The sequence below is a fragment of the Cavia porcellus genome, unplaced genomic scaffold (assembly GCF_034190915.1).
Source record: "Cavia porcellus strain 051 isolate PalLab524CR breed Dunkin Hartley unplaced genomic scaffold, mCavPor4.1 scaffold_22, whole genome shotgun sequence".
Classification (NCBI taxonomy): domain Eukaryota; kingdom Metazoa; phylum Chordata; class Mammalia; order Rodentia; family Caviidae; genus Cavia; species Cavia porcellus.
In genome coordinates this window covers 44,940,523-45,084,701 of record NW_026947505.1, presented here as the reverse complement: position 1 = coordinate 45,084,701, position 144,179 = coordinate 44,940,523, and the positions used below count along the sequence as shown (strand labels likewise).

At 38.0% G+C, this 144,179-nt stretch overlaps 1 protein-coding gene and 1 pseudogene across 2 annotated transcripts; both read left to right on the top strand.

Annotated features, from left to right (window-relative positions):
• The first annotated feature begins 29,660 nt into the window (after window positions 1-29,660).
• Window positions 29,661-89,592, top strand: Tfap2d (transcription factor AP-2 delta). 2 transcript variants are annotated; one of them, XM_063233120.1, is made up of 8 exons: window positions 29,661-29,896; window positions 30,903-31,400; window positions 34,825-34,885; window positions 44,322-44,487; window positions 44,652-44,770; window positions 59,545-59,686; window positions 65,703-65,816; window positions 86,883-89,592. In XM_063233120.1, exons 1-8 carry the CDS (start codon window positions 29,858-29,860, stop codon window positions 87,100-87,102), a joined length of 1,359 nt encoding a protein of 452 aa, XP_063089190.1. In that variant the 5' UTR covers window positions 29,661-29,857; the 3' UTR covers window positions 87,103-89,592. The 2 variants fall into 2 exon arrangements, with proteins under 2 accessions (XP_063089190.1, XP_063089189.1); XM_063233119.1 differs by lacking the exon at window positions 29,661-29,896 and having other exon boundaries at window positions 30,351-31,400.
• Window positions 89,593-107,558: 17,966 nt separating this feature from the next.
• On the top strand, window positions 107,559-108,955 carry LOC100734460 (DDB1- and CUL4-associated factor 4-like; annotated as a pseudogene).
• Window positions 108,956-144,179: the final 35,224 nt, after the last annotated feature.

The following is a 144,179-nucleotide window of genomic DNA, read 5'->3' as shown; positions in this document are numbered from 1 at the left end:
ATTGGATAAAAATGAATTTTTTTAATCAAACCCTTTCTAATTCACTTTTCTTCCACAGCACTTTCTCAGAAATAATTTAAGGTTGGACTCAGAAAATTATTCCGATATAGGTCTGCAGAGGAGGAGCTGGGCAGATCTGGGGTGCCCTCACCGGCCTCTCTGCGTGTCTGGAGGACTCTGGATATCTCCGCCCAGACTGCTGGAGTTCCCCCAGGCTTCCAGGTGCAGTAAAGGGGCGAGGCGGGTTTGAGGCTATCACATCAGCCTCCCCATTCCGGCTCCACTTGGAGACCTGCTGAGCTGCCAATGGATGGGCGGGCCCACAATATCAGCCTAGCCCAGCCTGTTTAGCTGCCGCGCCTGGACATAGGTCTGCAGAGGAGGAGCTGGGCAGATCTGGGGTGCCCTCACCGGCCTCTCTGCGTGTCTGGAGGACTCCTGATATCTCCGCCCAGACTGCTGGAGTTCCCCCAGGCTTCCAGGTGCAGTAAAGGGGCGAGGTGGGTTTGAGGCTATCACATCAGCCTCCCCATTCCGGCTCCACTTGGAGACCTGCTGAGCTGCCGACGGATGGGCGGGCCCACACTATCAGCCTAGCCCAGCCTGTTTAGCTGCCGCGCCTGGACATAGGTCTGCAGAGGAGGAGCTGGGCAGATCTGGGGTGCCCTCACCGGCCTCTCTGCGTGTCTGGAGGACTCTGGATATCTCTGCAACCAGGGAGGGTCCACAGGTTCCTGAAGCACTACGGCCTGTGGTGAGTACCCTAACCCGGCTGCGATTGAAGAACTGTGGAGCTTCCAAGGGGCAGGTGGGCGCACAGTGTCCCTGAGGCCCAGCTTGTCTGGAACTGCGGAGTTCTGAGCAGGCAGAGGAGAGCCACTAGTTCTGTAGGCCCAAAGGCTTGGGGTAGCGTGGTGCCAGAGTCTCAGTAGCTCCAAACATAGAAGGGGATTTTCAACAAATCCTGAGGAAGCTTTCAAATAACACTTGAAACACAGAAATATAGGAAAATGACAAAACGAAAGACTAAATTACAACCTCAAACCTCCAGCCCATCTCAAGAAACCCTAGGAGCGATGTATATAGAAGAAAATATATCCCATCCACCTCATATATCGGACACAATAGCCACTGAAATTGACAAGCAACTCCAGGAAGCTTTAAAGAAATTCAAACTCGAAATAATCTCCCAGATAAAAGAAGAAATGATAAAAGAAATGAAAGAGATTCTAAATATATCTAAAGAAAACACAGATAAAAAATTGGAGGAACTAAACAAAAAGATAGAATCCCTAGACGAGCAATATAAGAAACAAACAGAATACATAATGCAGATGCACAGAGATATACAGGAAATAAAAAACTCCACTGAAAGTTGTAAAAACCGCCTTAATGAAAGTGAAGATAGAATTTCAGACCTTGAAGACAGGATTGCAGCTAGTGAACAGGAAAGGAAAGATCTTTTGAAAATAACAAGGAATCAGGAAACAACAATTCAACAACTGCAGGACGATGCAAAGAAGAATAACATAAGAATGATAGGGATTAATGAAAGAGAGGGAGACAACATGAAGGATGTCAGGAGGATATTTAGAGAAGTAATAGCTGAAAATTTCCCAAGCATGAGATCAGAAACTGACATCAGAATCAGTGAAGCATATAGAACTCCAAACAGTCATAACCAAAATAAAACTACACCCAGACATATAATAATCACCATCCCAGAAATCCAACACAAGAATAGATTATTAAAAGCTGTCAGAGAGAAAAGACAGATCACTTATAAAGGAAAACCTATCAGAATCACAGCAGACTTCTCAGCACAAACAATAAAGTCAAGAAGAGCATGGAGTGAAGTATTCCAGATCCTAAAGCAAAACGATTTCCAACCGAGACTGATATATCCTGCAAAACTATCATTCAAAATAGATGGTGCAATACGATACTTCCATGACAAAGAACAGCTGAAGAACTTCATGAACACCAAACCAATCCTGCAAAAAATATTGAAAGACAGTTTAGATACACAAAGGAAAAAACCACTAAGCAAAGCAAATAATTAAACAGAACAGAAAGATAAAGATGCAACAGCAGAGAGATAACATTCCTACAATTAACCAGCATTTAACAGTAATAACCATTAATGTAAATGGTCTCAATGCACCAATTAAAAGAAACAGACTAGCAGAATGGATCAAGAAACAAAATCCAACCATATGCTGTTTACAGGAAACCCATCTAACCCAGAAGGATACTCACAGACTGAAAGTCAAAGGATGGAAAACAATTCTCCATGCAGCAGGAATCCAAAAAAAGGCAGGAGTAGCCATTCTGTTTGCAGACAACGTGAACTTTAAACCAACAATGACCATAAAGGACAAAGAAGGTCACTACATACTCGTAAGGGGAAAACTCCAAGAGGAAGAGATAACTATCTTAAATATATATGCACCAAACTCCAGAGCACCCAGTTATATAAAACAATTATTAACAGAAATGAAAACTCAAATTATCAGTAACACAATTGTAACAGGAGACCTTAATACACCACTGACACCAAGGGACTGATCAACCAGACAGAAAATGAGCAAAGAAATAACAGAACTGAATCACACCTGTGAACAAATGGGTTTGATAGACATATACAGAATGTTCCACCCAACAACATCAGAATACACATTCTTCTCAGCAGTACATGGATCATTTTCTAAAATAGACCATATATTAGCTCACAGAACATATTTAAGCAAATGCAAAAAAGTTGAAATCATCCCTTGCATATTATCAGATCATAGCGCTCTGAAATTAGAAATTAATGACAAAAGATACTGCAAAAATTCCACAAACACATGGAAACTAAATAACACACTCTTGAGTAATCAGTGGGTCACAGAAGAAATTAAAGAAGAAATTAAACAATACCTAAAAGAAAATGAAAATGCAGATACAACTTACCGGAATCTGTGGGATGCAATGAAAGCCGTTCTGAGAGGAAAATTTATTGCACTGAGTTCCCACATCAGGAAAACAGAACGAATACAAATAAATAACTTGATGCTACACCTCAAACAGCTAGAAAAAGAAGAGCAAGTCAAGCCCAAAGCCAAAAGAAGAGAGGAAATTATAAAAATCAGAGCAGAAATCAATGCAATAGAGACTAAGAAAACAATCCAAAGAATCAACGAATCAAAGAGTTGGTTCTTTGAAAGAATAAATAAAATTGATAAGCCCCTAGCCAACCTTATTAAAAAAAGGGAAGAAAAAGCTCAAATTCATGCAATAAGAAATGAAAAAGGAGAAATCACTACAGACCCAATAGAAATACAGAGGATCATCAACACCTATTTCGAAAACCTCTACTCTCAAAAGTTTGATAACACAGAAGAAATAGACAGATTCTTAGAAGCATATGAAGTACCAAAGCTAGATCAAGAGGATATAAAACTGTTGAATAACCCAATCTCTGCTAATGAACTTGAAAATGTAATTAAGGCCTTACCCACCAAGAAAAGCCCAGGCCCAGATGGATTCACTGCAGAATTCTACAAGAAATATAAAGAAGACCTAATGCCGACACTCCTCAAACTATTCAATGAAATTGAAAGGGAAGCAATCCTTCCTAAGTCATTCCTGGAAGCAAACATTACTCTAGTACCAAAACCTGAGAAAGACCCAACTATAAAAGAGAACTATAGACCGATCTCCCTAATGAACACAGATGCAAAAATCCTCAATAAAATATTGGCAAATAGGATCCAGCAAATCATCAAGAAGATTATACACCATGACCAAGTGGGATTCATCCCAGGAATGCAAGGATGGTTCAACATACGCAAATCAATAAATGTAATCCACCATATCAATAAAGCCAAAAATAAGAATCACATGATCATTTCTATAGATGCAGAAAAAGCCTTCAATAAGGTCCAACACTTATTCATGATAAGAACTTTACAGAAAATTGGAATAAATGGTCTTTACCTCAATATAATAAAGGCCATATATGACAAACCAACAGCCAGCATCATACTAAATGGCCAAAAATTGAAAGCCTTTACTTTAAAATCGGGCACAAGACAAGGATGTCCTTTATCACCACTCCTATTTAATATAGTACTGGAAGTACTAGCCAGAGCAATTAGGCAAGAAAGAGAAATAAAAGGGGTAAAGATAGGAAAAGAAGAAGTTAAATTATCATTGTTTGCAGATGACATGATACTCTACATAGAAGACCCCCTAAACTCCATTGAAATACTCTTAGATACAATAAATAAATTCAGTAATGTGGCTGGATACAAAATCAATACTCAGAAATCAATAGCATTCCTATACACAAACAACAAAATTACAGAGAGGGAAATAAGAGAAACTGGACTATTCACATTAGCAAGCAAAAAAATGAAATATTTAGGAATTACTCTTACGAAAGAAGTGAAAGACTTATACAGTGAAAATTATAATACACTGAAAAAGGAAATTGAAGATGATCTCAGAAAATGGAAAGACATCCCTTGCTCATGGATAGGAAGAACAAACATTGTGAAAATGGCCATTCTCCCAAAACTGTTATACAGATTCAATGCAATCCCAATAGAAATTCCATCAACATACCTTATAGATCTAGAGAAATCACTCCTAAATTTCATCTGGAACCAGAAGAGACCCAGAATCGCAAAGGCAATTCTAAGCAGCAAAGACAAAGCAGGAGGCATCACAATCCCTGACCTGAAGTTATACTACAAAGCAACAGTAGTAAAATCAACATGGTATTGGAATCAAAACAGAGCCGAAGATCAGTGGAATAGATTAGAAGATACAACCACAACTACGAACACACTCAACCACCTTATCTTTGATAAAGGAGCCAAGCAGGTTCACTGGAAGAACGACAGTCTCTTTAATAAATGGTGCTGGAAAAACTGGCTCTCCATTTGCCGAAAACTAAAGCTAGACCCATGTCTATCACCATGTACTAAATTAAAATCTAAATGGGTCAAAGATCTGAATATTAAAACAGAAACACTAAATCTATTGGAAGACAAATTAGGTAGAAACCTTGGAGACATAGGAGTAGGTAAAGAATTCATGAACAGGACTCAAACTGCACGGGAAATACTTCCCAGAATCAATAACTGGGACCACTTCTTATTAAAAAGTTTCTGCATGTCAAAAGAAATCTGCAGCATAGTGAAAAGAAAACCCACAAACTGGGAAAAGATTTTAGTGAACTCTCTCTCAGACAAGGGCCTCTTGTCTAAAACATATAAAGAATTAAAGAAACTCAGACCTCCAAAATTCAAAGATCCAATCCAAAAATGGGCATCTGAGATGAATACCCAATTCTCAGATGAAGAAATGCAAATGGCAAATAAATACATGAAAAAATGCTCATCATCATTGGTCATTAGAGAAATGCAAATTAAAACCACACTGAGATACCATCTCACTCCTGAAAGAATGGCCAGGATCAAGAAAACCGACAACAAATGCTGGAGAGGCTGTGGGGAAAAGGGAACTCTCCTGCACTGCTGGTGGGAGTGTAGACTGGTACAGCCTTTGTGGAGATCTGTCTGGAGATTTCTCAAAAAGTTGGGACTGGAAGTCCCATTTATTCCAGCTATTCCACTTCTAGGCATATTCCCAGAAGAACTGAAAGCATCACACCACAGTGATATATGTGCACCTATGTTTATAGCAGCACAATTTGTAATCGCCAGATCATGGAAACAACCCAAGTGTCCATCAACTGAGGAATGGATAAAAAAGTTGTGGTATTTCTATACAATGGAGTATTATTCAGCTATAAAGAAGGATCACATTGAGATATTTATCAATAAATGGGCGCAGCTTGAGACCATACTCATAAGTGAAATAAATCAATCTCGCATGTGTGAATACCGAATAGTTTCCCTAATGTAAGTAATGATTCAAATATATAAAAATATGTGGTAATCATGATTCCCCATTAGGTGGCCTTGGAGCCTTATAAAGTTTTCACTCATTAATTAGAAAGGCTTTATTCTGGGCTTCTTGATTTGAAAATATTTGAAGCTAGAGTATATGAAGTTTTATCCAAATATTTCAAGGAAAAAGACACTATGGTAACTACTATTAAGTCAGGTTATATGGTGGTGAAGTACTAGGTTGTTGAAACAGTCATGCTGTGACCTCTATTGTTATATTGTTATGTCCTGTTTTATCTCAATCTCCCCCTTATTGTTTTAAAAAAATTAGTCATTTCTTATGTTTGTCTTAATTAAAGAAAAAATTCAAATAATTAGGATATATAAATAATAACTCTTTTTGATTTCCTATTAACTTGTTTTGAAGTCCTGTAGTACTCCCACGATCTTGTTTTGACTGATTAGACTCTGTTCCATTCTATATGGTAGTATCAAGTTTGAAGACATAGGCAACTACTTTGAAGACAATAAGATTCACTAAGATACCCATTCTGGTTTGACTATTGTCTTCTTTGGAAGTCCTGTAATGTTTACAATGCCTAAGTTGTATTGGTCTTGTTCTCTACTGTTTTGTCCAACTTTATAATATCTAATGAGATAGACAATTCTTTTTAAGGAAACAAGGGACAACGTTGATAACCATAGTTGATAAACTTGTACTGTGTTCTACACCATGTGCTATGTCTATCCTTGGTATTGACTGACAGCTTTGTTTTGCCATATTTGACTGTATTCTCCCCCCCCCCTCCCCAAAAGTAATAAGCACTAAGGAGTAATGAAATCCAAAGTGTGTGAATTTTGTTGTAAAAAAGAGAGGGGAAGAAAAAAAAAAGAGCTCTAACGGATATAACAGCAAGTGTGTTTAGGGGTGTTAAATAGCTGACTGTATCAATGTTTGTGGATCATTGAACACAGCTGTTTGCAGTCTACCTGTTTGAATGTCCACCTTGTATTCTTTGATGCTGTGATTTGAGGAACTATTTTCAAGATGATAATATGTAATATACTAACAGGTGATTTCTTACTGTTATGTTTTTTTTGTTTGTTTGTTTGCTTGCTTTGTTTTTGTTTTGTTTTGTTTTGTTTTGTTTTGTTTTGTAGTTCTGTATTACGTGTACCCTTACACCGCTTTGGTTTGTTTTGTGTTTTTCTCTTTTTCCTCTTAAATAAAAAAAAAAAAAAAGAAAGAAAATTATTCCAATCTTGAATAACATATGTTGGGAGCATATTGTCTCTTCAACCAGCAAATCACTTCTGAATCACTATTAAAAGCAGAGATCCTTGTTACGCTACATAAAAATGAAACATGAAAAATTTCAACATACAATGTCTATATTTAGGCTATTATACTTTGGTGTTTGGATTAAAATGAAATTTAAAATTGTAAGCATTATCTATTCTCCACAAATCTTTTTCCTTACTATGAGGACATGTGCAAGTTTTTAAGAAGTTTGAGAATATAATTCAAGTTTTACCTTCTCCTGATAGAGAAAAATAATATTAGGTCTTATCCCTCAATCAGGACGAGAAAGAAGATAAGCATGTGAGTTCAAGTTCTGATTTGGTCCCAAATTTGTAGGATCATAGGGGGAAAATCTTTATAAATTATTTTGAGTTGTAAGATGAATGAGATTTTGCTTGTATATTGATTTATAAAAGGTAAAGTGATAGGTGGTAGGCACCCAAGAGGCATACTTAATGAAATATATATTTAAGTAGTAAAATCTTTTTTGGTTTATGTATTATTCTATGAGTAACTACTTTAAAGATAATGATGTTCAATGTATTGTTATTATTTTGTTATAAAATTTTCTTTTTTCATAAAAAATAGAGTAAAGTATATAATATGTACAACCTCAAACAATATATGAGTTAATTTAATCTCTGATGTAGAAATTTAAAAGTTTCCTTAATCTTGCGTGACCTTTTAATACTTGATTCCTATGTCTCTATTATGTATAGACACTCACATAAATGTTATGTGATACCATGCATTTATCGTACACCAATATCTCCATTTTTTAAGAATTTATCTTAACATTGACAGATCAATGTTATATTTAGAGCTGGAACTTGCTCAGTCAGTAACTTTGTCTGACTTATCCTTAAGAACAATTTTTAAAATCGTTTGAATACATTCATAGAATATAAATATACCTGTGATATTGATGCAACAGGGATATTCATCTGGGATTATTACATTTTAGTCCCACTTCTGGATTTTAAGAATTTCTTGCTCTATGCAGGTGTGAAGAAAAAGAATCTGTATTTTCTTGTGTAGAAGGATAAAGTATCTAACAAGATCCTGGCTCTTTTGATCCCATTTATAGATAAGAACTAAGCTTGGAAAATCAGACATAACTGATCCACATTTCATTCCAGCAAAACAAAAAGAAATGTTGTTGGATGATTCATAGTGAAGAGAATTGGATCAAGATAATATCCAGTGATCAAAAAGCAAAGCAATCTTTTTCTTACTAGAATGATTTTATGGCATAGTATCTGAGGTTCCTACTCTTCCACCATTTACACACCTTTTCAAAACTTGTCCTGATTACATCAAAGCTCGATCTCTATAGCTTTGTTTGGTCCAGAATGTTTATATAGCTGGAATCAAACAGTATATCGCTTTTTAACACTGGCTTCTTTCATTTTGTGATACTCTTTTTTTTTTTTTTCCAGCCATAGTTAGGCTTGAACTCAGGACTTCTGCACTAAGTTACATCACCATCTATTTTTTCCCTGACAGAGTTTCACTGAGTTGCCAGACTGAGCTTGGCTTTATGAACTTCTTGCATCAAACTCCCAGAGTGCAGAGATTAACAGCATGTGCTGCCATATCTGGTACCAATACGCATGTTTTAGTTAAGTTTTGGTACATTTTTAAACATACATGCTGTGTAAATAAGGACTAGAGTGTACACATTTTTTAAGTATCCAAATTTTTTTTTCTTTACTTTTGGATTTTTTTTTTTTTTTGTCTTTTTCATTTTTATCGGTACCAGGGATCGAACTCACGACTGCCTGCTTGCAAGGCAGGCGCTTATGCCGCTGAGCTAAATCCCCAGCCCCTACTTTTGGATTTCACTTTTGTTATTTATTCCTTTGTTTACTTATTGAAAAATACAAACTGTATATATTTATTGTGTCCAACATGATGAAATCTGTACATTGTTGGAAGGCTAAATCAGGTTAACCAGCATGAGCATTGCCTCAGATAATTATTTGTGCTAAGAATACTTAACATCTACTTTCCTAGCAATATTCAGGTATATAATACATTATTATAGTCATCACGTTCTTCAAAAACCTCTTAAACATATTCTTCCTATTTAGCGGAAATTTTTTATACTTTGACAATGATTTCACATGTGACAGCATGTGGTACTTGTCATTTTGTGCCTGGTTTATTTCATTTAATGTAATGTCCCCTATATTTATCCATGAAGTCACCAATGAGCAATTCTTTTGAAAAGCTAACCAGTATCATTGCATACATTATTGTATTTTGCATACATATATCACGTTTTATCTGGCCATCCATTTACTGAGAGACTCAGGTTAGCCCTGTGATGGTTGTTAGATTAACACTGAATGAACATGAGGTGCAGATATCTCTGCAGCATAGTGATTTCATTTTATTTTAAACATATATAGTAAGGATTTTCCTGCATCAGATGGCAGTTATACTTTTAACTTTTTGAGGTGCCTCCACACTGTTTCCCATAGTGGCCATGTATCTCAGTTACTTTTCCCACTGCTGGAACAAAATACTTGATACCCAAAATGAAAGAGTAAAGGTTTATTTTAACTTGCAGTTTGTCGAGATTTCACTCCATAGTTGCCTGGCTCCAAGGCAAAGTGGCGTGACAGAGGGGTATGGCAGAGGAAAAGCAATCTATGGGAGGACAGGCAGAAAGCTGCGGTAGTGGCATGCCTCCATTTTCCTTTATACCTCATTCACACTACAATACTATTGGTTGGTGCCACCGACACCCAGGGTGGGGCTTCTGTATTCAGTAAATCTATTAAATCATCCTACGAAGTATGCTGAACTCACCAATGGATTAATCTAACACCACATCTATGATCTAGCCATCTCTCAAAAGTTCCACCTATGAGTGTCTGAGGTTCCAGGGAGACATCTAGATACAAGTCATGGCACCATACTAGTGTGTAGTCCCACTAGGTTCCCAATGTACTTTTTGCACCTCCTCGTTAGCACTTATTATCTTTGTTTTTAGATAATAACTATTGTAACAAGTGGGAGGTGACATCTCATTGTGATTTTAAATGATGTTATCTTTATAAATACTGACATAAGCATTTGTTCATCTATCTTTCAATCTTTTGTATATTTTCTGAGAAATATTCATTAAAGCCTTTTACCTATTTTTAAGCTGGTTTATTTCCTCTCTTGCTATTGATTTTTGTGAGTTCCTTATATACTTGGATGTTAATGTCTAATCAGGTGAGTGGAAAAACAAATCCTTTTGTGTTTGTGATCCTTACTCCATTTCTCAAAGGTTGGCACCTGTGAAGCTTGTAGGTTGCAGGAGAACAGCTGCCCAAAGGTTAAGATTTGCTTCTGTAGTCAGGATATCAGGTTTGACTGTTAACTCTCCCACTTGAAATTTTGAATCAGCCCTTGGACAAATCACTTAACCTCTCTAAAACTCCATTTTTTCGTGTTTTTATTTCATTGATAATCATGTATTTGTTGAAATGTATATTAGAAAAGTATAACTGCCATTTAAAAACCATGTTTTTCTGCTCAATAACAAGTCAACTTGGAAAGAATTTTAAAGTTAATTTAAAAAAAAACAGTAGGTTAAAAATGGAAAGGTAGAATATAGGTGTCAAGATGCTGAGTGTTAAGGTAGCCAATTAAAGTGACAATCAACTTACTGTAACAACATAAATAAGAAACAAAATAGACTTCTTTTGCCCAGTCATTTATGTCCATGGAACATAACCAGGAGAAAACCAGACTCCATACATGGGACACAAGAGCAGTTATCTCAGTGCCAAGAGGGAAGTTGAGACTTGATTGAAATTGCCTTCAGAAAGGAACAATGCACTGGCGTGCTCATTTGGTGTGCAGAAGGCAGTTTTTCTCCATAAGGCCTACCAGGCAAAGTCTTTGGATGCCTCTGGTGTGTCCTAAAAGATCACACATAGAATATTGACCAAGAGCTGGACTCCTTAATTTGATAAGATGGTACTCCAAAAACTGAAATACTAATATTATGTTATTTGGAATAAGGATTCTGAGGATCAGTCCTCTACTTAGATCAGCTTTCACACTTTTCCTTGACACCTTCAGTCTATCTCTAATCTTTTAAATCACATAGACAGTGCTATCTACTATTGTGCAGAAACATTCTCACAGGAGCCCAGTTTAAAATATTTCATGAATACATTCAAATTTTTCTAAGATGTTGCCCCTGTTTTCTTTACCCTAGAGTGTAATTTGTCCTTTTTTTCATTCATACACTTGTTATAATCTTTAACCATCTACTTTAAGTAACCTCTTCTCTTGAAAGGTTTCGTTAATATCCAAGATTCCATGGCCCCTCATCTTAATTTTGGAGTAGTCTACAAATATTCCCAATTCTCTGTCTAAAGTTTGCAAATATGTTTCAAATGTAACAGAAAATACTACAAAAATTTCTGTAATTGCATCAACTTTCTCAAAATAATTTTTAAAATACAAATTAGATGTAAATGCTATGTATTTTGGCAAGTGACAAATGCTATTGAAGAGTGTTGTAGATACATTAACCACAAACTTCCTCCCTACAATTACCAGGACATCAGAAATGACACACTTTTTAAAAACAAGCATCCTTAGTCTAAAAATTCATACAGTCAGTCCTGAGGCTCACGTACTTCTTTGATATTATTTCAGTTATGTCATTCATCTCATTTTATTCCCAATCAAGTGTAAGTCTTCAGTCTATTGCATGCTGTCTAATAATTTATTATTGTTTCAAAAGAAACTCAATTTTTGCTACACCGTGGGCAGCTTAGGCAGGAAGATTCCTAGTTCAAGCAACTTAGGAAAACACTCTCTCAAAATAAAAATTAAAAAGGATACAGAATACAACAGTGTGGAGACCCTGGGTCCATCCTCAGTAGAGGAAGGGCAAAAAAAAGAAGTAAAAGGAACAAAAGATAGGAGAGGGGAGGGAGGGGAAAGAAAGAAATGAGAAAATCAACTTATCATTTAGCATCAAGAATATTAAACTTGGAGGAGGGGAGCGGGAAAAAAAGACATTGTTTTTGTTTTTGTTTTTTGGTACTGGTGTTCAAACTCATAACCTCATGCTTGCCAGGCAGGCGCTCATGCCACTGAGCTAAATCTTCAGCCTGAGGGGGAAGAAAAAGAATGCTATCCTTGCTGGGTGTGGTGGCATACTCCTATAATCCCAGCACTCCTAAAGCTGAGGAAGGAGGATTGTTGCAAGTTCAAAACCGGCCTGAGCTAAAAAGTGAGCCCAAAGCCAGCCTGAACTGCATAGTGAGACCCTGTCTCAAAAAGAAAAAGGAATATTATCTTTATTTAGGGAAGTTTTTAAATTGTAGAACTGGCCTTAAAATGATCAGATAAAGACAAAATCCACCAAACTTGATCCTGGCCTCATGCTTTTGGTTTGATGTGTTATGACCTACACTTGTGCCCTAATGTAACTCTCTTATCCAGTTTCCATCTAAGCAGTCCCATGGGAAGGTCAGGTTTATGCTTTGAATGTATCATTTCCTTCCTTAGAGCAAAGAAAACAAGAGATGTTCCTGGGGAAAAAAAAGGGCTCTTCATAAAAGAACAAAATATTAGGCAAGTTCTAATATGAACATGGGATAAAGAGCTACCTATGGAAGAATTTAAACTTTAAAAATATGAACAAATTGCTATACTTCTATAAATACAATTTTTAACGTCACCTATCTGTGCCTGTGTTACAACCAAGCTGTTTTAGGATAGCCTTTTCTACCATGTCCCAGAAGATTATAAACTATTATATTGTCTACTCCATATCACGCTTTGTCACCACATTTTACCATTTATTATAATGTGCTTTATATTTTCAACTTTTGTCTTATATTTAAGCATTATTTACAGAGCTAGACTATGAGCTCTCCAAATACTAAAATTAATACTGTATACACCATGCCATACCTTCCTTCACTCTCTACTATAGTGCTAGATAAAAAATATAACAGATGCTTCATTATTAGTGAATTATTTAACTAATTTTAATGCAATTATTGAGAATTAACATGCTATATTTATATCTCAAAAAGTAAGAAAACTAGCACTAAGTATAAACTAAACTGAATGATCTTCAAATTAAAATAAATATTTTATGATAAATCAAATCATGACCTAATTGAATATTAAAACAATAAATATCACTTCCCTATTGAAGCATAATTATTACCCATTAACCTAAAATAAAAGAGTTGATCAAAGTAAAAGTAACAGAAAAGATACATATTATCAGAGAAAATAAATAAAAGCTATGTAGTTCTGATTATGCTTATTAGTTAAAAGATCCACATTACTTGTTCACTCCATAGGAATAAAGTAAAATAAACCAAAGAAGAAAACTTTTAACTTAGATAACATGGCATGATAAGACACCGAATGAAAACTTCAGGAATTGAAATGTTAGAATCATAGAAGGTCAGAGGAGAAAGAAACTTAAAGATGACCAGTAACAATGTCTAGATTTTATTTAGAAAATAAAGCCTCTGAGACAAAGATAACTTCTGAGATTTGCCATGGTTATGAAAATTGGCGTCTAAACCAAGAATAGAAAATCCCTCAACTCTCTTCCAATGCCTATTTTATCACAATAACAGATGTTCACCCATCCATCATACATAATAATATACAGTGATTTATTAGTAGATGATGTTACTCTTAATTGGTTTAAAACCTTTTTCTCTTCATAGGAATGATTCAAATTGGCCACTTAGTATTATTTTTACCAACTGCACAATGCACTAGTCAAGCATTCATTGTTAAGCTGGCTTTGCTAGAGAAAACCTAACCATGCATGCCATACCACAAACAAAGGAAAAATCTTGATTAGCATGAACTCAATAAAAGGCTACTTTTCAACAAAAGATGGATTGAATAAAAATATGTTGATTACGTAACCAAATACTTCATTTAAAAACAATTTATCAAAGTAACACAAATTTCTATTTTTTTAAAAAAAACGCATTTTAAGTGAATCAGTGGCTTCTAGTTCTTGGTGTTCTGGTCAAAGAAGAAAAAAATTAATGACAGCTTCTTTCATTAATTTAGAATACACCCAAAATATGTAAATAATCCATTTTTCTAGACAATACACTATGAGGAAAGTCAGCAAACCACCTGCACAGCATAGGTAATCATTAAATACATATTTAATGAATAAATTCATTTTTCTAGATAGTGTTAAGGTTTCGATCCCTTTTCACCTGGGGATTTATTGCCCAGTATGTTCTATAAACCATGTACAAAACTAAGTAGGTAGACCAAAGAGTAAGTCATCAGAGGCAGGTGCAAATGCACATTACAGATACTATACACTCTAGTAGTTCAGGGAAGAAAAATGCTTAGTAGGATTGGGGAGGTGGATGTAGCTCATAGCTGGACTAGATGCTATTGCTACAGAGACATTTCTCATAAGAAAATGGTTCTGCAATTAAAGCCTCTAAAGGATTGTCTCATTGTTTTCATGTAGGCAGCTTTTGAATGTAATGTGCAGGACAGCATATACCCCCCATAAAAATATTTACCTCATTACCTTGGGATCAAATAAATAATAATAATGATAATAGATACAACTCGAGGAGGAAAAAGTCACACTCCCACTTATTCTCTTTTTGTGTTTAACCTTAAAAGAAGCTTTGATAGTTTTATACATCAGTCAGCATTCAGCTTTTTTCCATGCTGGTGTGTTAACCTTCTCCCTCTGGACACTTGGGATATTAATATTATCCTCTGTAACAATCAGCAGACGAAATACAGCATTTACGCAAATACTGCAAATTAGATTAAACTGTAGTTCTGATGTAACCCTGTGACATATAGTTTCTTGTGCATTAAGCCAAATGTACAAGCATTTAATGACTAATCCTTTTAGGTATTTTAATGCCCACATGAAGATTTATTGAGGAGAAAGGGAAAGCATATGCGGTTTTCTGTTAGAGCCTGCCTGCGGGCGGAGGATTGAGCAGATTGGCTTTTTTTAATTAATATTTCAGTTCTTTGTGTTTTGGCGGCAGGTTGCACGTGGTCCTGGTCCTGAAGGGACAGCTCCTTTCTCTCAGGCTCTCCGCTGGGGGCTAGCAGTCTATGAGGTAGAAACTGACCCTGGAGACTGGGAAAGAGAGCAGGGGTGGGGGAGAGAGATCAAGTGCGGAATCCTCCCTCTTTCTTCTGCCCCACACAGCCATCGGCTTATCTCCTCCAGAAATTAACCTACTGATCTATATGGGTAGAATTAGTCATACTAACAGTCTCCTCAGTTCAGCCACAAAAGGGGAGGGGAAAGCTTGTCAGACCCTCCTCCCTCCCCTGGGCTCACTACAAACAACTTTTCTGATGCTAGAAGGAGATCTTTGAAGATGAGAAAGGCAAGTTCGCCTGCATTTTAGGAATTTTCCTGCAGATGGGAGGGCTTTAACTAATGAAATCTCCAGGATCACACTGTTTTTAATGTTAGGAAACTTTGTTGAATAAAGCAATGCACGTGTGTGTTAAAGAGGAAAAAATCAATGTGTGTATGTGTGTGTAGCCTGATCAACAACTTAAAACTATCAATGATCTTTAAAAGCTTCTTTTTTTTGTATTTAATCCAATTAACATTTTGTTTTCAAACGAATTTTGAACTTTGTTTTAAAGTTCATATCATATCAATAGAAAGACGTAAAGAACTGTGAAGTATTGGTAACCACATACTGCCTTTATATTGCTGGAAATATTAAAATATTATCATAAAAAGATTAACTAGAAACCAGACTTAGTGGCACATGCTTACAACACCATGAGCTTGAGGTAGAAAAATTGCAAGTTCTAGGCCAGCCTGGGTAACACAGTGAGACTCCATTTCAAAGTAAAAACTTAAGAGACCTGAGGATGTAGCTCAGGGGTAAAGCTCCCCGAAGTTTGATTCACCAGTGCAACAAAAATATATATTAACTAGAAAATGTAAGTATTTTTTAGTATCTTCAGCATCAGTTGTGATACTTTCTGACTTGAAGTTTCCCAAATGCCTTAGCAACATATCGAATATGTAACACATCAGTGTTAACCTAGAGACACTGATGTGTACTCCTGTCTTTATGGGAACTTTACCACTGTTAACTTGTTTTCAGGTCGCTGGTTCTTGGTATCAGGTGTAAGAGAAGATTATACTGATCTGCACTCCATTGTTAAGCATAGCCTCATGATGTGAAGTGCTTAACATGTTTCTGGAATGTCTTCCTCTCATGTGTAGCTTGAGATTTGCAGAAACAAAGACGGTTAGATTTCTGCATTGCCAAATAGAGGTCATCTGCCTGGAGAGGCCCAGACCAAACACTGCTTGTGTGTTGGGCAAAAATTTTTGCTTTATTCAGCAGCAGAGGTTCTGAAGTTGTTTATTACTAAGAATACGATGCTTCTAAATGTGACTAATAAACTCCCTTTAAAACTTAGAAACAAATTGCGGATGAACAGGATTGTTAGTGACTAGTTTTTCTTAGGTTTGATAAACGAGTTGCTAGCAAAAATGAAATCCAAGTTACATGTGTAACTAATTTTTTATTTTAAAGGGACTAAAAATAAGCAAAATAAAACAGAACGAAGTCAATCATACTAAACCAGTGTGACACAGGATTTCAAAACAATACAAAATCAACAATGATTACCATAATGCCTTTTGCTGTCTTCAAAACAGCTGTAGATACCTTCAGACATAGTAGAAATCAAACAAAACACAACAAAGTAGAATCAGTTAAAAACAAAGCAATGAAAGCAATGAAGGACTTCAAAACAAGACAACAGTAAATCCAAAATGGCTACCATAATATATATGGTTATTTTTAAAACAGCTGCCCATGGCATCAGATATAACAAAAGCAAACAACACAAAGCAACAAAATCGAACCCAACAAGACAATGAAAATGATAAAGAACTTCAAAACAAGACAATAGGGAGTCAACAATGGACTCCACATTTAGATGGAGATCCCGCATAGATGCCATACAGTGGACTGTAATTTTTTGAATGATCAAACCACTGACCCTAGATCTGCAAAGTCAGTGAAACACCAAATGTCACAAGCATCCAATTGCATTTCACCTCAATAGCTGTCATCACATCCTGTGTTTCTCCAGATGAGTCAGTTGCTTACAGGGGTTGGAGGGAGGGTAGGGTTGGAGGATGACTCTTCTAGTTTCCCAGCCTGAGAGCCAGAAGGCGCTGGGGTCTGGCTGTCCCCTGGTGGCAGCAGCCCCTGCATGCCACTGGTTCACAAAGGGGGCTTACTTCTGGTTGATTTCTTGTTCTCTTCCGTTTTAGTTCACAAATGGCACTGACTCATGTAAAAGGCTAGAGTCTGGCTCTGTAACTAAAATTTTAAAAGACAAAAAAACAGGTAAATTAACCTTTAATATTGTATTTTATTTATTACTCCATCCAAACTGTTTTAATATTTACAAAAATTATGAACATTCTTTGTCCATACTACATATTTGAAAATCAAAATATTAGATCTCAATTAAGACAAGTTTCACTTCTAATTGCCAATACTTCTGGCCAAAAATCACTAAACGCACTCTTATAGTTGAGGAAATTGTGTTTGTAATTTTTCGCAGCAAGAAAGGACACAGATCATGGGAGATCATAAAATGTCTCATTAAGAGAGTGTTGGAAATGACTTGTTCTAGAATTTGGGCTTTTACTGGTGATTTCAAGGAGGTAAAAGGTTACACAGTAGTGAGCAATCTCACAAGGTAGAACTCCAGGGTTGTGTATCACCATAAACTGTTCATAGGGAGCAAAGATTAGAATGGAGTTAAAGATGTAACTGCTAAAGGAGAAATCACTTATAGTAGCCAGTGAGAAGCATGGTGGGTATTTTGTGATTTTAGACAATGTTTATGCCTCATCTGGGTTCAGATATAAATACAGACCTCTTTTTAACACCTTGATCCTCCATGGCTACAGAATGTCCCTGGCTGGTGTTTATATTCTGTAATATTTTGTTCCTTTGAAGAACACCACAATCTAACTGTCCCAGATAGAAACACCAACATCTATTTGATAACCTGACACTAACTCTAAGAGTCGGGGGCTACTGTTTCTCTCATTAGTCTGCAGCAGCTGCATAACAAAATTCCACAAATGAACTGAGCTAACAGAACGTTTGTTTCTTACAGTTCTGAAAGGCAGAAGTATAAGATCAAGATGTCACCAGGTGAGCTGGGATATAGATCAGTGGCACAGTATTTGCCTAGCATTGCAAATCTCCGAGATTGACCTCCAGCACTGCAAGAGAAAAACAAAACTGCCAGCAGGTATATTTTTCCTCCAGTGCTTCTCTTCATGACTTGTACATGACCATCACATTCTTCCCTCACATGAGCATTTTTCTGGCATACATTTCCTCCTCTTCTAAGGATACTGTCCTTATTGAATTAGAGCCTATCCTTGTGACCTCAATTAACCTTAACCTCCATGCAGGCCCTATCTTCAAAGAGGCTTGACATATGAGACTGGCGTGGGGGATACATAGCAGTCTGGCTCAGTAGTCACATGTGGCTAGACATCACTGTGTAAGGCAGTACAGTTATGGACTATCTCTTATTGATTCTATTTGCTAAAGACTCTTACTGAAGAAATTCCTCAGTAGATTCAAGAAGACTTTATTAAGTTTCACTTCTGTTAATCAAGAACTGAATTTTCTTTGATTTTTCTTTTCAATATCTGTTTTCTCTCTTCTGTACATCATGACAGAGTTCCAAAATTAGGATTAAATAACCGTATATTACCCATCGGGTTAGTTTTGAATTAATAGTTAAACATGAAATAGATAAATCATATCTCTACCCTTTAGCATCTCTTAATGTCCTATCAATCAATCTCTTAAGAATCAACTTTATTATGTCATAAAACACCGGTCATTCAAAGTCACCCAAATAAATATATTTACTCCAACCTGCTAAGGGCAAAATATAACCTCTGTCTCCAGGATACATATACCATAATGGGAAAAATATAGTGAACCCTCTAGACTTATTTCCCAATAGGCCACTAGTTCTATTTATCAGTGGAGGTATGTATAATTCCCATCTTCTCCAAAATTGAAGCTTTTGAAGTAATCGTTGGTTTGCTAATTTTGAAAATGGGAAAAATTTTTTAGAGTGAACTATCAGAAATTCCTACTTCTCTTTGGGGTTCGGATAATTTCCACCACCAAAATCCATATAACGACAGAATACAAGTATCCTGTCAAAGTATACATTCTACGTTTTGGGGATTTTGAATTTTGCTGTCAACTTTATCTGAGTTACACTTGACCTTGTCATTAAAATGTACATTAAAATGATGCCTTCCTGACATTCTATACCACTTCTTCTCCTTCACCACTAGTGTCTAGATAATTAACAGGAGAGATTCTTCTGCTAAGTTGTGTTTGAATATGCCAGGGCAGAGCACCTACATGGAGTTTTGTCACCAGTTTAAATATTAGCATTCAGGCTGGAACACATCCTAAAAGACTAACGCTGTTTCAACGTATTTAACTAGGGAAAGAAACTTGTTCTTTTTAACTGCTAGCATATAAATACATGAGAAGTAGATAGTGTTCAACCATACAAAGAACCTTACACTGTATTATTTATCAGAATGTCAGCACTCATTACAGATACTTCTAATATACGGTACATATTTAATTCATCACAGTCTATATATATTTCCAGTGCCTTATATTAGAGAAAAGTCCCAATACCAGATTTAGTCACTAATTTCTCAAACAAAGGAGGGTTCAAAAGTTGAAATTTTTTACATCTGAAAATAGAAAAATGCAAACCTATAGTGCCCACTTTACTAATTCATTTATTTTTTTTTTTAAAACTGGAGGTTGAACTCAAGGATTCACACATGTTCCGTAATTATGTGCTCTATCAATGAACTATTTCCCCAGGTTTTTAAATTTCATTTTGAGAGAGTTTCAGCAGGTTTCCAAGCTTGGCCCTGAATTTTTTGTTCTCTTGCCTCAGTCATCCAAGTAGCTGGGATTCAGGTGTATACCATCAGGCCTGTGTCACTAAACTTCTCCCAATGGACTTCCCATTACACGATCTATACTGAGGCTGCCAAGATGTCCTTAATTGAGAGAGAATCCAAGTGTCAGTGAAGTAGACTGTCTTTTAGGGAGTAATCTCTTCCCTGAAAGCTCTCTCTCTCTCTCTCTCTCTCTCTCTCTCTCTCTCTCTCTCTGTCTGTCTCTCTCTCTCTCTATCTCTCTCTCTGTCTCTCTCTCTGTGTCTCTTCTCTCTCTCTCTCTCTCTCTCTCTCTCTCTCTCTCTCTCTCTCTGTCTCTCTCTCTCTCTCTCTCCACCCTTCTCTTTCTCTCTCCAAAGAGGGGAACATGGATGGCAGGTGGTTAAAACTTAGAGACAAAATTGGTCTTTGAGATGCAAGATAGGTGTAGCATCATGGGGCTGCTTCTGAGACTGGCACTCCATCCTTTGCAGAAACACTGACAAAGAGGAGATTTGGGAGGATGACTACTGGTTCCCTTAAAGATTTCTGTTATACCAGAATAGAGAGAAGGTCTGAGGAAAAGGTGTCACCTTCTGAATGTAGACATTTGAAAGATACACTTCTGACATGGAAGTCAGTAGAAATGTTTATAATGAAACAGAATGGACACAATTGAGGGTTAGAAAGGATAGATCATAAAAGAAAAACAACACTCTTCACTGCTGGGGCTGTGAACGATTCAGTCAGTACTCAATAAAGAAGCGGATTTAATACAAGATATATAAATATACAAAGATTTACCAGGTAAGCTTACAGTGGTGGCCTGCAGAGTCAGGAATTAAGGAGTGAAAAAGGGTTGTCTGCACACTGGAGATCAGAAGAATCCAGTCAAAGATCCAAGGCTTGTAGCTCACTGTAGTGTCCCATGCAAGTCTACAGCAGAAGCTGAAGGGTCTGCACTGGAAACCAGAAGACAACACCCAAGGTGAAGACAAAGACTGCAGCTACCCTCATGAAACAAAAGTGAGGCCCCTTTCTTCATTCCCTGTTTTATTCCATCAAGGCTACAGATCTGTTACTTGGTGGCACCCACATCCATGGTGGGGCCCCCACTATCTCAGAACTATCCTGAACCAATTTAGTTATCACACACTCTTAAACCATTTGCACCTACCTTAGATCCGGTCACCTCCCAAAAACCCTAAATGTGAGCACATGAGGCTTTGGGGGGACATCTAGATATGAGCCATAACAGATTTGTAGAAATAAATCCTAGCAAACGTGTGGGGTGGGAGGGGAGTGGGTGTGCTGCTGGAGATTTATCTCTAGGCCTAGCATATTACAAGCAACTGCTCTATCATTGAGCTACTTTTCCAGTCCCCCAAATTTTAAAGCATATAAAGTTTCATGTATGCACCTTCCATTGAGTGCAGCCTGGCTATAAAAGTGAACAGAGTGAGCTGATCAGTGGCAGATTCAGTGACTATTGTACCATCCTCTACTTGGGAAATTAAAGCCAAAAAATCATCCTGGCAATTGCCTAATTATTGTAAAATCTATAATCAGAACTGACTTAGAAGACAGGGAGATTATGAGATTCATGACACTACTAGTGGCAGGGCCTAGCAGGAAACTATATATTAAATGAAACGTCCTGTTGAGTGAGATGTGTAATAAAGAATTACTGCAAATTTGTGGACAGTATCCACAGGCATTATAGGCAGCAAACAGATAGAAGGAAACAAAGGAATACAGTAAATATAGATGGCCCTGGAGTTTCAAAACAAACTATTCAAGGGTAAGTAAAAGGCAAACGTGAGGTCTAAACAGCATGCACAGAGTGTGGAGATTCGGCGAGATTACATAATGAAGTCAAGAAAGTGTAAAGGCACACACTAGCACAGCCAAGTTGAAGAATAAAAGAGCGATTGCACCAGAGATTAAGATAAATAAAATAATAAGGCATTGTTCCAGTACATAAGGAAGAAAAGGTCAATGGAAAAATAAACGGCCTCTGAGAGGCTACTGGGGTAATTGACAGAAGATACAGACAAAGCTCTTTTAGGGAAGAGAAAAAGAAAAAGTAACTGGAGGCCTTGGTTGACTCAAAGCTCCCCAGAGCTACTAGGAATGAGAGGAGGCAGGGACTTTGGATCAACAACTAGACAGATCCACGAAGCCTGTGCAAAGGGTGAAGGAGAATGAGTATTGGGGAGACCCCAGCAGCAAGGGCTGCAGACAGAGCCACCTCCCACCTCCACCTGGCTGAGCCACACTTTGGAAGCAAAAGTGAAACAGAGACCTTTCAGGATTAGGAGAGGAATCATTAACTCAGAGTAGAATCAGAGCAGCACCCTGAAGGATGTCTACAGAGCCTGGGAGTGAAAGAGAGTCCAAAGACAATGACAGAAAGATAATTAATGAAATTTAAAAGAGAATAATTTTATTTAAGCCAAGAGAAAATACAAATCAGCTACCAAAGAAAAGGGGATGGGGGTGGGGCTGAGCTACCCACTCTATAGAGCTGCTGTGGGTCCTGCTATGGGTTGAGCAGTTGCAAACAGCAAGCTCTAGCTCTGGCTCCAGCCCTGGCCCTGTGTCTGGCCTGACTACATGACATTATCTGGGGTATTGCATAGACTCTGGAGCTCTCTGCTGTCTCCTCCAGTCAGAATGGGGGCGGGGCAGGGATGCAATTTGTCCACAGTTTTAACAAAACTGACTCTGGGGAAGAAAGAGTCGCCACGAATAATCTCTGTAAACCGCCTAACAACTTCCCTCTTCCAAAAAATAAAAACAGTCAACATTTTGCAAGCTTGCCAAGGTGCATACCGATGTAAGTTGAGTGCTGGGGATGAAGACTCCATCCTCCCAAGTGCTAAGCACTTACTTACACTGATCTACAATATTCAATTAAGCCTCGAAACAGTTGGACCTGCTAATGGTTAGCATCCTCCGGCCCCCATTTTATAGGTGAGAAAATTAAGTAACAACTTCCCATAGAGTCAGGACTGAGATCAGTGCTCAGGCCGAGAGCCAGAGAGCTTCCTTTGAGTTCCAATTCGCAGCCTCGGTTCCTAGGACTCTCAGAGGCAGCACAAGCTTCTCAAAGCCTCAGTGGCCACGGGAACGGGAAGTGGGTGCAGGGGAGGCTAGCTGGTGTGGCGTTTGTCCCGGGTCCCCTTGTGCATGGGGCAACCTCAGAAGACTCCTGAGGCGCGGGCTGGAGCCTCTGACCGAGGAGCAGAGCTGGAGACCACCACGGGGGAGGGATCTCCGGTGGGTCACTGGGAAGCCAAAGAGGAGACCCTGGAGGCTGAGGGCGCAGCCAGGACGGTCCGCCGGTTTCCCACGGAGACGTCTGGGCAGCACGCGCCTCTCTGTACCAGAAACTTAGAGCAGGCCCCCACGGGGTGCTTTCTTTAAGCCTTGGGAAAAGAATGGAGAATTTTGAAAGGGAAATTTAAATTTTGTAGAGTTCAAATACGACAGCAATGGCCCAAAGATAGAGGGGTAAATACCTTCGAAGCCCGCAGCGCTGAGGTCAGGCTCTGCGCGCTCCCCGAGGGCCGCCCATCTGCCCGCCCAGAGGGAGGGTGCAGGGCGGAGCCTCCCGGGGGAGCCCATCCGCACACACCCACCTCCTCTGGGCGTGGTGAGGGTGAATGCACCGCGCGCCAGGGCCTGGCACGCATTCGAGGCAGACAGATTCACTGTAGCTGTGACTTAGTTCTCACCGGTTTTTCTCCACCAAAGAGCACTCGCGTGTCCTCCCTCCCGGAGTGGAGAGGTGTGTACCCTCCACCAAACGAGCCACTACCTTTACGAGCGCTCTGTAAACTGAGGCACTAGGTATCTTTGGAAGGCCAGCGCGATGGAGGACAGAGTGCAATCATTTTCCAAATTCAAACGTTTCTTAGCGAAAAGGGCACATTTCCCACGGGAGACCGGCCTTCGCGGGAAGATTGCCTTCCTGCCTAAATGAGCGCAGCCAGCCAGGAGGCCCCAGGGCACCCGCCTCGGGGGTCTCCGCCTGCTGCCGGGTGAGCGCCCTCCCCTCCCCGGCGGCGGGCGCTGCAGGTGCTGGCTGCGCTCCGAGGCTGGAGCTCGGCGAGGCCGGGCGCCGGAAGACCAGAAGCCGGCCAAGTCGGGAGGGCTCCTGCTCCAAGTTTACTGTTATCAAAGAGAGGACTTCAGACGAGAGAGGACTTCCCGTTTAATTTTCGATTAATACGTTCTCAAGGCTTTTTAATTGCTTGCAAATGCACTTGCTCTGTACAATTATGGAATCCGAGTTGCCTGTGGGCTGCGAGGCTAATGCAGAATACAGATCCACGTTAGGCTTTTGACAAACAGCCCAGAGGGCGGGGCGGGGTCGTGCAGGAGGAGATGGGGGGGGGGTGGAAAGAAAGAAAAAGGGGTTTTAAAAAATCAGTGACAACTCTTAAACCTAAACGACTGGAGAGTCTGTCAGACAGAAATGTTAATTTCTGCTAACCTATTGCTATTTCAAAAGCTGGCTGTCTTCTCATTTACAATGATGGTACTTGTTAGACAAAGTGCCCCTTCTGTTGTTGAAGGGGGGTGAAAGTGGACAGGGGTGTGGGCAGCACGGAAGTCAGGGTAGGGCTTGTGGCAGGAGAGGGAGAGTCAGCAGCTACTCAGGTGGGAGCGGGGAGCAAGTGATTTCCTGGGAGTGGCAGGGTAGGGCTCGGGAGACTGGCATATCTAGTTTGCACAGAAGAGTACACATACTGTCATGGATTCTTTTTCCCTCCAAAACCAGAGTTCACATAGCTGAGTCAAGCTTTAGAATACTTGCTTCTGCCAGGATTACCTTGGTTGTGTGGAGCATTCTTCTGTCTCCTCCTTGTGTGACAAGGAAAAGTGAACTGTTGCCCTTGCTGGTGGTGAACTTGCTGGACCTGGTGGTGCACCTGCAATCCCAGTACTCCAGAGGCTGAGGCAGGAAGATCTCCATGAATTGAAGAACAGATTGGATTACATAAGCAAGTTCAAGGCCAGTCTGCACTGTATAGGAAGACCCTATCTCAATAAACTCAATCAATCATCAATCAATCATCAGTCAGTCAGGGTTGGGTATACTGCTCAGGTATCCCAACACATTTGTCTTCCCATCCACTGAGGGAATGTCCCACTCTCCCACCTTCTTCAAGCTAAAAGATTAGAATTATATCTCTGAGAATCCATAGATCAAACATTAAAATACTCAGTGACTGAAAATAAAGCCTCCTTGAAGAGAACCTTAAGTGGTTCCTCTGAGATTGGTTCTTGAAGACTTAAATCATACCTCTTCCTGGGAGACTCTCTAGGTGGAGGCATCAGAGGACTGAAGATTCTCAGAGCAACGACAGGGTTCTGGGAGCAGCCCTGTACAACATGCAGATACACTTGCATGTTCAACATTCTTTGAATGTATCCTTGTTATGTTCACCCAACACAATGAGTGAGAAGAAAGAGGCTGAGAACGGTAAGAGGTGGCCCACCTATCCAAACCTACACCTCTGTTCTGCTTTGGTGCTGAACATTACCTTATGGGACTATGTTGTACTATATTGGTCCTCAGTGCTTCACTGTGTCCCCTTGACCTTTTGAGGCCAGGGCCTTCATGACCATTGGGATTTTCTCCTGTTGTGTCAGGGTCATGGGCCTGAAGGGCACCCTGGAGCAGAACATCCTAAAGGTCATTGTTAGACAGTGTACGCAGTGTACACAACACTTGATAAAGACACAAGTTTAATTGGTGCAATCTCCTCTCTGTCTTCAACTAAAAATGAAGAAAGAAAGAAAATGAAAAAAGGAGAGCTAGAGGAAGAAGGAAGGAAAGGACAAAGGAAGAATGGGAGGGAAAGAAGGAGAATGATATGCTGATTGATTCATGTGTGTAAATATACTCAATGGAATATTTCTGGCAAAAATGCACAAATAATTGCAATCATTGTTTCACTTACTATTACATGAGCAATTTTGTGACATATCTATTTAGACAACAAGAAAACAAATACAGTCAACTTGCAAAGCAGAAAAACTCTAAGAATAAAAGAAAGAAAGAAAGAAAGAAAGAAAGAAAGAAAGAAAGAAACTCAAAGAAACCCATGTTTATTAAAGCCAAAAATAAGCACATGATGGCTGATAATTTTAGCTTACCTTGAACATGAAGTGGATGTTCCTTTCAAGTAAGACTTTTCTAAGTTGAACCCAAACCAGTGACTTACATAGCACAACCTAGAAGCTTAGGAAAGGGACTTATAACTTCCCAAAACTCTTCCAGCTCTGGTTCTTAACCAAGACATTAGTGTGTATAAAAATTTCTTAGCAGAGTCCTAAAGTGATTTTGGTAGGATGATCCCACCTGGGGCATGGAACCAGAAAGAAGGAAAAGTACACTAGGGGCAGAGAGACTGTCTCCAGCTTTTTCTGTCTGTGAGATATTTGAGTGGGCAGGTACTGGCCTGGGCTCCAGCTGAAGCCAGCATGTTTGCCACCAGATTCCCACTAAAGTGGGCCCAGGCGACCATTATCCTATCTCCAGTACCCTGTGGCCAGTTAATTCGATTATGCTACCCTCTGGAGAACATGTGGCCAATCACTCTCCAGGAAAGAAAGAAAACAGAAAGAGGAATTAAATTTGCTGAAAAGCCCAGTCTTTGAGTGAAGCAAGATGGCACTTATTAATTGCTCAAGACTATTAATTGGATGGGAAAGGGTGAGCTGTCTGACAGAAACAAATCTGATGCATGCACATCTCACACACACATACAAGGCAACAGGCGCAACATACACCTGCCTCAATGAATTTCTTTACAAAAGGGGTGCACTGTGCAACCCCAGAGCAGATGGAAGGGGATGCTGACCAGTGTGTACATATGGCACAGATGATTTCCCCAACTTTTCTTTCAGAGGAACAGCTTTTTTTTTTTTTTTTTAAGTTGAGACGAGGTAGGAGGGAGCAGTTGGCCAAGTGAAGTCTCCCTGGGGTCCAGAATGCTGGTGTGGGTAGTCAGCATAGGGAAAGGAGGAGCACTTTCCAAAGGAGAGAGGCTGCCAAACTAAAAGGGGTATGCTGTATTCGTTCTAAAGATCTCAAATACAGATAAAGGATACTCTCTGTGATCTTTAGTCTTCTCTGAGTCCAAGGATACTAAAAAATCACAATAAGTGAAATACACCAAATGCCCTTTGCCTTGGTAGTTAAACATCACTTCAGAAAAGGGGGATGGGTACATTGATAGTAACTGAGTAATGTCCTCCAGTATTCAGGTGGAAAGGCAACTGGAGGTCATTCCACGGGATACTCTAGGCTCCGGGCCAGAGCTCATTACCGAGAGTGTCACAAGGCTACAACTTCTGAGTGCAGGATTTCATGTGGCTCTCTTCCTCCTGGATCATCTCATCTGCTGGGACAGCAAAGGAAGCAGGCAGCCTCCCTGTCCTGAGCCTCTTGGTTGTTCCCAGGGGGAGACGATTTTGCATCTGTTGTTCAGACCTAAGCTGAAAGGACAAGGTCCCTTCACCTTCCATGAAGATATATGACAGCAGATATATGACTAGGGTAAGAAGTTATTGCTTGTCAGAGAAGGTGCCATCTTTTTCTATTTGAGCTCATACTACCTGGGGTGCCAATATTATCCAGCAAGAAAAGTAAACCTGGCCATTCACAACTTAATGTGGGTGCTCTACGTATTATTCTAAGAAGCAGAGTTGAATTTTCTCAGGATGGAATTTCTGGGATAAGATTGTGATTGGTGTCAGACCCCAACTTCCAAGGGTGATTAGATGGTTTTCTGTCTTCTGTGGATAAACTTAAAGGCCTAAATGAACTAGCAAACAAAGACTACCAGACAAGAATTTTGAGATTCAGTCCTCACTGCCAACCACCACTCATCTTAGCCTTCTTAGTTGAATAGGGGTTTTTCATCTTCATTAGATTAAAATATGGAATTTTAAGAATTAGAAATTAGGGGGCTGTATACCTTGAAATAAGGAGCAAGAGTTGGCTGCTGACCCCTGCACAGGGGCTGGAGCATCTCGGATCTCCATTTCAGACAATGCATTCCAATTCTTGTCATGTGCCTTTGTCCATTTGTATAAAGCAAAGAGCCCTGAGTGACAGCCCCAGTTAGCCTGAACAGATCCTAGTAAACCTTCCCAAACCCCGACCTAAAAACAACAAAAAAAAAGCCACATGTCTATTTGCCTGCGGCTTATTATTAAGACACCTTCTCGGCTTAAACACTTAAAAGCCAACCAAATGAAACAGCAATTAAGGCTGAATTACCCCCTCTATCTCTGAGATGAGTCTGTGGGGCCAGCTAGTTCTTAGGAGATAGACAGGGCTGGAGGCTGGACCTTGCAAAGTCTGTCTTGCCAGCTCGAACCCACTGCTACCCCCTTCAGGCACTCGACAACTTATGGAGAAAGCTAAATTTTGAAGAAAGTAAACCTCAAAACCTGTTTGAAAGTCGAGAAATCCACCGAAGAAATGGAGATAAGTACATGCACTGCCTACCTCCTGCCCTCTCTGTAAAATATAACTCTAAATCTTGTAAGGGTTGTTTAGGGGAAACAGTGTTCAGATACCTGGTTTTAATGTTAGATGGTCTACACCCTCCAACACGCACACTTCCAACCGGCACTGTTTACAAAAGGGGAAAGAAAACACAAAAGAGGATAAAAATGGGTTGGGTAGGGAAATGAAAGACAACATTTACCTAAATGTAGAATCTTGTCACACATCTTTATTTGCTTGCATTTTTCTTAAATTTATCACCAGTTACCTTACTTCTTTATGATCAAAACTTGGGGCAGTCCATTATGATTATTTATTTTTAAAAGCTGCTGAAAAGTGTAAGCCACCGACTCGTGTTGCTTTCAAAAGGGGGAAAGAACCCAAATTCGATGTAAATATAGAAGGAGCAGTATTGTCTCTACTTGGGCGAAGGCAGCCACCCCAATCTGGGAAAAATTGATATGGGTGCTTGTTGGAAAAATCAGCTTTCAGCATCCAGGGATTGGAACCAATAGGAATGAACACTTGCCCATGTTAAAGGAAGCTTTAATTAATATATATTTCTATCTCTAATATACACATATTGGGGCTAGATCACTATCTTCGCAATAAAATGTGTGTTAATGCTCTCGGCAGAGATGAGTCCCCACCTCAGTCTGTATAGAAAAGCATGATAAAGGTTGGAAAAAATGGATAAAAATGTTGAAAGAACCTCCAGTTCCTTATTAGGCGAAGATACAATATTTATTCCTTGTCTCCTGGGATAAATCTCTTCTGCCTATTGTCCTCCCAGTTCTCAGTGCTGATGCTTAATTTTCAAAACTTCTATATTACCAAGGGACCTACGACATCAGCCAAAGAAATACTCAGCAAGTACAAAATCTGTTCCAGGGAGCTGCTTTTGTGCAGAGGGAAAATTTTGTTCCTACAGGTTTTTAAGTGGGTACAAGGCAAGGAGCCATCTGATCCGGGCAAAACCGTTACAATTTAGATCTCTATCTATAGAACATTTTTTTTCCTTAAAAAATTGGAAAATACAAGAAGTTTGGATTTTTTTTTCCAGATTCTTTTTTTGGAGGGGGAAATTGCATCGTAAGCTTTTGGAGAAACCCAACATGTCAACTACCTTTCCGGGACTAGTCCACGACGCCGAGGTATTATTACTTTTTTTTTTTTTTTTTTTTTGAGCGCGCGTGTGTGTGGCGGCGGTGGCGGCGGCGGTGGCGGCAGCTTCCCGTCTCTAATCTATATTGGACCGTTGCGTTTAATTATAATCTGGCTTTCCGGGGAAGTTAAGGAAGGGAAGGGGAGAAAGTTCGTTATGACATCTGTCGCCAGGAAGGGCAACTCTCTGCCACGTTAAGAAACATTTGCCATAATGAGGGAGAAAACATAATCCTAATAATAAGGGTGGGGGGGAGTGAGGAGAAAGAGATAGAAAAGGATGCTCGGGAAGGCAAAGAAGAAGGACTGATGGGGGGCGGTAGGTGGACAAAGGGGGGTGGGGAACAGCGCACCCTTTTTGGAATGGGCTTATTCAAGGAAAGGGAAACAGATAAGGAGGGGTCGGATTCCCTCCCCCAGATGGCTAAGGAAGTGAGCAAGTTGGACAGTTTGCAGACTGGATTTTTGTTTTAATGTCTGGACAGTGATTTTTGAGCGGTCCTGGCCGAACACCTCGGCATGGCCGCGCGCGGCTCTCGGTGCCGGGATCCGGGTGGAGCGGCCAGGCGGGGGCCAGCGCTGCCTGCGCGTGGACCGTGGTGCTCCCCGCCGCCCGGAATGGGCTGCAGAGCTGGCTCCTAACTCCCAGCTCCCTGAGCAAGTTGGGCAGGGGCAGGGTGTGTGCGTGTGTCTGTGTGTGCGTGTGTCTGTGTGTATGCGTGTGTGCGCGTGTGATGTCGCCCGCACCTATATAGGGTGGGGGATTTTTTTCCCGCTCTCTCGGCTGGGAGGACGTGGCCGCCCACCCCCAGCTCGCCTGCTCGCAGAGGCTCTCCGGCAAGGCGACGCGCCCCGGCCGCGGTGCCATCCCAGCCCCGCGCGCCCCTCTCCGCGGAGAGCCAGGAAAGCCTCCTGGCTCCGGGAGAGTGGCGCTTTGGTTGCAAAATGACAAACCTCAAGTTTTTCTGCTCTCCCTTTTCCCCCTCTTCCTTCCAGATACGTCACGACGGATCAAACAGCTACCGTTTGATGCAGCTTGGCTGTCTGGAGTCCGTAGCCAATTCCACTGTCGCCTATTCCTCCTCCTCTCCTCTAACTTACTCTACCACCGGCACCGAGTTTGCGTCCCCCTACTTCTCCACTAACCACCAGTACACCCCGCTGCACCACCAGTCCTTCCATTACGAGTTTCAGCACAGCCACCCGGCGGTCACCCCCGACGCCTACTCTCTGAACTCGCTGCACCACTCGCAGCAGTACTACCAGCAGATCCACCACGGGGAGCCCGCCGACTTTATTAACCTGCACAATGCGCGGGCGCTCAAGTCCTCCTGCCTGGATGAGCAGAGGCGGGAGCTGGGCTGCCTCGATGCCTACCGTCGCCACGACCTGTCCCTCATGAGCCACGGCTCTCAGTATGGAATGCACCCAGATCAAAGACTCCTGCCAGGGCCCAGCCTGGGGCTGGCCACCGCGGGAGCGGACGACTTGCAGGTAAATAGCGTGCAGCGCGGCGTCTGTCTGCGCCCTCCCCTCTTCGCCCTCCCCCTCCCGCCCCATTAATACCCTGACTGTAAGCTTCAAGTCCTCAATCTCTCTCTCTCTCTCTCTCTCTCTCTCTCTGACTCCCCCCACACACACACACACTCTCTGTCACACACACACCCCACTTAGGGAAAGTTATCAAAACAAAACAATTAGAGTAGCTTGGCCACTCTGTCCTTCTCATTGAGTCCAGGCAATTCACCCACTCGCGGTGGTCCGACTAGCTTCGGGCACCTACCTTAACCAGTTATCACTGAAGTCTCCTGGCAACCCTCATTTCTGACCTTAAGGGTGGGTGAGCTAGAGAGAAGAGGCTGGGTTTCAGTTCCCCAGACTCACTGGAAACCAGTGAGTTGACAACAAATGCGGTCATTAGTTTCTGCACTTCAGAGGGTCTATGCTTCTGTTCCTGGTCGTGTTTTGTTTTGCTTTGTTTTGTGTTCTTTTCCCCAGTTTGAGCTTCTGGGGATTTTACTATAAATGAGAGAGAGGGTGTTCTTGCAAAATTGAGCTCGAGCAAGTTTGACCAAAAATACTAGATTGCTATGTAAAGTGCAAAACCACAAATGAAAGCCTCAAAAAACTGCATCAATGAAAGAATCTGTACAAAGCGCTTGCCCAAGGTATAGCACTGAGTCCAAGTCTGCCCGATGTGTGCCTAAATCCACAGCCCACAGCCCACAGCCCACAGATAATCCACATTTTTATTTTTTCTCTTATGGAAATTTTATATTGCATGCAGCTCCTTTAAAAGACAGAGATGAGGAAATAAAGGAAGTGAGACAAGAAGAGAAGGGGAAAAAGAAAGGAAGGAGAAAAAGAAAATGAAAGAAGTGTACAGAGACGAAAGGAAAGAAAGGAGAGAGGGGGAAAAGAAGACAAAGAATACTGTAGAGGCCATCACACAAAAAGATCTCCTGCTTTCTGTTTTAATGCATTTTTCCACATTCTTTGCCTACAATAAAAACTGTGCAATCGTATTGTCTTAGGCATATTACAAACCAATAAGCTCACAAATGCCTAGAATGAGAATAAAAAAGACTCAGATTTATGACATCTTTTTACAGGCAGTAGTACACTTCCTCCTGTGAGTGTCTGCTTCTTCAGTCCCTGTAACTGTGGCCACTTCCTCAGCGTTCTCCTAGAGGAACAGGGAGGTATATTCCCAGGCATAAGTTGGAGACGTAAGAGATCCCTTGTTGCGCACAGAATATCTTTTCCCTTTATTTACCTAGGAGCAAGGGGTTACTTTTAAATTAAAGTGAACACCCTGACAGTTCCAACAAAGGACCCTAGCCATTACTTCTAGGCACAAGGAGAAAGATTTGTCTCCATAAACCTTGACTTTCTACACTTATATTCACAGAATGATTTCATATGCTCAGTGCATTTTTACATTTTCACAAGGATCTCCTTATGTCTCAAGGGGGCAAAAAATCTGCCATTCAATGCTTAGCTCAACTAAAACCTATTTACTCCTTTTAATAGCCACGTCTGCTGCTGATTTTTTTGTATCTGTACAAATTTTTTTTCTGTGTGAGGCACAAAGCCGGGCATTTTTCAAAAGAGGGGATTAGAACATTTGCAAGCACCAGACAAAGAAAGAATCCTGTGCAAAAGGACACCGTAGTTTATCCAATTTTCGACTTAGTGCCATTCAACTGGTCATTTATGCAATGTCATCTGACCAAACAACATGTTTTACTTATGAGAGGAAAAAGTTTGTTAAGTGAAGAGACCAAGATTTGTCTCTTCTAAGAAATAAACATTTTTAACAGTGCACCAGAGAGTAGGAAAAAAAAGGTTCATTCCTATCTCCCTTACAGATACTTCATCTTCTCTGTTCCAGATATTGTGAAGCCAAAATCTTCTCCATCCTAACTCTCTCTTAAGTGCTTATCTTCTTATCCTTTTAGTCCTTATGCTAAGACACTGTTGCTCATCCTGAGAAGGGAAATATTTCAAGGTACTAGGTGAAATCCAATATGGTATATCATAAAAGTAGGTATGTACGTGTACCTTTCTCTGTGTAACTGTATGAATCATGTAACAATGTTAGGAAACAAGTTTGTAAATACAGCAAGTTATTTTCTACCACTCTTCCTGGACCTAGTTGGCACAATGAAAAAGAAAGCGTCCCAGCTACATTTAAACCAGAAATGAAGAGGGAGTAAGTGGGAGAAACCCGTCTCTCTCCTTTTATTTCTTCCTTTTTAAAACATTCATCAGCATATGCCTCATTTTAAATGCAACAAATGTAAATATACTTTTCCCTGCACAGAATTTTAAGTGAAAGTCCAATGGTTTGGAGGGCGGTCTAAGTCTGCCTAACAGATGCAAACAGTCTTGTGGCTTCAGTTCCATCTTTGAGTCCCCTAAAAAGATTTGCTATGGCCAACAAAGAAAACTGTCACACCTTTTCCCATCACCGCTTTAATTTATGCTCAGTCTCCAAGGTTTTTTTTCATATTGATTTGATAATCACTTTAAGGCAGAACATTTAAAATAAGAAAGAACTCGTGAGTAGGTTGAAAAGGGGGGTCTTGCAGGCCTGCCTCAATATGGTGAAAATGGGAGGCAAAAGGGAGCCAGGGCTGTAAAGGTTGTTTTGTAAAGTGGGTTTTTATTATGCACCGACTCTCTCCGCATTTACTTAACTCTTCACGGGCTGTTGGGTAGGTTAACACCCTTCAAGGCCTCTTTCATGTCCAATACCTCGTTTGTTTGTAAAGGAAAATGAGCCTTTAACACATTTGGATTCAGAAAAAAGAAGACAGCCACAGAGAAAATTTTATTTTTCTTAATAAAAAATCAGTATATCCTTTCCCCTTTCCTCAAATGAGTCCTCAATCCATTAGGAGCCTGAAGATCTACAGTCTGTGAACCTGCAGGTATCTCCTCCATAAGTTCCATTTTGGGTAGCAATACAGGACCTTCCCACAATTGGGGCAAAAGAGAATGCTCATAAGAGTTCTTGTATGTTGCATGCAGAATAGCTCCTTGGAGCTCTACAGAAATCGGCTTGGCACTATGGTCTAGTTTTCTCCACTTAGAAAGTATATGTTATATGCCTTGTTGGGTTCTCAAACAGCTTCTCATTGTCTTATAACAAGGTGAAAGACTCAGGTGCTGTGAAGTGTCGTACTTTGTAGTGATGTAAAATGTATACCTTAGGACTTACACAACTTTTACATTGTGGTTATTCTTGCAATTTTTTTGTTGAAGTTGTGTTTGCTGGCAGGCTTGTCCCAATGCAATGACAGTTTTTAAATGTCTACTGAGATAGGATTTAAAGTTGGATCATTCTGAAAGACTGTCTATGTGGTCAAACCTATCAGAGTTTAGTGATCTTATTTCTTTTTCTTTTATTAAGGGTTCTGTGGAAGCCCAGTGTGGGCTTGTTCTCAATGGCCAAGGTGGAGTAATAAGAAGAGGTAAGTAAGAACATTTTGACCATAACCATTCTTAGTTTAGTTTAAAGATCTCACAGTGCTTATGAACATCAGGTTCCTTGTCTGCTGATTATGAAAACAATTACTCTTATTCAATAATTGATGCTCCATATGAGCATATCTACATTAAAAATCTTCCTTTTTCCCTGTGAGGCTTGACCACAGACTGAACCCAACAGACTCGTGCTAGGAGATATTTGTTGATCCTCACAGAACAATGACAAAATCAAAGTTAGAGAGGAAAAAAACTGAGGCTAAAAAACACTTTTCACACCCTTTTCTATCACCAATACCACATCCTGGAGCAGACTTTCTGGTTTCTTTTAGTCCTAATGTGTCAGCCACAGCCTGGGTATTTGAGGTGATATTGTTAGCTTGAGGCTTTGAGAGATTCTATGAAAGGCTTGATCACTGAGGCTTTAGGGGAGGTTAATGAAACACCAATATTGTAGCTGCCTTATTTCTGTAAGAGTCCAGAACATTTCTTTCTTTAAGGCAGGGTGGGAGGAGGAGGTAGTGTTAACTGTACTGGATAAAGCTTTCTTGTTCCCATCTGTTGAGGAAAACATCTGAATCCAGAGTTACCCATGGAATTGGAAGGTGGGGGGAAGGCGAGAGGAGAGGAGAGCTGCTGCTTTCAGCTCAAGCACTGAAGGGGGCTGCATCTCAGATGTTCCATTTTGACAAAAGGTTTTGAACTCTGACACTCACAGGGCCTCCAGGCAGTGCAGATTTGTGTTGGCTTCCCCTACTTAACTGTACCCAGAGCCTCTGAAGTTCATTTTCCTAGCATTCTGAGAAACCCGAAAAGCATACAAGGCAAGAGGGACCAGCTGTTATCCCAACTTCATACGAATTAATAAGACATGGCCCATTCACCAAGGCTAATTCCTGTTTCAGGGCCACAGTTGTCTTTGGTAACTGCGCCACTAAAACTGAGTCATTTCTGATGGCGGAGACCCAGTCTTTCTCCATTACTTTAAAAGATTCTTAAATTATTTGCTCCTCTGGAGACAAAAGTGTGCTGGCAGAAAACAGAAAATATTTTTGTTTAAATTGCGTATTTTACAATCCAATATGGGTATTTAAATCCAAGAAGAAAGAAAACAAAGGATCCTTTCCTTATAGAACTTGGGTGTTGTCATAGTATATACTTGGGTTTTACAATAAATTTAAAAGAGCTATTCAACTCTTAAAGCACAATCTGTGGGTATTACTACACCCAGATTTTTTTTTAAACTGAGCACTGTTAAACTTGCCAGTCAGGTCAAAACCCTGTCATATCAAAATGAGAAGAAATAGGTCCAAGACCGGTGAATATTAAAATTAACTAGCTACACTATTAGGCAGGTTAAAAAGTACGCGATAAGAAAAGGTTCCAGTGAGACGGATGATTGGGGTCTGGTTAGGGCGTTAAAAGGGATGGTGAGGCCCTGCGCTCTGGGCGCACGGAGATGTCGGTGGTGCTGAAGGACAGCGCCACTAATTAGGGAATGGAACGGGCTCCTGGGCTCCTCGGAGAGCGCGCTCCCGCGGTCATTCGTATTCAGTTCCCTACTTGCTTAAAGACCACCTTCTCCAACGCTTGAAATTACATCCTATTGTGTAATGGGTGGCAGAGGGTGAGAATCACTAGAGGCCGAGGGCGGGAGCTGGAAATGCCACTACTGCAGTGGAATCCGTTGAATTTTCAGATTTAGCCGACATGTCCTTCTTCCGTTGCTCTCTCCAGATAGGCAAAAGTGTTTAGTTATCCACAAGGTGCGAATGGTGGTCTTACTGCAGTCGTACTATTGATGATTATTAGGAGATGATAATTGTTCTTGTAGAATTCAGTACCTATTTCATCTAAAAATCATCTTTTACTCTGGCACTGTAAAATCAGACGCTGATTTTGTAGAACAGCATAACTCCAAAGAGAAAGGAGATGGGGTTTAGGTCTGTGTTGTTTAATTAAACACCCCCCCACATACACACCCTAAATAACTGAGAATTTGGCCCCTGAGTTTATTTCATTTTGTTCTTTTTAGCAAAAGGCCAGTTAAGCTGTGTGGGGCCTGGAGAGGAGCATGCGTGTCTATGCCTGTCTTCTACTCTGAATGTATCACTGAAATTCATGACAATTTGGAAGCCAGTGATAAGGAAGTGCTTCTTTAAGAAAGGAGTATATACATTTTTTTCATCCATCCCCTTATCTAAGGACATTATTTTTAAGGAAATGCCTAGGAATTCCCTTCTCTCTGTTGTCATCATTGTGCACAGACTTCTATACCAACAGCTCCAATCACCTTTATTTATTATAATCAGGAGCATATAAACTAATGTACTCTGCTCTGTCTCCATCCCTCTTACAGCCCAGTGCTGTAAGCTTCAATGAGAAGGTCTGTTTCTTTCCCAGCCCATTCTTTACAGATGATTCTGTAGACAAAATACATCATTGTTTTTGAAAAGCACAACTTTTTAACATTATCCAATCTCTCCCTAAGTTCTTGGATAATTTTATATTTCTAATGATATCCAGAATTTACAGCAGTAGGAAAAAAAGATAGATGCTACTTTCAAAGACCTCCCCAAATGTTCCTCTTGAAGAGAGACACAAGTGTGTGTACCCTAGTGGGTTCACAGGGGAAACTCTTGGTCTGCAGTAGGGTGCAGGGTGGGTGATTGTCTGCTCTTTAAATTTGGCCACTTGTAAAAAACAAAGTGCCATTCCTGACTCACTTCGGTAGGTAGCAATTATATTGTTTTTGTCCATAATGAGGGCCTAGTATGGGGAAAATACGTGGAAAAGAGGCAGCAGTAAGGTAATTACCACCTAGATAAAATATTTGCCACCGCCTTGGAGGCCTAGCTCCCCGCGCGCTCACTCTCGGTTAATGGTGTGCGCGATTTTGCCCGCAGCTCCGCCACTCCAACCATCAGAACCAATAATCTTTACTTTACCCTGTGCTCGCGTATCGATAGCTTCTTTCGCCTCGGGCGTTGGCTTTGATATGTTAATATTTCTGAGTAGCAAATTCTGCAGAGATCATATTAATGTTGTACGTACAGAGTGGAGCTTTGCCTTCGTTGAATATTCAGATACTGGGTTTCAAAAGGCATCTCTTGAAGAAATGAGACTTCTATTTACAGGAGTCGTCTATGTTTTTAATCATTAAAAAAGAAAAAGAAAAGAAAAGAAAGGAAAACCCATTCTTCCTTTCCCGGTGAATCTTCTGAGGATCCCCCGGCCCCCCCTTGTCAGACGACAGTCCCTTTCATTTCTTGCTCTGAGTATTTAATAATAAGTGAGCAACGCTGATGACGAGAAGGAGAAGGAGGAGGAGGAGGAAGAGGAGGAGGAGGAAGCTAATAATGAAAGGATTCAGACTGGAATTTCGGGCGAGGGCTCCCTTTGGGTAGGGACTGTGGGCTCCCGGTAGGTGCAGCAGCGCGATGAGAACATCCAGTCTTTCCACTTGTAGGTGTAAAATGACATTTTGGCCCGGTCTCTTTGTGAAATCAGGATGGCAAACTAAAAAGGGGGGAGGGGGAGATGAAAAAAGTGAGGCAGGGAAGCGCCCTTGTTTCGTCTTGTGATCATTCCGCCTTGCAGCCCCAGGCTAATTTCAGAAGCTTAAATACCGCCGTAGCCTCTGGGCCAGCGGAGAGGGAGAGGACCGGCCACTGGCTGGCAAGAGCGCTTTTCCCATTGCCCGTGGCTACACAAAATACAAACTACTTTGAATCAAAACATTTTTGGGGAATTAATATGATTTGAACTCTGCACGTTTTAAAGGAGCTGGAGTTTGTCAAATCGCTTAGAGGTGACTGGCGTGCCAAGGCGGAGGCCCTGACATTGCGATACAAACACTGTCAGCTCTGATTTAAGTTTTTAAATGCTTCCGTGCAATGCATCTTTGCCTTCACTCCCCTTGTCTGCCAATGCTAGGGTGGCTGGAACTGACCACCTTTCATTTCTGCAGCCTTAACGTCTGCTAGCTCTGTACTGGGTCTAGAGATTGTGCCTTTCTTTGCGTCTTCTTATTTCGCCAGGGCCTTGAGTTTTGGAATTCTGATTGAAGTGAGAATCTTTGGCTCTTGCTCAGAAGGGAAGGGGAAAAAAATGGCGGGAAGCCTTGATTCTCTTCCTCTCTCATCACCCCTAGGGTAAAGAATGCTTACCCAAATCTCATCTCTGTGGGTAAAGAAGAGAGCCAGAAAAGCCCTTGGAGCCTCACCTGTCTCCTTAACCCCACAACCAGTTGCTGCAGATTTGAATTTCAGTGTCCTGTAGATGAAGCATAAAATGCATATGCCCTAAGGCACAATAGGTGGATGACCAGGCATTGGTGGTGGTGGTGTTCATGGTGATGATGGGAAGCAGTGGGGGTTACTTTTCTCGCACCCCATTGCCTTCATTCCTCTAGTTTCTTTACTATTTTGCAAATCAAAACCAAAGCCCTGTGCACTGGAAGTGGGTATTAACCTCCTCCCAACACACACACACACACACACACACACACACACACACACACACACCACTATGCGCTCATTGTCCTATGCAAACCTGCCTCTCATTTATTTATTCTGCTGGATTCTGCACTGGGAGGAACTTGTCCAGTCACCGTAATCCCAAATGCTGCCGTACCTGTGATAGTTCATTCCTCCTGCCGACTGCACACTCATGGCTGGCACATCAAAGGCCTACTTGATGGCAATTAAGCTCCCGCCCCTTTGCTGTTTGAGTACAGTTAATATCTGCTGCCTGGGGTAGTGGGTGAGTGTGGGGGAGCTGAGCTGAGGGAGAAAGGCTAGGAGGGAAGTAGTGAGATGCTTCTGCCCCACTAGGCTCTCACATGCACACCTCACAGAACTGCAGCTACAGAACAAACAGGGACAGGAAACTCTTGTAATCGCTTACACATTTTTAATGTGTCAGAAAAAAAACGAGCGATCACTGGAGATGAAGAAAGGGAGAAAAAACTCCCTGCCGTTTGTATTTCTTTCATTTGAATTGTAAACATCTGTTTGGCTGTAAGGCGAACAGAACATTTATTTTGCTCCCAAGATTTGGTCTAATTATGTCAACACCGACGCAGCGCCCGAGTGGGGCGGCGCGGCGACTCTGGAGGAGCTGTGCGCGCAGGCTGGCGTCTGCCGAAGCCCGCGGGGAAGTATTGATTGTACCTGGAGAGCGCAGGAGCCACTTGCGAAGGTTGAGGGCGTCCCGAAGTGGGGGAGGGGGAGGAGAAGGCCCTAGCCCAGAGCCAGGGTGTACAGATGCCTGGGAGCCACAGCTCCTTAGAGGAAAAGCGGGCCGGCCAGAGGCTTCACATTCCAGTACAGCAAAGCGGTGTGTGGGTTTTTCTTTGGCTTCAAAGTATGCACTTTGAGACCGGCAGCTGCTCAAGACAATGGCAGTCATTGAGTGGCCTTCACTCAGGCTGCTGAACGTGTGCGCCCAATTTCCATCAAACCTCCTTCTCCACTGGAGAGATGAACATGGTCAGTTTTCTAACAGGCAGATTAAAACCCAGAGAATTACTCTCCAAGGTCGTAGGGCCAAGTTTCTTGTTGGCCTAGTTCTTACTTGTAGTCTAGTACTTTTCCCATGATCCCACCCTGTGTCCTCAGACACACTTTCCTGTAGACACAAGGACAAATGTCCACATCTACACCAAAGAGGATGTAGACCCCCACTTTTCCAGGTTATCCAGAATCTGACACAGATGAGAGCCGTGGGATCTGCATGGAAATATTCTGTGCCTGGTTTTGTCATATACATTGTAAATCTTTGGCTAACATCTTGTAGCTTGGGAAAATCATCTCTTTTACAAAAAACAATGTCCTAGAAGTGGTCTTGTGTAGATAATCCTTGATTTCGTACACTCTTACCATAGCTACTTGTCAGTGTGCAAGCATCACTGGAAATAGGAAGCCTTGTCTCCAAATTTCAAATTTAAAAATAGTGACCTCCGTGGAACTATGGTGGCTGTGCATTGTGACTGGAAAAGAGATGAACTCAGGAAGTTCTGCATAAACATGCTGGCTCTGGAATGCAAGATCCCAAACTGGGGTGCTGAATTTAAAATAGACATGCACAGTCACAATGGGACATGCACCACAAGGAGCTTCAGCTGATGACCCTGGAGACAGCTGCTGAATGGCTCAGTGCAATGTACTCTCATGGCCTTTCTTCTTCAAGGTCACATCACTGCCATCCATAGTTCTCATCCCCATAGAGAATGCCATGCCTTCACCCCTTCGACACCTTCATTCCAAATGCAAACATACTCTGGCTGTGTTGACCAGTTATCTTTTCCTACCTCCCTAAAAAGTAAACCACTGAAAAGAAAGGTATCATGTTCCCCAAGTTCCTGTAAACTCTACAAGTTGCCAACTCTTTAGCCAGAATGAGAGAGTTCCCCAAGGCTGCAACAATGCCAAGTATCAAAGCAACAGAAATTCCCTTTAAAGATACTGTGACATAAAAAAATAAAAGACTCTAGAATTGATGGCTAATCCTGAATACAAAATAAATCCTTCAGGCAATTTGTATGTGCATAAGGCATACTCTTAATATGCAGCCTGCATAACTTACCTAATATATGCCTATTTGAGGATAAGCCATAAACCTAACCTGGATGCATGGCCCAGGCAGTTAGCACGTGGCTAGAAGTAGATTCAACATTTTTCCAGGGATAGCTGATTTTTAATGCCTAGGGTTTACTTTGCCAAATGAAGGGTGCTTTCTCATAGGTAAGAAAGTGGCTTAACTCCTTTTGCAAAAACCATAACCATCTGCAACCCTCTATATTGGGTTTCTGACTTCCCAGAAATTTGTAAAGATAGGAAAGGCCCAAAATTTTATTCTTCCCTTTTTCTTAGTAGCTAGAAACCATATGTATGCAATATATAGTGAATGTTTAAATGTTAAATGTATTATTATAAAAGACACAACATTGTCCATAATGCCCCTCAAAATATTACTCCTCCCTTTGAAAACACTTATCCCATCATTCATGCCATTTTTTGAATTTTTTGTTTGTTTTTTTGTTTTTGATACTAGGGATTGAATTCACCATTTCAAGCTTGCCAAGCAGTCGCTTATGCCACTGAGCTAAATCCCCGTCCCTCTTTCCACTTTCTGAAGCAGTCCTGGGAATCCTTTTCAAAACCATCTTTTCAAGATATGCACAAAACTATAGGGAATTCAATAGATATTCATTCTCATAAAAACGTTACAGTGTGTCCTCACCCACTTTATTCACTGGATCTGGCTCTTCCTCAAAGTCAAAGTGACCAAGAAAAGTAAACATTTTGAAGTAATGCAGGATGTAGAAACAGTCATGAAAGCTTACAACCAAAGATACCCAGGAAAGACTTCAGGTCGCTTCAGAAAGTGGTTAGAACTACCGGATAAGTGTGGTTAAAGCAATGGGACATATTCTGAGAATGTACAGAGGGGAAGTTTGGGTGAATTTGTTTCTAGTTCCTGTGGAAAGTGGTTTACATAGTTTTCTGTGGTGTTGACTACATCATACATGAAGAAAAAGATTTCAGTTTAGCAATAATGACCTCTCTCTACCTTCACACCAAAGGCAGGATTCCAGGAACTGATATGAGAAATTTGGCCACTTGGGCAGGACCTGGCTCCCAGTCCAAAACATCTGTCCTGACACTCTGACTGTCCATATTCTTATTTTGGAAGATATTTGAGGACATTATCAGCTCCAGAACACATAAGGTGAAACACCATAGTTTCTAGCACTTTGAGTAGGGGAAGTAAGGATGACCAGTTGCCAAAAGGAATTGCAAAAATTATGTGAACGGAATTATATTCAAAGTACCTGAAGGTTCACATATTCTTTCCTCTTTACCCTTTTAAACATCCTCCCAGTTTCTAAAGGTACTATGCCCAAGGAACACACCTGAATCTGACTGCTAGTGACTGATATAATAGTTCATCTATAAGGCTTAGTAAAAAATGATGGGTTATTGGGAGGCAAGGACTAGGACTTGCCATTTTTTATAGTTCAAATTTTAATGAGCATATGTACTATCTAAAGGTCTTATTAAAATGCATATTACAGATCTGAATGTCTGGCACTGGGTTTGAGATTTCACATTTCCAACAAACTTTTTCCTAGGATGCCAGATAACATTTTTCTACTTGTTTTTCTTCATTCACCTACTTTTTCTTCTCTCTCTCTCTCTCTCTCTCTCTCTCTCTCTCTCTGTTTCTTTTGCTTTCTTCTTTCTTTTTCTTTTTGTCATTTTTACCACATAGAACTCCATTCTTTTCTGAATATGAATCTAAGTTTTTCCATCACTAAAGAAAATACATGCGTGCGTAGAAAAGTCAACTTTGATTTTGAATTGGCTACTGGTCCTTAAAAACTCTTCTCTCAGATATGTCATTGCACACATGCAGAAAAGAGCAGACCCAAATTGTAGAACCCTCAGCCTAGCAGGGCAGATAGACATTGGCTCAGGACCTTTGCAGTGAGTGTGAAGTTTGCAGCAGGAAGCCTTCCTCAGTTCTTTGGATTCTCAAGCTCATTTTGTTCTGTGGTAGCTGCTTGAGATTAAAGAAGCTACTGCACTGTTTCAAAGCAAAGGTGAAGCTGAAAGAACCTGGACCTTGGACATAGAAAGCTCTTGTTCCAGGGATTCCAGCATGGCAAAACTGTTTTGGTAATTTTGCTATTAGTAATTATCTTGCCTTATACCATAATAACAGTAATAGTCACAATAGTCACAATAATATTATTCACAACTAGCATTTAGTAAGTGTTACTATCGTTGTGTCTAGTATTGTGTTGTTTGCCTGTGTGGGCTGATACTAGAGATTGGCGTATGGTACGGTGATTTGATCCATCATCACCTGTATGGGCTGGAAATTTTTGGCTATTGACAGACAACTGTTAGCAGTACATGAGAATAGAGTAATTGTGCTGCCTTTAGTTGGTGGATGAGAGAAAGGATTTAATTCTCAAATATGTTGGGTAAAATAGCCATTTGAAAAGTTTTTACCTAGTGTGTGTATATATACAGTCACAAACATCTATGTATAAATAACAGCTCCATTTTATAGGCTTAGCTACTAAAGTTTAGGTTTTTAATTAATTGAGGTCTTTCTTGATGTGATGATGGCAGGATTTACACTGATGATTTACCCATATTCCATAAGAGGTCAATTTTCCCCTGAAATTACAACTGTGCCCTCACAATGATGTGCTATGTAATACTGAAAAGCCAAAACCTTCATCAGTGTTAGGAAGGACATCTTCAGAGCAGCCTCCTGAGATGCTGTGGGGTGATGTGCAAGTACAATTGCCATGAATTTCCGACAATCAAGCCATCCTCAATATCAACTTCTCCTCACTGACTTATCTTCTCTTTCGCTGACATATCATGCACTGTTTCCTCCCAGGTGGCACTTGTGTGGTCAACCCCACCGACTTGTTCTGTTCTGTTCCTGGCCGTTTGTCTCTCCTCAGTTCTACTTCTAAATACAAGGTGACCATTGCCGAGGTAAAGAGGCGCCTCTCACCCCCTGAGTGCCTCAACGCGTCCCTCCTGGGAGGCATCTTGAGAAGGTAAGACAAGCTGTTTTTTGACCTGTGTGTCTCTAACTGTACTGATACCCTCAACCCTCCAAGTTTATGTCTTCCTTCCCGTGGAATATTCCTCATGTAGTGAAATCTTTTCACATTTGCTTCAGGATGTGAACTTTCAAAACCTAGTTTTTGTTTCTGAACAGGGCAAAATCAAAGAATGGGGGCCGCTGCCTGAGAGAGAAACTGGACAGACTCGGCTTAAATTTGCCAGCAGGGAGACGGAAAGCAGCCAATGTCACCCTCCTCACTTCCTTGGTCGAAGGTATGACCTTTCAATTCTGCAAAGCCATGATGGCTGTCTGGTAACCAATTTCAGGTTTGTTCGATTATGATATCTTACTTCTGTTTATGCAGTTAAGCAAGAAACTTAACACTTACAGGTAAATTTTCTAATTAATTTTGGCAGTAATGATTAACCAATTTAATATAAAACAGATAAATCATAGAATATCAATTAATTATGAACACTGGCAGTAATAGGGAGGAAGATAATAGAAGATATAGGTTTTTTCTTTTCAAGTATTCCCTAAAAAATAGCAACAAAAATCTGGCAGTACATTGTCATTTTTATTTTTATTTCAAAATTTAGAAAAATCTAATCGTGCATTGTGATTCAATGCAACATGATTCATGGGATAAATACATCTTTATGAAAAGTTCACAGAAGCCTAGCCAGGATCCTGATCCCGAAAGTGTGTTGTATTAATCCTTATAGATATCTTTAAGGCAGCTGTAAGTTCCATGGCTTTGTTGGGGGATGAGCTGAGTCAGAGAAAGGTTAAGTTTACCCAGTATAATAAAAGAAAGAGAGGTGCAAATATATTCCCAGAGGTCATATTTCCAGTTTACCTTCTCTTCTTTGATTCTTCTGTTAGAACTAAACATTACACATTCTCATGCAATCACCTTTAAGGAGAGTTGTTATTGGATACTACTTTTTAACTTTATAGAAGAGTTTTTTAATATCAATGAAAAATTCTTCCATAATCCAGAATTCGATAGCATCAAATATGAATGACGGAGGCCTTTTTTGGCTAAACCTCACCTGAAAACCCCTGTGACACTTTTCTTGAATCAGCTACTTATCTAATATGGTTATACAGGGAATGGTAAGTGGGTAAAACACAAAAACAAACATTTGCTATTTTTCCATATTGTCAATATATAAAGTTTAATACATAACATTAAGAAATAGTGCATTTTTCACATTAGTCTCTGTAAAATGCTTTGGTGATTTTGCTATTAACTGTTGTCTGAGCTGTGTCCTCTAATAATTACTAATGACAACAGCAATACAACAATAATGTTAGTGTCAACAAGGATTTAATAAGTGTTATCAACTGAGCATCTCTGACCCCAAAATTCAAAAACTGAATTATTCCAAAATCTGAAATATCTTGACCTCCAGCATGACACTCAAGAAATTTGGAGCCTTCAATCATTCAAGATTTTAGGTTTACAGATTAGAGATGTTAAACTAGTATGCAAATATTTCAAATATGAAAAATATTCCAAAGTATAATATATGAAACACTTAGGTTCCAGTCACCATAGATTAAAAAAAATACTCAACCTGTACTATGCTGTAATGATTTTCTGTTCTATTTGCCTCTGTTTGCTGATGCTGAGGGCTGACTTATATGAGAGAAATTTGATTATCATTCACCTCTATTGGCTGGTGGTACTGAAAGAAGGAAAAAAAACATAAAATTTTAAAAGATTAAGTGGTTGATACTGGATAGGTTCCTGTACTTTTAAAATAAACATGTTAAAATTATAGTTGTTTTTAAAAAAGAGGAGATTCAACAATCATGTAGGCCGTAGTACTTGAGTGGTTCTCAAGCACACTGCACAGAATTAAAGTGACAGTGTGTATTAGGCATCGCATGGATCACAACTAAACCAGCTGAAATTCAAAGTTGTAGCCCAAGGATCTGAGTAATTTCCAAACTTCCCAGTTTGTATAGTGTGTAATGATGTTTCAGTATCACTGATGATCATTGGGATTTTTCTGCTACCCTAGTGAGACTTACTATGAAAGCTCGTGAAACTTAAAACTAGTCTGAAAGTTAAAGACACCCCCCCCAAAAAAAAATCCCTTTTCTTTACTGCCTGTGAAAGTACTGGCCAAAGCAATTGGAAGAGCCATGAAGAGTATGTTTGCAATTCTTCCTGACTTTTGTGGTAGTCAGGTGCACTAGGACAGCCTATGTTGCAATCATTGATTTGTACCACCACAAAGAACACAGATCAAATATATAAAATGGACAGATTGATCTCTGGGACCTATTAGCATACTTCTACCATAAAAGTGACCCACTTTGGTTCTCTTCTGGCTTCTCTTCACACATAACCATTAGTCTTGGCTCATGAAACAAGATTTTATTTTTCCCAGATGTATTTTATCTTGAGTGATTTTGAAGTCTCCAAATCTTCATGATGTACAGAAATATTTTACAGTCCAAGCACTTTGATGGAATTTCTGAAAAAAAGACTGCAGGGCAAAGGGACATTTTGCAACCCTCAAATTCTTGCATATGACCCACAAACACAGTCCCGCGTAAACATTATTTTAAAGTAACATTAGAGTTTGGTCTAACACACTTGTTGTCCCAGCTGCTTGGGAGACAGACAGGATGATGAACAGAAGGCCAGCCTAAGCAACTAAGTAGGATCTTATTTCAAAGTACAATTTTAAAAATCTGGGGATTAGTTTAGTGCTCTCGAGGTTCAATCCCCACAAAACTTACATTAATATGTGCAACTTTCTCTAATACTCTATTCTGTATTTTTGTGTTCTTTTTAAATGTCCATTGTAAATTCACTAAATATATTTTACATCTCAATATTTATGACCCATAGTTTTAAAAACAAGTTATTTTAGGAAACAAAAACTAATATCTGACAAGTACAGCTATTCTGGATAAATTGATACAGGCTTCATTATAATCGTGAGCTGAGAAGAAAAGCAAAGACTTTCAGATTAATCTTCTCATTAAACTTCAGCTGGGTTGGTCCTGAGAGCTGATAGTTCATTTTCATTGGCCTTTGAAGTCCAATTCCAGGGTAATAGTAACCCAACTCTTACCTCACAATCTCCTGAAGTACATAACCCGGTTGATTCTTTCCTGCCTTTTTGGGACTTCGATCTTTTCTTGGCCAACATGGATCTAAACTGTATTTAGTTTATATTGTTTTTTTTTTCTGTACAAACTGTACCATACTTTTAAATAGATTTTTGAATTGAATGTGCCAAGCATAGTATTTTTGTCATCAAATAAATACTTTTGCAAGACCCAATATCATTTTAGATTTTTTTCTTAGAAGTTTTGAAGCATAGGTTTCTGGTAAATTATGGTCTGTCAGCTTTTCAGCTTTTTCATAGACCTATAGCCTTGTGAGAAAGGACAGTACTAACTTTTTTTTTGGAGTTTTTTGTTGTTGTTGTTGTTGTTGTTGTTTTGTTTTTGTTTTTTTATCGGTACCAGGGATCAAACTCACAACCACCTGCTCGCAAGGCAGGTGCTTATGCCGCTGAGCTAAATCCCCAGTCCAAATTTTGAAAATTTATTTTGACATACCCCATTTATCTCCTGAACTTTCTACATTAATCCATCCTCACATTTTAAATACTAACCAAGCGACTTACATTCTCTGAAACGTGTCTTAAAACTGTTGCTTGAAACTTTTATGGAGTAACCTAAATGCAATAACACTGGCAAATTCTCAAAAATCCTAATGTCCCAGTGTATTAATAAGGTTTAATTATTCTTCCACATTTTGATACAGTGCATGGACAAAAGAAAGCAAATATACAGTTGACTTTATTTCTTAAAATAAATCTTATAAAACTCAACTTTTTTCTTAAAAAAAAATCTTATATGCGACTTTACAGCCCTAACTGGCTCTCAGTGTAGAGATGAACAACCTTTATAAAGATTCAGTGAATGACAATTAAGGTGCTTTATGATGGGATTCAAATTGGCAAGTGAACTTTTGTTTCTCAAAAGAGCCTCTGTCACCAATATATAGGTTTCCATGCTTGCCTTAGATTTTTAATTATTTTAAAAACTACATTCTTTTTGAGTAGAGTCATTATTTTTAGGCATCATTGTAGAAATTTATAGGGCAAGACTATTGCAAATACACAACTTGTCCTAATAATCCATGGCATCTCTGTTACAAATATCCTGGTACATAGTAACCAATGAAATGATGAACTAGAGAAGGATAAACAATTTTTCTCTTACAAAATTGTTTTTAAAATGAACATTTTAAGCAGATATTTTGAGAGAAAATTTTCTGGGTTCACTTAACATGGGCATATTTAACCTGAAATAAAACAGAAATTTTTAAATACAGAACTCTATAAATATAACACCAGATCTTACTCTCTTTTTACTCACCTGTCTTCATCTAAGAAAGTTTAAATATGTAACTATGACAAATTGTTAAACTCAACTTTACAATAAGCCTGTTTTCCTTATTTCTCTTTGTTAATCACAATCATGATAACTTCATTGTCCTACAATATCAGCAGACGTCTATTCCTGGGATGCAGTGTATGGTGGCCTATTGTTTTTGCCTCCAACGCACTGATCTTCCTGAGGATACACTGAGATAATTCCAGACTCTCTTGGAGTACAAGTAGTTTGTTTCTAGCAGTCATTTAAATAACCTGGCCTATAGTATTGTTCTAGTCCTAACACTCTGGCGTATATTTATTTATGAGTCTCCAGCTTCATGTTTTACTCCAGAGCGAAACACTTGCAGAGTTAGTGGTTGTTCAATCAATCCCAAAGAGTTAGTGATTAGTACTCATTGCTACCCATCTGTCTTACCTCACCTACCATTTTTCATGCTGACTGATACTTCAGTGTTGTTTGCACATTCTGTTTGCCAGAGTGGGATGTTTTGGTGAAACAGTTTTGCTACTTTTGTAAAATTCCAGGTAACATTTGCAGGCAACACCAAGGGCTCTGAAAATACCATTTATTTAATCCCTTTGGCATAAATGTCTGGAGCTGCAGTTTGTTATGACAGGAAGACAAATTCTGTGTGTGTTCTATTTGTGGGTTTATAAAGCAGTGTGGAACTGTGGAAGTATAAATATACATTAGTAAAAATGTACAATCTCCAAAACATCATGTGATCTCCATTCGGTCTTTTTTTCATTTAAATATTTTATTGCCATTGCTTTCTCCTTTAGATATAAAACACACACACACACACACACACACACACACACACATATATATATGACTTTTTAGACCCTGCCCTATACTTCCTTTCTGTTAGAGTCTCACACAGAGACAAAGCACTAGAATTCTCCCTCTGTACCCGTACCATCTCTAAATCCCTGAAGTACTAGTCATTTAGCTCACAGAGAGGCATGAGACTGAAAAGAAAGTATTCATCCCTTTACCTGCTGTGGCCTGAAAGTGGCCCACTTACTGCTGTTCACGTTCTGTGAAAACTCATTACATGGCTTTCCTGAAATCTGACTGAACAGTGTCTTCCCTGCCACAACTCTAGTATATAAAGAAAGGACATGATGGTCTAACACTCATCTCTACTATGATAGCTGCCCTGTAATACTTTTGTGGATTACCTATATTCACATGAGTTAAATAACTCACACCATGCAGGCATGGAGGCACCTAACAAATGTTAACATCAGGGGTTATAACTCAGTAGAGTGCTTGCTCAGCATGTGCGAGGTCCTAGGTTCAAACTTCAGCACTAGCAAATGATGAGAGAGAAAGAGACAGACAGACAAAAACGATACACACACACAGACAGACACACACACAAAGGCTGTAGTTTTGGAAGCAAAAAGACTGAGTGTTCTAAAGCATTAGAACATGGCAGTTTGGAGGGTGGCTTCTGAAGTCAAATACACTTGTTAGACTTCACTTCAGCTACGTGCAAAGGAGAAGAAACACATAACCTCTCTGAGCATTAGTGCCCTCATCTACAAAGCAGTGTTAATCATAGTGCCCTTCATGGATGTTTTGTGAAAAGTCAGAATGTTCACGGAGCACTTGCTATGGAGCCCCGGCACAGCCAGTGCTTAGTAAGTTTTAGTCACCATTAATCACATATAAGAAACTAAACCTCAGAGAGATGAATTATTCTGAATAAGATTATACAACTGGTTTACAACAAGGATGATAGCCCCCTCCTTCTGGTTTGTAACCCTACAGTATACTTTTTACTTGAGTTTGGTTTGTGTGTGTTTCTCAGTTACTTCAGACTTTAAATTGAATCTAAAGGATAGAAAGAGGATATTAAGCCTTGAGCTGGTTTTTCACCTTGAATTAGATCTCCTGCACTCTCAGAAATCCTAGGCACATTCTTCTGCTTTCTTGCATCTGTTTGAATGAGGTTTTAAAATCTTTATAAGTCTCCTTTTATAATTTCACTACCCCAAAGTTATAGTGATGCGCAATAATATTAGCATGTTTTACATCTTTTCCAAAATAATTATCAGATGTTCCTTGTACTTTAAATATGCATATATATGGTATCATATTTAAAATGTACACTACACATCCATTTCAGCAAATTACCCACATGTAACAGGAAGAAATCCTACTACTTGGCATTACATCTTCTCTGTCTCTAATCCCATGCCTGTATGAATACATTTCCAGTAAACAAGGAAAAAACTAACCAATTTGGCAATGAATTCTTGCCTGAAGGTGACACATACTGAGCAAGTGTCATTGAAGCTGCCGGTCCTTGGCCTTTTGCTTTAGGAAAAAGTGTTGGCCAATGCATGAGACATCTAGGTATAAAATATTAGAATCTTGTCTTCCATATATTAGTGCTAATATCCTTTCTCCTTTTCTAGCCTTTCCAGACATTACATGGGATACAGACATTATTGGAATACAGATTTTCGGCTTTCTTTAGAAGCTGCATGGAAAGTTGTTGTAATAACTCTGTTTGGTGCTTATTTTAGTTAGTCAACCTCCTGGAATATCAGTAACTGAGGATCTTGTTATTCTCTTTTGAATGCAGACAGTCTGGAATTGACAATGTCTTTTTGGGCATAATTTTGCATTCCAGACTTGCCAGTAGAATTGGGCTCAATTAATTTAATTGTGGCAGAACATATGATAGTAACTCATTTTTAAGCCTGCTGGTTTATGTTTGTTTTATTTTTGCTTCTAAATAGGCTTTTTACTGACCAGAAGAATTGTTTTTCTGTGAACTTCTTAACCTAGGAACAGAATATTTTATATTAAAGAGATTTTGCTTTGGTAATTGGCAAGTAGCTAACAATTATATATTGTTACCTAACATCTGAGAATTTATATTTTTCAAGATTCAACGATTGATCTCAATTAATATGAATTATATTGTGCACTATTTTGGGCAAATAGGCACCAGTTTAGAAAACAATATCTTCTTAAGTTATTTCCTTACTTCCCACTATCATTGCCTTGATCTGCATTTTATGATTTCATTCGGTTTTAGGGAAGAAAGTTGTTTGCATACAGACGCAGGGACATACTGTGCTATACAACTGCCTTTGGGACTGTGTGCTCGGGTGCCCTTAAGCTTGGCTTCTACTCTTGGTGATCTCAGCTCAGAAAGGAAATATGTGCAGACATACCTGTCTATTTCGCCTCTGCCCCTGTTGTCCTACTCATCACTTACTTATTCAAAAACAAATTTGCTAAAAAGCATTCATGTGGTCTTTACTTTCAGGTTGACTTTATTTTCCTTTTTCTTTGATTTTTCCTTTTAATGTTTATGACTCAACTGATGTGCTTTAGAAACATTTAGTTTCTCATTTTCCTATGACTTACATTTACTTAAACATACTTGAATCAATTGTGGACTATAATTATCTCTATTGATACCTACTTCCTATTTTATAACAACTGGAATCCTGAACTTCCATTTAATTTGTAAAAATAATTGAATTCATGGACGTCTTTTTGTGTGCGTGTGTGTGTGTGTGTTTCCTTTTTATCGGTACTGGGGATCGAACTCATGAATGCCTGCTTACAAGGCAGGCGCGTATGCCACTGAACTAAATCCCCAGCCCCCTCATGGATGGCTTTTTAAGAACATCGCAGACGGTAACTTTACTGTTAATATAAGTTTCAGTAGATGATACATTAAATAGTACAACATTTAAAAGTTATAGGAGGGTACACAGTTAAATATTTTCTTTTAACCACATTGCTCAGTCATTCAATTCCTCTTCAACAAGAAAATAAATGTTATTGGCTTCGCTGTTTCCTACCAAGGAAATATGTTTGCATGATTTTTTTTTCTTTTTAAAAAGAAGTTATAACATTATATATCATGCTTTTGCACTTATTTTTTTACAAGGGATTACAAGTCTTTCACTTTTAAACACTCATGGCATTACATTAAGTAACTATACCATAATAGAATGAGTCTTTGAATGAACTAGTGAGGTGTTACTATCCTTTGGCGATGATACTGTGATGAGAAACCTCATATTTTCCTCCTGGAGTTCAGGCTTTTATGTATTACACAGACATACATCTCTCTATTTAATAAGCTCTTGTACCAGTAATTTTGATAGATAACTGACATACTCTTCTCAAGTATAGTTGTAAGTTTGCAATCTTATCAGCAATGAGAATTAGAATTGACATGTTAATATTTTAACTTGAACTAGGTGCTATCTTTTTTTTTTTTTTTTTTTTTTTTTCGGTCTTTTTCGTTTTTATCGGTACCAGAGATTGAACTCAGGATCGCACACTTGCAAGGAAGGCGCTTATGCCGCTGAGCCAAATCCCCAGCCCCAAGGTGCTATCTTTTAAAAATACTTTCGTAATTTGATGGGTTGAAAAAGAAAAACATAAGCTTGCCATGAAAGAAGTTAAATATGTTCTTACACATTTATGAGCTTTGCTATGTATTTACTTTGTGTTTATGTGATAATGTTTGGTATTTTTCTCACTGATTTATAAATACCACATACTAGGAAAACTGGATGCTTATCTTTAATATGAAAATTAAAATTTCACTCCTGTTTTAATTTTTTATTTACTGTTATTGGTTTTTTATTGTTTGCTCATTCTTTTATCATGCAGATTTTATGTTGATATAACCTTATTCCTCATATATTTTATTCTAGAGCTTTTACTTTCTATTATAATAAAGCTACTTTAAAAGGCCTTTATTTCAAAAGCGTGAAAGAATTATCTTACGTTATCATTTAATTGCCTTGTGGTTTTCTTCTTTTATGCTTAAATTTTTGATCCATGAGCAATTTGTCTTGGTTTTAGATGTACAGTATAGATCCAGCTTTGCTTTTCTTTTCCAGATGGTACTCAGCTGTCCCAACACCTTTTACTGATAATGCATCATTTCTCTACTAATTTGAAAAGCAACCTCCATCTTGAGATTAAACTTGCCCTACACAAGCAGACTTTAGTTTTTCAGTGTCTTTGTTTTCCCAACTATGCTACCTCTGTTCCTACAATCACATTTATATTTTTTCTAGAATTTATAACAGCTAAATATGCAGAACTTGTCATGCAATAACCCAGCTAGATAAAGTCTTTCAAGTTTATTATTGATCTAACAGTGACGGCTTTTTCTGTGTATAAGTCACAGGCTCTTTATATATGAGGACAAGGCCAGGCTATGCCTGCGTAATGCTTTCTTTTTACCTTAGGAGAGTTGCTTCCACCGTGGTTTTTGAGAATTACTTCAGGGGCGAGCTTTAGCACCAGAGATTAATCACATAGATTAGAGTTCAGGCTTTTATATATTAAGCACACTCTCAAGTTATTGAAGTTGCAAAGGCTAAAACTTTTTGTCTTCAAGATTTCTTTTAATACACATTTCAAACAAATCTCTTTTGCTTTAGTTTTGCACTATATTCCTTGGATAGTGTGCCTTTACAACAAATCAAAAATGTTACTAAATATGTATTACAAATCAGGTGCCATACTAATTGCAGAGTGTTGAGTGGGGAACAAAATTATTGCTTTGAAGTAGTCCAATACATTATTGGTGTTTGAATGAAATGTTCATTAAGTTAGATAAGTGTTTAGATTTTAAGATCTGTATCTATGTCTTGAATCAAAGGAGATACACCGTTATAGTGTAAAGGTCTTTCACAGTAGTTTAGAAAACTTGTAACAGACCTAAAAGCTTTGTCCTTAGCTTTAGGGTTTACTGTAATTGTACTTTTTTTTTTTTTTTTTTTTTTTTTTTTTTTTTTTTTACTTTATAAGACTTTAACATGAGTCTGGGGATTGCTGCAGCACCTGCCTTGCAAAGCGCGTGATCCTGAGTTTGATCCCCAGTACCCATAAAAAAAAAAGACAATTTAACATGATTTATAGGCTTTTATTTTGTTTTGTTATTTTATTTTTGTTTTTTTAGTACTGGGGATCGAACTCATGACCTTGCACTTGCTAGGCAGGTGTTTATGCCACTGAGCTAAATCCTTGGCCCAGTTTTTTTGTTTTTATTTTTTTTAACGGTATCTGATATTGAACCCAGGAATTCCTGAGCTGCATTTCACCCTTTTTCAAAATTTCATTTTGAGACAGTCTCAATAGATTGCTCCATCTGGTCTCAAATTGTGATCCTCCTGCCCAAGACCCCTTCATAATTAGGATTATCGCAGGCACCACTATGCCTGACCTTAATTATACTGTCTTGTCCAGGTTTTAAATTACGCTTAAATTTGGTCTCCAGTGGATAATTCTTGAAATAATCCCTTATATTTGAATGTGCTTTACCCCCATGCATGAAAGTAAAAAACTGGTATCATGGATATATGATTGGAATTTAAAATATGAATCAGTTTTTTATTTAATGACATTGGATGTTGCATTACTAAGTTTACACCCATGGATTTTACTTCTAAAATGTATAATTCTTTTTTTATATACTTTTTTTTTCTTTTTATCGGTACTGGGGATCGAACTCACGACCACCTGCTTGCAAGGCAGGTGCTTATGCCGCTGAGCTACATCCCCAGCCCCCAAAAATGTATAATTCTTTAAATGATATGAAATAAGGTTAATTTTATTGCTTTTTAGAAAATGGATGAATGGCCAAGTGGCAGAATACTTTGAAATAAAGCAAAGCCTAAGGCTACCCTGAACAAAAGAACTAGGTCATGCTGCCCCACCTCTCACAGGAATGTGGTAACTTCAGTGGGTAACTGAGGCCACTTTGGGGGCTAGAAGGGAAGTGGCCTTCCTGGAATGCCCTGTCTGCCACAGGTTACTGCATGGTCATTATAGGACCACAGGGTCCCGCCTCAAAGACAGAGAGAACCTTATAGGTCTTTACTTTAAAAAAATTAGTCATATCCCCTAGAGATTCATTCATATACTTTTCCGATCCTAAAATTTGCATGTTTCACAAAATTACTCTTTAAGACATCTGCTATTAAGAATTTAAATTTAGATTTTTCATTGTTTCTGAATATCATAAGCATTTTAATACGTGGATCTATTCATTCATTGTTGGGTCCTTACACAAAAAGTTTTGGCATCATATACACATTTTAACTACGTATCAGAGTGTCTTCACTTGCCACTTCTTTTGATGTCACATTGCTATACATCCTGTAACAATGTTACCCTGCAAGCAGTAGAAAGCAGTAAACAGAACTAAGGGAAGGAAGGATCTAGCTGTCAGTGTAAATGTAAATAGCAGATGTTCTACTAAACTATTTAAAACTACCACACGGTGAGAGCTTTGCATAAAATGGGACAGATCCTCAAGAATCAGGTTTTAGCAAAAAATTCAAGCGTACTGCCACCCTCCTGTTTGCACTGTTTATATCTGTAATAGTCTCTGTTAAAATGGTATCTAAACCTATTAATGTGAGCAATGCAATGTACAGCTATGTATAAAGATGACACTACTGATAGTGTTACTGCGTTAGTTTCAGAATACTCCTGAGTCCCAAGATCCATGTGAGTTATGCCCTAGTTATTTCATGGATCAAGCATTGACATTTTTACTTCCAAATTAAAAATGTTTCAAAAGGGCTCTCTTTACCATTTGTATGAGCATCCTATTGGGCATTACAATGTCTTTTTGGTATTTTATTTTAAACAGTACAATGTCTTTTTAAAACAAATTTTTGTTCCAGTTTTCTTCAGACTACGCATATGTGTTCTTTCCTAATTGATTAGGTTGCCAAACTGCTGGAAATAATGATTTATTTATTGAACCTAGGGCCTTTTGCATGCCAGACAAGAATTCTATCACTCAGCCCCCAATAAATACTTTAAAATATTGGTTGGATGTTACAACTTTACCCAGAATTGTGATCTTTCATTAAACTAGCAGTATTCACACTAATTAATATAAAGATCTCTTGTGTGTAGTCATGTCATTTCACCTCTAACAAAAATAAAGGAAAAGAAAAACAGGTTCTACAGGTATGCCAAAATTTCAACTAAAGACCTAATGTTGCTTGTTTGAAATGTGTATATAGAAGTACTTTAACCCACACAATAACATCTACACTAATTGATTACCTTGCTGGACTGTTTTATATTCAATTAGACTTTTGCAAAAGCCTGGAATAAGGGCCCTTACACTGTGAGAATAAAAAAAAAACAGGGCTATAGCATGAGTAAGTGAATAAAAAAATAATGGCAACATTACTATCTGCTAGTAACAAAAGTTTAGCATATAGTACTTGTATAAATGTAAGAGCCTAATTGTGATTGGATGGTTAACATTTTTACACAGTGAAAATTCAAATCAAGATGTTAATTAATATCTGCACATGTGTTACAGCAGTTCACCTCAACATCTAGATGTTCTTTCCTGTTAACAAAGACAAAGGCTATAATCACTCTTACTTAGTCATTAGCCATAAATCATTCAACCAGGGCTGAGCAGGATGTATCAGTAGAACATGTTTCTAGCATACCTAAAGCCCTGGATTTCATTCTCAGCACAGAAAAAAAAAATGCAATACTCTCCATCATTAGTGTTCTTAATCTTGTTTCTTCTTTCTAAATATGTCAGGAAAAATATTGCAAGTTAAAAGTTTTAGGGAAAAAGACTACAAATGAGTATTTAGTTCCAGTTGCTGATATGCATGCTGAAGTTTTTGAGGAAACACGTACTGAGATTTGCAATTTCCTCTGAAATGTAATGAAGATTGGTGATGGATAGACAGAAAGCGGGGTATGTGATAAAGCAAGACTACTATAATATTGAGGATGAACATGTGAGTGTTCACTCCTATAAAATTCTTTCCACATCTATGTTTGAACTTTTTCATAAAAATATACTTGGAAAAATTCTTAAGAACTAATTTATATGTTTTGTCCCTTAAATTTTTTCATATAGGAAAGCCAAAGTAAGTTAAGAGGAAAAGTACTCTCAGGATTGTGTTTTCTAAGCTTTATAACACCCTAAAAATCTTCCTGTTTTCTATAGATATTAAGCTTTTTGTAAATATGACTTTTCTAATCTGAAAGATGAATAATCCCTTTTCTAGAAGAAGATAATATCTACATTAAGGATATATTTATTACTATCAATTAGCCTATTTTTATATTTATTTTGTACACCTCTGTTTGCTCCTCCTCTCTGATGCTATGAGCTATTTTTACCTATTTCTGATGGTTTTAATTGGCTACCCTGTTCTTCTCTGTGTGTGAAATGAGATCAAGTCCCATCACTTTTCAGAATGCTATAGGCCAGTCATAAGCAAACTTCCAGTGACTTTGTCATCAGGCCTGATGACTTTCTGCTTCTTTATGGAAATTTGATTAACCATGTGACTGTTGAATTACTTACCCATCTTTATCACTTAATCCTCCTTTGGACATTTGAAAAATATTTTAACACACATTTGATACTGTAATATATCCTATCCCATATATATTGGGCCTATGATATAAATAAACATGTACAGATTATATTTAATGGAGATTTTATATATATATATATATATATATATATATATATATATCATGAAAATATAAAGTGTTATTCACATTCCATTATTATTACAATCCTGTCATCTCCCTAGAAATCGCTGTGGCTACATTGTTCTGGCTGTTACTCTTACTTAGCACAGTGTCTTGAACAAAGCCGATGCTTAGTATGTATGTATACAGTGAAAAGATTTTCTTTTTTCTTTTTTGCAATGTTGGAGACCAAGTTTAGGAGTGCTCTACCAGTAAGATAGATTACTAGTCCTTTCTACATTTAAAAAAAAAATTTTTGAAATAAGGTCTCACTAATTTGCCCAAGATATGAACCTCCTGCCTCGGCCTCCTGAGTTAATGGGATCATAGGCATATACCACCCCATGTAGCTTGATTAAGCTTTAACAATACTTAACAGTTGATTTTTAAAATTAATTTCCTTTATGCAATCTTATTTTCTTGATAAGACATTTTTACCTCATTTCTTAAAAAATGTATTTGGATTTAAGAATTTGTGAAATAAAATATTTTGTAAAACAAATATGTTTTTGCTTTATTATACTAAACCATCGTACATAGTTCTATAATTCATTGAGTGTTTGGAAGGTCTGATGATCTTAATTTTATAATTACATAATATACTATAACAAGATAGTGCCGTGAAATTAATTTAATTCATTTAATTTACTTTCCATAGTGCTCCAACTGCTAAAGTTATTTGGACCTCTTGCTAAGCATTACAATCAGTGTCTTTGAAAGTCAACAAAATAGTCCAGGAATACAGAGCTCAGTAGGTTGTAGGTTGAGCAGCAATAAAATGATATGTCTGTGGAGCTCTGTTCTGTGGGAATTAATGTTCACTGTATTGCAATTGGATCTTGTCTAGTGACCCGAGAATCATGGGAAAGTGAAATAGCATACCTAGCTCTATTTCTCAGCTTTTTCTCCTTTTTCTTCACTGACCCAAAAAGGTCTTTTCCTTGAGTTATTTAGGAAAAAATAGGAAAAACAATCCTTCCATCCACAACCAGGAATGACCCTAGAGAGAAAGTTATTATCATTATAAGGTTGACATTGGGGAAAAAAACTGACTTGTGTTTTCTGTTCATAGGAGAGGCTTTGCACTTGGCTCGGGACTTTGGCTACACATGTGAAACAGAGTTTCCAGCCAAAGCAGTAGGAGAACACCTCGCCAGACAACACATGGAACAGAAGGAACAGACAGCAAGGAAAAAGATGATCCTAGCAACTAAGTAAGTACCATCAAAGCTTTGATGGATCTTCATCCTCAGATTTTCCTATTTTCTTGAATGAGGGAAGCAATGTAAAAGCTGCAGTTCTCTGAAAAAACAGTATCTCACATTCTCACAGCTAAATGTACTAACAAGAATGGTCTACTCCTCTGCATTCAAGGAAAATTTAAAAATTGTCCTTGATTCATAATGAGGCTATCCTCGAAATTGGTGAAAGTTCTTAGACACTTTCTCAGAATATGAAGAAATTCCAAGCAGAAAAAAAACATGTTTAGGAAATAGAGATTCCAGGTAGATAATGCCTGTAAAGCTACGTAATGTAGCCTAAGGCACTCTCTGTTCCTTCATCTAGAGCAAAGGTCTCAGAACACCCTGACTGCTTGGGGAATGTGGAAAATGTTGTGGCCACAGACATGTAAGCACCACAGGGAGACATCTGGGACCCAAGATCAACATCACTGTCTTCGTATTCTCTTGCAAATAATTTAGGCAAGCAATCCTTGCATGGCCTTATCTCCTCCATAGTGATATTCTTTAAAAGAATTATGTAAAAAGCTCTAAGAATTATAAAAAGCTCAAGTAACATACAAATAAAATAACAAGGGAAATAATGTAGGCAATGAAAGAAAAAGAAAGAAAGAAAGAAAGGAAGAAAGAAAGAAGCAAGCAAGCAAGCAGGCATATGTGTCAGTCCACTAAGAAAAGGAAAGATTGTAAGAGATGACTTTTAAATCTTATGGACTTGAAAATCCTTTAACAGTTTATGGAAAATTGCCATATTATTGTGTGAAAACCCACCAAAACCATAATACCACTTTGAATCACATTTAAAAGTCTTAGAAGAAGTTGGGTTTGGTGGTACATATTTGCAATCCCAGTACTCAGGAGGCTGAGGCAGAAGGATCACTGCGAGCTGGAGATCAGCATGGGCTACAAAGTGAGCTCAAGGAGAGCCTAAATTGCATAGTGAAACCCTGCTTCAAAAAAGAAAGTAAGAAAGAAAAAGTTTTAGAGGAAATTCCTTTTAGTGATAACTAAAGAAATTCCTTTTAGTGATATCTTGCCATGTGTTCTTTGCAGAAATAAATTAATGCTACAGATAGTTCATTAATGGTCTTAAACAATTTTCTTAAGTCTATTATATTCAGCTTTCAAACTGATAGCTACAGATGGTTATATTGTCATTTGTAAATTATTTAGGAAATTCCTGAAGAGAACCTACATGATGGTATTAGAAAATGTTTTCTTAGAAACTGATGCAAAAGAATCTGTCTGCCAACTTTATAGCATGCTGGCAGACATTTATATTGACTAAAATTTCCTATAGTCAAAACGAAATAGTCCTTCACTAGCGTGTAAGGTAACTTAGATCTTTTTGTAGATTTAATGGTCTGTGCAGGACACTGGTCACATAACAGGCTTGTCCAGGAGACATGAGTCTTCCTTGGGGTTTGTGCACTGTTTGTGGTTTATAGTTTGAGTTTTTAGGTTATATTTATGTGTTGCTGTTTTAAAACTACTAGAAAATTATCTAATTTTATCCCAAAATGAAGAAAAACAAAATGTGGTGGCAAAAAGAGCAGAGAAAGGCAAAATGAAATAAAGAGGAAAGGAGCAAAGAAAGAGAATGAAGGCCAAGAGACAGAGAGAGAAAATCACATCAGTTATCAAACTTGAAATTTGGCAGTAAACATTATGCTGTGCAAGCACTTGGAAACTTGCCAGTAGAAAGACCTAAAAAAATGGACCAAGAGAATCGTCGCGTCTTCTGGGGGTCTTTGCTTTTCTACTTTGTACTCTTCTTTTAAGTAGTTTCATAACCCCGAAGATCTTCATCCATCATGTTTCGGTTTCTCCAAAAGGAATTAAAAATGCTTATAGGGAATTAAAAGTACTTGTAGTTGGTTAATTTGAATCACTAATGTAATCTCTGGAGAAAGATAAAGACTTTACTACAGATCAAGGGAATTATTCACTACTAGAAGTTAGATAGTATCTCCAGGTGATTCCAAAGCATAATAGCATTCCACCTGGTGGCACTACGCAGAATGCTACTATTATCCCAATGCACAAAGTACCTAAGAGAAAACACTTTAGTATTTTCTGTATTGAAAAGGATTACAGGTATGTGTGTGTGCACACGTGGTGCACATGGGACTGTATGAGACAGAAATTGAGAGACAAAAACAAAGACAGAGAGAGAGAGGGAGAGACTATGCCTGATTGCAATGCATATTGTTTTGAACTTTTATTCCATAAAACATTGGGAGTACATGGATTTTTTTTCCGTTCTGCTTGTTTGTTTGTTTTTTGATATGGAGATCGACCTCACACTTGTCAGGAGGCACTTACACCACTGAGCTAAATCCCTGGCTCAAGGAATTGGTTTTTTTTTTTTTTTTTTTTTTGTCTTTTTCGTTTTTATCGGTACCAGGGATCGAACTCACGACTGCCTGCTCGCAAGGCAGGCGCTTATGCTGCTGAGCTAAATCCCCAGCCCCCAAGGAATTGGTTTTAATCCTTCTTTTTACCGCTATTTATTTACGCATTACTCATTCGTTTAGTTCATTTTATAGGTTAATAAATAAGCGTAATTATTTAGAAATTAAGATAAATTATTCATAATTTTCACCATTATATTTTTACATGAATTCCATCTTCATACTAGCTAGCTACTATATAAGTAAAGTTAAAGAACCAGAAACTGGGGGCTGGGGATTTAGCTCAGCGGCATAAGTGCCTGCCTTGCAAGCAGGCAGTCGTGAGTTTGATCCCCGGTACCGATAAAAAGGAAAAAGACAAAAAATAAATAAATAAATAAAGAACCAGAAACTATGCAGTCTTAGCCAGTATATATAATACAACAGGTAATCTGTATAAGTAGATAACTAAGGATGTACAACAATAACTTGCTTTTTTTGCTACGTATGAACAGACTCAATGTGTTTTGAGCAGTTTCTAATTTTCCAATTTTAGTACAGCATCAGATATTTTCATCAATTATAATGCTCAAATTTATCATTAACTGCCCTATGTAGATAATCATTACATTTTACTCAGTTCACCTTTTTTCATAAGACTTCAACTTTATCAAAATATATATGAAATCTAAAATTGAGAGGCTCAGTTTCTGTTTGTCTTTGTCAGGGGACATGGCCTCCATGTTTCTTTTCAACTCTGAGTTTGAATAGCATATAAATGGCCAACTGATTGCTATTGGCCATCTACTTCTGTGTTTCTAGTAGTTTAGAGTAACTTAGATAATTAGGTAGAAACTGAGACAATCTTTGAATTCTAAAAATGCACTATGTATCATCAAACAAAGTATTTAGTTAATGGAAAGCACATGTAAATTTTATAATTGAATTTAAGATTAAGTATGGTTCACATCTTATATACACTAAGTAAATCAGAACAATTTTCAGCTGAGTATAATAATAATAGTTGTCAGCAGGAGTTGCACAGAACTTTAAATCCAGAAATCAGCTAAACTTTAGATCTTTAAGGACAATGATATAAGTATTAAAGTTAGAAGGTATGATTCATCAAACATCATCTTGTGTTATATAACTCATAAGTATGACATTTTGTTTGGAGACTTGACAGCATTTCCTATTATGACTTTACAAATAAAAATTTAAGTAAGAATGAAGCTACTCATAAAAATAATTCTATAACTGCCGTAATAGGATACTGATAACTGCCTACGTGGAATCTACAGCATTGTCATCTGTAAGTCTGAGAGCTATTCTTCGTCCATAAATTAAACAGCAGAATGAATATCAAAGACTGAGAATTCTAATACTAGTCCTTTTAGAGCTGCATATATGATGTAATTTATTTATTTAATGAGTTAAATTTTTCTGCACTTTGTCTTACCTTTATTTCAATAGTTTCATTATAACTTGTAGCACTTTTTTTTTCAAAAACAGAGCTCATTTGTCAATTTATAAGTTACTTTATTCAATAGCCTAATTCTAATATTATATCATGAGAATTAAAACAATTATTTTTGAAGTTTATTTATTTGTTTATTTGCTTATTTATTGACATAAGGTCTCACTATGTAGTCCAGGCTGGCTTCAAAGTCATGGTGATCCTCCTGTCTCAGCCTTCCAGGTGCTGGGATTACAGGTGGGCACCACCACACCCAGCTAAAATTTATTTTAATCTGAGAGAAAATTAAAACTTATCTTTCTTGTGAAAATGGGTTGTAATGATGTGCTATTACCCAGAAATTTATATTTCTAGTCATAAATATGATAACATGAGGTAATTAGATACTTTCTGGAAATAAATATCACAATGTATCTAGTTCTTAAATAACATAAAACATAGCACAAGATGATGCTCCGCATAACAGCATCAAATACTTTAGAAAAGTCACACTCAGCTGCCAAAATGTATCAAGTCACCAGAAAGTTAGCCTGCTGAGAACAGAAATGAGTTCAGAGCAAATATTCTCAGTGATAATAAACATACATGTTTGTTAAAATCATGCATGTGGATGCTATGTCTCTGAGTCTCAACCAAAACACTACAGGAAGATGTGAGGAATTCTACTTTATTTAAACATATAAGGACTTTGTTTACCTCACAACCTTGCTTTCCTTTTACCTGTGTTATATAAAAACAAATGAGGCAAGTTCTGTGAAATGACATAATATTTGATCACCGACAATAAATCAGAGGCTCATTAGCCATAGAAAAAGAAAATAAATGATCTTTGGCAGAATCATACAAATTTTAGGAATCTAATATCTCTTCCGATTTAAATTCCATCATAAATTATTTATACTTCAAGTCATTTTGTCATTTTGTAATGGTCATTTGTTAATGACACAAATACTTTACAGCATAATTATAGCCAGTCAACATTCATGGGATAATTTGACCCTTTGAACCTTACTGGTAATTGTAATCAGGGCAGTATCATTATATTTTGTAATGGCCCATTATATAGACAAAATACTTGCTCACACCACACTTTACTGTCTGTTGAACCTGGAGTGGCTTTGCTACTTTTGAGTAGTTTCTTGATAGTCCTTGATTTCATTCTCCTGCTGCTACATTAATTAATGTTTTGTTGATTTTTAAAAGTCTTCTTGCATAGTCTTTCTTTTTAAAATTATGTCATTTGCACTATGTAACACAAAGACTACATCATCCAGTATATGACAATGACATTAACTAAAGTAAAAGCAATAATTCAGAAATCATAAAATCTTTTAAAGAAAGAAAAGCCATACTAAATGTACCTGTGAGTCTTTTGTGCAAGAAATCTTATTTGGAACACAGTATTAACAGTTCTTGTGAGGCTAGTACACTAAACTTTGGGTAAGAATGACCTACTTCAGATATTTGTTTTTAAATTAGTACATGTTTGTGATACAGAGTGTATTTACCATGAGCAGCTGGTACATATACCACATGTCTTAATCCTTTTACTTCTCCTTCTGTGTTGCTCTCTCTCTCCATCCTTACACCCACTTACCTAAATTCTATCTCTCTGTGATAATCCACATCAAATACTAAAACACAAAATTAGTCCATGAGTAAATCATAATGCTATGTCAAGAATTTTCCAAATAAATTTTAATTGCGACTCTGAATGAAGTTAGCCTATAACATTAATAAAACTTGCTTACAGATCTGATGCTCTTAAACATTGCATTCTAATAATTTAAAGAGAAATTTGTATAATCCTTTCTTTGAATTATTTTTTAAACTGAAATTAATCTATGACTATCCTCTTCAAACATGAAGATTGGTTTTGTTGGTACCCAGGGATCATTATTTGTTTATGGTGCTTTATGATCTTACTATAATTCTCCAGGCAAAGTTACCATGGTAAACCTCAAGTGCATACTATGGATGAAATCTCAGAGGTTGCTAGATGAATTTTTTTTTTCTTGTCCTTTTTTGAAAGAGAGAATAAATGTTGGTAAAATATCATGCCATGAAATTACAGCCTCATTTTAAAACCTCAAATGCAATTTTGTATCTTTTACTTTAGACAAATTTGTAAAGAATTCCAAGATCTCCTGAGCCAAGATAGATCACCTTTAGGGTCGTCCAGACCCACTCCAATTCTAGACCTTGACATCCAGAGACACTTGACACATTTCAGGTAAGCCTTGCTTTTCTATTTGCTCAGATTCTGTTTTCAATTGTTAAGCTGCCTTTACTAATTTAGATCTTTGGCATTCTCATCGTAGTGCCACTTAAAGATAGCTCTCATTTGTAAAAATGGTGACTGTTCCAGTTTGTTAGAATTGCTGTGACAAAATAGCCTAGGCTTGATAACTCACTAAAAGACATTTATTTCTAAGGATTTTAGTTTGCAGACTTTAAAATAAAATACTTCATTTTTCAATGTCACAATTTTCCTCAAGATATAGTAAACACATATCTGAAAATTCAGTTTAGGATTTATCTTCCCAAAGTTCACCAAATGTAGCATATACCTCTAGAGTAACTTTTCTGCCACTCACTTGAAATCATAAGGAAAAACGCAATAATACTGAGAAAAACATAATGCCTATAAAATTTAAAAGCAAAAGATTTTGGGGTCAAGAGAACCATTTTTAAATCTGGGCTCTTATACATGTGAATTGGTTTGTTTGGAGTTAATTGCATACTCTTTTAAACCTTTATTTCTCTAGCTAAGTAACCTAAGAATACCTAAATTAAAAAATAATATTGCCTTATTTAAGTATAAATAATATTAAATCTTCTTTAAGTATAAATAATATTGTCTTCTTTAAGTATAAAATCATTCAATAAATGTATTATTTCCCTGCTCTTGCACTACTAATAAAAGTTTAACAAATGCAGATGATTCAAGTATTTCATCTGTAAACCATTTTCCATATTTTTGTTTGTGTGTACACTAAAGATTTCTAAGTTTTACAAAAGTTAAATTTAGCATTTAATTTTTATTCAAATTCAATTCTGCATTTAAGCAGTTTTTATAAGTGTTGTCTAAAGAGGAATTTACAATTAAAGTGTGCAGAACTTGGATTCTATGTCATGTGTATTAGGTTATTTCCAATGACAGAAGCTGTAGTTTTTATTGTGTAGTAAGTTCTTTTTTCCTAGCTCAAAACAAAATAGAACTTCGACGTATATACTGAGTATCAGCTACTATGTGAAATAAATAGATAGAACAGCTTTTTGTTTGGGATAGGCATAATACACTAATTTATTAATACTTCAGTGATTTGCTTATCTAATGTCATAAAACTCATTAGAGAAAACTTTTACTTCTAAATATGAGCTGAATGTTCCTCATATAGGTTTCATATATTCTTATTGACTTCTCCACATAGAATATGGTAATAAGCTTGTGCTCCTCAGAAAAGAGCTAGTTATTGGCCAGGGGTTTTGCTCAACAGTGTTAAGTGCCTGCCTGGCAAATGCAAGGTCCAGAGTTTGATACCCAAGTACAAAAAAAAAAAAAAAAAAAAAAAAAAAAAAAAAAAAAAAGACCTAGATATTGGGTAACTGGCTATATCCATCCCCAGTAAAAATGAGAGGGAAATTACATTTGAGGTATAAATCTCTTGAAATTGTATGTGGCTATATATTTTTAATAAAAATTTAAAACAGTATAAAACTATACATTTAAATATTCTAACAGTATATTTTATATTTATGACAAATTATGGTATTAATTTTAATGCAGTAATTACAATAGTATCACTTATAAAAGTTTATATGCATATGCTAAGCATTTTGAATACTAGAAAGTTGTAATTTCCTGTTTTTTATGTTATTTTAAATGCTTGCTAGTAGTTTCATTTATTGTTTTCATAGTCCACATTACTTACTATTTTCTGATTTCATAATGGTAAATTAGTGGAGTTGTTAAAGTCACTTAGTCAAAATTTACTTTACAGCAAACTTCCTAACTTGTATATTTTTCTAAATAGTGATTTTAAAATACCTAACATAAATTTACAATCAAAAACATTTCTAATATGCAGTTCAGTGAGGCAAATACATCATCGTACAGCAAAGCTCTGTGACTTTTTCAAGACAGAAACTATTTACTAAAAAACATCCTATTTCTTTCTCTCCTGTGCTTGCAGACCATTCTGTTCCTATTTTTATGGGTTTGGCTTCTTTAGATATTTTGTATCCATGACAACATTTGACTTCTTGTGACTAGTATATTTAATTAAGCACAGTTTCAAGATTCACCTGAGGAGTAGCACAAATCAGAATCTTCTTCCTTTTAAGACTGCACAAAATCCCACTGTACAAATAAATACATTTATTCATCTATTGATAGCAACTTAGATTGCTTCCACCTCTTGATTGTCACAAACCCTGTTACTGTAAACACAGTTGTGCAAAATCTCTTAAAGATGCTTTCATTTCTTTTGCTTATATATTCAGAATTAGAATTGCTTAGTCATACAGTAGTTCTGTTTTTTTTTTTTTTTTTCATTTGTTTTGAGGGACTGTCATACTGTTTTGTGAAGTAACCATTTTACATTTCCAACATTGCACAAAGTTCCGCTTTCAGCACATTGTCACCAATACTTGCTATTTACTTTTCTTTTATAATAGTCATCCTAATAGGTGATATTCTCTTGTGTTTTATATTTGCATTTCTTTAATGATTAGTGATTTTTGAACAAATGTATCATTTTCGGAAAAAAATCTATTCAAATTATTTGCCCTATTTTAAGTTGTTTTGCTTTATATTGCTGAGTTGCAGGCATTCTTTAAATATTCTGGGCACTAACTCTCTATCTGGCATATAATTTGAAAATGTTTTCTTCCATCTCATAAATTGCTTTTTCTTTCTGTGGCTTGAGTCTGTAACACATAGGGTTTAACTCTCTGATGAACAGTAATTGGTGCTCTATTTCATATGTACGAGGCTATTTCCAACTGAAACCTTCAGTGGACAGTGAGCTCTCTCTTACTGACTCAAAACAGAAAAGAATTACAAAATGTACACTGGACATTAGCAACTGTGAGAAATAAATAAGCAAAATAGTCACTTGCTCACCACAGGTGCAGCTGGCTAATTTGTCCATACTTCAGTTGGTTGCCAACTTAAAAATTCCACAAGACTCTTCACAGAAAGTTTTCACTTCTACATATGAGATGAGTGTTTCTTACATGTACTTTCTATGCTCTTGCTTACCTCTTCTTACAGAATATGGGAGCGTGCCAGTGAGTATCGGGAAAGTGCATATTTTTTACTAGGTATTTTTACTTTTTTACCTTTGCTTTTTGTGTCACATCCAGGAAATCTTTGTGACTAGTTCTTACACTTAGGGCTCTGAACAATTTTGAGTTAATTTTTATATATGGTATAAAGCAAATATCCAATTTCATCCTTTCGCATACCTTAAATCACATCATTTGAAACAAAAGATACATAGTTGTCATTTCCAATTAAAATTCAGATTGAAGGCTCTTGATGTAGCTTCAATTCAATTTAAATATGTGAAATTTTTTTACTATGTTTATATTAAAAGAAGCAACAGTAAAATCTCTTAATGACAGGATAGCAAAAGTTGGCTTATTGCCAGATCTGGTAGCACATTCCTATAACTGAAGGATTCAGTAGGCCAAGGCAAGAGGATTCATTGAATTTAAGACCAGGCTGGACTACATAGTAAATTCAAAACCAGCTTGAACTACACAGAATGACACTGTCTCAAAAAAAAAAAAAAAAAAAAAAAAAAAAAAAGAAGTTGGCTTGTTGTCTGATTTTGAAATAGCCTCTGTGGTTTGCAAGGGTAGTCCTTAAACCTCGTTTAACAACAGTATCTATTTTAGAGCTTTTTAAAAGTCTTAAGGAGCAGCATATATATTTAAAGATCTGTTCCCACAGGTTTATGATAGGACTCAGGTACCCATCTTCTTCTCAAAATTCTGAAGTTGACTATGATATGCAAGTTTAAGAGCAATTGTCCTAGAACAGATTTAAACTATTAGCTTTTTCCTACCTTTCAATGAAACACAATTCAAATTTTATTTTATTTTATTTTATTTTATTTTATTTTATTTTATTTGTACTGAGGATCAAACTCATGACCTTGTGCTTGCCAGGCAGGTGCTTGTCCCGATGCTGAGCTAAATCCCCTGTCTTCCAATTTTAAAGACACACTGAAAATTGTATAATGTCTGTCATTTACATTAATGTATTAAAGTATTCTACATCTATGATTCTGTTAATAACCTGGGTTAAAAATGTGCTAATATCGAGTACCATTTTCATAATATTCCACTTACAGTGATAAGTGTGATTTTGATAGTACCATGAGCTTAACAGAAAGATGAATTTGAAAGAAATCTTACCATTTCTGATTTTAAAAGCAAAGAGCAATTGACAGTCTAGTTTCTCACTGTATGGTGAGAAACTACTGAAAAAGAATATGACTGAATCAGCACAGAGGATTGCTTAAACAGTAGACATCAACTTGTGTTACCATTTTTTCTTTTGAACCAAAATCTCCTTCCCAGGACAGAGCACTTGAAATTATTCCGTGTAGGACTGCTGATTCGGTACCCAGAGAACTATGACCTACTCTCAGCAGACTGTATATGTCTAGCAAAGGTAGGGGATAATCTGGCCTTGTAAAGCACAGATAACTCCTCCCAGTTTCCTTGGCAGATGACACGTCAGTGTGTTTTGGGAAACTGTGAGCACGGCAGTAACCATCTTGATTTGCAGCCTGGAAAGTGGCTTGTTTCCCCAAATGCTGGCAGAAGCAGGTTTATTCTTTATTTATAATTTACTGAGTGCCATCAGCAGTGTGAATTGTACAGAACACACCACACACTCCCATATCTACCAGAAAGTGGAAGAGGTTTGATTGAGCTCGGTAGATGACCCTTTGGATTCAACACCCGAGGAGTAGCAGTGGCAATTAGACCCAGGTGGCGTGGGGTGTCACAGGCAGAATGAGACTGGGAAAAGAAGCCCACAGTCACAATTTTCTGAAATGTTAGACTTTCACTTCCTGGAGATTTTAGGAAATCTTAAAAAAAAAATCTATTTTCTCACAGTCTCCTTGAATTTGAAGTCAAGCAAAGCACACGTAAATAAAGAAAAGTTAGACTCTCTTTAATGCCTCGTTTGAAAAGACTGTCAGAAAAAAAGTGAAGAAAGATTTCTGTTTTCAGAATCCACCTTAGGAAACTGGAATTTTATTGTTTCTTGTGTTTCACTGTGCTCATGGCAGAAAGTGAAAAGATGACTGATGGTTTGTCACATTCTTCAGGAACATCCAAACTGGAGAATAATTACATATGAAGACATTTGCTAGCAATTCTGCAAAACAGGATTAAGCAGATGCTGGTAATTACCTGGGGCAAACAGGAAAGACTTTCACCTCCTATGCATAATACCTAGTACATAGTACTGTCCCCTAGATATGTTAATAAATGTAAATCATCATTACAGCTCAATGCAGTCTTAGATGTATTCCCTACTGTTTTATTCCCAGGACCATAGTGTTTTAATTGGGCCACAGGCCTGAGAAACGAAATGATCAATATACTTAATTCTCCTATTTGAGTAAAAAAGACAACTAAGTATAGTGACACCTTCTTAAAAACTGATCTTCCCCATTCTCTCATAGTTTTTGGAAATAAGTATCTATGTATTTGCCAGTGATTACGTTTTTCTTCATTGATTCTCAATGTTGGAAGATGCCTTACATTTCCTACTCTCTGTCAACATTTAGATCGTTTTCCAGCATCCCTGTCAAGTTGTCACCCACTTCTGCCTTGAAAACTTCTGATAACAGATTGCTCCTCTCCTCCTACAAGTCTGTTAGAAATGTCTTCTTTGAGACAACCCTGTCTCTCTAAGAGCCCATTCCTGGGGGCCTTGGTACTCTTGCCCTGCTTCCCCCCATCCCCAGTTTCTAAAGGCAGCTTTCATGACCCTGAATTTTCTCTTTCTGGATTATTCATCTTCATTTCTTCAGTGATCCACACACAACAGGCATTCAAGTCAATTCCACTAGCATTTTCTCAGTGCTACTTTCTTAGCAGCTCTCTGAAGACAGCTTTCCCATATATTTGTGGGAACTTTAGCCTTCTCCAAGGAGACTAACCTGTGTATATACATTACTGTTGATTTTTTTTCTCTACTGTTCAGCACCAGGACAGTAGTGAGGAAGGAAATCAGCAGCACTTGATTTTGTTAATCTTATGAAATTTTTTTTTTTTTAGTGTCAGAAGAGAACTGAAGAGATTTAATTAAATCTTTAATCTGAAAAGAAAATTTCATAAAATAAGCAACTAAATTTATGTAAGAAATAAAATTATTAAGCCTCTTACAGGATGTTCTGCTTCTTTTAGTACAATCATATTTAAGAGTATGGACATGTTATGCCTGAATTGTGAAGAAAGAAAAACTTTGTTTCCAAAACAACTCTTTTGTGGTCTTAAAATTAAACTTTAACCTGAAGTCCAAAAATGTGTGACACACACAGTTACAAACAAAAAACATACCCATAGATAGTCAGATCTAATTCACTAAAGAAGAAAAACAAAATTAGCATTTGCATAAGAATAAAAAACAATGGGGTGGTTGGCTCAGTGAGCTAAGTGCCTGCTTGGCAAAGGCAAGGTTGTGAGTTCAATTCCTGATACAAATAATAATAATAATAATAATAATAATAAAATAAAAAACAAGCTCCCCTTGAAGAAAGATTTTTTACTAGCAAAAATGTACACTAAAAAAGGAAACATGCAAGAATTTTCACTTCCTCATTAAACAAGAACAACCATAATGGTGCTTTTAATTAATCTGTATTACATTAATATATCTTTATCATTAAGCAGAAAATTACAGAATTAAATATATTGCCAGTACTTACGGATCTTCACAAGTTGCATAGCATCAAGTAAAGGCTGCAAGACTGTTAAGGAGAAAAGTATTCTACAGGAACTTGAAACAGAAGGATCACAAGATCAAGGTCAGCCTCAGTAGCTGAGTGGTAACCTGTTTCATAAAAAAGTGGGGCAATGGTTGGGGGACATAGCTCAACATTCTTTGGGTTTAATTTATAGTGCTGAAAAAAGTTCAATGACACTTATTAAAGGAAGATGAGAACTTAATTCAGGAATATTATAGTATAGGTATAGGGACTACTGCAATGGGGCCTTGTAGCACAAGACAGAGATTTAGCTCAACTGGAAATATACTATGGGCACAAAGCTATTTTTAGCTATGGAGCAATCTGAGTGAGGGGGCAGGGATAGAAAATTACTAAAAAGAAACATCAGGGGTTAAGGGAACTTGGCTAAGCTTATCTGACAAGATTCTTGTTAAAGGTCAGATGGGCAAAAATCACCTAGAAGATGAGGAACCTATTTAGATACCAAAGCTAGTGAGTTCTTGTTAAATTAATTTATGAGGTACCTTAATTTTCTTATTGTTGAGATAAAAATAACCAAAATTCACAAGTTGAAGTAAAGTAGATAGGTGTATTTTTACTCACAGTTTATGGAGGTTTGAGATCATAGTTAGTTGTTTCCAAGGCAGGGTGCCATAACATAGAGGAATCAAAGAGGAGAAACTATTCATGGCATGGCAGGCAGAAGGCAGCCAGGCAGCAAACAACAGCAGCAACATGGCTCCCTTTTCCTTTTATTCTATCCAGGCTACAAAATATTTGAGTGTTACTACTCCCCAGGATGGGGCTTGCCATCACCCACAACCAAAACTATTATAAACCAATTAGTGTACTAATTCAGCCCTATGCTCCCTTAATCCCAGAATCGCACCATTAGTCCACATTCACACACCCTTGATGCAGCCACTTCTGAAAAGTCCCAACTATGAGCATATGAGATTTGGAAGGGCATCCCAGATTAAACCATAACTCCAGGTTTCTTGCTAAACTTTGGTTTTACAAGGATGTATACAGATGGACCTAGGTAAAAATTCAGAATCTTGACTAAAGTTTGGTCAAATAAACAATCTCAAAAGATGCATACAAATGGAACCTCTAATTATAGTTTTCTGAGGAATCGACATACTGATTTCCACAGTGATTTTTCCAGTGTATATCCCCACCAGCAGTGGAGAGTATTCTTGTCCCTACAAACTCTCTACCATCTCTTGTTGATTAATTTTGTCATGATAGCTATTCTTTCTGAAGTAAGATGGAATTTCAGCATTGTCTTAATTTACACCTCTCAAATGACCAGTGATGCTAAACATTTTTTCATGTTTTATTTGCCATATATTTTTCATATATCTATTTCTTTATCTGAGAAGTATCTATTTCAGATGCTTGTTTTGAGGGTTGAGTATTTAATGTTAAATCTTGACTGTCTTACTACGCTTATTGATATAGTTTAGATATACACAATACCAAGTGATATATGAATACCCATGTTTATAATAGCAGTATATAATAGCTAATCAACTCAAATGCCCATCAATGAAGGAATGGATAACAAAGATGTGTGTTTTTAAAAAGTATATAATGGTGTATTATTTTGTCATAAGGAAGGATGAAATTGAGAAATTTCTAGATAAATGGATAAACCTTGACACCATGGTCTGAAGCGAAATAAATTAGACATACAAGTGTAAGTATCACATTGTCTCCCTGGTGGGAGAAGCTGGAAGAGTAAATAAGAATCAAAATGTACAGTAGATCTGAAATAGGAAGAAACTGATCAAAAGGAAAGAGGAATTAGGGAGGGGGAAGGAGGAAAGGAAGGAATGAAAAAGGAAAAATAATGAAAGATAAAATAGAAGCAAAGCTTTGTAAATAAGGAGGGGAAGATGAGTTGAAGGGAGAAGAGAAGATTGAGGAAAAAAGAGAAATCAGGATATGTCATATACAGGAACAAACTCCCTATGATGAATATGATCATTACATATATCTAAATTACATCAATAAATTCAATAAAAACAAATACATACATTAAAACACCCACCATGGGTCATTTGATAACATTTTTATGAATTTCTAGGTTCAGCACATAGGAGATAGTAATTTGAACAACAGAACTAGAAGAAATTGTTCCTAATAAAAAGTTGCCAACATGGTTATCTAATAGCTGTATTATGCACATAATTGATTTCACAGAATGCATAAATTAAAGAATAAATTTCATACAACTTATTTTATTGAAATATTTTCTTTGGTCATTTATAGACTGGGGAAAAATCTATAATGGGTTGATGCAGGATGTCAGGAAACATGTAGAATGGATAATTCAGGGCCCTCACTCAGTCTCCTCTTCACTCCCAAGCAGATATGTGGATTTAGAACAGGTGCTTCATCACCTGGCTGCTTCATACTATTCTATAAATCAGTGCATTAAGGTTGATGATCCTAAGACTCCTAAATCTCAATCTTGAATTACTGCTTGATTTTAAATTATTACTTACACTAAGACTTCATTCCCTAAGACCTCATTTCTTTTAACTTTTATCTACTTGTTCAGTGTTTTTCAAAACTCAGTATTTCAATAACAATTCTATAAGAGTCCTAGTTTTGATATTTTCATCTTTCTATTCCAAATAGAAAATATGACATACCTGATATGCAAAAGTTATAAAAACATGATTAATTTTCCCTGAAAACTGCTTACTTATGTGTAAATGTATATAGTGAAGTTGTCAAAAAATATTGTCACCTTCAAAATTTGATTTGGATGTGATTGGCCAGACTGTAGGTAATAATTACATTTATTAGTCAGCTAATGAGCTTAATTAAAGTGGAAATGCAAGGATCCATTTCCTCTTGGAACCTGAAACATGAATAAGGAGCATTACTCACAAGTGTTATGTGGGCATATACCTCCTAATCTGATAGAGGTCCAGAATAGTAATGACCACACATCCCTAATGGGAATTTACAGAGCACTAGCATTTCACAGTACAGATTTTTCATTCAAGAAAGTTTTTAAAGTAAAGAAATCTATTTTAAAGTATTACAGTTTATAACAGCATGTCAAAAGCTCCCGTGACTCTTTACCCCATGTTCCAAAACTTGATCACAGAAATCTTTTCTGTTTCAGATTACCTGTTAACATTCCATGTTACTACAGTTCTACAAAAGTTCTCAGAGAAATACTGCAGAAGTGCAAGTAGATATAACATTTGGCATTATTTGTTGACCCTAATAGAACATGTCCCTCTCCTTAGCTTCATTTAAGATGAATGGGAACTGTTTAAAAAACACTGATCTTTTAGACCCCATCATAACCCATTTAAATTGTGAATTCACTGAAATAAGCTTACTGGGTAGTTTCTTATAGGTAGTTAGTGTTTAGTTTGAGAGCAATCAGCTAAGGAAATCATAAAACATTCGTGAGTGCTGTTAAGGGCTTGCTAATGAGCTGATTTCATGATTCCTCATCACCAGCCACCAGGGGACCAGATACCTTAATTAAAGTTGCTTTAGAGAGTACTTGAATATACCAAGAGATAATGTAAAGTGATGTAGGAAATAAGCACTATCAAACAGTTTACCTTTTGTTGTTTCTTAAATCAGGCTACAAAGAATAATACCACTCAGTTCTAGGAGAACAAACCCTGTACTTTCTCCAGAATGAGGCTTGTATATAAACGTTGTGATGCTACAGAGACATAAAATATCTTATCTTCAGGGGTCTGAAGGAAAGTTTGGAAGAGGACACTCCCAATCATTTGCTGGGGCTGTTCCTCAGAATCCTTCTCTCAGGGATGTTTTCATGGCTAAAAGAAAACACTTTCTGGTGGCCGCCTGTTGCCGTAGGGATAAGTGCACACTGAAGCTCAGACTACTTAGTCCTATACCTCGTAGTTGAGTAACCCAGGAAGAGAGGGAAGGAAGCTTTTTTTCCTTTAAACCTTGCTGCTTGCATGCTTTCTCAAAGTAGAAGAGCAGAGCTGAGGATTGTGCAGGTATCATTCATAAAATCCTAGAAATCAAAAGATGCATAACAAATACAGGAACCATGCAATAAAATGTAAGAAAATGATAGGAATATTAGTCCAGGCTCTGTTTCAACCTTCACACATATCAAAATAAATGGAGAAAAATAGAATTTTGCTTGTCAAACATTTTCCAGGCAGAAAGCTTGGGCTTTGGTCTGGGGTTGTTACTCAGTGGTAGTACACTTGTTTGGCTTGTAGAAATCCCTAGATTCAATTCTCAGCAGTACAGAAAGAGGTGGGGAGGACTGAGTTGAAATTTCACAAACTGGAATTAGAATTTGGTGTGATTATATACATCATCATGGCAGGCTACTTTCTCTTGAATTTTTAACTTCTGTTTTGCAGCATAATAGTATCAATTTCTTTCAGCAAATCAAAGCTAGAGAAATCAATCCACATTTGGTAGACACAATTGAGTGAAAACTACTAATTTAACTTCCATCACCTTTCAGTCCACACTAATTAGAGTTTGCTTGCTAGGTAGGAAAATGCCAGATACAGGACCCCACTCTTGCCAAGACGGGAGAATTCTTGGAGGACTCCATAGGAGCCTGCTTTAGGCTGTTTTTAGAAAACTCTTTTGATAGTTTAATGTAAATTAGTGTAGACAAATCAACTAACACAAAATTAAACCATTTCTGAAGGATTATTAGAGAACTATAAAAATATCTTAGAAACATTTATCTAGCAACAAAAACAGCAAATATAAATAAACTATATTTACTTAGATTAAGTAACCTAAATTGGCTTTAGTTCCTCTGATAGATGTACATCCAGAATACTAGAACTGTTTACATTGTGCTTATCCTGAAGCTTTGAGGATTTCAAAGGTAATTATGGGTAAGACCTTGACCATGAACCACAAAATACATGTATAAGGATTACCAAGTGTGAAGAAAATTTGTGAAATTCTTATTATATGCAGAATTTTCCTAATAGATTCTCATCATGTTTGACACCAAATACTTTACCAAGTATAGACTGAATTGAAACTGGATTGTAGCTACCATCTTATTAACTAAACCATAGTGTATTTTCCCCTAACATAATCTCATCTCTTCTACCCTCTGTGCTACTTTTTTCTGTTTCTGAGCCTCAACTTCTTATTAACTGCTAATAGCAATTATAGCTAAAATTTGGAATAAATTTTTCTTCAGAATGTTGAAGGCTGTACCAGTAAAATTATCCAGGACAAGTCTATTCATTAAGAAGAAGCCATTATTTTATTTTTATTAGTTTTAAGGTCCTGGAGATTAAATCCAGGGCCTTGAGTGTGCTAAGCATGTGTTTTACCACTATGCTGCATCCCCGGTGCAATGTCATTTTAAATTATAGCACATGTTCACACACACACACACACACACACACACACACACACACACACACATGCACACAGGGTTTCTCTAAAAATTGACCCTACACAACAGAGTCCTTTCACTTGTGGAAATGTAAACACTTGGATGCTAATTTAACACGTAGGTGGAAAGTTGTATTCAGCAGTCACTGCCTCTCTGAACTGAGCCAATATGGAGATCTGGTTTATGTTGCAGAAGGATGCTTTAGAGAATGTTAATTGGTAGGTCTAACAAAACAGGAGTTTTTAAAGCCATGAATAAAATTTTAAAAGTGACTGTTAAATATAAATTACATTTCCCCTAATGTCAAGTGCCATATACTACAAGTTTAAATTTCCCAGCAGGTGACTGTATTACTCACAGTCAGTTATCAGAGCCTTCCCGCTTCTCAGTGTGAAGTTAGTAATAGGAAAATGAAACCAGTTAGAGAAATGGAGAGAAAAAAGACAAATAACATTATATCTAGGGTAGACATAATTTCTATGTCTGCTTACCTACAACCCAAACCTCAAATTTTGACTCTCGATTCTTTTAGTTTAACTTGATTGTTTTTAAATCCTTTGTTCCTGTGAATTCCATTTGTGTTAGATCTCACCCTTGGTAGACTGCAACACTAATTTGCTTTTTACTCAAATGGTTATGTTTCCATTCATCTTCCCTAAGTTTCATATAATTGATTTTATCCCACCAATTAAGTTGTCTACCAAACTTTGATCATCACCTAACCCAGGAAAAGACTGCACAGTTCCTTATTTGTACTTGTACTTATTTGTTCAGTAGAACCCATGCAACGTTTTAGTGATAGTTTCTACTATTTAAATGCTAATACTTCAAATTGGAATGAACTCCTATGTGAACACATTGTGATAAATCCATTCAGTAGAATGTTTGTCAGCAAGAAAAAGAAACAGCCTACTGATAAATGCAACTTGGATGAATCTCAAAATTATTATGCTGTTTGGGGAGGTAGAGCACATGTCTATTAGCAGAAGATTCTGGTTTGATCTCTAGCACCAGGGAAGAAAAAACTTGTGATAAGTGAAAGAAGCTAGAAACAATGATTTGTAGACTTTTGATTCAGTTATACGACATTTAGGGAGAAAAATAAGGTTATTGGGACAGAAATTACTACAGTGATTTCCAGGAGTTAAGGGTGCAGAGGAAGAGTGAATAGACTAAAAGGAAGTCCAAGAGAATGTTCAAGTAATGGTGTTAGGCACACAACTTAATGGGTTCATCAAAATTCCACCAACTGAAAAGATTAAGTAAAACTTGGTGAAAGTAAAGTAAATTCAAACATGATAAGCTCAATTTTTACAACTATTCCATTATAGAAATTTGATAGAAGACTCATTAAATGTAATACAATAACTCAGAATTTCTAAACTCTGTCTCTTTCTAATTATTAAGGCATATTTCTCTTTGTTATTTTGTTTTCTATATTTGTGGTTTCTCCAAGATCATCTCTGAAAAAAATGCCTGCATTTTTAAATCTAGAAACATGGCTTCTTTGTACCTCAAGAAAATATTTTCAACCCCATTAGTTAAACTATTGCTAGTGTTAAATTCTTTAAAGAGACAGCAAAGTATCTTATTTATTAGGTAATCTTTTATTTGCTAACACAACAGTATCCCCCTTGCCTGCTCCCAAGGATTGGCCCCATTTTTGTATTATTCATCTTCCTCATTCTTGGAACACAGATTTAAAACTAAATCCTACTACTCTAGAGATCAGAAACTCCCAAATGAAACCAAAGGAAAATTCAGTCTTTGGTTATCCCAATTAATTCCATGCTCTGGGACCACATCTCTTCTGCTCAAAAGGCAGCTGTCTCCTGGAGGTAACTAATACTCAAACACTGGCAAGTTACAATGTCAGGTGACATGTGAGTTAATAACAGCAGCTTCCCATTTCAGATCTTTTATTTCTATTTCCAGTTAGGTCTATTTGACATATTAACATTGTATATATTTCAGTGATACAATATGTTGATTTGATACATTGTGAAATTACTACCACAATTAGGTAAATAAATATTCTGTTGTGTGGTGACATGGATCTTCTCTCATCAAATTTCAAATATATAATATAGTATTATTACAGAAACTACCATGTTAGAGTCCCAGAATTTATCATCTTATATTAGAAAATTCATTATCTTATAGTGGAAAATCTTTTTAACCATCATCTCTCTATCTCCCCCATCTCACCTCTGGAAACTATCCTTTTAATCTCTGTTCCTATGGTTTGACACAGTTTAGACCTTATATGTGATTCAAATCATAATTATGTGACTTTCTGTTCCTGGCTTATTTCACTTGACCATATTTGGTCAAGTGATTTTACTTTTAAATACTTTTCTTTTATTATATTTTTACTTTGGTGTATTAATCTCTGTGTTTAACACATAGATGTTTATAGTCCTTGTGTGGAGTTGGACGGAACACATCTTAATTCCTTTTCTTCTGCTTTCTCTCATCCCAGCACCCATCTCTTGATCCTCTTATGTTTTAAAAATTTTGTGTATATTTATAGTACATACTGGTTACAGTCTTTATGTAGAGTTGATACATTTAAATAACACATCCCAATTACCTTTTTTTTCATCCCTCACCTCTTCTCTCCCTCTCCCATCTTTCCCTCTCTTTATATAATGTTCCATTATGTACACGCAGTTATAACCTACAGTTTCTTTATTCATCTTTGATGGGTACTTGTATTGTTTTTACAACTTGGCTGTTGTTAATGCTTCAATGGGCATCAAAGTGCAAATATTTCTTTAAGATATTGAATTTATTTTCTTTGGCTATATGTCACATGTGGGACCATTACTATAGTTCCAGTGTTAAATTTTTGAGGAAGCTCTGTATTGTTTCCTTTAATAACTACCAGTTTACATTTTCACCAACAATGTACAGGTAGTGCCCCTTCTCCACACCCTCCACACACCCACTATTGACTTTTTGTTCATCACCACTGTAACACGCGTGAGGTGGTGGTTCATTGTGGTTTTACTTTTAAAGTGCCTGATGATTAACGAGCATCTTTTCATATACATACTTGCCATTTTCATGTCATGTTTGGGAAAAAATGTGTTCAGATTTTTTTGCCTATTTTTAATTAGATTATTTGTTTTTACTACTGAGGTATGTGAGTTCCCTTTATATTTTAGCCATTAATCCTGTTTTAGATAAACGGCTTGATAATATCTTTTTCCGTGGTGTAGATTGTTTTCACATCATTGACTGTTTCTTTGATGTGATGAAAATGTTCCATTTAAAGTAGTTTTGCTTGCTTATTTTTGCCTTTGATGCCCTGCTTTTGGTGTCATATGTGAAAAATCATCACATGTAATATTTGTTTGTTTTCTGCCTAATCCTGAAAGTTAACCCTAGCATACATTTTGAGTTTGCTTGTAGCTCATTAATCTTTTTCTTATTTATACATCACTGTAAATAAGTTATAACATATTTTTAGAATGACTAGGACTAACAGGAGAGCCTGATGTTATCACTAATACTTTTTAATTGTCCTTTGTACATTTTTGTGAGGTGTTCTAATTATTTGTTTTAATTATTTGGATTCATAAGTTCACTTGAAAACTGCAAGAAAGAAGGGTTTTACATAGCAGCATCATCCTACTCAGTATGTGAAGCATGTTTTGTTGCATAAGAAATTAAGTTAATCAATGAAATTTGCACAATGCTTTTCCTGTTGAAAACTGACCTTTAAAGTATTTACTTATGTAAAGTATTCTACAATCAATCACAGACAATAAGTGGTTTTAAACTTCTGTCACCTTCTGCCCATTGTCCTTGGTTTTCAAAAAGGCCATATAAGAATTAACACTTTTGGGCTGGGGCTTTAGTTCAGTGGCTTAAGTGACTGCCTGGCAAGCATGAGGTCATGAGTTTGATCCCTGGTACAAAAAAAAAAAAAAAAAAAAAAAAAAAAAGAATTAACACTTTTAAAATGATGCTTAGAATTGGAAAGAACATTTTTTTTATTTTAAAGAGGGTAAAATTAAACAACAAAACAGATCATAAAAAAACAGTGTAAGAGACACAGATTTCAAAGCAAGACGACTGTAGATTTTCATGTCTATCATATAGCTCTTGTTTTCTTCCAAATAGTTGTCCATATCTTCACATACAGTGAATTCATACAAAACAAAATAGTATAAAACTGATCAGAACAAAATGACGAAGGCATTTTACATCTCCAAGACCAGACAACAAGGAAGTCAACAATGGCTGCCATAATGTTTCTTATTCTCTTCAAAATAGCTGTCCATACCTTCAATATGTTGAAACTAAATAAAACAAAACAGACTAAAATTACTCTGAACAAAGAATAATAATATTGCTGGATTTCACATCATAATGCTACAAAATCAGCACTGAGTACCGTAGTGTCTCTTTTTCTTCAAAGTAGTTGTTCATTTCATTGTGCAGTATACAATCAGTTCTCATAAACTTTTTTAGAAGTTCTATGCATGAATGAGTTTCTACACGTATATCGATCCCTTTTGTATTAGAGGGAAAAACAAAACAAAACAAGACAAAATAAAACAGATTCCTAGAAAAACACACAATGAAAAAGACATGTAAAACCACAATACCAGGGATCTACAATAGTTACTATGATGTTTCTTATCTTCAATAGAATCCTCTATATCATCAGGCATAGTGCAACTGAACATAGCAGTGCATAACAATATTAATAAAAACAACGAATTGGAAACATTATAAAGCTTCAAAAGCAGGTAATATAGTCAAACTAGAATGGTTATCCTAGTGAATCTTCTTCTCTTCAGGGTATTTGCCTGTACTCTCAGACTTCATACTATCTAACATAACAGATTCAAATAAAATCAGTCAACACAAAACAGTAATATAACAAATATGATTCAAATAAGATCAGTCATAATAAGACAGTGTAAGTTACACAGGATTTCAGATTGAGTTAATAGGAAATTAAGGGATGGTTACCATAGTATATACTGCTATTTTTGGAATAGCTGTCTGTGCTCTCAAATCTAGTACAAGTAGACAGAGTGGAACAGAATATAATCAAACTAAACAGAGCAATGAGAATAATGTGGATTTTAAATCCTGATACATTATTATCAATGTTCTCTGGCTTCCTTTCTTAGACAATTTCATCCCTTTCATTTTCTCAGGGTACATTGTACACTTTGGGTCACACTAAGTCTTTTAGTTTTTAGATTAGGGAGAAACTCACTATTTACCTAAGTGGTTCTGAACCTTTTTACCCCTGGGTTTGATCTTAAGTTGTGTTCCTTTACTTACAAAAGCCTCAAGGTTTTCCCTCATTATAGCTGAGTGATTCACCTCTGCACAAAAGTGTCATATCTTTCCAGCCTATCTGCAGTTGCTGGATGAACAGCCCCTAATTCTTTCTGGTTGTCTGTCACATAGAACATTGTTTTCTCATATTTGATTTTTGGTTCATAAACCCTCTTTCAAGTTAATTATATTTGCTATACAGAGCACTCGATGGACCCTATCTCCTGATCTACTCTGCCTGTGTTTCTTTTTGTTAGTGTATCAAGTGATACACAGATGGATACATTCCATCTGTGATAGAGATTATAGCCAGTCTTCTCTGCCTCATCTCTGCTATGCTATTTTTCTGCTGTTGGTTGTCTACTTTTCTCCTTCATTCCACTATCTGCCCCATTCAATGAGGCCTCTCTGCCACTATTGCTGGGATTTTGGTGATTTTTTTCTCTCTCTCTAGAATGACCTTCAGTATTTTTTTGTAGGGTTGAATTGGTGGTCACAAACTACCCCAGTTCCTCTTTGTCATGGAAGCATCTTGTTTCTCCATTAATTTTGAGAGACAGTTTTGCAGGGTATACCAATCTGGGTTGGAGGTTCTTTCAGGGTTTGGAATACTTCACGCCAAGCTCTTTTTGATTTAATGGTTTGTGTTGAGAAGTCTGTCGTGATTTTGATAGATTTTTCTTTATAGGTGATCTGTTTCTTTTCTCTGACTGCTTTTAATATTCTGTTCTTTGGATGAATTTCTGGGGTCTTGATTATTATATGTGTGGGTGTAGATCTGTTTTGGTTGTAGCTGGCTGGATTTCTATATGCCTCATATAAGTGAATATCGTTTCCTTTTCCTATGCTTGGAAAGTTTTCCTTAATTATTTCTGTGAATAGCCCTTGTATTTTATTTGTGTTTACCCCTGCTTCTTCACTTACATGTTTTATTCTTAAGTTATAGATCCTCTTGTCATCTTCTAGCCATTGTATTGTTACTTCCTGTTTCCTTGTTATTTTTAAGAGATCTTTCCTTTCATGATCACACATTGAAAGTCTATCTTCAAGTTTTGTTAATCTATCTTTAGTTTCTTTCAGGCAATTTTGCCAGTTTTCAATGGTATTTTTAATTTTCTGGTAACCACTTTGAATTTGTTTCATGTATTTTAGATTTTTAAAATATTCTTTTTCTGTGTTCCTCCATTCTTCCATCTCTGTCTTCTTGAGAGGTGCTTAGCATTTCTTTTATTAATCATCTTAAATCTTGCTTTACTTTTATTAGTATTTCAGTTTTATATTCATCTATAATGTCATGAAGCTATTTTTTTATGTCAGCTGATGCTGTGTCTGATATTGCATGCTTGTTGCCCTGGATCTTTTCTGTATTTACCTCTCCTGGACCCATATTCCCTGGGTTGGTGGCTAGAGGACATTTCTTATTTCTTTCTCTTGTCATGTTTCTGGTTTCTTCCATATAGGTGAATTGTGGAGGTCCCAGCCCCTTTCTGTACTGGTTAGAGTTCTTCTAAAGCATGCTGGCTAGGGATTGCTGCCCTCTCCAGTTTGCTGTTGATCACTGAGGTGCAAGCAGGGGTGGTGTAGACTGGCCACTCCCTTTCAAGCCAGTCAACCAGCGGGGACCTTCACCACATTAGTGTGTGCCTTTGAACAGAGCTGGTTCAGGACAGCTTCAGGGGCAGTTTTGTCCCTGGCTATTGAGTCCCTACCAGGGGTGTAATCCAACACAAACAGATCTCAGCAATCTGCTCTTGGTAGGGAGCAGTCAACTGAAGCCTTCTCTTTTTGTCTAGTCTTCTCCATGGTGGTAAATTCTAGTGTCTGAGATGTTTCTCTCAGAGAGGCTCTTTACCTTGCTTCTTATTGATCCACCATCTTCACATTGGAAAGAATCTTGTAGATATCCTACTAAAGCCATTGCCAGCTTAGAAGGTTAAATAAACTTCCCAAGCCACAAAGAACCAACGTGATGATTTTGTAAATCTGATGCTCCTTCCAGAATAAAGGTGACTATACAACCTGGCGATGATCAGGTTTGCATTTTTGGAAGCAAGAGAGCCCATCAGTTGGGAGGTATCTTTCAATGTGGCAGCAAGTGCTTTGATAACATGGTTAAAGAAGACATTTTATACAGACCTATCCACTTTGTACTTGATTTTAAAACTCCTGCTATTAGATCAGAAAATGAGTGAGAAAAATCTTCACTTTTCAGAGTTACAAGGAAGGCCACAGAAACTATGTCAGAGAAACTGAACTAAAACTACTAATAGAAATGCAAAAATACAAGGCATAAAAATTTTATCCTGAATGAAACATAAGTGGAGAGGCAGTAGGTAATATCTAATATCTTTGGTAAATTATCAATTCAATCCTTTAGCTGTAGTTAATCATCTATAAAATAGAAACAATAACATCTAATTCTTAGTGTCACAGCTAATATTTTATGATGTGTTATATAAAGATAAAGACTGTATATAAATATAAAGAATTCAGGGCCTGGGTTATATTTGTAATTCAAATAGTGGTTATAAACTTTAATGTCAATCCACAATTAAAGTAGGTACTATATATTCATCTATTGATAGAGAGATGAGTCATAACCAAGAGGATGTTGCAACATGGATGAAAATAAAACTTTTTAATAGTATAATGAGCTCTAAACAAATAAAACATGAAACACTGAGCAATATATGTCTAGGGTCCAGTATCTGGATATTAAGGGATGGCTTCCCTCAGTTATTTTGTGAATGCTATCGTAGTTACTTCTTCCAATATTCTAAACAATTTCATTTATTGTCCTGACTCTCTGATGGATCCTAAATCATATGAGTTCACTGCTAGTACCTATATCATTATAGAAAACAGTTGAAATCAGGTTTTCTGCTCAATAGTAAATGATAATGCAGAAAAGATTTATATATATACATCTGAATTTAGAGATATATTACAATTTTGATGCAAATAATTATATAAACCTGAACTATTTTTAAGTGATCATAGATTAATAGTGTTTAAAATCTATGTTAATTATGACTGAGGCATAGAGCAAGCTTTGTAAAACATTCAGAGGAAAGATAGTGACAACCTATAGACCTAATAAAAGGACAAGTTTGGCTTATTCCCATAAAGGTATATATAACACTTTTGAAGGCCAGATGACTCCTACACATAGAAAGTTACATTTCTGGCTACTTTCTAATGCAGTGGAAAATCAAGTCATATATTAAATACTCTGATTTGCTGATCATCAGTGCATATCAAGTTTATCAATGACAAGCTCCAAATACATTTCTGGACTTATGAGTGAGTTCTTTTCTGAGAAAATTCTTCATAATTTGGATTTGTTTCTAAGTCATCAAAGTGAGTCTTACACAATATACATGCAAATGTAGTAACTGGAATATTCATAAGTCTGGGACTTACTATAGGTTCTATACATCTTATGATTACAGATAATATTGAATTCTGTCATATCTTCCACAATGCTCAGATACATGTAGGAAAACAAGAAATTCTTGTTCAATTGAATGTTCTGGACTAAATGAGGTAGAAATTTCTTGTTCCAAATTATTCACCTGTTTTTTCTACCTCTTCTCATTTCTAGTTTGATCACTCATGGCTTTGGGACTCCAGCAATATGTGCAGCTCTAAGCACTTTCCAGACAGTCCTCAGCGAGATGCTGAACTACTTGGAAAAACACACTACTCATAAAAACGGTGGAGCGGCAGATTCTGGCCAAGGACATGCCAACTCGGAGAAAGCCCCCCTGCGGAAAACTTCAGAGGCTGCCGTGAAAGAGGGAAAAACAGAAAAGACAGACTAGCTACATCAAACAGAATCTATTTCCAGAGAGTCTTGCTGCTGATATTTTTTCTAAAATAATATATCATTGAGGGTGACTAATCTTCAGTGGACCAATCATTATCCTCCCCCAATCCTATGTTTAGAAAAAAAAAATGGAAATGAAACATAAAACAAAAAAGGACAAATCAAAAGAGAGAGAGAGAGAGAGGAGGAAAACAGCAGTGTAATTGTGTGATGAAATTGTCACTTTTTAATTTTATGTTATGATAAAAATTCTTTTGTGCACGTAGTTTATTGTTCCGAATTATACACACCACTGTTTCTAAGCACTTCTGGACTTCGGAGAGCAGCACATGCTTTTTCACATTTAACTGATGCACTTTCTTATCCAGCTCTGTAGTTAGGGATTAGAAAGCATGACCCACCTGGAATCTGCCACCATTGCTTACAATGCCAGTCCTTCTTGACTTAGCTCCCTGTAACTCAAGAGTGCCTCTTTGCATTAGATCAATATAAAAATTAATCCATGAATAAATAATTGGGGAACTCCAAAGGACAGTCATGAATATTTGTCCAATGAAGTGACAGCAGTTCTAAAAGTTGTGGTTACCTCTAGACTACTTAATACCAGTGCCTTGGTGGTATTTTAAAATTCCAGAAAACTCTCCTGCTGACTATAATGTTCTTACCCACTTGTGGGTTGCTTTATCCACTTTATAGGTAAGTAGATACTCAGAAAGCAGACACGATATGAGTACAAATGAACTCTTCTTTCAGTTCTTCTGACATCACCAGTTTAACGGTTTAAGGAAACAAACAGACTGCACTGAGTGGGTTGCATAGTTTTGCTACTGTTGGACTCTGAATGAGAAACAATGTACTGTTATCCCTGAAAAATATATGGAAACAGGAACAGTGATTTTTCCGGGAAGTTCTGCCTCTTGAGGTAGGAAATGAGACCAGGGAACTCCTGGAGGCCCCTTTGAAGCACTGTGGCTGATGATTGTAAGGTTAAAACAAAAGCCGTTCTTTTTCTACCTTTGTGCTTCTTCTACCTGCCCGATAGCTGTGTTCTAAACCTTTAGAGGCACAAAAGCATTCAGGTCTGTGTTCAATAAAGAAAACAAAACAGATTGATCAGAGAAGACTTTTGCTTTTAAGATGCTTCCTTTTTTTTATAGCTTGTTCTTATAGCTTCTATACTTTAGTTAAAGCACTGAAAACAAGAGGCTCCTGGTTGCAAAGGCCAGGAGCTAATTGAGTGAAAGTTTGACCCATAGAACTCTGTCTGTGTCAAGAAACCTGACTGGTATCATGTTGTACTGACTTTTCTACTGTTAAGAATTTTCAAACTTTATGTAGGCAAATAAAAATATAGGTCAAAGTTTATGTTAAAAATCATTTTAATAATGTGTGGACTCCCAACACTTGGTTTAGCATGAAAATATTATCTTTTCATTAACATATTTTAATTACTTTTAAAATTTTTACCGTATTATAACCCAGTAAGGAATATTGGATGTTTATTTGGGAGGACACAGTGCAAATATTTTCATGTAGAGATCATGCAAGACTATTTTTACAAAACAATAATTTTTAAAATCTTTTGATCTTTTCCCTTTAATGTTGTACAGAAACAGAAAATCTGTAAAAAATAAAAATCTAAATTTTCTGGATTGAATTCAATTAATGGAAGTCACAACAAAAGAATTCCACATAGAGCAATTTCATAGTTGTGCAGTAGTAGCACTTAAAGAAATATAAAAGTAATGCATTGTGATTTCACATGCTTTGTTGCATTTTTAAAATTTACCACTTTTATGGATTTAAATTATTTTGAAACAAAAATAAAATAAAGCTAAGATTCTGCTCAAGTTCCAAATTTGATCACTAAATAAATTATTCTGTCTCGCATCCAATTTCCTATATTGTAAAATATACACATGAAACAAAAAGATAAATATTGAATTTAATAAGTAGTAGGAAGTAACATACGGATAATGTGGACTGTGTTTTCCTTAATGAAATTTCCACACAAATGTTCTTTTATTTCATTTATTAACAATACATATGTATTTAATATGGCATTTTTATATGCATATCTACTAGGTACCTAATGTAGTTGTATACCATGTCAAATGTTCACCAATGACCAGATGAAAAATTATACCTGGCTTACATTACCAGCTTATTTCTTTGCCCTTAGTTGTGACTAGTTCAGGTTCTAAGTACTTCAATGGGGTATTACTATTTATTAGCCTTGGAAACAAAAAAGTACAACTATAACTACAGTGCATATTATTTACCAGAAGTTGGGGCATTTTAAGAGCCTTAAATGGACAGCCTCATCATTTAACTTACCCAGCCATTAGGGCATAAATGAATGGATGGACTGGTTCTCTTCAGGATCATTATTTATTATGATATCCTAATAGGCATTGTTAACATACCAACTTTTGCCTTGTATATAATAGATATGGAACACTTTTTAAATAAAAGAATAAATCAGTGTGTGTTTGTTTTTCATCCAGAATGGGTCAAAAGACCTTCTAATTGTGTTCTTTTCTTTCACTCAGTGAATTGAGTCAGATTGAATTGAATCATTCATAGTAATTTATGGATGATTAACTTTACTTGAGTAAGAAAATACTTCCACAACAGGAAACTCATTGAGAACATATGTATTTAAAATATGACAATAAAGAAGACTTTATCAGATTTTAAGTAAAAATGAAGTTAAACCATTATCATGGTTTACAGGAAAGAAAAGTAGATTACAAGACATTCTGTGCTATAATAACAAAGAAATGAAAAATCATTTTCAGATTAAATATTACTTCCACAGAAAAACTGTTCAAGGCTCTCATATTTACCCAGAATAAATATGAAAATGAAAACAGTTAAATTTTATGAAAGAGTCAAATTTCTACATAAACACATCTTTTCTATGTCTGTTTCAGTAATCAATCTAAATACCAGTGACCTTGGCTATTTCAGTAGAGTTGCAATTTGGCTTAAGTTTGACTGCTTAGAAAAATAGGTGAAACCTGTAAATCGCTCCATATTTTTTTCTCTGAAAAGATCATGACCCTGTAACAATACATATTCTCTGGCCTTCTTTTCAGGTATCTTAACACAGGGATCATTTTTCCTGGCTGTGTCATTGCTTTTGCGTTTTTCTTTCTTCCTTTTTTTTTTTTTTTTTTTTTAACTTTTGCTTTTTCCTTCCATGGGAATATGTTCTCTTTGATGAGCAGGACAGAACATGTATTTAGCCCCATGAGCCTAGGATGATCTGAGTGGGACAGTGATAAGAATTTGTCCTTCTGTCAACTAGTGCTTTTAAAGTCAATATGTTAGTAAATTATCCCTGTTAAAGTGAGCAGAATAATATAAATCATTCTTTTATATTTTCTTCTTTTCAAGCCTCTTTGGAAACATTTTAGATCAATGAAATATTTTAAATGTACCAGAATTCTTTATATAATCGGTTTGTCAGCTTCCTACCAAAACCAAGTCAATATGTGGGAGGTGACAAAATTCCGTGACTAAGTCTCAACTCCAAAGCCAAACTACCCAGATTTGCATCGAAGCTCTTTCGCTTGCTACTGTGTCGCCTTGGTGTTTGCTTAACTCCTCTGGGCCTCCCCAGTTTTCCACCTGTAAGATGAGGATGTCAATGGTTTCCTGCTCACTGGACTATTATCAGAATGAAAGTGACTGAAGCGCTTAAAGCCAAACAGGAGTCATGCTGGTGCTGTTAGTGTTACCTATTGCCTTAAACACTTAGAGTTTGAGCAAATTATTATTTAACTAGAGATTGCTCTCTTAGGATGGGAAATCAAAGAAGAAGGTTGTGATTGAGGAAAGAGAGAGGTAGAAATCAAGAGAAAAGGGACTTTATAAGAAAAAAAATTCAGACAGGACTCTAGTTTGAAAGTTTACAGGTTAATCTTATATTTCTGGTTATTCTTACATTTTTTGTGCAGTTTGGAACAACTAATATTTTGCTCATATTGCTGCAGGAAAGTGACCCAAAAGAAGATAGGCAACAAAAGAGTCAAACTTTTACGCAAGTTTTCATTTTCAAAAACTCAGGGCCTAAGGAAGACTTGTGAACTAAAATCTTATCAGCTCAGGGCTTTCCTTCCTAAACATACACACACACTGGAAGCTAGAAAATAGCCCACAGTTAGGGAGATGAAAAGTGAAATGGAGAATGTTAAACAGCTTAGCTATCATTGCTTCTAATATATGGGACCAGATTCTGGTTGGTGAGGTGAGCATATGGATCTCATGACAGAGAATATGACCATTATCTGGATTAGTCAACTTCACTGAAGTAAGAAACACTTAGTAATACATGCTCGTGGGTCACAGAGGTGTGACCTTGGTTACCATACATGTTTCCTAGTTCTTTCCTCTTTGGTATTATTCCCCTGATCTGCATGCTGGTCTCCTGAACTAAGTATCTTTGCTCATCTTTACACTTCTGCCATGATATTTCTTCTCTGACCAGCAAAAGATGGACTGAATTTCTGGAAAACATGAGTCAAATGAAATCTATCTTCCTTTAAATTATGGGTGTTAGTCAGTTATTGTAGTCAGGGTTTACAAGGAAATAGATTTAATACAAGCACAAAATTTATAGGATTATTTTATAATATTCATGCAGGAAGTCAAATGCAGAAGAGGACCAGAGTTCTATCCTTACACAGGAAACCCAAAGACTCCAGCTGAGGGCCTGGATCCCATAGCGATGTCCTGCATGAGTCCATCTAAAGACCTAGAGCCCATGACAATGCCCCCACAAGTCTAACTGGAGGCTTAGATCCCACAGAAATGGCTCATACAAGTCTGTATCAAGGGTCTCTACTGGAAAGGCCCCAAGCGCAATGGTGGAAGCTACAAGGTCTGTTCCAGGAGAATGAAGAGTCTGTGCCAATGGGCTGAGGGGTCTACACTGGAGCCAGACAGCAATGCTCGAGGTGAGGACCAGAGTTCCTCCGACAATCCTCAATGACAGCAAGGACTCAAGCTCCTCTGACAATGAGAACAAATGAGTTCAAATCAGGAAAGCCAGTGTGACAGGCTCCTCCAGGAGGATCAACATCACACCATCTTCCCCTCCAGTTCTCCTTAACCTCTGTTGACGCTCTTGAAGTGGGCCATTCACATCCAGTACCACACTGCTTCAGTTCAGCTGGGTGTTAATAATTGATCCTTAGATAATCTACCACACAGGTATTGTGTCTCTGTGACAAGAATTCTAATACAAATTAACCGTGTTATTATCCCAAAGAAAATGTCAGAGGGGAAGAAAATTCAACATTGTGCAGAAGCAAAGGAACTGTCTATGTGGTACATATGCAGATGATACTTACACAGCCCCGCAGATTAAAAAAAATAACTGGAAATGTGACACAAGTAAAGCAGCATGATCTAGGTACAAACAGAAACAAAAAAGCTGAAATTGCTGTGTGAAGCTCACAGAGGAGCAGCCAAGATAAATCACAGGAAGGTAGGGTCCTCCCAAGATGAATACAGCACACAAGGAGAAACCTGAAACAAATGGCAATCAAAGTCCAAAAACTAACTCAGAAACTCTGCCAGGATTTCAAATAATGAGTATTTTTTTTTAAAAAAAAGAACAAGACAAATGAGTGTAAGGAGACTGAAAGAGCAGAAATGAGACACTGTGTCACCCAAATATTAATAACTGAAAAAGAAGATACTATGCCCAGAGGTAGAACAGAGGGAGGAGGAGAAGTTACCTGAATTAGGAACTTGGATTAGAACACCATCCTACCCATGGCTATTGCATGAGCCTGTGAGAAAGCTCCTCAAGATTGTTATTAGAGGAACTTCTGGAGTACACTATCCTAATGCTGACAGTGCAACAGAAGGTGGAGGCTAGAGGCAACTTTCTCTTCTTCTGAAGAGATGTTAGTAGAAACTAGAAGCATTCTGGAGCATCTTTTCTCCTTCCTGTCCCTCCCACTTACAACCAGGGTCTTCCATTGGCAAAATCTAATTAGAATCTAGCTGGCAAAGTATCCTAAGTGCTTTTCTGGCTTCTAGCCCCAGCATCACACAACATAGACAAATGGTCATCTTTGTAAATGCAACACTAGACCCAGGCTGAGTGGGGCCCACAATCTGGCTGCTACACAAACCTTCCCAACCTAGCACTGAGACAGCACTGAGACAGCAAGACCTAAGTGTGGATTCAGATCAAATTTCTGCCACACATGAAAATAAAGGTGCAAAAGGAGAAATTATCATGTTATAAAAATTGTACCCAAATTGGCATATATCCACATTGGCAGATAGACATTCATATCTGCTGCACTTAAAAACATTACTTCAGCTATTTCCTACTGTTATAAAACAGTTGTTCAAAAAGATCATGACATTTAAAATAATTTGAAATATCAACGATCCCCCAGAAAAAGCAGAGGAAAATTTTAGAAATAAATGTGGACATGTAGATTTTTCACAATTAGTATAAGATTGCAAATCTATTCTTTGCTAAAATTGCATTTTCTAATTATTTGTTTTAAATCAAGATCTCTGGAAAAAGGATACTGATATTTGATATGTAATTTTATGTTTAGTCTTCCTTCCAAGTCCAGTGTTCTTGTTGCTAATAAAAAACTAACTATAAGCTTAATTATAGAATCTTTTACTTTCTTACCAAACACTTTTCATGGGCAATATTATCTTTTACCATAATTTCAATGATGTCATTTCTCGTAGAGTCATCTAACACAATCTATTTTGCTTTTATTCTTGATATACCATAGGTTTTCAATTAAAACTAGACTTTGCTAGTTATTTGATCTACTGCCACAATGACATCAAAATATGTATAGATGATATGTGAACAAATAGACACGACTATTGCAATCAGCCATCACTTAAGGAATAGGCAGCAGGCTGGATTTTTTTCTGTGGGCTATGGTTTGCCAACTTTTCACTTAGATTAAACTTCTTGCTGTCTGTAGCTGTGCAATTAACCTCATCAGAGAGAGAAAGAGTTATTTTCCACATCTGAGTTTCACTAATAAAAGCCACTTTTCTCCATGTTCTGGTCTATTCAGCATGAGGGGTATGATAAGACCCTCCAGCAAAAACTTGAAACCTTACTACTATTGACATTTGGAGCCAAATAATTTCTTACTTTGGGGAGTTGTTTTGTGTGCTGCAGAATGGTTCACATCTTCGATTTCTATGCAATGGATACTACTAGAAATCTTCCCAGGCTATGTGGGGAAGAAGCACTCTTGTTATGATAAACTACCGATATTAGTGAGGATGGCTGGAAAATGTTTGCTGCTGTCAATTAGCCTAGCTTAATTCAATGCTGATGAATTCTAATCCATACTATTTTCTTGCACTCCAGACCTATATAGTCAATGTTTAATGGTAATCTCATTATGGAAACAATATCTTTAAACTCAGCATATATCAAAATATAAATTTCTAACTAATTCTCTCCTTCAACCAATTTTCCTTGATAAGTTGTTTTATCTCTGCTAAAAATGTCTACATAGATTTGAATAAAGCAAAAACCTGATGACTATTTTCAATGATTCCCTCACTCAATTCTCTTGTACAGTTCATCACTAGGTCCTGAAAAACTAATATCATAATGCTATGAAAATTAATTTTATAACAACACTTAATACTAAAATTAATCATGCTATAATAATTGATTTTATCATAATATTAAAACTATGAATAACATAGCATTATAATATTAACTTTTCAAGTCATAGTGATTAACTGTTTGTGGTAGGTAATCCTCTGGTTCTGAGTATCAACAAATCATGATTGCATCAGTTCAATAGTCTCTCAGCTAATTTCCTGTCTCCAGTCTGCTTTTCTTTATTCCAGTCTATACACCAAAGGGAACCACTCTAAAAGTAAATCTGATTTGCATATCCACAATATTCTTCAGAGCTTTTGCCCTTATGATAAAGTCAAATTCTTCTACATGATTTGCAACATCCTATGGGCCAGGCCTTTGCTCTCTGCTCCAGCTCCTCTTAGATTTATATTATATTCCTGATTCCTCTGTATCATCCAGTACCCCATAAACTCCATGGGCCAACCACATTATGCACTTTTGAATTTATCAAGTACTCTATGCTCTAAGGCTTTGCATGCTCTCTCAACTTGGAAAACTAGGCTGTATGTAACCTCCCTCACTACCAGGAACCAGGATCCTACTTATAACCGAGCTGACTTAACTATCACACAATCCATGCAGTTGAATTCATTTTCTATTGATGTGTAATATATTATCACAAGCTTAATGGCATAAAACATCCAATTATCTTCTCCACCCCAGAGGGCATGCCACAGCTGCCCTGTCTGGAAGAGGGAGCTGAGCCCAGCCACAGGAACTTGCACCAGGCCTTGCCTGCAAACCTTCTTTAGGCCTGGAGAGCACCATCACTACTGCCACCACCTGGAAAAAGGAGCAGCCCGGCAGAGGAGGTTTGAGGATTACATAGGCCACAGGGGTGACCGTCTATCAGCCTGAGGAGCTTTGCCATTCAAGGAGGTGGATGGTTTTACAACATCCGATTCCCGCAAGAGTATGAGATCCTTGCTGTAGATGGTTGCCCCCCACCCCCTCACTTTGCGGCCACACTAAATTGGGCTTAGCAAGATTCCGGGCTGCCTGGACCATGCCTGGGGGCCTTCTTTATGTCCAAGGAGCTTTGCTGCCAGAAGGGGGAGCTGTGTAGTTTAAGGAGGCTTTGGGCCTACCTGAGAGGAGCCTGGCAACCTTCTTTTAATCCAGGAACATGCTGCCTAAGGAGGGAGCTACACTACCACAGTAGTCCCAGGAGCCCAAGACATGAGCGACAATTTCCAACATGCCCAGGGGAAGCTTTGGAACAACCCTTCAAACACGGAAATATAGGAAAATGTCAAAACGAAAGACCAAAATGCAATCTCAAACATCCAGCCCATCCCAACAAAGCCTAGAAGCCATGAACATAGAAGAAAATCCATGCCATAGGCTTGAAATAACTGAAATACTAGTAAATGAAATAAAGAAGCAGCTCTGGGAAGTTTTAAGGAATTCAAACTAGAAATAATCTCTCAGGTAAAAGAAGAAATGACAAAAGAAATGAAGGAGATGCTGAACATACCTAAAGAAGACACAGTTAAAAAGTTGGAGGAACTAAACAAAAAGATAGAATCCCTGGATGAGCAATATAAGAAACAAACAGAATATATAAAGCAGATGCAAAAAGATATACAGGAAATCAAAAATTCCATTGAAAGTTGTAAAAACTGCCTCAATGAATGTGAAGATAGAATTTCAGACGTTGAAGACAAGATTGCAGCCAGTGAACAGGAAAGGAAAGATCTTTTAAAAATAAAAAGAAATCAAGAAATAACAATTCAACACTTGCAAGATGACGCAAAGGAAAACAGCATAAGGTTGATAGGGATAAATGAAAAAGAAGGCGACAACATAAAGGATATCAAGAGGATATTTAGAGAAGTAATACTGAAAATTTCCCAAACATGAGATTGGAAACTGATATCAAGATCAATGAAGCATACAGAACTCCAAATAGGCATAACCAAAATAAAACTACATCCAGACATATAATAATCACCATCCCAGAAATCAAACAAAAGAATAGAATATTAAAAGCTGTCAGAAAGAAAACAAAGATGACCTATAAAGGAAAACCTATCAGAATCACAGCAGACTTCTCAGCACAAACAATAAAGTCAAGAAGAGCACGGAGTAAAGTATTTCAGATCCTAAAGGCACATGATTTCCAACCTAGACTGTTGTACGCTACAAAATTGTCCTTCAAAATTGATGGAGAAATAAGATACTTCCAAGACAAAGAACAGATGAAGAACTTCATGATCACCAAGCCAACCTTGCAATGAATACTGAGTTTAGAAACACTTAGAAAAAAGCCACTAAACAAAACAGACAATTAAACAAAACAGAAAGATAATGATGCAACAGCAGAAAGATAACATGTCAATAATAAACCAACATATAACAGTTTTAAACATTAATGTAAATGGTCTCAATGCACCAATTAAAAGAAACAGACTGGCAGAATGGAGCAAGAAACAAAATCCAACCATACGCTGTCTACAAGGAACCCATTTAACCCAAAAGAATAATCACAAACTGAAAGTCAAAGGATGGAAAACAATATATCATGCATTAGGAACTCCCCAAACAGTGGGGGGTAGTTATTGTGTTTGCAGACAATGTGAACTTCAAATCAATAATGATAAGAAGAGACAAAGAAGGTCACTACATACTGGTTAGGGAAAAACTTCAAGAGGAAGAGATAACTATCTCAAATATATATGCTCCAAAATTCCAAAGCACCCAGTTATATAAAACAAGTATTAACAGAAGTGAAAAACCAAATTAGCAGTAACACAATTATAATAGGAAATCTTAACACACAATTGACACCAATGGACAGATCAACTGGACAGAAAATCAGCAAAGAAATAAAAGAATTGAATCACACCTGTGAACAAATGGACTTGATAGACATATAGAGAGTATTCCACCCAACAGCAACAGAAAACACATTCTTCTCAGCAGTACATGTGTTATTCTCTAAATCAGACCATATATTAACTCACAGAACATATTTAAATAAATGAAAAAGAGTTGAAATTATCCCTTGCATTTTATCGGATCATAGCGCTATGAATTAGAAATTAATGATAAAAGATACTGCAAAAATCCCAGAAACACATGGAAACTGTATAACACACTCTTGAGTAATCATTGGGTCACAGAGGAAATTAAGGAAGAAAATAACAACACCTACAAACAAATGAAAACACAAATACAACTTACAGGAATCTGTGGGATGCAATGAAAGCTGTCCTCCGAGGAAAATTTATTGCACTGAGTTCCCACGTCAGGGAAACAGAACAAATACAAATGAATAACCTGATGTTATACCTCAAATATCTAGAAAAAGAAGAACAAGTCAAGCCCAAAGCCAACAGAAGAGAGGAAATTATAAAAATCAGAGCAGAAATCAATGCAATAGAGACTAAGAAAACAATCCAAAAAAATCAAAGAGTTTGTTCTTTGAAAGAATAAATAAAATCAATAAGCCCCTAGCCAACCTTATTTTAAAAAGGGAAGAAAAAGCTCTAATTCATGCAATAAGAAATGAAAAAGGTGAAATCACTACAGATCCAGTAGAAATACAGATCATCAACACCTATTTTGAAAACTTCTACTCTCAAATGTTTGATAACATAAAAGAAATAGACAGATTCCTAGAAGCATATAAGTACCAAAGCTAGGTCAAGAAGATGTAAAAATACTGAATGACCCAATTTCTATTAATGAAATTGAAAACGTAATTAAGTCCTTACCTACACAAAAGAGCCCAGGTCCAGACGGATTAACTGAAGAATTCTACAAGAAATACAAAGAAGACCTAATGCTGACATTCCTCAAACTCTTCAATAAAATTGAAAGGGAAGCAATCCTTCCTAAGTCATTCCTGGAAGCAAATATTACTCTAGAACCAAAACCTGAGAAAGATCAATTAAAAAGAGAACTACAGACCAATCTCCCTAATGAACACAGATGCAAAAATCCTCAATAAAATATTGGCAAATAGAATGCAGCAAATTTTCAAGAGGATTATACACCATGGACAAGTGGGATTCATCCCAGGCATGCAGGGATGGTTCAACATATGTAAATCAATAAAGTAATTCACCATATCAATAAAACCAAATGTAAGAGTCACATGGTCATTCCTATAGATGCAGAAAAAGCTTTTGATAAGATCCAACATTCATTTATGATAAGAAACTTACAGAAAATTGGAATAGACGGTCTTTATCTCAATATAATAAAGGCCATCTGAGAAAAACCATTAGCCAGTATCATACTATATGGACAAAAATTGAAGGCCTTTACTTTAAAAATCAGGCACAAGACAAGGTTGTCCCTTATCATCACTCCTATTTAAGATAGTACTGAAAATACTAGCCAGAGCAATTAGACAAGAGAGAGAAATAAAAGGGGTAATGTTAGGAAAACAAGAAGGTAAATTATCATTATTGGCAGATGACATGATACCCTACATAGAAGACCCCCAGAATTCCACTGAAAGACTCTTAGAGGTAATAAATACATTCAGTAGTGTAGCTGGATACAAAATCAATACTCAAAAATCAATAGCATTTCTATACAGTAACAATAAAATCACAGAGAGAAATAATAGAAGCCACACCCTTCACACTAGCAACCAAAAAAATGAAATATTTAGGAATTATTCTCATGAAAGAAGTAAAAGACCTTTACAAGGAAAATTATAATACACTGAAAAAAGAAATTGAAAAGGATCTCAGAAAGTGGAAAGACATCCCTTGCTCATGGATAAAAGAATAAATATTGTGAAAATGGCCACTCTCCCAAAACTCTTATGCAGATTCAATGCAATCCCAATAAAAATACCATCAACATACCTCATAGATCTCAAGAAATCACTCCTAAAATTCATCTGGAGCAAGAAGAGACCTAGAATAGCAAAGACAGTTCTAAGCAGCAAAGGCAAGGCAGGAGGCAGCACATTCTTTGACTTAAAGTTATACTACACAACAACTGTAATAAAATCAACATGGTACTGAAATCAAAACAGAGCCAAAGATCAATGGAATAGATTAGAAGGTACAATCACAACTACAAACACACTCAACCACCTTATCTTTGATAAAGGGGCCAAACATGTTCACTGGAAGAACAACAGTTTCTTTAATAAATGGTGTTGGAAAAACTGACTCTCCTTATGCCCCAAACTAAAACTAGACCCATGCCTATCACCATGTACTAAATTAAAATCTAAATGGATCAAAGTTCTGAATATCAAAACAGAAACACTAAATTTATTGGAAGACAAATTGGGTAAAAACCTTGAAGACATAGGTGTAGGTAGAAAACTCATGAGCAGGAATAAAACCACGCCAGAAATAATCCCCAGAATCAATAACTGGGATCACCTCTTACTAAAAATTTTCTGCATGTCAAAAGAAATCTCCAGCATAGTGTAAAGAAACCCCACAAACTGGGAAAAAAAATCTTAGTGAACTCTCCCTCAGACAAAGGACTTCTGTCTAAAACATATAAAGAATTTAAAATTCAAAGATCCATTCCAAAAATGGGCAGCTGAGATGAATACACAATTCTCAGATGAAGAAATACAAATGGCAAATAAATACATGAAAAAATGTTCATCATCATTGGTCATTAGAGAAATGCAAATTACAACCACACTGAGATTCCATCTCACTCATGAACGAATAACCAGGATCAAGAAAACCACCAATGACAAATGCTGGAGAGGCTGTGGGAAAAAAGGAACTCTCCTGCACTGTTGGTGGGAGTGTAAATTGGCGCAACCATTGTGGAGGTCAGTGTGGAGATGGCTCAAAAAGCTGGGATTGGAAGTTCCATTCGTTCCAGCTATTCTACTTCTAGGCATATTCCCAGAAGAACTGAAAGCATCATACCACAGTGATATATGTGCACCCATGTATATAGCAACACAATTTGCAATAGCCAGATCTTGGAAACAACCTAAATGTTCATCAACTGAGGAATGGATAAAAAGTTATGGTATTTTTATACAGTGGAGTACTACTCAGCTATAAAGAATGATCACATTGAGATATTTATAAATTAATGGGCGCAGCTTGAGACCATATTCATAAGTGAAATAAATCAAACCCACATGTATAAATACCGAATATTTTCCCTAGTGTAAGAAATGATAACAATACATAAAAGTATGTGGTAATCATGATTCCCCATTATATGGCTTTGAAGCCTTATAGTGTTTTCATTCATTAATTGGGATGGTTTTATTCTGGGCTGTTTCATTTTACTGTCTCTGATAGTATGGGCAGCTATTTTGAAGAAAAGAAGACACCGTAATAGCTAGTGATGATTTGATATCATCTTATTTTGAAGTCCCATCAAGCTGTTGTTCTTCTGTGTCCATTGGTCTTAACATGTTGTATCTTATTGGATTTTATTATATGTGATAGTACAATAACTTTTATAAACAAGGAGATAATATGGAAACTATTGTTCATTTTCTGTTAGTTGGTTCTAAATACCCTTGTAATACTGTCATTCTCTTGAATGGTTTTACATTGTCTTGATATGTTTGATGCTATAGTATATGAAGTTATACTCTAATATTCCAAGGAAAGAGACAATATGGTAGCTACTGTTATGTCGGGATATCTTGTGATGAAACACTATGTTGCTTAAAATGTTATGTTCTGACCTGTGCTGTTGTGTTGTTATATCCTCTTTTATCTCAATCTCCTTTTTATTATTATTTTTTAATTAAGGGAAAAATAAATTAAAAATAGCAGGATATATTATAGTAACCCACTTTCATTTCTTATTAGCTTGATTTGAAACCCTCTCTCACCATCTTGTTTGGACTGATTTTACTCTATTCTGTTTTGCTTGATCGTATCAAGTTTGAGGGTATAGGCAACTACTTTGAAGACAATAAGATTCACTAATGATGCCCATTCTGGTTTGACTATTATCTTCTTTTGAAGTCCTGTAATGTCTCCATTGTTTATATTTTATTGGTTTTGTTTTGTTCAATTTTATTATAACTGATGATATAGGCAATTCTTTTTAAGATAGCAAGAGGTATTATGGTAACCATTGTTGATCACCTTGTATTCTGTTTTTACATTATATACTATGTCCATCCTTTTGGTTTGACTGACTCTGTTTTGTTATGTCGCATTTGGTTTTATTCTCTTACAAAAAAAAAGGTAATAAGAACTGTGGAAGTAATAAAACCCAAAATATGTAAATGTCATTGTACAAAAGAGAGGAAAATAAAGTGCTCTAAAGGACATAACTGCATGTATATTTAAGTGTATAAGGTAGACAAACGTATTACTGAGTTTTTGTTGGATCACTGAACAGAATCATTTGCTGTCTCACTGAATGTCCACTTTGTATGCTTTAATTTTGTAACTTGAATAACTATTTCTAAGATGACAATATGCAATCTATTAATTAGTGATTTCTTACTGTTCATTTCCTTGAAATTCTGTATTACTTGTACCATTTTCTGCTTTTTCTTTTTCTCTTTAAAGTTTAAATAATAAAAAAATACAACAACCAATTATTAGTGTAAATCTCCATGCTGACAGCAAGCATTATCAGCACCTCCCAGATACTGCTTTTAGTCTTTGTCATGCAGCCTCCTCCATCTTCAAAGTCAGAATACCTGCCCTAAACCAACATTTATCTGACTTTCCATTCTGCTACAAACTGGGATTGGGAGACATCTGTGCTTTAAAAGTGCTTACATGATTAGATTTTGCTCATCCTAATAATCTTCCTTTTCACTAGCAGTAAATCAACTAATGAAAAGTATTTATCACATCAGCAAAATTCCTTTACCATCTAAAGCAAGATACTGTATTCATGAATAGGATAACAAATTATTGTTGCAGTCATAGGGATTAGAATGGGAAGTTTCACTTTGGAGTAATATCTGCCATAGGTGCCTTCTCAGATTCCCCAAACCTGGACTCATGTCCCACTGTGTTCCCATGACAGCATGGCACACTTCCATATCATTTACTGAATGTATGTTTTTAAATCATTTGTTAATTATATCTCCTATTAGACAAAAGTTTCTGTTTCCATAATGCAACAGAAAGATGAGTACAACATTCACAGTGTTAGCACTAAAGGAGATATTTCTGTAAAACAATGATACTGCTTGAGATGGAAGCCTTTGCACTCTTCTTCAGCCTCCTGTAGTTTTATACACCTATCCTGCTTATCTCTGTGGCTACCTGGCACAAGGGTGACATATACAGCAGTCATTCATTTGACAAAGTGGTGGGTAAATGAATGAGTATGTAATTCAAGGACTACTGAAAAAGGTATATGGAGAAAACCTTCCAGAGTTTCTGGAAGAAAAAAGGGACAACTATAATTTTTGGGGGAGTCCTAGAAGAGTTTTCATGTAAACAGTGCCAGACTGAAAAGGGAAAAATGCAAATTATCTCATATATAAATACACAAAGTCAGAACCCAGCTCCGTCTCCCATGCATAAGTTCTGCCACAAATCTGTTAAAACCAAGATTTGAGCACAGTAGTAATGGAATGTGCAACTGAAAGCATAAGCTCATTCACAGCAAAACAGTGTAAAATTATTGCATCCTTAAGTAGTACTAAAGTGAGTATAAAATATAACCCTCTGAAGACATGGCTCAAACTTTGGCACCTTTGTTCACTGGCAGACTTTTCTTTAGAACCTAACTAACAACTGTTCATGGAAACCTCCACAGTTTCACAGAAACCAAAAGTATCCTCCAGGATTGGTTTTTGGTGGGAAGTTTGTGCAAGTCCTGGATTGTTGTTCAGCTCTCCTTGCAAACATTGCAAAATCGTGAATCATTAACAGGTTGCTGTACTGGGTGTAGCTGTCTCTAGTGGTACTGGTTTTGTTCTTCTTAAACTCCTAAGGTCCCTAAACTGCTGCCAAAATGCCTTGTACCTTTTAAGGTTCTATTAATACAGTATTTTATTAAAATAATTTAAGTAACTGTGGGAGACACAGCGTATTTAGGATTTAAACTACAAAAATAGCCATTTATAGGCATTTTCCTGACCATATTTGAAATTCACAACTTTTTACAATTCACAGGTGCTCTAGGAGTGTAACCCCTGCAACTTTCAGGGTGCACTGTAAACATGCTCGTTGTCTCTATTATCTGTTTGAGGCCTACATATTGATATGTAAGATTTAGAGGGAGTAGAGCAGGAATATGGCAAAGCTGTGTTTGCCTTCTGGCTTCATAAATGCTTTTCCTAATTAGTTTAACTTCTAACTTATAGTACATAGGTTTTTGATTTCTTAATGAATGATCAAATTCCACACAAAATTATAGTCTTTTATCTTGAGGGTTATAAAGCCATTATAATAACTTTGAGACAGAAGTCTGTTGTAATGGTTTTATTGAAAGAGTTTCAGAAAAGATTGTCTATGACTTTCTTAGAACATAAAGCAAAGGCAGTACTATGCCCAAAGCATATTGCTTATTATACATTTTTCCAGGCTATTGTCTGCCTAAATTCCCTCTGGATGAAAGAATGTATTTAATTTTTAAAGAGACATTCTTCTGAACAAATGATAGTAACTTAGCAAATGCCAGACTTCTTCATAAATTGGTCAAGCAAAACTCCTGAGAAGCAGAAAGAAATGATATTTAGTCAAAAAAATCTTTCTCAGACCTGGAAATTTTTGAAAAAAAATATTTTTATTCTCAATATAGACACAGATTAATTCATTCATGTACTCAATAAATAAATATATATTACTAGTCACTATATTAGTTATATAAGTGTTGAATCAGTTAAACATCAGAACTCTAAAATTTACACAACCCTTAGATTTCATTGCTGTTGTTTAAGATTCAAATTAACTTCATATCCTTAATCTAAGGACTCATCCTCATTTTCCTTGGCTTTGTACTTACTTTTAGGTAGGTCTTTGTTCATGGACTAGAAATAGTTTATTGCATGTATTTGCTTGCTTTTTAAATTTTATTTTAAAGAGGATAAAACAGAATAAAACAAACCATTAGTAAGTGATACAAGACTTCAAAACATTGCAAAATCAACTATAGTTACAATAATGCCTTTTGATGTCTTCAAAATAGCTACTGAAAACTTTGGACATACTAAAAATCAAATAGAACAGAATAAAATAGAAGCAATAAAAACCAAACAATGAATGTAATAAAGGATTCCAAACAAGCCAATAGTAAATCCAAAATTGCTACCATAATATATCTTGCTATCTTTGAAATAGTTACTCTTGACATCAGATTTGACATAATCAAACAGAACAAAAAGAGAATAAAATCCAACCCAGAAAAACAATGGAAACAATGTAAGATTTCAAAACAAGATCATAAGGAATCAACAGTGGCTGCAACCCTCAGAAAGAGCTCCCCCGATAGATGCCACACTGTGTACTGCTATCCTTTGAACCTGTGATCCGACCCTAGACCTGGCCCTAGATCTGCAGCATCAGTGAAATACCAAAGCACCACAGGCATCCAATTGCATTTCACCTTGATAGCTATCATCACAACCCTCTGGATAAGCAGGTCACTTATGGGGAGGGGGTGTTGCTATTTCTTTTTTGCTACCCCATATTCTGGAAGGGGCTGGGGTCTGGCTGTTCCTAGTCCCATGGCAGCTCATGCATGGCACTGGTTCCCAGAGTGGGCTTGCTTTCTGGTGTGACCTTGTTCTCTCTCCCGCCAGTCCGTACGTGGTGCTGACTCACCAGGAGAGGCTTGGGTACAGCTGTTCCAGTGTGGCAGTGGCCTGTGCATCATGTTAGCTCCCAGACTCATGCATTTACTCATTTATACCCCTGGAATTTTTCAAAAAATATGATTTAAGATAGATTCCAGGAACTTAAGAATGTAATAAAATATTATAAATTAGAAATAGCTGAGAATGACAAAGAAATTAATGATAAAATATGAAATTTACTAGCCAGAAATGAGGCTAATAAAAACAGAAATATATGTATTTGTTAAAGTCAGTAAAAAAATTGCCAAAGCTTTCTAACAGACCTTGTAAAAAGGAAAATTCAATTATTTCTTCAATTTACTATATCTGTGTCTAAGATTAAGACAAAACAATTTCTTAACACTAGTGCAGCTTTTTTGAAAAATAATTGGGTAAAAAAGTTTTCAAAAGAATCTTTGTGGGGTATAGTGATATCAGTATAAAAGTCCCAAGCCTGCCATGCCTGGTAGTACACGCCTATAAGTCTAGCACTTGGGAGGGTAAAGGCAGGAGGATTGCCTTAAGTTCAAGGTCAGCCTGGGCAACAGAGTGAGTTCAAGGCCAGCCTGAATTGCATAGCAAGACCCTGTTTGGGGGAAAAAAACCTCAATCCTAATTGGTTTGTTTGGATTTGTTTTATTGGAAGTTGACTCCAGATCTGTTACATGAGGTACATTTCTACCCCACTGTAAAAAGTTTTGCTTAATTTTCAGACAGTGTTTCACCAAGTCACTAAATTGTCTGACTGTACGTGAACTTGTCACTTTCTTGCCTCTGTCTCCCAGGTACTAGGATTTCACGAGTGCATCACCATGCCAAATTCAACTTTGCTTTTGTTAAGAGAAAAAAAAAACCTGCAAAAAAATCCCAGAAAAGCTACTTCCATTTACTTCTGTGCATTAAAAGTCATATAGTTGGGGCTGGGGATTTAGCTTAGTGGCATAAGTGCCTGCCTTGCAAGTGTGTGGTCGTGAGTTCGATCCCTGGTACTGATAAAAACGAAAAAGACAAAAAAAAAGTCATATAATTTTATGATGTCATTGTATATGAAAGATAGAGAGAGACCAAAGAGAAAAAAACAAGAGCTTTAACTTCTGCTCTTAGATTTAAGATGATGTAATGTATGGAAATTGAGGAAAATCAATATGTAAGGTTGGATGTTGCTTTACTTGATCAATATTTTTTTTTAAAAATTGGCCTTTATATGTGATTTTTTTCTAAAAAGTCCTAAACCTTTGATCTTAGCTGCTACAGTATCTTGGCAATCCTTATATCCAGGTTTACATACAGTGTCTATGGATAGAGATGAGCTGTCCTCCTCCCTTTGGTTTACTGCCTGCTGTGGAAACTTTGTTTTTTGCAGCCCTAGGTTTCCTGTCTTATAGTAGAACTCATTGTATGTGTTGATAGGTTGCTTGCCCTGTTCACACTGCTCCGAGGGAATTGGACACAGGTACAAATGCCTACACTTTGCTGCTTGTGTTACCATGACGTAAGAATCTCACATCTTCATCCACCACACCTGCAACTGTACGAAGATGCTGCAAGAAAAGCAGAATCTCAGAGCCTATCCAGCTCTTGGCAAAACCATTCTCTAAAAAATTCTATGCTAATTTATGCCTTCAGATTGACCTCCACATATGGGAGAATTTAATGTTTCACGCACTGTTGTGTTCCTGTTACCCAGTGAAGGTACTTAAGATGAAGTTTTTACTAAAATATTGATGAACAACTGAGTAAATTAAAATTATTCTGTGGGAAATATATATTTTATATAGGATCTTTAATAAACATAGTTTCTGACATCCCAAAATAAATAATGAAAGAAGGAAAGAAAGAAAGGAAGGAAGGAAGGAAGGAAGGAAGGAAGGAAGGAAAGAAGGAAGAAAGAAAGAAAGAACAAGAAAGCAAGCAAACAGCAAACACTTTCAGGGTGGAGAAGGAGGCAAGAGGGACACAGAGTCTGAGGACAGAAATGAATAAAATCAGCAAGCAGTGTAAGAATAGCTAAGAGAGAAGAAGCCACTCACAGAACTCTTGGCTCGGACAGCGCAGTTCCAGTGAGAGGTGCACAACAGGGGTATGGTAGAGATCTCAGGATTCTGACCACAGTGTTAGGAGTCCCCATCAACCTCGTCCAACACCTCAGGGGTTACTTGTGCACCAGATTTACCAGGGTAACACTTCGACCCTGAAAAGAACCACTGCTTCTGCTTGCTCTAGGGACATAGCAACTGCCACCTTCTCGTGAAAGAAAACATCTCAGAAAAGGAAATGGGAAGCAAAGGACTACCATTGCTACAAGAGGAAAAGAAGAAGAAAGTAGCCAGAGTGAGATTTCATATAACTTCCTTCCTACAAAAAAAAAAAAAAAAAAAGCCAGCTGAGCTTTCTCAAAGTAATCCGTTGCTGTTGCTTACCCCAAGAGCTGCATGAAGAGGAAAAAGTTTCACATGTAGCGCTCAGATGCCTCCACTCTGATGCGCAACCCATTCAGCCTCATCCTGGTGAATACCAACAGTGACCGACTATTCACAGTGAACGAGGTTGATGTTGGTGGCTCAAAGTGTGGCATCATCAGGCCGAGGGGTATGAAGATGCCTGCATTCAAGATGCACACACATAACTTCTACTTCACCAACCGCAAGATGAATTCTGTGTGCTGGGCTTTGCTGAACCACTTGGATTCCCATGTTCTGCTGTGCCTCTTGGGATTTGCAGAGACTAGAGGCTGTGCCACTCTGATCCAGCATCACTGTTTACCGGTAGTCACCCAGGTGTAGACTTCTGTGGCATGCTTGCAGTTTCTGGATCCCTGGTGCCTGGTCCTATGCATGCATGGTGGCTGAACATTCAGGTAAACACTTGCTTCAGTACCTGTTGTCTCAGGTGATTCTGTTGATCAGTGCAGTGACAGGACACTGGCAGTCATTCAGGACCAACCGTGCTATGTTGGCCCAGCAGTTTGCTGTCATGACTCCTTTGCTCTTTAGTGACTGTCTCTCTGGGGACATCTTTGCCATTGATCTGCATTCTTGAACTCAAGGTAAAGCCTGGAAGGCTGCCTGCCTACTCCATCACTCAGCAGTGACCTCTTTGTGGATCCTCCAGGAAGAGCAATCTGTGTTGGTATCAGATATGCTGGGAAAGATCAAGCTGTAGGACCTATGGACCATGAAGTGTATAAGGCAGTACAAAGGTCATGAGAATGAGTATGCCTGCCTGCCCTTGCATGTGCACGAGGAAGAAAGAATCCTGAAGGCAGTATGCCAGGACAGCTACACAAGAATCTGGAGCCTCCATGATGCCCACCTGCTCAGAACCACACCCTACTTGCATCCTATCTCCAATACTAACATTCCCAGTATGGCCTTCTCTTTTCGGCTTAGAGGAGTTGAAGGATCCCCACGGCTGCTCATGGCCCTCAAGCAGGACCTTTACTGTTTCTCCGACAGCTAATCCTGCAGGGGGCACCCTGGAGGCGTGAATTTACCTGAGAGGTAAAGAGTGGCTTACTTCTATTTGTAAGGAGGAAATTTTAAGTGATACCAAGGGCACGCAGCTCTCATCCCTCTGGCTGCTAGCAGCAAGGTGTTAAGGATTTGATTGACATGTAGACAACAGTACAATCACAGTTAAAAAAAATAGCACCTTGCTATTTGAGCATATTTGAGCACATTTGAGAAATATTTCTTAGAATTACATTAAAAACACTTAAATAAACATCATTTTCTCATGCTTTTGAGATGAAATTTAAAGGTTTAACAGAGCTGGGGTATTCACCACGCTTTCCCCTGGTGGCCTCTCTAGTTCTGCTGCCTACCCTTAAGAGCTTCTGGACACAGGCTGACTATTTTCAGTAAACTGAGAGGGCAGTTGCTGATAACAAGAGCTTCCTAGACTTGTTTACCCACCAACTTCCCTTTAGCTCCCACATCTCTGAGTCCTTTAGACGTTCGCTTATTTATTGTAAGTTTGATAGGAATACTCTGACTACTCTCACAACTGTGAGTATTATTTAAATCAAATTTAGGCTCAACAAAAGCATGCTCTTCCTTATTCACTCATTGTGTACGTAAGGAATCCTTCTAATTTTTTCATAGCATTTGTCATTGTGTCAGTAAGTGCTTAGTAGAGGAACACATCTAATATAAGATATATGAACATCTAAGAATTTAATATATAAAATTAGCTTACAATGGCTGCCCACAGAGTTGGGTACCGAAGAGTGAAAAAGGTCTTGGGTTCTAAAGGATCCAGTTAGGAGCCTTGAGCTCAGTATAATATACTGTTTGAATTTGTATAAGGTCAAAGGGTCTGCACTAGAAGCCTGATGAGTTGGTGCTGGAGCTGTGCAGGAAGCCAAGACATGATGTTCAATACATAGGCAAAGATGAGCTACTCCCAACAAACAGAAGAAATCCCTTCATTCCTTATGTCCCTTTGAAACCATTCTGGTGGTAATCCTCTTTAAAGTGGGTCTTCCACACCCAGAACTATGCTGATCCAATTTGTTTGGATGTTTCTTTCTCAAGTAGATACAATCAATCAACCATCATATTTCCTGAAATTATCTTATGTGTTTGATCATCTACTTCCTGTCTATGTGGGAGTGGCATGCAGAGTAGATTGTCAATAAATGTTAGTCAGTAACATGATAATTCTTCATTATATTTCTTCATTCACCTATGTACCTTGCTGTACTATAAATTGCATGAGTAATTAACATTTTGTCACTAAAGCACAATACCCAGCACCTACTACTCAAAGATAATTAATTTGCTCATAGTTTCAGTCCCTGATCAGCCAGTTACAAGGCAAAGAAGTCGTGACAGAATGTTGTAGCAGAGAAAAACTGCTCATGTCATGGTGATCTAGAAATAAGGCAGGGAAAAGGGGCCAGAGAGGAAACAGTGAGTGAACATACAAAGATTCCAAGGCCAATCCTCCTTGACCCATTCAAACACACCTGAAAGTGTGCTTCACCAGTCCCCAGTGAAACGCAAAGCAAATCAAATTGAAACTGCACTCTGACTACCTGATTCCAATCCTTTTCAACTTATTACTTAAACATGTTCCCTTCAACTATACTTAATTTCCAAGTAAAAACAATTAAAAGTTGGTAATTCTGCCTAACATAACACAGTTACTCTGCATACAACCAGACACCCAATAATCTCTTTCCCCAAGTTCAAAAGTTCCAGCAGTTTTCAAAAGGCCAAGCCCAAGTCTCTTTTGACACATAGCTGTGAGTCTCTGTACAAGAAATAAGAAAAAAGTTACATATCCCAAGGAACAATGTCATATGCCAAAAAGGATATAAAATAATCAAGAAAATCAAGACTAAAATTCAGTAGGGAAAACATTTAGTTCTATAGTTACATATCTGGCCCCTGAGACACTCTGGTAAAATGTGAGTTTCAAGGACTTTGTAGCCCCACCACTTGGACATTGCTGGTTGCAGCCTTTACAGCCTCACTCATGGGCTGGCTCCACTCAGAGTCTACAGCTTTGCTTGGAAGAGATGTCATGTTCCAGAAACTTCCATTTTCCTGGGGTCTTCACTGTACCTTTGGTTTCATTCCCACAGCTTCATACATTGCCCTCACAGAATCTGCTTGCCAGGTATTCCAAGACATTCTTTGAAAGAGAAAAGCTTCCACAATCCTACAACTCTCATATTCTGCATTCCAGAAAAAAACAGCATCACATGGAAAATAAATTCCCAGCTCAAGCAGTAGCCAGGCCCCCTTAGACTATGACTGCAGCAACCTCTGAGCACCTGGTTGGCTAAACATAGTGACATGAATCTTGAGGAAACAATTTCCTAGGTATACCTTCTTAGTTAGAGGTTTTAGCGACTCTCTTTTCAAAAGAAACGTTGGCAGTTTTGGACCTTTGAACCTACAATGGGTGATTCCTGAGAAAACTTCAGAGTATCTTTCTTTTTGTTCCTGTACAATGTACCTAATTTATAACAGTACTAATCTCTTTAATGTCTATATCTTATTAGCCCTGTCATTACAGATGGTTTCTTTTGGGTCAAAATTTAAGTTTTCAAATTTTTCTGGCCTTTCACTGCCAATCTGGTTTAAAACAGTCAACTATACCCATATCACAGCCTGAATTTTCAGCTGTCTTTGAATTTCTTCCTTCAGATTAATGTAAGCCTTCTGTAAAGTCTCAGGACATGAGTAAAACGTAGATAAACTTTTGCCGTGTTGATCTTTAATCCAATTACAAATGGAGCAGTTCTTATTCCAAACAGAAATCTCCTAAACCTGGCCTTTACTGTCTACATTCCTATTCGACTCTAGTTTGCCCTTACCAGAATCAGCCAACAGGCTGTATTTATAGAATTCTGTGGCATCTTTTGCCAGCATTTTTAATCCTTTTTAAATAACTTTTACCAATCAGTTTCAAAGGCTTCTAATCCTTATGATCAGGTATGGTTATAGCAATAACACCACTTTTCTACACTGATATCTATACTAGCCAGCTCTCTTGTCTGTGAAACACAGTGCACAATATCCTCAGCTTTAGAAAGAAGAGGTTGCATTTGCCCATGCTTTGAGGCAGAGATAAGGCAAAAGGTATAAAAAGCAAAGTTGCTTAGTTCATGAAGGATGGAAAGCAGCACAGGGGAAGGATGCTGGAGTGAAATGGGTGAAGGACTAGATGTAGACTTCCAGATCTGCATTTTCATACCTCACACACCTAAAGGTGAGCTCCATTAATCTCTGGGGCAGATCTCCAAACCAATCAAGTTGAAACTCTAACTGCTACAAGAATAAAGACTTAATTTTCCCTCTGTGGATGTGTGTGAGTGCGTGTGTGTGTGTGTGTGTGTGTGCGTGTGTGTTTGGCACTATAAATTAAACTTGAGCCTTCACAATGAGCTATATCTATAGTCTTTACAACATTTTCTTTTGAGATAGGATTTCACTAAATTGCTAGCTTGCCCAGGTGAGGTTTAAGCGTGCAATTGTCATGCCTCAGCTTCCTAGAGTGCTGGAACTACAAGAACTCATCACCACATCCAGCTTCATCTTTTCTACTTTCATAATTCTTGGAACAGAAGAAAAAGTCACTGATATAATGACAAATTTTGATACTCAGATAAACAGTCAAGTAACAGAGCTTTTGAGAGAATTTGGAGTTGGAATGAACCATAGTTATAATACAATCTTCCCTTTTAGTCCTGTAAAAAATACTGAAGTCCAGGGATATAGCTCAGTGGCAGAAGGCCTGCCTGTCAGGCACGAGGTCATGCGTTCAATCCCTGATACCAATAAATAAATAAATAAATAAATGCTGACGATGATGATAGATTTTTAAATCTTATCCAGAACAATTATTAAAAGCTGTGTTATGTGTAGCTTTGCTTAGCAAAACCCTTCCTGTTTTTGCTCTGTGGCCCTGCTCTACCAATTACTCTTCTCCACTTGCCACCACTAAAATTGCATTTTTATATTCATCATGACTAAAAAGCAGCTGAATCACAAATAGATACAAATGTCCGTGGTTCTCAAACACTGGCATTCTTCAGGAGGACTGTTCAGATTTTTTTTATTTTCTTTTTAAAACTCCTGCAAAAATCGCTTCTCGGCCTTTTGGCTAAGATCAAGTGTAAAACTCCTGCAACACAGCATATGATAGAATCTGCATATGATAGAAACTGGAGATATCTCCTCAGCCATTATTTTAGATTAATTTGTCTTGAGACAAGGTGCTATTGTCCAGGCAGGCATTAAACTTACAATCCTCCTGCCTCAACCGTAGCTAAAAATTATAGGAGTATGCCACTGTGTCCTGCCACATGTGCACATTTTACTTCCTTTGTAGTCTCTCTTCCAAATTGAAAGTTGGCATAGATAGTGGAAGAAAGAAAGGGACAAGGATGATATGAACATTTCCAGATGATAATGTTGTATACCTGTGAGTGACTGGGACAAAATACGGTCAAACAGGAGGGTGATCAAAGGGTAAAGACAAAAATCTTTGCAGTCCTAACATATTTAAACTTGTGAATATACAAGTGTGGGGGAAAATTGTCTGTTAAGTGGAGCTTTGGAAAAATCTCTCTGCCTTACAAATATTTTTGTTTGTTGAATCACAAACTAATAAATATAAGATGCATATTTATTTGAATATTGCAAATTTTAGTAATTATGATTATTATGATGCACACATTTATCTTACTAAAGAAATTAATAATCTTAGGGGAAGATTTACATTCTTATATTCTGTATTAACAAATTCCACTAGAAAATACAGAGCAGAAAGTATTATCTAAATGTAAGAGATGATTAAAAAGCGGAGGATTATAAGAATGAGAATTTTTCTTATTATTTTAGTTTATTAGTATATGTGTGTAGTATATAATGTTTACAAGAAACAGTTTCATTTTATCTATAACTAAAATTAATGTAAGTTATTCTTTGCTCTAAGCTTTTCTTCATCAAAACTCTCACATTACTCTGTCTTCAAACATATTAGACTACAGTACCTTTCTTCCAACTATTGACACTAGATCAGAAAGCCTTAGTAAACTACAAAGCATATTCTACTGCCCTCTGCTGGAATCTTAGGTAAATAACCACTCAGGAATCTGCTGGAGCAAGAGAAAAAGTGGCTGTACCTGTAAAAATTATAAGTAAATGATACCGATTATGTTCTGTTGTGTCACATTTGGTTTTACTCTCTTCAAAAAAAGCAATAAGAACCGTGGGAGCAATGAAACCCAAAATGTGTAATAGTCATTGTACAAAAGAGAGGAAAAGAAAGTGCTCTAAACTATATAACTGCATGTATATTTAAGTGTATAAGATAGAAAATGATATCACAGAGTTTTATTGGATCATTGAACAGAACTGTTTGCAGTATCATTGTTGGAATGCCCACTCAACAAGCTTTAATTTTGTGACTTGAACAATTATTTCTAAGATGGCAATATGTAATCCATTAACTAGTGATTTCCTACTGTTCATTTTTTTTCTGTAAATCTGTATAACTTGTACCCTTTCACTGTTTTTTTTTCTTTTCTCCTTAAATAAAATTTAAAAAAATAAGTAAATGATAGACATACAAATATATAGATACATACATAAGAAACATAAAAGATTATTCAGAGATCAAGTGTGGATCTATACAATGCAACAGTATTAGATCTGTATACGGGACTAACTTGATAATGCACAAACTTAAAAAATAAAACACAGATTATATTTTATCTATGACAGACATGTATCAAGCAGGGAGTGTGGAAAGGAAAGTACTTTTCACTTAGGTGAAAATACTGAATTTAATGAAGTTACCCAGTAAAGGAAAGAGATCCGGGTTAAAATGTAGGAAAACTGGCTATCAAGGAGGAACTCAAAATATATATTTTAAAAAGAGCAAAATGAGATAGATAATAGGAAACAGATAGACCTTTTGCCAAGGAGTTGGGGACCACAAGGTGGAAGAAGGGAGCGAAGGAGATGAGGAGGGAATTGAGATGTGTGATGCACATGTCCTGATTTGCCACAAGGAGTCTAATCTTATGTGATGTAAAAATGTACTAATAAAAAATGAAAACTAAGAAAAGAATAAATGGACATACACTGTTAGGATCTATCATACAATGTTAGGGTCTGTTGTAACATTGTAATTCTTTATGATATTGATCTACTTATTATGGACCTTTTTGGACTCTAAAGCCCATCACAGTCACTTAATGCAACATTCAGTAAATAACGCCATTATTTGTACCTCAGTTTACCCATCTTTAAGACAGAAGTATTTATTCCAACATTACAAGCATATTGGGAGTGGTAACAGTTTGTATTATTTGTAATCTTTCTCAGAATATGAGTATTATTTTTAATTTCATAATTAACTAAATCATGGATTTCCAGAAGGTTTAGGCAAAATATAATGACTTACAAATACGATTGGTAATTTTTGGAAAACTTGCTTTTTTCTTTTTTTAAGATTAAAAAGACATGGAAAAGAAAAAAAAAAAGCAACATAGACGACAACAAAAAACCAAATACAATAACATTATAGATTTACAAAACAAAATGATAGGAATTTGACAACGGTTGTAATATTGCTTATTGTTACCTTCAAAAGGGTTGCTTAGATTAACAGATGAGACATGTAAATTAGAGCTAAACATATGCATATTAACTGTTCTTTTCCAATATTGAAAACATGTTATATCTTCCTTTGTCTATCATTTTTAAATCCCACTCCACAGTTTGAGATCTTTTTGGTGACGGGGTAATCAGTATCAAACTCAACCTGTGCTTGTCAGGCAGGCACTTATGTCACTGACTATCACTTTTTAAGTCTGAATTATGCACTATGTCAGAAGCATTATTTCAATCACAGAGCTAGAAGTCAGCATAAGTTTCACACTCAAATAAAATTAGGCTCACATCTCAGTGTTTTAAGAAAATATTCAATAACTATTAGTACCAGCACTTGGGTGACAGCCCCCATGAGAAAACCACTGTTACTATCTTCACTTTACAGATGAAGAAACTAAGGCACAGAGAATAAGTAACTTTCACATATTTAATCCAAAGTACTTAATGATGGAGTAAGGATTCAAGTCTAGGGCTAAAAACTCTCCACTGTACCCTTAAGAACTGTATATTACGTTACTTATCGTTTCTGAATCATATTTTCCCAAATTATGAGACAATCTCCAGGAATTTTAACTAGCTAAATATGGGGAAAGACTGTAGGAGCATGAAATGCAGATTCTGGGACCTGATGGGTACTGAGGAAAACTGTCACAAAGTGTGTAGCATAACAACTCAGCAGTTATGGGATGGTTGACATCTATTCAGTTTCTAGCAGCAATAAATTACTCAGTAAAGCTATAGAAAGTTTTCCTATAGATGTCTGCTCTTGAAAAGAAACCATATTTTTCTGATTTTTTATTATAGACATAATGATCTCCAGAGAACATAAAATGTCCAATATGCACGAAAACTTGACCCCAGAACTCTCTGCTGTCAGATAGGCTTGGCGTCCCATCATGCTGTGACATAGCTTGCTTTCTGATTAGCCCTGCTTCCTAACAGCACTATGAGAAAGTCCTGACTTGCTTGCTGTAAGCTCAAATGAACCTAAACTTAATCAAATCACATATGTCGCTTGAAAAAATATAAAAGAAAAAAGTTGGGGACTTGGTTCAGTGGCATAAGTGCCCCCCTGGCAATTGTGAAGTTGTGAGTTTGATCCCTGGTACCAAAAAAATAAATAAATAAATAAATAAAACAATTGCTATTACATTTCCCCTTTTAGTTTATTAGGCATCATAGCACCTGATAGGTAAAGGTTTCCCACCCCTTCCTTCCTTCTTTTATTTTAAATTCTGAAATTTCAAAATGACCACATTTATTCAAAAGCAAGTTACAAGTACACACGTATTATTTATCTGCTTCTAAATTTGATGGACCACCTTAATCTGGAATTTCTAAAATATGCATTAAAAGGAAAATCCCTTCACTGGTATCAATGATTTTTTAATACTAGTGATTTACCAAATTAACTAAATATTTCTGGAGGTAAAAGTTGAGAATATGTATTAAATCATGCTCCTCACTAAAGTACCTTGAAGTCTGAAAGTTGATGCTTTGGTGTAGAGAATATAGAGTGTCGATGTCGCTCCCGGCCGGCAGGAAGGACACACGACAAAGTCTGGCAGTGGACAACCTTTTCTTTTATTTTCCTTCTCCGTACAGCCTGCCCTGGGATCGCTCCCAGCCGAAGCCTCCTTTGGTCCGCTCCCCGCGGCTCCTTCTGGGCTTCTACTTCCGGGCTTCTTCTTCCCCCCCAGGGGTGGCACCAGTATATATACGGATACAGTGTCCAATCATGTTAAAGTAAGCAAGGCAAGCTGATTGGCTAACATCATCAGTTGCCAGGCAGACTATATTGTTGAGCGGGTTGCTTACGCGGTAAGCAGGAAACTAACGTGCTCGATGGGAGGGGTAATCTACCTCAGGCTTTACTCTTTACTACAGGCCTCACGTCCGCCAAGTGAGGCGACCGGGCTCGGGGCTGCGGCTCCTAACATCTCCCCCTTTTTTATTTTTTATGAATGTGCGCATCGTAGCCCTTCCTGGACTGGGTGCAGAGGCTTATGCCCTATGTGTAGGCCCACCGTAGGTCCTTGGCTTAGACCCTGGTCGGCCGTCCCATGGTCCGCCAAGGCCCTGAGGCCCTCGTCCTTTTTCTAGGGCCAGGCACAAACTGGACGGAACCTGGATGCACACAAGCTTGCACTCATTTTCTCTCCGTAAAGAAATCCCCTCGGAGAGAAATTTAGACCTGGGCAGCGTCTAACAGTCCAGCGGCTTACGTGCAGAATGGGGTAGGGCCTGGCTTAGGTTGAGTCGCACCGGGGGAGTACGCTCTTACCCGTCATTGACTCTCCTACCCAGCTATGTCATAATTTTTTAGAGGAGGAGTGTGGGAAGCTCACCACCCCTAGACTCGGTCGTAGGCTAGGCGAGCGAGCCATGCATATGCCTGAGGATCTTCTTGTCCATTTCGGGCTACCGCTATTTCTATTCATCTTGTTGGTTGGTCTGTGATGGATCTCCGGTAGGGCAGGTCTGATCTTCAGTCGAGGGCTTTGTCGCCCGTGTCAGTCTCTCCGGTACCCACAGTGGTTCTCGTCCCGATTCCTGTGGGAAAACACAAACCGCGCCTCGGTTCCAGCTGACCACTGGATCCGGGCCCATCCATTGTCCTGTCAGGACATCTTTCCACTTCACCCACCCTTTATGGTTGGGGGAAGGGTTGCAGTGCTCCACGGCTGGGGAGCAATTATCATTATTTAAATTTAAAAAATTGTGTGTGAATAGTGCCATGGATAATCATGCCTTTGGGGCCAGGCCTTGGCCTACTCCCCCTTTTTGTTTTTGTAAAATTTCTTTGAGGCTTCTATGAGCCCTCTCAATGATTCCTTGACCTTGGGGATTGTATGGGATACCATGTTTTAATTGAACCTCCATCATTTTGCAGAACTCATTGAAGGCTTTGCCTATATAGGCTGGTCCATTATCAGTTTTTAATATTTTTGGTTTGCCCCATGCGGCCCAAGCCGCCAGGCAATGATTGATCACATTAGACACTTTTTCACCTGTTTCTGCTGTTGCGAATATGACGTGAGAACAGGTGTCTGTGGAAACATGAACATATTTAAGAGTCCCAAACTCCTGTATATGTGTGATGTCCATCTGCCAAACATCACCAGGGATCAAACCTCGAGGGTTTACTCCCATCGGTATGGCAGGTTTGTATGTGGCACAGGAGTCACATAGTCGCACGATATCTCGTGCATCTGCTCTGGAAACATGGAAATGGTTTGCTAGTGTCCTGGCATTGACATGAAACTTATCATGGAAGGCACGGGCTCGCTCGATTGGTGTTAGTAAGGTAAAAATCCATAACGGGCGAGTGGCAGTATCAGCAGCCGCATTCCCCTGTGCCATGGGCCCCGGCAGGGATGTATGTGCTCTTATGTGGGTGGTGAAGACCTTATGGTGTCTGTTCTGAAGCAATGTCTGGATAGACAGGAACAGCCCAGCCACTGTGGAAGTGGATCTAATTAAACCGGCAGTCTCAAGCACTTGCATAGCATTGACCACATACCTAGAATCGGAGACAATATTAATGGCTTCTGAGAACCGTTCAAGAATCATTTTAACGATCTGCAGTTCCACCACCTGAGGCTGATCAGGTTCAAATTGTATGGTAACCGGGGGCTTGCCTAGGATCACATAGGCGCCTATCCCCGTCTTGGAGCCATCTGTGTATATTGTAGTTGCTGGGACTAATGGCTCAGAGGCAGTAACCTTTGGAAAAATTATAGGGTGCTGAGTGACAAATGACAAGATAGGGTCTTTAGGGTATTGATTGTTTATATCCCCATGGAAAACACATCTCAGAATGGCCCACGTATCTATGCAGGCAGCCAGGGTCTTGATCTGGCTGGCGGTATAGGTACTCGGATGGCTTGTGGTCCTGAGCCAAAATGTTGGACAGCTCTATCATGCGCTTCAAGGGCCAATGAAGCGACTGCCTCCGGGTAATGCTCTATGACTTTTGCAGGTGAGACCTTAGGGTGTATCCACAGTAATGGTCCTTTCTGCCAAATCACCGCTGTGGGCTGTAGACTAGTCTGTAGCAAACAGACATCAAAGGGTCGCCCTGGTTCAATTCTGTGTAAGGTAGCCCCACCTAAGGCTTTTTCCACTCTCTGTAAGGCAGCTCTTGCCTCAGGAGTGAGCCTCCTGTGGGAGGCTATATCTGGGTCTCCCTTCAGAAGGTTGAACAGGGGTTTGAGATCTGAATTTGGTATATGTAAATATGGCCTAATCCAATTAATGTCTCCCAATAGCTTTTGCATGTCATTTAGGGTCCTAACGCCATCCGTCCTAATGGTGACCTTCTGTGGAGAGACTAGCATAGGGGAGATTTTCGCGCCTAAGTAGGTCACCATTTCTCCTCCCTGAATCTTGTCGGGGGCAACATGCAGATTAGCTTGTCTCAGGGCCTCGACCAACTGGCCGAGCATATTATTTAGCATGTCTGGGTCCCTGCCGCTGAGTAAAAGGTCGTCCATGTAATGCACACATCTTATCTTGGGAAAGGATTTCCGTAGGGGGGCCAGTAGGGAATCAAGGTAAATCTGACACATAGTGGGACTGTTGGCCATACCTTGGGGCAGCGTTATCCACTCGTATCTGAGATCAGGGCTTTCTTGGTTAATGGTGGGTAAAGTAAAGGCGAACCTATGAGTGTCCTCTGGATGCAGGGGGATTGAGAAGAAACAGTCTCTAAGATCTATAACATAAACTGGCCAGGACTGAGGGATGGCTGAGAGAGCTGGCAGCCCCCTCTGGACCACCCCCAGGGACTGCATCTGCGCGTTGACCGCCCTTAGATCATGGAGCAGCCTCCACTTGCCAGACTTTTTCTTAATTATAAAAATGGGGGTGTTCCATGGGGAGGTTGACGGCTTAATGTGTCCTAATCTAAGTTGTGTACTGACTATTTCTGACAAGGCTAATAGCTTCTCCTTAGGCAGGGGCCACTGAGGTACCCAAACCGGATCATTTGACCTCCAGGTGATTTTGATCGAAGTGGGTAGGAGAGCTTCTTCAGCGGCCCCTAAGAAAAACCCAGCTCTTGCCTACCTTTTTTGTTCTCTACTGGTATTGGGGATGTCCGACCCTGTAGGGCATTGCCCAAGCCTTTGCCGGGGGTATATCCCTGGTTCCTGAGTATATCCTTAGCCTGGGGGGAGCAGTTTGACGTAAGCGTGACATCCATCTGAGTGAGGATGTCCCTTCCCCATAGAGACACTGGCAACTGCAACACAAATGGTTGGAAATGGCCCTGATGACCCTCCTCATCACACCAGAGCAGGGTTGAAGCACTAACCTGAGGAGCTGACACCATCCCCAGGCCCTGCAGCGTGTTATCTGCAGTGTTGGTGGGCCAGTTGGAGGGCCAATCCTTTCTAGAGATAATGGAACGGTCAGCTCCTGTGTCTAGGAGCCCTGTTATATTCTTGCCATTGACCTTAAGTGAGAGCATGGGCCTTTTATCAAGTATTATATGGAGTCCCTCGAAGACTTCCCCTGAGGAACCGAAACCTTGACTTTCTCTAATTTTCTGCTTTGAGGGGAATCTCTTGTGGAGACTGGGGAGCAGCAAGAGCTGCGCTATCTTGTCTCCTTTATTGATTACCATAGTACCCACAAGAGATTGAACCATAATTTTAATGTGTCCTGTGTAGTCTGAGTCTATGACCCCCGGGACTACTATGAGACCCCGAAGGGCCGTGGAGGATCTCCCGATCACCAGACCCACGGAATTTTCGGGTAACGGTCCCTTAAAGGTGGTTTCAACCACTTGAACACCCATATCAGGCACTAATATAAGTCTGGAGGCGACACTGAGGTCCACACCTGCTGACCCAGGGGTGGCCCTTGTTGAAGGCTGCCATCCTGAGCTGTCCTGTCTCTGGGGCGGGGGCCCGCCTGTGAAGGGGGCCCCCTCTGGCCGTTTTTTGGCCCTCTAGCATCTCGTCCACAAATACGGTTGCCCTGAGCGTCAAAGACCGACCTACACTCCTCAGCTTTGTGTGATCCCCTCTTGCATCGCCCACAAACATATGGTTCTTCATTCCTAGGGCGAGGCCTAGCATCTGCATTGTTTGGGCAATGACGTTTAATGTGTCCTGGCTCCCCGCAGGCAAAACACCCTTTAGCCTTACATTCCCCTTCTAACCCGCGAGGTCCCCTCTGCTGTACAGCCGCGGCCAGGAGAGCAGCCACTCCCGAGTTGGAGAGCGGCCCCCCTATCTCTCTGCATATCCTAATCCAGGCGTTGAGGTCCTTGTTCTTATGAGGAGCTATCGCTGCCTTGCACTCCTTTGTACATTGCTCAAAAATCAGCTGCCTTACCAGCGGTCGAGCCACTCCCGGATCAGAAAATATCTTATCGGCAGCATCTTGCATTCGGGCCACAAAGTCAACAAATGGCTCTGTGGTACCCTGAATTATTTTTGAAAGACACAAGGAGGCTGTTCCGGCACCACTTACCTGCTTCCAGGCGCGGAGCCCTATGGCATTGATTTGTTCATAGACAGCGCCGGGGAACTAAGTCTGATCATCAGCGTGCCGACCTTCTCCCATAAGCATTTCCTTGTTCCACCCCCGGTTTCCCCGACTGGCGTTTCTCTCAGCCTGCTCTGCAGAGAACTCTGCGTACCAGGCTCGCCAATCCAGGTAACTACCCGAGGGCAGACACGCCTTTGCCAGCTGAATCCAGTCCGCGGGGGTGAGGGGCCCAGAAGACAGGTTCTCCAGCATGGCAATGGTGTAAGGCGCAGTCGGCCCAAAGGTTGTAACTGCATTTTTAAGTTCTCTAATCTGCTTTATCTCAAAAGGCTCCCATGCATTACGTCCCTGGCCCATAGCTACTTGTACAGGAAATATCCCGTAGGGGCCACTATCTATCCCAGGTGGTGGATGTACCTCATGAGACAAACGTCCCCCCTGCCATAGCCGCCTGTAAAAATACCGACCCGCCGGCGGCGGAGCATAAGACGGCGGCCATGATTGGGCGGAAAATGGGGGCCCGTGCATCACTTCCTGTTCTGGCGAAGGGGAAGGGAGCTCCCGGGCGGCCGCCTCGCGGCGAGGGATCGCCTCCGGGAACAGCCCCCAAGGTGGGGCGGAAGGCTTCGCCTCCCTCTCGCGCCGGGGAGCGCTCAGGAGCTCTCTACTCCTCCGCAGACCAAGTTGAGCGGAGCGCAATTCGCGGCGCAACGCTGGGAAAGAACCCTGCGACTCCTTATCGAGCGACTTAGGCTCCTGACAGCTGGTCTCTTTGGCCTCCTTGCCATTCAACTTTCCCTCGTCCTCGGAGTCAGACGACTCCGAGGCTAGAGCCCCGTCCTTCTCCTTAGCATCTTTGTTCCCCTTGACGGGCCCCTCTCGGGAGCTCCCCGACTGGGCCTGCTCAAATACCCTGCGTACTTTTGTAAGCTCTTGAGAGCTTTCTCCACAACCACCCTCGCTCTTAGTGTTGCTACCTAGCATGTTTCCCATCTTTTAATATGTTACTCACCGCGTGAGGCCCAAGGAATCCGCCACTTACGCATGAGCCTGAGGGGAGTCTAAAAGCCCTGTAGGTGCGCGCCACCCAGAGCCCAGGCTTATCCCCAACTCACCTGTCTCGCAGCTCTGTACTGGAGCGTTGTCCGCTGTCACGTCTCGGGGGTGATCAGTCCCCGTGCGGGCCTCCAAATGTCGATGTCGCTCCCGGCCGGCAGGAAGGACACACGACAAATTCTGGCAGTGGACAACCTTTTCTTTTATTTTCCTTCTCCGTACAGCCTGCCCTGGGATCGCTCCCAGCCGAAGCCTCCTTTGGTCCGCTCCCCGCGGCTCCTTCTGGGCTTCTACTTCCGGGCTTCTTCTTCCCCCCCAGGGGTGGCACCAGTATATATACGGATACAGTGTCCAATCATGTTAAAGTAAGCAAGGCAAGCTGATTGGCTAACATCATCAGTTGCCAGGCAGACTATATTGTTGAGCGGGTTGCTTACGCGGTAAGCAGGAAACTAACGTGCTCGATGGGAGGGGTAATCTACCTCAGGCTTTACTCTTTACTACAGGCCTCACGTCCGCCAAGTGAGGCGACCGGGCTCGGGGCTGCGGCTCCCAACAATAGAGGTCAAATATAGAGGTCAGCAAAGAACACCTTCGGAGCCTGCATTTATTGTGATTCTTTGAATTTTTTCTTTTACTCTACTCCCTTCCTCACTCACCAGTATAACTTCTCTTTCTCTCTGTCTCTGTCTCTGCCTCTCTCTCTCTCCTTTTATCCCTTTCTCCTCTGAGTTTCTCTTCTTCTCTTCCTTTTTCTTGTTAAAAATGGGATCTGTAAGCTAGAAGATGTTTATGAATCTCAGATCAGAATTTATGGATATACATAAATGTGTGTTAAGGCTTATTGATTTAAGGCACATTTCTTAACTTTTTTCAGTATGTTTATATTTTATATCAAAATTCCTTTCTGACACTTTTGACATCTCTAGATCACTAGATTTCTCTCCCTAAAAGAACAGATCATTTGAGAGCATTAATTGGACAAATAAGGTCATCCCAGGACATTGTAAGGTCACTGGCTTTCAAGGACTCCTCTCTGGTCAGTCTATTGAGAGAAAGAATCAGAAGAAGTCTAAAAAAATCACAAGAAAGCATATCTACTATTTTATTGAGGGAGTTCAAACAGAGGATATTAGCTAAAATAAGGACAGGTAGATAAGAGATGGGGAAGCTCAGCGAGAGGTAAAAGAAGCAGTTGACAATGTGCCTAGGTTGATAAGTAAAGGAATCTGATCTCCATATCTTCATGATCAGTTTGCTGCATGTTGATCAAGCTTGCTGTGTGACTATACAAATTTACATAGCAGAAAAATTTATATAGCAGAAAATTTACTCATAAAAATTTTCTATTTTAAAGATAAACCATCAGTTTTATTTTTTAATGAACTCTTTCAATGTGTTAAAATATGCTTTATATCACATCTGAAAATTTCACAGGGAAACTCATGACTTTATATAATTAACATGAATTAATTCATAGAATTTTTACTAACTTGTTTATTAAAGACACATTGTACCTGCTAAGTGAGAAGAAAGCTGCAGATAGTAGTGCATGTCTGTAATCCCAACACCCTTTGAGCCCAAGACAGGAGAGTCACAACTCTGAGCTCACCTGAGACTGAGTGAGACAGGCTTACAATAAAACAATACTTTTACAAGAGCTGGGGATATAGCTCAGCATGCAGGTCTTGGCCAGTACTGTGAAAGAGAAAATGGAGGTGAGGGTTTGTATGCCTTTATGCACATTTTATGTGTGGAAATCATCACTGGTATATGTACTATTTTTGTAGTGAAATATAACTAAATTTCTTTTGAGATATTCTTAAAGATGTAAGTAAAATCAGCTCATACATCTATGGGCATTATAAATAAAGAGCAAAATTTATTTTCTGGGCTCAACACTCCCCAGTCATTTATTCAATAAATAGGAACTAGAGATTGCTTGGTAACATCTGTTATTGCAAACACTGGGAATATACCAGCAAATTTAAAAAATAAATCCTCTTGCTCTCATTGAACTGCTATTCTAATTTATGTAATCAAACAGGAAGAGGAAAATGCAGCAAACAAGATTTGGTTTCTAATTTTTATTTCCCAACTCATTCCCAATTGCCCATTTCACTTGTTTTGATTTCCCAATTTTTCTGTTTATTTTAACAATTTTCAAACACCCTTTACTCACCTAATTCAATTGTTTTGAAATTTAACAAAATGGCATTGATATAGAAGGCTCTGTGCACAAATGAATCCAAGAGGTATCTGTGGTATATACTGAAGGATAAGCCTCAAGAAGAGTTAATCTGTTAGAAGGAGATGGCTGTACTGTTAAACACACAATGGCAAGCTCATTGCTGATCAGTGTGCTACTGGAGCCAACGACACAATTAGAGAAATGAATCAGCAGGCTTCTAACTGGGAGGTGACTCCAAAGTAACACAAAGTTTAGGCAAAGTATGAGAAGTCTAAAGATAGGCACCAAAATGATGTAACTTGTATGCATGATGATAATTGTTTAATAAGAAATTGGAGAAGTAACCAGCCATGGCATAGAATAGCATGTTGGAGAGTGTGATCGAACAGAGAGTCTCTGGAGGTCTCCAGCATGAAGCATGGCTGCTGAGAGATCAGGGCTGGGGTCAGGGGACAAAAGATGGTGGGCATCCATCTGGATGCTGATTTTTCTACCACAAATTCTCTTCACGTAAAGTACATCTTGATGTTGTCTATTTCTTCCAGTGATCAGAATTTTTAATCCCAGATGTAGTTAATGCCTGAGGTCTTGGAAGAAGGAGAAAATCATATGTGCTTCCTGAGAACCAAAAGAAATCGGCCAACATTACCTTTCTGGATTCTCTGCTTTTACCTGTTTGAAAATATCAGAAGGTGAAGGAAGACTTTGGAGTCAGCCTTCCTCTTACAGCATATCTAATGTAGTTTGGCTTGGTGGCCAGTCATGTAGTCTTTTCACAAAGCATACTAAACTTGAAAGACTGAGAAAATAAGATTAATATATGTTTGATACTTTTTAAAGTTTTTATTTTATTTAAAGACTAAACAAAACAGTAAATGGGTAGACATAATACATACTTTTAAAGAAAAATATAATCAGTAATAAAACACTACTTGATATTGTCCTCTTACAAATAATTGTCCTCTTACATATTGTCCTCTTACAAATAATTGTTCAAGATACAAAAGTGGAACATATAAGTGGGAATTCAAACAGTGAGATTGCAAATAGTTCTATTCAACTATCCAACAAACATAGTAATATGGTTCTCTATCCTATACAGTTAAACATATATGCAGTTATCCATATCTTCACTTATATTGAGATTAAACAAACCAAAGCAGACTAAAATCACTCGGGACAAAGAATAATAGTATTGCTGGATTTCACATTATGACACTCCAGGATCAGCACTGGGTACTGTAGTGTCATTTTTTCTTCAAAGTATTTGTTCATTTCATCTTGTGTCATAAGATTAGTTCTCATAAACTGTTCATAGGTTCTACGTGTGCATGAGTCTTAACATGTATTTCTATCATTTCTATACTAGAGGGGAAAACAAAACAAAGTAGAAGAGAACAGAACATATTCCTATAGATACATAAAATTAAAAAGAAACATAAAACGGCTGTATAAGGAGTTCCTCCATGGTTACTGTGTTATCTCTTGTTTTCTTCAACAGAATTGGCTGTATCATCAGATATAGTATAATTGAATATGTTAGTATATAATTGTATTGATAGAAACACAACTTTGGGGAGTTTTCAAAAATGGTGTCTTGCTAGAGGATTGGGCAGAGAGTCTCTCCGGAGAATTCATATTAGATACTAGAATATGACAACATGGAGAGGGCCAGATGAATGGATAATGATTCTTATTAACCAACGCAGCACAGCTGGAGGATTTAAAGTGGTGCTGAGGCTGCAAAGGCTGATAATGGGAATCTGCAAATCCCGCACCTTTAATGCGGCAAACTGACCAGTGGACCCAACAGGAAAAGCTGTGTTGGCTTTTGGTGACTGCTGGAAATTGAGACCCAGGACCCCACGAAGCAGCCAGGGCTGCCCAGCTGCACCAGAGGAGATTGTGAAAAGCTCTGGAGTGCCGAAGCCGAATGCTGTGCAGTTTTCTGACCATTCCACACTGTGCCAGGAATGCAGTGAAGGCAAGTGGCGTAGTGTGCAGTAGACTCAAGAGGAAGGCCTGCACCGAGCCCTGGTGAGTACTAGGGACTGGGTCCCGCGGCTGCTGTGGTTGGCCAGAGAACGTCTTGGAATTGGGCAGAGCCCGCCACCATGGAAACATCAATAACACAGAGAGTCTGGTGGAAGACATCTTAGAGTTGGGCAGAACCTGTGGCTCGGTGACATCACCGAGTCGCCCCTGGCATAGAGAGGTCTGGTGGAGGACATCTTGAAATTGGGCAGAGCAGAGCCTGGCACCATGTTGGCTTCCACGTTGTACAGAGAACTAGTGGAAAACATCTTGGAATTGGACAGACCCACTGTCCTGGTGCTCCTGGCACAGAGAGGCCTGGAAGAGAACAGCTGGGATTGGGACAGAACCCTGGGCCACGGTGATATCAGTCAGCTGCTTCTGGCACAGAGAGAACTGGCAGGCTCTGCTGGGGCTGAACCAAGCCTCTGCTTGGGGCCCAATAAGCAGATACAAAATAGTCGCAACTCTGTGACATCCAGAAAGTACAGCCTAATTTACGATTGACTGGCACAGAGGCTGGAGGCTAGCCTGCACTGTCCCTCCATCCTTGCCTACCCCAGATAACAGCAAATTGGGGAAGACAGCAAAAACTCAAGTCAGCACGCTTCTGAAAGGCCCTAAGCAATACAGAGAGGGCCAGAGACCCCCAGGACACTCCAGTCTGAAAGAAACCAGAAACATGACAAGAGATAAAAATAAAAAAAAAAAAACTCTCCAGCTGCCCAACATGAGAAAATAAGCCCAAGAGAAGTAAACACTGAAGAGAACAAGCACAGTAACCATCCAATACTGGACACAGCATCAACCGAAATAAAAAAAAAAATACCTCCATGTCCTCATAGATGAATTTAAAGCTGTACTCCTGATCTAAGTGAGGCAAGATATAGAGAGATTAATTTAAAAAATGACAAGCCCCACCCAAGAGGACACAGATGGAAGAAATGAGGAAATCAGAAAAGAAAGAGAAACTTCTGAAGAATTTAAACATAACTTAGAATACATGAAAGAGATCCAAAGTGATTACCAGGAAACTAAAAACTCCATTGAACACTGGCAAAGTGCCCTGACAGAAACTAAAGCCAGCCTTCTGAAACTTGAAGAGAGATCTATGACATATGATCGTTAAAGAAAAAACCTCTTAAAAATAACAAGGAACCAGAAAGAAACAATTCAAAGGCTAGAAGATGACAAAAGGATACATAACTTAAGAATAAAGAATGTAAGTGAGGAAGCAGGAGCAACCAAAAATGAAATACAAAGAATATTAACAGATATATTAAAGCAAAATTTCCCTGTATAGCAAAAAGAAATGATATCCAGATAAAAGAGGCATACAGAACACCAGATACCTACAATCAAAACAGATCTATGCCTAGACATATAATAATCAAGATTCCAGAAATCCACCAAATGAACAGAATATTAAAAGCAGCCAGAGAAAAGAAGCAGATTACCTACAATGAGAACATTATCATAATAACAACAGACTTATCAACACAAACTCTTAAGTCAAGAAGGGAATGGGGAGAAATACTCCAAGTCCTGAAATAAAATAATATGCAACTAAGACTCATATACCTGTCAAAACTCTCTCTCAAAATTAATGGAGAAATAAGATGCTTCCAAGACAAGGAGGAACTGTGGGTGTTAGTGGCCACCAGTCCAACCCTACAGAGAGTGCTGAAGGACATTCCAGAGAAAGAGAGGAAGGGATACCAGGATTCCAGCAACAGTGGCAGAGAGGCCTCAGTGAACGGGGCAGACAGTGGAATGAGGGAATAAGGTGGACAAATTATAGCAGAAAAGTGGAGTAGCAGACATGAGGCAGAGACGGTAAGCTATAGTCTTTAGTATAGACAGCTCTGAAACACTATAAAAAAAAGCAGAGATCATTGTTAATAGTGTATCAGGATTTAAAAGACACAGTAGTCTTATCACCATGTTTAGTTTGAATTTAATTTGTTCTGGTCTGTCCACTCATGTCAGATTTGAGGGCACAGACATCTGACCCAAAAATAGCAGGTTATACCATGGTAACTATCCTTACTTTCTTATTAACTTAAACTGAAATCCTGTATTACTTACATTGTCTTACTATGACTGATCTTAATTGAATCTGATTCATAAGACCATGGCTTTGCCTTGGCTGATTTTATTTGAATTTGGTATGCTTGTTAGTATCAACCCTAAAAGTAGAGGCAACTACTCTCAAGATGACAAGATGTAAAGGATATCCATACTGGTATTAATTATTAACAGCTCTCAAATCCTACAATGCTTTCAAAGTTGTGTTTTATAAAAATAGGTAATAATATGTTTAACTATATTAAGCTGATGATGTGGACAAATCTATTGAAAATAACAAGAGAAAACATAGTAACTATGGAAGATCACCTATATTGTGGTCTTATATATCTTATCCATTGCATGTTTTTCTAGGAATTTGTTTTGCTGTCTTGTTATGACTTGTTTTTCCCTATAATACAGAAAGGATAGATATATATGTAGAAATTCACACATGAGATTTTTTAAAATTATTTATGGGAACAGATTATATAATGCAAGATGTAATGAACAGATACTCTGAAGAAGAAACCCAATGCTAATTTTGTAGCGTTATAATATAAATTCTAGCAATACTGTTATTCACTGATCAGAATGATATTAGTCTAGTCTCTTAAGTTCAATTTCAGCATATGTAAAGATGGGGACGGCTACCACAAAGAGAATGAGAGATGCAATAGTAGTTATTATTGTCTTCCCCAATGTTAGATTTGAAGACCTAAAAAAGCCTTCATCATCCTGTAATGATTTGATTAGTTCTATAATATGCAATGTGTATATAATGTGGATGAAGATGGGGACAACTATTTGTAAGAAACTAGAGACAGTTAGATAGTGAAGATCTCCAGTGGACTTGCTTTGAAATCTGTATTTCTTTAAATTGTTTTTTTTAACTGTTTTGTTTGTTTTGATATGTTTAATCTTACCCTCTTTGAGATGTAAAACAAGTGTGTAGGACTGACAACCATATTACTGAGTTTTTGTTCGATCATTGAGCAGAACTGTTTGCAGTGTCACTTTTTGAATGTCATTTTAAATACTTTAATTTTGTAACCTGAATAGCTATTTCTAAGATGACAATATGTAACTTATCAACCAGTGATTTCTTACTGTTTATTTAAATAAAAAAAGAAGATGCTGCAGAAACACAACTTTGTAGATAGTGTTAAACTTCAAAAACAGAATGGGTATTGTAGTGCATCTTGTCATTTTCAGTATAGCTGTCTATACTCTCAGACTTGATACTATCAACTATAAAAGTTTTGAATAAAATCTGTCAATAACAAACAGCAAATCAAACAAACCAGATTTAACTAAGATCAGCAATAATATAACAGTATAAGTTATACAGGGTTCCAGATTAATAGAAAATTAAATATAATTACTGTGCTATATCCTGACTTTTTTGGATGGTTGTCTGTGCCCTCAGATCTAGTTCTTGTAGACAAACTGGAACAGAATAAATTCTATCTAAGCAGAGTGGTGTGAGTAATATGGGTTTTGGTTCCTGATACACTATTAATAATACCTTCTGCTGTCTTTTTAAGACTATTTCTTCCCTTTCACTCTCCCCCAGGGAATACTGTGCATTTTTGGGTCTCAGCAACACCCTCAGTTTTAAATTAGGGGGACAACTTGCTATTTACCTAAGTGGTTATGAACTTTCTCCCTCCTAGACTTGATCTCTAGTTGTATTCCTTTACCTGATAAAGCCTGTCTTTCTACCTCTCTAAATTACTAGTCTAGTTGCCCCTATTACTCTCTGGTTCCCTGTCACATAAAGCATTGTTTTCTCATATTTGATCTTTGGTCCATAAACACTTTTTCAGGTTAATTGTATTTCCTATAAAGAGCACCTTGGTGGACCCTACCTCCTGATCTACTCTGCCTGGAATTCTCTCTCTCTTTTTTGTTTTAATTTAGTGTATCAAGGCCATCTATATTAGAGATTATAGCCAATCTTCTCTGCCTCATTTCTGTTGTGCCCTGTTTCTGTCATTAATTGTCTGTTTGTCTTCTTTATTTTGCTTTCTGCTCCCTTCATTGAGGCCTCTCTGCAACTGTTCCTGGAATCCTGGTGCTTTTCTCTCTCTTTAGAATGTCCTGCAGTATTCTCTGTACAGTTGGATTGGTGGTTGTGAATTCCCCCTGTCATGGTTTATGTTTGTGTCCCCCAGGCCTCATGAGTTTGCATTATTCATATGTGATGGTTCATTGTATAGTGCTTGGATTGATGGTGTCAGTGCTCCACCCACATAGGGGTGGAGCCAGGATGTGATGTAATGGCAGGAAGAAGGTGTGTTTTTCTCTTTGCAGTTTCGAGCTTGCTGTTGGCGGCCACCATGAAGTGCAGCCCAGCCATGCCTGCCTGTCTTGGAGCCAACTGAGTGTGGACTGAAACCTCCAAAAACTGTAAGAAATAAACCTTTCCTTTCCCAACTTTGGGCTTCAGGTATTTTGTCTCAGTGACGCGTGAAAAGTAACTAAGACAGAAATTTGGTACCGAGGAGTGGGGTCATTTGCTGTGACTATACCTGGCCATGTTTTTCAAGAGGTTTTGGAAATGGCTTGTGGGTGGAGTTTGGAAAGGTTTGGACGTGTCACCTGGATGCATAGAGCTAGAGCAGCTTAGGCTGTTTTGTAGAGGAGATTCTGGTCAGAGCTCAGGAGACCAGAAAGCTGATAGAAAGCCTGATGGCAAAGACCAGGCTTGGGAGGGTTCTGCTGGGAAGGACTGCATTGATCGTTGGACTCCACATGATGTGTGTTATGGCTTAGCAGAAAGTTTATCTGCATTTTGCTCCTGCCCAGAGACTTTGCCTGAGACTGAGACAAAGGGCAATGGACTGATTAATCTTGAAAAAGAAATTAAAAAGCAACCAAATGTTGAGGCTGTGGCATGGCTATTGTTGGTGGCTTTCAGCCAGCTTTATGTTTTGAATCAGGCAAAGAGCCCAGCAGGATAATTTACAATGCTGTGAGTCTAGCCTGAAGAAAAAGTCCAGGAAGGGTGTGGATTGTAAAGACAAAGTTGAGATTTTGATTCCTGAGGAGAAACAGAGAGATAAGAAAGATGGCCTTGGGGCATCACAGGAAGCAGGTCCCCACCCTGTGCAGCCTCACAGCAAAGATGAAAATTTTTGCTCAGAGGAAAAAGCTACAGAATGCCATGCTCCAGAATGGCGACAGAGGCCACATGAGGTTCCAGAATGGCAGCAACACAGAGAAGCTTTTCATCACAATCAGAGCCCTGGGATCCAGGCAACTGACCCCTACAGCCAAGAGAGAGAAAAGCCTGGCCACTGCTTCAGCTAGCAGCAAACCTTGGCGGCATCCACAAGGTGCTGATTTTAGGTGGAAGGAAAGTGCATGAACTCTGAGGGTAAGACGGCTTCCACCTCGATTGCAAAGGGCCTGGGAGGCCAAGCAGTGTGCCCCTGAGAGGGCAATTTGTGAAGATGTAAGGGTGAAGCCGAAGGTGCAGTGGAGACCCCAGAAGTTTGGAAAAGCCAGGAATGTGGATGATCCGAGGAAAGCTGCAAAAAGCGAGCAGAGAGGATTTAAGAGAAAAGCTGTGGGAGTTGAAATCACTGGAAGTGCCCTGGGGGTGGAATCACCCAAGGCTTTTGGAACTTGCAACCAGATTGCTTCAGATGCTGAGTGTAGAACTCTAGGACTTAATGTTTGCCCTGCTGGATGTTGGAATTGCTTTGTTTCAAATGCTTTCTATTCTCCTGTTTTTAACGTTTGGAATGGTAATGTTTATCTTGTGCCTTTGCATTTCAGAAATGTTTAACCTTGTTCTTTTGTACAGGGGCTTACAGTTAAGAGTTTGCCATAGATCTTGGAGGAGACTTGGGACTTGGACTTTTCAGCAATGTTGAAGCTGTTAGGACTTTGGCAACTCTTGGAGGTGGACTAAATGTCTTTTGTATAAAGGATGTACATGAGTCCTGGGGGCCAGGGGTGGAATGTCATGGTTTATGTTTGTGTCCCCCAGGCCTCATGAGTTTGCATTATTCATATGTGATGGTTCATTGTATAGAAAGCCTGATAGAAAGCCTGATGGCAAAGACCAGGCTTGGGAGGTTTCTGCTGGGAAGGACTGCATTGATCGTTGGACTCCACATGATGTGTGCTTGGATTGATGGTGTCAGTGCTCCACCCACATAGGGGTGGAGCCAGGATGTGATGTAATGGCAGGAAGAAGGTGTGTTTTTCTCTTTGCAGTTTCGAGCTTGCTGTTGGCGGCCACCATGAAGTGCAGCCCAGCCATGCCTGCCTGTCTTGGAGCCAACTGAGTGTGGACTGAAACCTCCAAAAACTGTAAGAAATAAACCTTTCCTTTCCCAACTTTGGGCTTCAGGTATTTTGTCTCAGTGACGCGTGAAAAGTAACTAAGACACCCCCAGTTCCTCTTTGTCTGGGAAGCATCTTGTTTTTCCATTAATTTCTAGGATAGTTTTTCAGGGTACATCAATCTGGGCTGGAAGTTATTTTCTTTCAGGGCTTGGAATACTTCACTCCAGGCTTGTCTTGATTTGATGGTTTGTGTCGAGAAGTCTGCTGTAATTCTGATGGGCTTTCCCATGTAAGTAATCTGTTTCTTGTCTCTGCAAGCTTTTAATATTCTGTTTTTATATTGGATTTCTGGGATCTTGATTGTTATATGCCTGGGTGTAGATCTGTTTGGGTTGTAGGTTGCTGGAGTTCTGTATGACTCGTACATCTGAATATCATTTCCTTTTCCTATGTTTGGGAAGTTTTCCTTACTTATTTCTGTGATAGCCTTTGTAGTTCCTTTGTTTGTACCCTGCTTCATCATTCACATTCTTTATTCTTAAGTTGTAGATCCTCTTGTTCTCTTCTAGCCTTTGAATTGTTACTACTTGTTTTCTTGTTATTTTTAAGAAATTTTTTCCTTTCATGATCCCACATTGCAAATCTGTCTTCCATTTTGGATAATCTATCCTTAGTTTCTTTCAAGCAGTTTTGCCAGCTCTCAAGGGAGTTTTTAATTTCCTGACAATCTCTTTGAACCTGCACTCTATGTTTTTACTCTACGTTTTCTGTATATTCTTCATCAAACAATTCTCCCCTTTTGTTGTGTTCCTCCATTCTTCCACCTGTATCTTCTTGAGAGGTGCTTAGCATTTCTTTTATTAATCTATTTATATCTTGTTTTACTTGGTTAAATATTTCACTTTCGGACTCATCTATGAGGTCTCCAATATATCTGTTTATGTCCACTGGTGCCATGCCTGATATTTTATATTTGTTGTCCTCAATCTCCTTCGTATTTACCTTTCCTGGATCAATGATCTCAGGGTTGGGGGCTGGGAACTTTTTCTTGTTGCTTCTTCTTTTCATATTTTTTGTTTCTTCCATGCAGGTGTATATAAAAGGCTCCAGTTTATTTCTTTGTTGGTTATGATTTTTCTTCTGAAGCACCCTGGCTAGATGGTCCAGCCCACTGCAGGGTGCTATTGAGGTACAAACAGGGGCAGTGTATGCTTGCCCCTCCCCTCCAGATCAGTCAACCTGCTGAGGCCTTCACTGCTTAGTGTACCCCACTGGGTGTAGGAAATTGGCTTGGCATAATCTATTGGATCTCAGCCAGGGGTGTGACCCAGGCCAAGTGCTCCCCACCAATCCCATTCGAGAAGGGAATCACTGACTGAAGTCACTGCTGCTCCTTGTTCTTGCCAGTCTGCCCTGTCCCAGAATGTCATCTGTTAGAGCCCCCTTCTCTGTGGAATGGTTTTATTCCCATCACTCACCACAGGTTGATGCAGGTTCCCCACCAGCTCAGTTCTCCATTCAGTTTGCGACCCTCAACCTCAGTGTGACTGCGTTTCCAGTGGTTTGAAGTGGTGGGATTTCAGGCAGCTCTGTAAGTCACTGCTATGGGCGCTGCAGTGGGGGGGGGGCACTGAGCCTTTAGATGTTCCCAACAGTGCACTGGGACTGTATGTTAGATTGGTTCTTCCCATCTTAGTTTCTTTCTGGATCGAAAATATTCATCTCCCTCTGTTTGGGACTCCCCACATTGTGTTATTTTGAAACCTAAGCTAACTATCTCAGGGAGCCTCTGTAGCCTGCTGTTATCTATCCGACATCTTTATCAGAACCCTCCATGTTTGATACTTTAATGCCCAGAATAACCATGTTATTTCAAGTCTCAGAGTTATCTGGTCAATCAGTTATGAACAATTAGTAGGAACTCCAAAGCATTAATTTCTTAATTAAGAAAAAGTTTCTTTTATATAAGAGAAATCCAGGGGCTGGAGATTTAGCTCAGTGGTACAAGCACTTGCCTGGCAAGTGCAAGGTTGTGAGTTCAATGCCTGGTATCATAAAAAAAAGAGAATAATAATAATATGAAGAAGTCCAAAGGCAATGAGTCCAAAGTTGATATAGTACTTGAGTAATGTAGGCTTTCTATATCTTTATCTCCACCATTCCAGCCATCCTTGGCTTCCGTCTTCGATGTTCATGTTAGTTGCCTCCTGTAGGTATCTTGAACTGTAGACAACAGGAGTGAGAGAAAGAGGCTAAATGTACCCTTCTCTGCTGAGTCAGTTCCCCTTGAACATCCTTCCAGAAATCTCATACTTACAATTCACCAGTCATACAGCTATATGACTGTCAGAGGCTGTCAACCTTCTAGCAAAACTGACTCACAGTAAATCTTAGCTCACCATGACTACAAAGAAGCTAAATTCAGAGTTTCAATATAAAGTGCTTATAAGTAGGAACAGAACAAAATGGAAAACTGTAAGAGTGAGCTTTGTGAAAAAGCAAAGAATCCTCGGAATCAGAGGAAAGAGGGTTAAAAATTGTAGCGCAACCTTGACAATAGGGTCAGAACTTGTGTCAAAGAAACTAAAAGAAGGGTCTGGGGATTTAGCTCAGCGGCATAAGCACCTGCCTTGCAAGCAGGCGGTCGTGAGTTCGATCCCCGGTACCGATAAAAACGAAAAAGACAAAAAAAAAAAAAAAAAGAAACTAAAAGAAAAAAAAATAAAAAAATGTATTTGTGAATTTTTAATATGATAAAAGTGAAAAGTGGGGAAAATATTTAATTATTTTCACTATTATTAATCACAATATTAAAACAAGACCCAGCTGTGATAATTGAGTTTTCACCCTGCCTTACAAATTCATGAAGTGTTCCCACATAATACATTATACCACGTTTGCTTCGTGTCTATGAGAGTATGTTATGACATTCATGCTCTTTTACCCCAAAATACTTCTGTGTTTCCTAATGCAAAAAGCATTCTATCATATAGCTGTCACACAATCAAATTAATTACTATTGATAAAATACAACTTTTAAGCTCTAACATTGTTTATATTTATTCTAATATTGCCAATAACATTTTTGTAATAGAAATAGCAGATCATGCCTTACATTGTCGTCAATTTCTATATTCTTTTTCAATATGAAATAGTTTTCAATCCCCATAATCCTATCATTTTGTAGTATATCTTTCAAAATGCACATATTTTCCCTTTCATGAGAGGAAAAAATTTTACAGTGGAGATAAAAATACTACTTTACCCAAGCAGTAAACATTAGTACCACCAGAGATGACTCACAGCAGCATTATTTGCCCTCTCATATAATAATATTTTCCTTCTAAAAATGCATTACTGAATCTAACTTCACATTTATTTCTTTTATTAAGCTCAAATTATTCAAGCAAAAATCCTTTTTTCGCCGGGCGTGGTGGCTCATGCCTATAATCCCAGCACCCGGGAGGCTGAGGCAGGAGGATCGTTTCGAGTTCAAGACCAGCCTGGGCTACAAAGTGAGCTCAAGGCCAGCCTGAACTGCACAGTGAGACCCTGTCTCAAAAAGACAAAAAAAAAAAAAATTCTTTTTTCTCATGCCTTCCATGTCCATGTTTTTTAATTAGTGATGAACCATGTGCATTTCTATCATGAGTACTGAGTTCAGTCACCTATTTTCATCAAGATCCAAACATATTGTAAAAGAAAGGCATGGTCTATAAAGAGAAAGATGCTGAGTGTTGTTCCCGCTTAGTATCACATTTGAGTTTCTAGGTTTCCATAATCACTTCTACCATATCTAACCAGGTATGTTCTCATTGTTAGTTTAGAAAAATGTAAACACAAACTTTGAGTATCTGAAGAGGAAAGTTAGTTCACATCCAAGGTACCAGACTTTGAAAGAAGACAAATACTGGGGCTGGGGATTTAGCTCAGCGGCATAAGCGCCTGCCTTGCAAGCAGGCAGTCGTGAGTTCGATCCCCGGTACCAAAAAAGACAAAAAAAAAAAGACAAATACCTTACTGGCATTTTAAAACTAATTGTAAAGTTACTTCATATTTTTAGTCAAATCGAAAAAAAAGAGGTTTTTATATGTTTTTTAAAACAAATTTTCTATCTCTTTCCCTATTAATGTCAATCAACAACTTTGATTATCTTCACAGGAATTGAGAGTTAAATTTTTCCCATTGTGTAGAGTAAAGAGAATAATGGGAGGATTCAGGGGTAAGACCACAGCCTCTCAAAGCACACTCCCAGTGAGCCGCCTCTTCTAACCAGGCACCACCTCCTAACATCACATGCAGTTATGAACTCATCAGTGGATTAACAAACTGAAGAGTATAGCACTCCCATGATCCAAATACCATCCAAAAGCTCCACTTTTGAACACATCAGCTCTTGTGGGTCATTTTAGATATAAACTGTAACATCCATTCCTGAGTTCCTGAAGGCTCTTGTTAATCTCATTTTATAAAATGGAGTTAGTCCATCTAAAAAAAAAAGAATTGCCAAAGTCTTAAAGTTCCAGGATTGCCAAAAGGTCCAAGTTCAAAGTCTCCTACAAAAGTCTAGGCAAACCGTTAACTATGAGTACCTGTAAAGTACCATCATTATGTATATCTAAAATGCACCAATAAACTTAATTTTAAACAAATAAACAAACAAAAGGCCAAAAAGAAGTAAGCATTGTGGCCCCACATATGATTCTATTACCCTGAAAGACTGAGGGAGGATAATTGCAAATTTAAACCTAGGCTGGACAACTTAGTGAGTTAATGAGAACTTGTCTCAAAAAGTTAAGTACATGCAATGACCAAACTCATTATAGGAAATTTGTATCTGCACATGATATATCTTGAGTCCTCTTTCCTTCAAAATTTTAAGCACTAGGTGGAGCTGCCGTGAATGCAACTTGATGCAAAAGCCCTGAGTTAAGTCCCAAATCCTGAAGAAAAAAACCAAAAAAGTTAAATTCCTCTGAGTGGAACAATGTAAGTATTCCCATTCCAACAGGGAGGAGTACAGGGATACAAAGGAATTGGGTCAAATCCAGACAGAAAACCAGCAAGACAAACATTACATTCTATAGTTCTGGGCCCAGCACCCAGTGCATGCTGTGGTGTGATATAACTCCAAAGAACTTAGGCAGTCCTGCCCCCCCAGCCTTGCTTGTTATGGCTCAGCTGAACTCTCTTGGGCTAGTTCTGACTGTTGTCTGTAGGGTTTTTTTTGTTGTTGTTGTTGGCTGATAATCCACATTTCTGGCATCACCAGTTTCCTGGGGCTTCTAATGAACCTTTGGATTCCCTACTCTCATGGCTTCACACTTGTCTGTTCATGAAAATATTTGACTTGCTTGTAAATAAACGACTTTTTTGAAATATAAGAGGAAGCCTCATGTCCCAAAATATCTTGCATCTTGCATCCCTGAAAAATCAGAATGAAGATCTGCTGCCAACTCAAGCAGAAGCTCCTTGTTCCGTGGCTACAAAGGCCTGCATGACTGAATTTGGGGATACTTGTCCTGGGTGGCTCTCAGTGAGCAGGGTTCCCTGGGTTTTCTTTCTTCTCAAAGCAAAGTCATTCAAAGAGCTTATCATTTTATACCCTTAAATCTGTGATATGCAGGACTTGTCCAATTCTGGAGATGTAAACTACCTTTCCTACTTTCTCTGTACAAAGTATTTTTCCTCCTTCCCCTTTTCCTGCTCCTTTTATTTTGCATATTTGTGCATGTGTGTGCACATGCACTAAGAACTGAACCCTGGATATTCACACTGAGCTATATTCCTAGCCCTTTTTAGCTTTTTATTTTGAAACAGGACCTTGATAAGTTGCTAAATTATCTGGACTGAGCTCAGACTCATGACCTTTCTACCTCAGTCTTCCATAGCACTGGAATTATAAGCAGGCATCACCATGAATAGTTTCATTTATTTTAAATCACATTCCTCTATCCAGCAAATACAGTCTCCTCACCCCAAATTTTACACATGGTTCCTTTCTCATCTCTTCGTTCTGCTCCCCATTCTTATGTTAGATCTGCTTAAAATCAGCTAGCAGTATTCACGCCACAATCTGAACATTAGACAGCCTTGACATTTTTTTCTGCCCTGTTAATTAGTCTTCCATCTTTAAATCCAGGCCCACACAGAATCTTAGAACATGGATAAAATATAGACATTTTTTTTTGCCAGAATGTAAAATACATGCCCTCTGGTCTATTTTCCAATAAAGCCTTTATTTCCAACTGAGACTACAGGAGCCTGGTCAATATTGTTCACATTTGTATCAGCATTCTAGTCTTGTGCACAAGACTTTTCATCTCCAGATCCTACTGGAAGCATTGAAGCCTGTGGATCAATACATTCAACATATCCACTTAGACCATTGCCCAGCACAAAGAAAGAGTTAATAAAAGTTAGCTATCATTATCATGGTCCAGTGTGTTCAATATAAGTAATAGGTATTTCATAAATATTTTATATGAATGCATAACTAATTTATGTTTTTATTTTTAATTGTTATTTTCTCTTATGTTTTACTTACACTGATGAGAAAATTAAATATATTGGGATAATTTAATTTCTCCCAATGAGGAGAAATATAATTCAGTGTTATTATGATGAATTATAAAATCCACAAACAAGTATCATGGCAAAATTATAAAGTCATTCAAGGAAATATAGTACTTCATTATCATTATACTTTTTCTCCAAACTTATTTTACCAACGACCCCTTAAAATTTTTAAGAGATTCAATAAAATAGGTTTTGAGACATGGTATCACTATGTTGCCCAGGTGAGCTAAGGTGATCCTCTTTACTATCCTAAATGCTAGCTTTATGAATGTATGCCTCCATTCCTGACTTGAGAGTCTGCACTTTTTATTGTCTGTATATCAGAGTTTGTTCTTGTGTTGCTGTGTGCTTTTAATAGATAGATCTGAAAAGTTTAAAAAGAAACAAATGTTTTTGTGTCCTACTACAATACTGAATTTATTTATTATATCTAAGAGTCTTTCAATGGAGTTTTGGGGCTCTTCTATGTAGAGTATCATGTCATCTGCAAGTAATGATAATTTAACTTCTTCTTTTCCTGTCTTTACCCTTTTATTTCTCTCTCTTGTCTAATTGCTCTGGTTAGTATTTCCAGTACTATATTAAATAGGAGCAGTGATAAGGGACATCCTTGTCTTGTGACTGATTTTAAAGTAAAGTCCTTCAATTTTTGGCCATTTAGTATGGTACTGGATGTTGGTTTGTCATAAATGGCCTTTATTGTATTGAGGTAAAGACCATCTATTCCTATTTTCTGTAAAGTTCTTATCATAAATGGATGTTGGAACTTATCAAAAGTTCCTTTTTCCCCACAGCCTCTCCAGCATTTGTTGTTGGTGGTTTTCTTGATCTTGGCCATTCTTTCAGGAGTGAGATGAAATCTCAGTGTGGTTTTAATTTGCACTTCTCTAGTGAGTAATGATGATGAATATGTTTTCATATATTTATTTTCCATTTGTATTTTTTCATCAGAGAAATGTTTATTCATCTCAGATGCCCACTTTTGGATTGAGTCTTTACATTTTGGGGGTCTGAAATTTTTAATTCTTTATATGTTTTAGACAGAAGTCCTTTGTCTGACGGGCAGTTCACTAAGACTTTTTCCCAGTTTGTGGGTTTTCTTTTCACTATGCTGGAGATTTCTTTTGATGTGCAGAAACTTTTTAGTAAGAGGTGGTCCCAGTTATTGATTGTGCAAAGTATTTCCCATGTGGTTTGAGTCCTATTCATGAATTCTCTACCTACTATTATATCTTCAAGGTTTTTACTCAATTTGTCTTCCAATATACTTAGTGTTTCTGTTTTAATATTTAGATCTTTGAGCCATTTAGATTTTAATTTAGTACATGGTGATAGACATGGGTCTAGTTTTAGTTTTTGGCATATGGAGAGCCAGTTTTTCTAGCACCATTTATTAAAGAGACTGTCATTCTCCCAGTGAACATGTTTGGCCCCTTTATCAAAGGTAAGGTGGTTGAGTGTGTTTGTAGTTGTGGTTTATCTTCTGATCTATTCCACTGACCTTCAGCTCTGTGTTGGTTCCAGTACCATGTTGAGTTTACTACGGTTGCTTTGTAGTATAACTTCAAGTCAGGGATTGTGATGCTTCCTGCCTTGCCTCTGCTGCTTAGAACTGTCCTTGCTATTCTAGGTCTCTTCTTGCTCCAAATGAATTTTAGGAGTGAATTCTCAAGTTCTGTGAGGTATGTTGATGGTATTTTTATCGGGATTGCATTGAATCTGTCCATTGGTGTCAATGGTGTGTTAAGATCTCCTGTTAGAATTGTATCACTGTTAACTTGGTTTTTCATTTCTGTTAGTACTTGTTTTATATAACTGGGTGCTCTGGAACTTGGTGCATATATATTTAAGATAGTTATCTCTTTCTCTTGGAGTTTTCCCCTAACCAGTAGGTAGTGACCTTCTTTATCCCTTCTGATCATTATTGGTTTGAAGTTCACATTGTCTGCAAACAGAATAGCCACCCCCACTTTTTTGGCATTCCTGCTGCATGAAGTATTGTTTTGCATCCTTTGACTTTCAGTCTGTGGGTATCCTTTTGGGTTATATGGGTTTCTTGTAGACAACATATGGTTGGATTTTTTTTCTTGATCCATTCTGCCAGTCTGTTTCTTTTAATTGGTACATTGAGACCATTTACATTAATGGTTATAACTGTTATATATTGGTTTATTGTTGACATGTTATCTTTCTGCTGTTGCATCTTTATCTTTCAGTTCTATTTAATTGTCTGCTTTGTTTAGTGGTTTTTTTCCTAAACATATCTAGGCTGTCTTTCAGTATTCTTTGCAAGGTTGGCTAGGTGATCATGTAGTTTTTCAGCTGTTCTTTGTCATGGAAGTATCTTATTTCTCCATCCATTTTGAAGGACAGTTTTGCAGGGTATATCAGTCTAGGTTGGAAATCATTTTCCTTTAGGACCTGAAATACTTTACTCCATGCTCTTCTTGACTTTATTGTTCATGTTGAGAAGTCTACTGTGATTCTGATAGGTTTTCCTTTATAGGTGATCTGTCTTTTCTCTCTGACAGCTTTTAATATTCTATTCTTTTGTTCAATTTCTGGGATGGCCATTATTATGTGTCTGGGTGTAGTTTTATTTTGGTTATGGCTATTTGGAGTTCTATATGCTTCATTGATCTTGATATCAGTTTCCAATCTCATGTTTGGGAAATTTTCAGCTATTACTTTTCTAAATAACCTCTTGACATACTTTTTATGTTGTTCACTTCTTTTCCATTTATCCCTATTAACCTTATGTTGTTCCTCTTTGCATCATCTTGCAGGTGTTGAATTGTTATTTCCTGATTTCCTGTTATTTTTAAAAGATCTTTCCTTTCCTGTTCACTGTCTGCAATCTTGTCTTCAAAGTCTAAAATTATATCTTCAGATTCACTGAGACGTTTTTTACAGCTTTCAATGGAGTTTTTGATTTCCTGTATATTTCTTTGCATCTGCTGTATATATTCTGTTTGTTTATTATATTGTTCATCCAGGGATTCTGTCTTTTTGTTTATCTTCTCCAATTTTTAAACTGTGTCTTCTTTAAATATGTTCAGCATCTCCTTCGTTTCTTTTATCATTTCTTCTTTTACCTGATAGATTATTTCTAGTTTTAATTCCTTTAAGGCTTCCCAGAGTTGCTTCTTTATTTCAGTTACTATTATTTCAGGTATTTCAGTTATGTGGCATGTATTTTCTTCTATGCACATGGCTCTTAGGCTTTCTCAGCTGGATGTTTGAGACCGCATTTTAGTCTTTCATTTTTGTCTTTTTCCTATATTTTCGAGCTTCAAGTGTTGTTCCAAGTGCGGGAGAGAGGTCAGCCAGGCTGGGATGGAATTCCCTGTCCCCTCCTTCCTCACTGATCTTAACAGGAAGTCCAGGCCTGGTCCCCAGGCAAAGAAGAGAGTTTGCTGGGCTGGGGTGGGGTTCTCTGCCTCCTCCGGACTCACTTGTCCAACAGGAAGCCGGAGCCTGGCCCCCAGACAAAGAAGACAGTCTGACCTGTATTGTTATGTTATGTCCTTTTTTTATCTCAATCTCCCCTTTTATTTATTTTTTTTTAATTAAAGGAAAAAAATTTTAAAAACTTAGCAGGATATATTATAGTAACTGTTTCGGTTTCTTATTAACTTGATTTGAAGCCCTGTATTGCTCTCACCATCTTGTTTTGACTGATTTTACTCTATTCTATTTTGTTCAATAGTTTCAAGTTTGAGGGTATAGGCAACTACTTTGAAGGCAATAAAATTCACTGTGATGCCCATTCTGGTTTGACTATTATCTTCTTTTGAAGTCCTGTAATGTCTCCAAT

Excerpts from the sequence above, each read along its gene's own strand:
- Tfap2d (XM_063233119.1), top strand. The coding sequence starts at position 30,852 with ATGACAAACCTCAAGTTTTTCTGCTCTCCCTTTTCCCCCTCTTCCTTC. Across the intron at positions 44,488-44,651 it reads CTGGGAGGCATCTTGAGAAG|GGCAAAATCAAAGAATGGGG; the intron begins GTAAGACAAGCT and ends GTTTCTGAACAG. Across the intron at positions 59,687-65,702 it reads AAGATGATCCTAGCAACTAA|ACAAATTTGTAAAGAATTCC; the intron begins GTAAGTACCATC and ends CTTTTACTTTAG.